Source organism: Vulpes lagopus, chromosome 14, assembly GCF_018345385.1.
Source record: "Vulpes lagopus strain Blue_001 chromosome 14, ASM1834538v1, whole genome shotgun sequence".
NCBI classification, from domain to species: domain Eukaryota; kingdom Metazoa; phylum Chordata; class Mammalia; order Carnivora; family Canidae; genus Vulpes; species Vulpes lagopus.
Window position 1 is genome coordinate 28,467,762 of NC_054837.1, and position 113,239 is coordinate 28,581,000.

At 42.1% G+C, this 113,239-nt stretch overlaps 1 protein-coding gene, 1 long non-coding RNA gene and 1 other non-coding gene across 4 annotated transcripts; 2 read left to right on the plus strand and 1 right to left on the minus strand.

Annotated features, from left to right (window-relative positions):
* Positions 1 to 14,491: 14,491 nt before the first annotated feature.
* On the minus strand, positions 14,492 to 75,711 carry ATP2A2 (ATPase sarcoplasmic/endoplasmic reticulum Ca2+ transporting 2). Of its 2 annotated transcripts, none has more exons than XR_005983779.1 (21): positions 75,072 to 75,711; positions 74,352 to 74,369; positions 74,168 to 74,250; positions 66,508 to 66,612; positions 62,467 to 62,605; positions 39,956 to 40,036; positions 37,667 to 37,752; positions 35,839 to 36,303; positions 30,800 to 30,888; positions 30,233 to 30,335; positions 29,060 to 29,191; positions 25,330 to 25,452; positions 25,011 to 25,229; positions 23,898 to 24,233; positions 22,673 to 22,893; positions 22,043 to 22,245; positions 20,331 to 20,416; positions 19,935 to 20,068; positions 19,221 to 19,338; positions 17,556 to 19,131; positions 14,492 to 15,298 (listed from the first exon to the last, which is right to left on the minus strand). XR_005983779.1 is itself a non-coding variant. In XM_041728915.1 (21 exons), the coding sequence occupies exons 1-21, from the start codon at positions 75,187 to 75,189 to the stop codon at positions 15,285 to 15,287; spliced, it is 2,994 nt and encodes a 997-aa protein (XP_041584849.1). In that variant the 5' UTR covers positions 75,190 to 75,709; the 3' UTR covers positions 14,492 to 15,284. The 2 variants fall into 2 exon arrangements, 1 of the variants encoding a protein (XP_041584849.1); XM_041728915.1 differs by having other exon boundaries at positions 19,011 to 19,131; positions 75,072 to 75,709.
* Positions 75,712 to 82,275: 6,564 nt separating this feature from the next.
* LOC121475315 lies at positions 82,276 to 83,844 on the plus strand. Its single transcript, XR_005983721.1, has 3 exons — positions 82,276 to 82,590; positions 82,959 to 83,032; positions 83,739 to 83,844. It is a non-coding gene; the product is annotated as an uncharacterized LOC121475315 (long non-coding RNA).
* A 19,024-nt stretch (positions 83,845 to 102,868) lies between these two features.
* Positions 102,869 to 102,975, plus strand: LOC121475883. The gene has a single exon (XR_005983834.1). It is a non-coding gene; the product is annotated as a U6 spliceosomal RNA (small nuclear RNA).
* Positions 102,976 to 113,239: the final 10,264 nt, after the last annotated feature.

A 113,239-nucleotide genomic window follows, 5' to 3' on the forward strand; every position in this document is an offset into this window, starting at 1 on the left:
AGGGTGCTGAAGATCTCACCTGGCTTTGCTGCTTATCACTTGGTCTCACAAAAAAACCTCGAGGGTAGGGAGCCCCAGGAAGCAGGGACAGAATCAGGCTGGTCAGTTCTCTGGCTGTCCCATTAAGCCATCTCCTAGGAGAGAAGCATCTTGACAAGGAAGGGGCTCCCAAGTGCCTACAGTCACCACAGGTACTCTCTGGTGTCTGAAGTTTCACACACCAATAAGGAAGGGAATGTTTTCACTTCTTACTATCCTTTACCCTCAGCTGCTTCCAGTTTGTTTATAGCAGCAGTTTGGAATCAGGTTAGATTCTTTAAAACTCCATGCTCCCCCTACTTCAGAGCTACAGATCAGGGGCCAGGTAGTTTGGTTCTGTGGCCTGAGCTCCCATAACTTCTGGGCTGAGGGTGGAATAAGCCCATAAGGAGTTCAGTATGGTGCCCATTGTGTATTCCATTACCATTAACAGTATATGCCAGACTGCCAGTCTTTCCATCAGGAATTGGGGACTGGTGGTAACACTCTGAAGCCGCCTTGCCTTTTCTCCTGGAGATCCTAAAGCTAAGCAGGCAGGCAGGGTCCTAAGAAAGGGTGTTCCCTGCCCTCTCGCTTGGGTCTTCACACTCTGAATCCTTACTGTGTGCCAGGGTCCTGGCAGATAGGGCCCCTACTGTGTTGATGTCAGAAGCTCTCCTTGCCAGCCTTAGTTTGGGAACCATGCTTCTGCCAGTGAGTTCTTCATCAGAATGAGACCAGGTTTTGCCAAAATCTGTAATTCTCAAATTTCAACATGCTTCTCAGTGATACAGATTACCAGGCACAGCATCAAACCTGAATCCAAATCCAGGGCCCAGGCCCAGGAGTCTACATCTTCAATCACTCCCACCTTGATTTTCTATTCTGATGCAGGTATTTCATAGTCTAGATATTGAGAAACCTGTGGGAGGGGATTTGAGGGTCCTAAAGACTATATAGGCTTGACCCCAGAAGGCCTGTGGAGGCCTCACTGTACAGCTGTCTAACCAGGTCTGAGGCCATGCGCAGGACCTGCTTGGCCAGCCCTGAGGCCAAAGGCACTGCCTGCTGCATGGTGACTGCATTCTCTGTTGGCTACAGGCAGTGAGGCCTGACTTGACAAGCACCTCACCATGGCCTCCGGGGACCATGGCCTTGGCCATGCCAGCCAGGAATCCCTGGCACTGGGAGGGCCCATTGAGGTAAGTGCCTCTCTAAGGTTTCCCACTTTTCTTTGGAGCTCTCTGCCATGGGGCAGTGGATGGTGGTGGTGGGGGTGGTGCACCAGCCATCAATTTCCCTCTTGGGGCACAAAAACAGGCTTCTTTTGTCTAGATGCTTCTGAGCTGCTCAAGTGGCATCACTAGACAGGGCCAGGGTTATGGGGTTTTTCCAGATTACCGTGGAAGATGTCAGGTGTTGACAACACAGAATATGTCCTTTATTTCACAAATCACGCAGTATCAGCAACACCAGGAACAAGCCAGAAAGCCTACAAGTCTGTCTCCTTAGCAGCCATTAAAACAGTTTAAAAATAAAAGTACCCTCATGCATTGTTGGTGGGGAAGTAAAATGATACAGCCACTGTGGAAAACAGTCTGGCAGTTCTTCAAAAGTTTAAACAATTACCATATGACCCAGCAATTCCACTCCTGGGTACATAGCCAAAAGAATTGAAGCAGGTTCTTCAACAGATACGTGAACACCCTCGTTCATAGCAACGTTATTCACAACAGTGAAAAGATGAAAACAACCCAAGTGTTTATTGTTGGATGAATGGATGGATAAAGTGCAATATATATATATATATGCAGTGGAATACAGTGTAACCTTTAAAAGGAAGCTCTATTACATGGTACAACATGGATGAAACTTGAGGACATGCTAAGTGTAACAAGCCAGTCACAAAAGGAGAACTAATGTATGCTTCTGCTTACTTGATCCCTGGAGAAACCAAAATTCATAGAGACAAATTAGAATGTTGGTTACCAAGGGCCTGAGAAGGGTGGGGATAGGGAATTAATGTTTAACAGGGAAAAGTTTCCATTTAGAATGTTGAAAAAGTTCTGGAGATGGATGGTGGTGATGATTGTATAACAATATGAATGTACTTAATGCCACCAAACAGAAGAATGGTTAAGATGATAAATTTTGTTTATGTATAGAGTTTTATATATATAGGCATATAAACACATGCAACCATGTATATGTACAAGTATATATACACTTTTTTTAAAAAGATTTTTATTCATGAGAGAGGCAGAGCCACAGGCAGAGGGAGAAGCAGGCTCCATGCAGGGAGCCCGACGTGGGACTCAATCCCAAGTCTCCAGGATCAGGCCCTGGGCTGCAGGTGGTACTAAACTGTTGGGCCACCCAGGTTGCCCCATATATACACTTTTAAATGTATATGTGTACAAATGAAAACCAGTAAAGAAATGGCTTGTCCTGTCATCCAGATAGCTCCATTAATACATGTATTTGTAATTATATGTTGTATAAATGTACACATAATTTTAAAAATTCAAAGGTGTACAATTAAAAATGTACCTACTTCCCAATCTACTGAATCCCAGTGCCTGTCTACAAACTAAATGTTCTGGTACTGCCTTTAGAAAAATAGTTTTGAGCTTTCACTTAATGCTCTGTATATGAAAGTTACACTAAAGCAGTCATGCTGTCACTGAAATTCCTGCCAGAGGGTGTCTGTGCTCTTCCTTGTTTGACAGTTCCACAGAATTCCATTCTGTGGATGGAACAGTTTCTGTAATCCCTCTGCTGTTGCTGGACACTTATTTCCAATTTTGTATATAATTATTACAGTCTGCACTGTCAACATATTTTGGCATAATCTAAGGACACACAGGGCAAGTTCTTTGTAGTGTAATTTCTGGGTCTCAGCATATGCCCATTTAAGGCTTTGATGGATGCTGTCAGATTGCTCTCCAAGAGCTTGTTTCCTGCACTCTGAGCCATACCAGTGTCAAGAGTGTTTTTTTGTTTATTTTTTTTTACCAGTCTTATATGTGATAAATACTCCTATCATTTCTATTTTATTGAGCTACTATTTGAGCGATTATCTGCACCAGGCCACAAGGCAAGACTTGCTATGTTATCACATCGTAACATTATTCACCTGAGGCATAAAAGGAACATGGACTAAAGTCCTCAGCCCTGCTGCATTTAAAGGTTCCCAGCCAGACTGTCAAGGGCAACATCATCACAAAGCAGCTCTGATTTGTCATTTAAGTCTTCCAGTGTCTCTATAAACAGCCCTCGGGTGACCTCCTTTCTACTCACAGCTTTTTCCTTCTTTGGGCAAATTCCCAGGAGGACAATTTCAGAATGATAGTGCATAATCTTTTTTGGAATTGTTAAGGGGTCTAGGTGGGTGGTCCTCTCTCTTCAGTGAATCTGTAAGCCAAGGCTGGCCCTGTGGCCTCCCCTTCTGTTGATGTGGCCTTCCCTGGCCATCCCATTCCACCCAGGGATTCAGTCCATTTATTGGCTTCAGATTAAGGATGAACCAGGAGCTCCCTACTCCCTGAAACTCCCACTTGCTTCTCTCACTGGAGTTGAGCGCTTGTGGTGGGCTCTGGTCATGTCTGCCAAGGCATCTGCCTTTACCTTCTTGGGCCTTTGGGATTTGGGTCCCCTTCCCCATAGGGCAGCCCTTTCTGGATCTAGGTTAGGGAGTGTTTTCTGGATTGAGATCAGATCTGTCTTGCTGGAGGGCTGAGCAAGACTGTGCTTGATGAGGTCTATGGTTTGTGGGGGTGTTTGCTGGCTACTTGTGTTCTGAGTCCCCATCCTTCTTTCAGTGCCCCACTGGAGGAGTCCTATTCTCCAGTAGGAGAGCGAGGGCCTCTCTGTCACTAGGTGGAAGCCTCAGGTCAGGTCCATGTCCTGTCACTGGCTGTGGGGTCATGGGTAGGTCTCTTAGCCTCTCTGTGCTTCCATGTTCCTTTGGAAGAGAACTCAGTTTTGTTCTATCTCCCTGTTGTTTGTGGGAGGCTTTGTGGCAGGCCCTCAAGGCCTGGGTGGGAGAGGAAGAGCCTCCCAGGGCTAAACAGGATCAGTGACCTGCAGGCTGGACCCCTCTTGGTGCTGGGTCAACAGATTTGCCCTGAGACCCTCTCAGTGACAGATTTGGTTTTGTATGGGCCTGGGGCAGACAGATGTCTTCCATCCATGACCTCAGCCTACTTGGCCCACTGGCCCAACTCCGTTATCAGTCCCCTGGGGCAGTGGGGGTTTTTGTCCAGGAATTGAGTGGGAGTGGTGGGGCAAGCAGGAATCTGTCCTGAGAGAGGCCTGTGCCCTCCAGCCTGGGTGGTGCCCAGAGTGAAGCCTCTTCCTTGACTGGCTGAAGCTGACCCCCAATACTTCACAGGCCCAGGCTGCTTCCCACTCCTATGCTGTTGCTTTGCTGAGCCTGGTGGTATGTGGCAGGAAGGGACAGAGATAACCCCTCTGCAAGCCCCCATCTGGAGCTTTTTCTGGCATGTAAGTGTATATTCAAGCCAGACATGCATTGACCAGGAAGGGATATTCCTCAGAGGAATCCAAGGGGAGCTACCTCAGAGGTCAGGGCCATGTGGAGACCCCTAGGGAGGTCCAGGAGAGCAGCCTCCTATGTAAAATAATTTTGCCAATGCATTAGGCCCACAACCTGCCCAGAAGCCAGACAAATATTTTTTATTGTTTAATAAATGCAAATTTGTGGAGTATAGCAGATATATAGAAAGAAGTATATGAAATCATGTAGTGTTTTTTTTAAATATTTTTATTTATTTATTCATGAGAGATACACAGAGAGACAGAGACATAGGCAGAGGGAGAAGCAGGCTCCACGCAGGGAGCCTGATGTGGGACTCATCCCGGGTCTCCAGGATCACGCCCTGGGCTGAAGGCAGCGCTAAACCGCTGGGCTACCGGGGCTGCCCCATCACGTAGTGTTTAAAGAACCACAGATAGAACACACATGTACCCTCCACGCAGGACAAGAAATAGAATGCGTCACAATCCCAGAAGTCCCTTGTGTGCTTAGACGTATCACAGCCCTTTCTCAGACGTATCACAGCCCTTTCTCTCTCTCCTTTCACCCTCCACCGGCTCTCCTTGTCAGAGGCAACCGCTATACTGTTTTATCTTTACACTTCCTTTACTTTCTGACCCTGGAAAGTATGTGAACTTTGGACAAGTGGTGAGTGGGCTAATTTTTCTCACCTGTACAAAAATGCCATTACTCAGTTGTTTTGGTTTTACCATGTCTGATCCTAAAAAACACATTTATTTGCTTGTTCTTGAATTTAATGGAGTCGTGTTTGTTTTTCCATGGTATCTTAATGTTTTTATTTATTTTATGTATTTATGAGAGAGAGAAAGGACATGAGAGAGGGGGGATCAGCAGAGGGAGAAGGAAAAGCAGATTGCCCCCTGAGTAGGGAGCCCGACATGGGGATCAATCCCAGGACCCTAGGATCACAACCTGAATGGAAGGCAGATGCTTAACTGAGCCACCCAGGTGCCCCACTTAATGTTATTTAAAAAATTGATCCATGTTAATGCTGCCAAAACTCATTCCTGTTTTAATTAATAGACATTTTTAAGATTTTATTTATTAGAGCATGAGTGGGAGTGGGGGCAGAGGGAAAGGGAAAGAGAACTGCAAGCAGACTCCTCGCTGGGCCTGGAGCCCCACACAGGGCTCAATCCCCTAACCCTGAGATCTTTTTTTGTTGTTGTTGTTTAAGATTTTATTAATTTATTCATGAGAGACACAGAGAGGGAGGCAGAGATAAGGCAGAGGGAGAAGCAGGCTCTATGCATGGAGCCTGATGTGGGACTCCATCCCAAGACTCCAGGATCATGCCCTGAGCCAAAGGTAGAAGCTCACCCGCTGAGCTACCCAGGCATCCCATAAATAAAATCTTTAAAAAAAAAAAAAGAAAAAGAACACTTTAGATTTACAGAAAAATTGAGTAGATAGTATAGTTTCTGATTACCTTGCACAGTGTCCTTATATTAATATGTACATTGATTGTAAGTAATAAACTAAGATTGATACATTATTATTTTTTAAGATTTTATTTATTAGAGAGCAGGAGTGGGGGGATAAGGTAGAGGGAGAGGGATAAGCAGACTCCCCACTGAGCAGGGAGCTTGACTCCCAACTCAGTCCCAGGAGCCTGGGATCATGACCTGAACCAAAGGCAGATAAACCAACTGAGCCACCCAAGCACCTTGATACATTATTGTTAATGAAAGCCTGTGGTTGATTTAAATTTTCTTAGTTTTTACCTGATGTCCTTTTTCTGTTTCAGGATCCCTTCCAGGATAGTACATCACATGTAGTCATCATGTGTCCTTAAGCTCCTCTTGGCTGTGAAAATTTCTTAGACTTTCCTTGTTTTTGTAACCTTGATGGTTTTGAGAAGGACTGGTCAGGTATTTTGTAGGATACTTCATTTTTCATTGCTATGTGATATGGTTTCATTGCTATAATAATATATACTATTCTAGTGGGTAATGTGTGGTTAGAACACTCCCATCTTACTAATTGTTCCATTGATGGATGTTTCAGTTCCTGATTTTTTTTTAAAGATTTCATTTCTTGGGCAGCCCCGGTGGCCTACCGGTTTAGTGCCGCCTTTGGCCAGGGGTGTGATCCTGGGGACCCGGGGTCGAGTCCCACGTCGGGCTCCCTGCTGCGTGGAGCCTGCTTCTCCCTCTGCCTGTGTCTCTGCCTCTCTGTGTTTCTCATGAATAAATAAAATCTTTAAAAAAAAAATTCTATGAAATTCCTTTTTTCTCCTCACTTTTCTTTTGAGTTATTTTCTTTTTTTTTTTTTTTTGAAATTTCTTTTTTTATTTATTTATGATAGTCACAGAGAGAGAGAGAGAGGGGCAGAGACACAGGCAGAGGGAGAAGCAGGCTCCACGCACCGGGAGCCTGATGTGGGATTCGATCCCGGGTCTCCAGGATCGCGCCCTGGGCCAAAGGCAGGCGCCAAACCGCTGCGTCACCCAGGGATCCCTATTTTCTCTTTTTGACTCACAGGAGTTCTCTGTATATACTAGATATAATTCAGGATGGGAGTGACAAGAATCTTCCAGTTTATGGCTTGATTTTTCATTCTCTTTATAGTATCTTTTGATTAACATAGGGTCTTAATTTTAATGTAGTTAAATCATGAATCTTTTCCTTTATAGTTCTATTTTCTTAAGGAATCTGTGTCTCAGGGTCAAAAATTTCTTCTCCCATTTGTATGGTGTAAGGCAGGGATCTATTTTTTTTAAAGATTTTATTTATTCATTCATAAGAGACAGAGAGAGAGAAGCAGAGACATAGGCAGAGGGAGAAGCAGGCTCCATGCAGGGAGCCTGACATGGGACTCGATCCCGGGTCTCCAGGATCACGCCCTGGGCCAAAGGCAGGCGCTAAACCACTGAGCCACCCAGGAATCCCTAGGGGTCTATTTTTTTTTTTTTTAGGGGTCTATTTTTAATGATTTTTTTCATTTATGTTTAAACATGCATAAGCACCAATTATTGCAAAACTGCTTCTCTCATCAACCTATGCAGCCAGCTGTGTCCCAAGTCAGGTATTCCAGATAAGCACATCTGTCTCTGAGCACACCCTTCTGTACCATCAATACGTTTTCTGTCCTAGCACCTACACCGCACTATCTTAATTACCACAGCTTTATACAAATTGTCAGTATTTGGAAGTAAGACCCCCTCATGTTATCCTTAGCAGTGCTTTGGGTATTTGAGTTGTCTTTCTATAAAATTGTTAGTATCAGAGAATCTAATATATTTTTTAAGTTAGAGTCACGATTTTCAAAAGGGCATATGGTAAAAGGCTCAGTCTGCCTTTCTTCTCCCAGTTCTTTAGAAGTGACTGCAGTTAATAGTTTTCTGTGTATTTTTCTAGAACAAATCTGAAGTTGCCCAAGTCTATGTGTGCACACCATCCACTTTTTGCAACCATATAGTCCATCAGCAGAGTTTATTTAAAAAGCAAACTTTTAATTCTCAGTGAAAACTGTTTAACAGATAATGATTTATAAATGTCAAAGAGATAGAAGTGTTAAACTCTGTATATTCTTTTTTTTTTTTAAAGATTTTTATTTATTTATTCATGAGAGACACAGAGAGAGAGGGGCAGAGACACAGGCAGAGGGAGAAGCAGGCTCCATGCAGGGAGCCCGACACGGGACTAGATCCCCGGTCCCCAGGATCAGGCCCTGGGCTGAAGGTGGCGATACACTACTGAGCCACCTGGGCTGTCCAACTCTGTATATTCTTAATCTTAAATCAAGTAATTTTGAATAGTTCCTGAAATTACAAAATATACGTTATAATTTCTACTAATTCTGTTGGAAAAGTGATGAGTTTTGTTTTCCCAACAGTTTGTAGCAGACTGCTGGGCATGTTTGTGTCTCTTCCTGCTTCAGGGAATCTCGTTAGAAGCCTGGATTGTTTTTCAAAACAGGAATATCTGGGTCATGCTTAAATCTATCAGAGATAGCGCAACAGGAATAACAAATCTAGTTTATTCTTAGAGTGTTATTAGTTATATTTGGGGTTGCTGTCAGCTTCTATTATCCTATTTTTCATTTTTTTCCTTTTGTTGATTTCTTAATGTTTATGTCTGTCTTCTGCTTACTGGAGGAAAGCAGCATGTCTGTAGTCTGTCTACATCCAAAGCTGGCCAGTATCTTTACTGTGCTCCTGGGTGACAGAGGCCCCAGGCCATTTAGAGCAATTACCTCTGAGCTCACTTAGAATTTTCCTTAGTGTGAGTCTGTTGGTGAAGAGCTCTCAGTTCTTGTTTGTCTGAAAATATCTTTATTTTACCTTGATTCTTTAAATACTGTATGTTTTTTTCCAGGTTTAGAAGTCTAGGTTGCCAGTAATTTCTTTCAGCCCATGAAGCCATCACTCATTTTCTGGCCTCCATTGATCCTGTGAAAGCCAGCAAGTATCACTCCTATAAAGGTAAAGGAATGGCTTTATTTTTCCTCTGCTGCTTTTAAGATTTTCTCTTTGTCTTTGGTTTTCTGGAGTTCACTATACCATGTCCACAGCTGGATTTCTTATAATTTGCCCTATTTGGGATTTGTTTGGATTCTTGCATCTGTGGATTGCTATCTTTTATCACTTCTAGGAAATCCTCAGTCATCATTTCTTCAAATAATACCTTCTGTTTGGCTTTGTCCCTTTTCTCAGTCTATCTTCCAGGTATTTTCAGCTTTCTTCTGTATCTTCCAGGTTTGTTTGTTTGTTTGCCTCTGGTTAATTTCTTATCTATCTTCCACTTCGTTATTTTGCTGTGTCCACTCTGAAGCCACGTGAGTTCACCTAGTTTTTAATTTTGGTGATTGTGCTTTTCATTTCTAGGATTCCATTTGATTTTCTTATCTGCTCTATATATTCACTTATAATTTCCCATCTCCTACAGATTTTCAAGTATATTTATTTTCCTCTAAACAAAGTTAGCTGGGGTGTTTTTTGATCTATATCTAAGTTATTAACTAAAGTTCATAGTTCATTCAGATTTCTTTGGTTTTTGCCTCTCTCTCTTCCAGGATCCCATAGTACATTTAGTTGCCATGTATTGTCATGTATCCTTAGGCTCCTCTTGGCTGTGATAGTTTTTTTTTTTTTTTTAATCTATATCTACATTCTCATATGTGAAGTCTAGATGGATCTGTAATGTTTATTTCTGCTTCCTCTCATGCTTGAGTACTTGGTTAGCTTTTACTGTAAGATAATTCCATAGATCTCCTAAGATATAAAATGAAGGTGCCTTCCTCTAGGGAGGATTTAATTTTTTTCTGCCTGGGGCTTAGGAGTACTGCCTATGGCTTTAAATTCATTCCTTGAGGCTTCATAGACTGCCCCTAGGATAGTTTGGGTTTCACATCCTTGAGAGCCATTGTTTATACTCCCTTCAGGGTGGGTGTATTTTCCTGGTGGTTCTGCTCTGCACCTTGGCAGTGCTGCCTACAGCCCTTTGAGCTTTTGGGAAGGAGGGCAGGTTTATTTCTGGTTTGTCTTTTTCCTCAGGTGTTAGCCCTTTGGGGTCACAGCTTCATGTCCCATGGTACTTCTCACTTTTGGTGGGCCCTGGATTTTGACTTTGCCTTTTCACTTTGTGAGCTCCCAAAACCCCTGTGGATTTTCACAGCCTAGCTTATTTGGAGAGAGAGATGCGACATGGGGAAAAGCAACCTGGAGTATTTTTTTTTTTAATATTTATTTATTCATGAGAGACAAATAGAGAGGCAGAGACACAGGCAGAGAGAGAAGCAGGCTCCATACAGGGAGCCCGATGCGGGACTCGATCCTGGACCCCGGGATCACGACCTGAGCCGAAGGCAGGCGCCCAACCGCTGAGCCACCCAGGCGTCCCAACCTCGGGTATTCTGATATCTCCTTGCTGCTTTTTACATTTTTAGCCTGGAAGTTCTGTACTATCTTGTAATTCTTTGATGCTTCTACGCAGATTTAAAAAAATTATCCCAGCACTTTATTTTAAAGATTTTATTTATTCATGAGAGACAGTGAGAGGCAGAGACCTAGGCAGAGGGAGAAGCGGCTCCCTGCAAGGAGCCCAATGCAGGACTTGATCCTGGGACTCTGGGATCATGCCCTGAGCTGAAGGCAGACGCTCAACCACTGAGGCACCTAGGTGTCCCTATCCCAGCACTTTAAAATAAACTTTGTTTTAGAATATTTATAGACATGGTACAGAGGGTTCCTATATAATCCAGACCCAACTCCCAACTTTAACATTTCACAATATGATACATCTACCACATATTTATACATTATTATAAACCAGTATTTATGTTATTATTAACTAAAGTTCATAGATCATTCAGATTTCTTTGGTTTTTGCCTCTCTCTGTTCCAGGATCCCATCCAGGATCCCATAGAGTACATTTAGTTGTCATGTATCCTTAGGCTCTTCTTGGCTGTGGTAGTTTCTGATTTTCCTTGTTTTTGATGACTTCAGTACTTTTAAGGAATAACAGGTATTTTGCAGAGTGTCTTTGGGATTTATCAGATGTTTTCTCTTTGATTAGACTGAGGTTATGTGTTTTGGAGAGGAAGACCACAGGTAAAATGCCACTCTCATCACTTCAGATCAAGGGTACATGCTCTCAAAATGACATCACATGGCTGAGGTAGTGTCTGTAGGTTTCTCCATTGTGGGTTACTTTCTCCCATCCATACTTACATGTACTCTAGGGAGGAGGTCACTCTGCAGTGCTCATACTTAAGGAACGGGAGTTATGCCTTCACCTCCCCGAAGGGAGGGTTATCTACAGAAATTACCTGGATTTCTTCTGATGGGAGATTTCTAGTCTCTCCTGTTTATGTCAGTAGAGACTCAAGGATATTTATTTTATACTTTGGATTATAATCCAATACCCCTTTATTTTGTTGCTGAAATTGTTTTAGTTTTGGCCATTCAGAGCCTTTGCAGTCGGCTTTTCTGTCCCTTTGATATAACCCCATCTTTACCATTGGTTTTTGTTTGGTACTCCTGCACTTCCTGACACTCAGTGTTCCCCAGGCATGTATTGTTCTTTTTCTGCCCTGGCTCTGGAATCTGCCATTTCTCTGAGGAGATGTGAGTCCTTTCACTGGAGAATATTAGAAACCTGAAACTAAGTACGCTTGTTGCTACTGCAGTGTCCTTGCTTCTTGGCCCTTTCAGTCCCTAGTTCAAGGACATAGACACATAACTAGAAATATTTCTCTATAGGATCATCTGTATCAGTATTAAATGAAACATGAATTTATGCTGGTATGTCCAACTGTAATTCATTACCATGTGAATCATTCTAGCCTCCTCACTCCTGCTTATCTGTAACCTCCCACTCCCAACAGTGAGAAAACCAGCTCCCACCATCCACCATCTGTATCATGGTATTACAGTTATTCTCAGTAACCATCATTATTGGAAACCAACTTCCTCCTGTTTTTTAAAAAACGAATGATGAAATGTTATACAAACTGTTCTGCATTTGAATGTTTCACTGGCAGACAACATATATTGGGTATCACTCCTTACTGGTTCACGTAGATCTACCTTTTGTTTTTTGAAGGCTACATGATATTCAGTGGTATTTATGATTAGCTTATTCAACATCTTGCCTATTGATGGGCATCTGGGCTATTTACAATTTTTTTGCTATACAATCCTACAGCAGGATTATGTTGCTTCTGAGAATATGTGGGAGGATTTCACTAAAGTGAAATGCTTATCAAAAGGTATGGATGTTAGGGGCACCTGGGTGCCTCAGTAGTTGAGCGTCTGCTTTTAGCTCAGGTCATGATCCCCGGGGTCCCAGGATTGAGCCCTGCATCAGGCTTCCTGCAGGGAGCCTGACTCTCTCTCTGCGTATCTCTGTCTCTGATGAATAAATAAAATCTGGGCAGCCCGGGTGGCTCAGCGGTTTAGCACCACCTTTAGCCCAGGGTGTTGAGTAGTGGGCCACTGGTGGATGGTGAGTCCCAGGTCAGGCTCCCTGCATGGGGCCTGCTTCTTCCTCTGCCTGTGTCTCTCATGAATAAATAAATAAAATCTTAAAAAAAAAAAAAAAAAAAGGTATGGATGTTTAAAAATCGGAGTGATTTTTCAAGTTGCTCTCTGAAGGCTGAGCCAGTTGACGTGCTCACCATCAGAATGAATATAGTTTTCTAAAGCCAGCTGCAAGGGAGAGATGAGTATCCATCAACCTTTGATTTTTGCCATTCACGTGAAGGGAATTTGCTGTCAGGTACAGCAAATCTATTTTCCTAACACTAGAGGTGTATTTTCTTCCAAATTTTTACCTTTTTAGTCAATTTATCCCTTTTCTCCTGAGATTTTGTGTCCTGCTTGGAAAGGCTTATCATCATCCATGTCCTCTCCTAGTACGTTGACGGTATTCTAAAAAAAAAAAAAAAAAAAAAAAAGCCAGACATGCAAACAGGCATAATGAACACCCACATATGTAGCACTTAAATGTTTTTTGTTGTTATTGCAGATTTTGAGTTTTGTATACATCACCACTGTGCAGGGAGATTCCTGTCGATATTAGCAGTTCCAGTTTGTTTTCATTGCTGCCAAGTGACCTAAACCTGTCTCACAGGCACTTACCTACTTTTCTGCTGCTGCTGTTCACTTAGGTTGTTTCTGATGCTTTTATAAACATGTGTGTGTGACTCTTCCCAGCACGTGAAGGTGGGTGCAGGGGCGCACTACTGGGCTGCACGGTGAGGCATCCATACGTTTGCTGGAGCTACTTACTTATTCTGCAGTGTAACGAGGGCTAGTTTTCCACCTCCTTGGTATCACAGGGCCCATCTGTCAGCTGATGGGCATGAATATTACCTCACTGGGATTTTGCCAGTGGGGCCACACATCTTCTCTTATTTATATCAAGATGACCAGCCACATAGTGAACACTCGGATTTTCACTTACTATGCTGAAATGCCACCTTTCTTACTGTGCATTTTTATGACTGGAGCTTTAGGTTTGAGGGTTTGCTACACTTCCTTGCTATTCTTTTTCTTCGTTCATGTTGACTAAAATGTCTGCTGGTATTTTCATTTATCATTAACATATGAATTATGTATTACCTCAAGATGTCAACTCCCCCTAAATTATTAAACTTTCTTAAGAACAAGAGATTACCATTGATCCAGTAAGACTCTTGGGGTTTTTTGTTCACTTGTAGGTATCGGCCCATCTATTGCCTGATTGCAGAGACCTTCGACAGTGTTGAGTAGTGGGCCACTGGTGGATGGTGAGTGGAATTCTGGTTGTGTCAATACTTCTGGTTCATTTTTCTGCATGTTATAAAATATTTCTTCCATCTCTACTGTTGCTAGGATTTGTGTTTTTTGTTATTAAATTTATAGAATCATCTATCCTTGCCTCGCTGCCTTTTAAATTTATTTATTTTAAATTTATTTATTATTTTTTTGCTGCCTTTTTTTAAATGATAAAAGAATCCTCTTAGGAAATTTGGAAAACAGAAATGCCCCACCCCAAACCATGCCTGGTAGATAAACACTAAATAACCATCAAATGGATGAATTCTGGTATCTGTTGCAGCTGTTCCAGTTTGTTTTTATCTATTCCGAGTAGGAGTGTAGAATTTTGCATTTTCCATCGGAACAGTAGGAGAAGCATCTTTCCACTGGTGTAACCAAGCTGCTGACTACTTTTAAAATCATCTGATTTTCTCTGAAAACCCCAATGACAAGACAGTTTTCCCTATACTTGGGGGCAGACTATTTTTTACAGATCATGTGACACATGAGCAGACCTCTTCCCCAGAATGTCAAGTCTAAGACCTTCCCCCACCAGAAAGCAAAACCTTTTAGGGTACAGGGCTGGAGGCCCTCAGTGCCCATCACCCATTCCTCCCACCGGAGAACAGTCAGCACCACACTGTGAACTTATCGTAGAATAGATTTATTTACCTGAAACCATGTCTGTGCAATGCTTGTTACCAGCACAGAAATAGACAACTGATCTCTATTTACAGTCTAAAGTCAAACATGCTTGTGATAAACTGACGTTTAGCATTTTATTAAGATAAATGCATCACAATATCGTATTGCACCAACATCTGTCTACTGCTTCTGATTTCATTAAATAAGTTACATTTAATACAGTGCAAAATAGCTGTTTGCACACTCAAAAAAAAATAACTGAAGTTATGAACTGGAGGCCTACATTCTAACCTTTCAACACCTGTAGTGTTTTCAATAAATTTATAAATAAGCAAACTGTACAGGGCCAATTAAAAAGTAGCATGTTTAAATGACACCATAGAGAAATCTGGCTACTTACAACCAAAGGCATGCATTACAATTGAATATTGTACATTTATATAAACTATGACATTTTGCACAGAGAAACACGGAGACTTGGCTGATGGCTTCTAAGTTCTTAGATAAGGTTTTGGAACCTCATTCTTCTTGCAGCAAAGAAACCAAAGTTCTCTGGAGAGGCTTTCTGATTCATTAAGCTAAGTTGTACATTTGTAATTATTATTTTGATTTAAAAGCTAAACCCGTTGGTAATACACGTTTCCTCCACATAACACACAATGAGTTGGGGACTTTTTTTCTACTTTTCTTTTTCCCCCAACATCAATCATGCAGAGGGCTGGTAGATGTGTTGCTAAAAACGCACATGCACGCAACCGAACACCCTTATATTTCTGCAAAATGGTTTAGGAAGCAGTTACTCCAGTATTGCTGAAAAGGAAAGAGAGAGGAAATCAGCTTTATGAATTATGGGGAAGAAATGTTAGAATAACTATTTAAGATCAATAGTGACAAGGAATAGTGAGAAGGAATATACAGTTTGATCTTGTAAGATTTCAAGACCAGCATTTCTGATTAACTGTCCCTGAGGCACTGCCTACATAGGATAGCAGCTAGAAGTACTGGCTTGGCAACAGACCCTTCGTGTCATCCAGCTAGAGAGCAAAGGCCACCCTGGCTCACGGAAGAACCCCACCAGGCAGACACATAATTGCTTCAGATGTAATGGCAGGCAGATGAGCAAGAAGAGGGAAAGTTCTTGGTTAGCAGTGCAGATGGTAAGGAAGGTGAAGGAGAGGTGAGCAGTGTGGCAGAGTGTGAAGCCTCTGGCTCCTCCCTCTCCCTTCCCTCCCCCCCTCCCTCCCAGGGGGCTAGCCCTGCCCAGTCCTAGAAGAGGAGCTGCTCTCATCACCACCCTCTTTGAAGAGGAAAGGCTGGGGATTACCGTCATCGTCGCTGTTAGCTGCATGGTGGGGGCTTTGGCAAAACTGGTGGTTACATTAAAAAGGCAACAGATGACCTGGGCACCGCAGACCGCTCCGGCTCTGGGCGGTAGGACACTGAGCTAACGCTTGTGGTCTTCTATTCCTGACGTCTGCCACCTCAAGGACATTCAGGCCCCGAGGTTTGAGGGTGATGTGGTAGCAGCTGTTTGTGGGGGAGGCTGGCACTTGCCCTGCTTGGCTGGGGGCTCAGGCAGCTCGCTCTGCAGGACCAGGTCACCTGCACTGTGCAGATGCCGAATGAGTGGTGGAGCGGGCTCCCAGCGGGGGGACAGGGGAGATCACCGTCTTCTAGGAAAGCCCTATCGAAAAAGCTGTGCAAGGCCTACCTGCCCATCAGCAGGAACACGAACAGGTTTTGGTAGAGTCTGTAAAGGACACTGCCCTGTCTAGTCCTGATGGTGGCAAAAGCAGAGGCTGCCTGTGCCTTCCTACAGGTGCCGGGTGAGGGTCTGGGCACGTGGCCCTCAGTGCAGGAGGCCTGAGGCCAGGCTTGTGTCCACAACAGTACGGTTGCCGTGAGGTGCTCAAGGGGGCATGTTTCTCAGCAGAACTGACAAGGGGGTGCTCCCAGCTGCCCGGGCTGAAGGCATTAGGTACCCAAGCTGCCTCTGTGGGCCTGAAGATGGGAAGCCACAGACAACAACCGATTCAGGCTCTAGGGCCTTGCGTGTCTCCAACAGCAGCAAACCACATTCAGCTTGTTTTGTTGAGGCACCAAGGAACTGAATGAGGAACGGACTGTTGGGTGAGTCTGGTTTCCACTGAACAGCACACCTGGGAGCTCGACATCCTGCCTTGGTTTGCAGTCAACGTGCATGTCTTGCATTTGTCACTCAACCTGCATCTTTTTAATGCCAAAACCAGCAAAACCAACCCTCCTCCCTGCTATGTTCTCTGCCTAACAAACCAGCCCCCCTTCCTCAGTGGCCTCAGGGAGTCAGGCTGGGACTTACAGCCCCCTGCCCAGCTTGATACCCATGAACTTTTCCCCAAACACCAAGCCTTTCTATCACACCTTAGGGGGGGCCCCAGTCCCTTCACAAAGACCCCACAGGGAGGGAGCTGCTGCCTAGGCCTCCTTCACTCTGGCTCATGACTAGGTTGGTTGGCTGCTAGCAGAGCCATGCCCTAATAACTGGGCTATAATGTACCCTGGAGAAAGAGAAGACAAGTCTCAGATGCAAAAGACAGGACCCAAAAGGTGAAAAAAGCCTATTTGAGACAAACTTATGGATGTAGGAAATCGCTGGTTCAATTATTTGCTTTCACTAGGATCTTACTTTTTATCGAATAAGGTAGCAAGGTTTGGGATGAGTCCTTGTAGCCAATAAACACCAAATAACCACAAGTTTTTTGAGAATCCTCATCTTGGCATTAGCAAAGGCAGCATTCCCTCAGCCTGTCAGCTGGACCAAAGCAAAACAAGTTTTCTCTCTTACCAGGCCCTCATCAACATCTGGCTGAGTCCCTGTCCGTGGAGTCTAAAGGCATCACACCTCGGGTCAGCTAACCCACCCCACGTGTGCACAGGTACCACACATCATATGCTTGCTGCTCTCGGAGACAGCCACAGAGCACAGCAGTGCATGACACAAGGGGCTTTTTCGTTAGTGTCACACAGCTAGCTCACTCGGTGGCAGTCACTTTTAGGCTAAAGCATCAGGATTCTAGGGAATACTCACGTTAGTTGATGGATGTTGGAAGGCATTGGAGGAAAACACCATAGTTAGGACAGTTAATGACTTACACACTGTTGGTAAGACTGATCTCGAACATGCACAAACATTTATCATAGTAACCATGGTGTTCATTAGTGCCACATTCAAATAAAAATAGTTCTATACAATATGTTCATTTGGTCATGTGCTATTTACAGATTTTTACAAAAACACACACACATACACACACACACACACACCCTTATGTTCTCTACACCAGGCTAAAACAGGCCAGCAGAAACTTGCAAAAAGAGTATCATGGGTGACAACAGGCACCTACACATTAATTCCTACAGCTACCTATGCAGCAGAACACAATTTACCTTCCCCTCGAGCACAGTAAAACTCAAGTTCTGAGCTAAGAACTTAAGAGAAAATTGAACACATCTGATAGTTCAAGCTAAGCCACTTAGAAGTTAAAAACAAGACAGTTATTTTTCTGTCCATTTAAAATGTTTTATTTTCCTTTTTAAACTAGATTGTGAAGTGCCACTGAAATAGGCAATGTTGGCAAAACAATGTCTGTTACAATAAAATACATTAGACATTTAAATAAATAACCTTAAAAACTACATGGGGGGACATGAACCCAGTCGATTGAATCTGGAACAATGTTTTCTGCACAAGCGAGAACAGGCATACCTCTTGTTAAGACTGATGTAAACAGAACCATCGGAACCCTACAGGAGAAGCAGCCGAGCAGGGTGGGGGGGTGGGGGTGGGAGTGAACAGGGGCTGGGGGGTGAGGGGGTGGCAAACCAAAAAATACTGACTGAGGTAGCAGTACTCTGCCCAGTGCAGAAAAATTGGCTTATGAATAAAAATTAGACTGTGATCTCAGATTAAATCCAGATGATCATGCAAAAGACACAATACATGCTATTTAGTTTTAGAAAAAAAACACACACATTCATTTCCTAAAATCTGCTGCCAATTAATTTGCTGACAATGTCTGCTGGCTCAACTATTTTTTTTATACAAGGATGAGTATTAAACAGAACACTGTACATGCTTTTTCATCTACAAAAAAATATTTGCATAAAATAGTGTTAGTTCTCTGTACATGTCAATGGACACTTTAATTATGTGTATAAAAAAGGAAAATCTTGCCCCACTGGAGTCAGAAAAGCAAAACAAAAAATCTAGAGTATGAAATCTCCTTCACCAGCCAATATGTTCATGTGAAAATTCAGCAGAAATAGACAGTTGCTTTAAACAATAAAAAAATTAATTGATTAAGTTAAACATCTTCTTTATGTAAAACTGTCAGTCAAGACCAGAACATATCGCTAAAGTTAGTGTCTGTGCTATAGACCCAGATCACCAGCGGCATTATGAGCAGCACAAATGGCCAGGAAATCCCATCGGTGCATGCCGAGAACGAGCAGGATTTGGTGGCAGGCTGCACACACTCTTTACCAGGTTCCAGGTAGTTGCGGGCCACAAACTTGAGTGTCTCGTCCATTAGAATCACAGGCAAGGAGATTTTCAGCACCATCAGCCACTGGGTCAAATTCAACGGTGTGATCTGGAAAATAAGCTAAAACACAAAAAAAGCTCTGTCAAGCTCCCAGACTTGTGGGACAGGTAGTTAGGCCCCGGCCTCAGTTGTGGTCCCCGACCGCTTACTGGCAAAGGTTCCACGTAAAGGATGAGGAAGTGAAGCGACATGGACAGGCAGATAGAGCCCACCAGCCAGATGTTCTCCCAGGGGGGCATCCTCAGCAGGGACTGGTTTTCGGACAAGCTGTAGGACAAAGAGAGGTACATGAGATGTGCAGACCCAGAAGGCAAAGGCCTTTGTCACGACTGCCCAAAACTGTTTTGAATGATGTTCAACAAGGCAACAGCTAATCTGGCATTGCCCACTGACCTAATTCTACCGAGTGAAGTTTCTACTGTGACAAAGTTAAAGGAAGAATGTTTAGATGTAGGACAAACTTCCAATTTAAAATCTAGGCTTCAGCACAGCAGACTCCATTTCAATGGACTCAAAGCTGCTCTCAATTGCCCTTGACGCTGACGCTATTTCAAAATTTCCATTTTTATCACTGGCTTAATTGGCTGATACCATTTGTCTTGCTGCTGAAAGGCAAGAGTGCCTTCCCTGTGGGCACTGAAGGCCCTATTTTTGGCCCCCACTGTCTCATAAGGAACATGTGGTTAAGCACTCCCACTACTTCCTGGAGGTGATGACGACTGAAGCTTTTAAAACTGGTGCTGCTTGTTCTTTCTTTCTGGGAGGGAGGAGCTTCTCTGCAATCATCTATAAACCACGACACCCAGTTCCCCAGTGTGCTAGCTGGCGGAGCTCTTGCCCCAGCTTGTTGAGGACTCACTGACCTGTTGAGGGCATTACACATCTCTATGGTTACTAGAACAGACAGCGCCATTGTCATCGGGTACGGGGATTCAAAGATTGCACAATCCACTCCTTCAAAGTCCGGGTTGTCATCTTTACACTGTAGGAAGTGGCTCTGCAACAAATGCCCAATTAAGTTCCTGATGAGCCAAGTACATTTCCAAGGTCCATGGCCTGTTTCACAGGAAGCCCAGAACACAGACCCACACAAGGTCTCACCCCATCTCCCAGAGAAGCCCTGGTCCTTCAGAATAATTTTGGATGCAACTGCTTATTATTTGAGTATTAGGATTATTTGGTAGGCACCTAACCACAAAAAGCACAAAGACAACCTTGTAACACTTTGCCTCTAAGATAGAAAAAAGGCAGACACATACCAGCTGGTAGAAGGACACTCTTGGTCCTCCGTCGGCAGCAATGAACCACCATGCAGCAGCACCCACGGTAGCAGCGCCAACATAACCTGGAAAGAGACACAGGCGGGGTCTACAGCCCACAGCTCTCACTGCATGTGCCACCTTGGGGGCCACTCTCCAGCAGAGAGATCTGGTACGTCCGTGGTACAGGAGAGTCTGCCGCTGCCACTAGCAACTGCTCACTCACATCAGCCAAAGCAGCTAGATGGAGGGTTTGCAAGGAGGGGTGTCTGCAGTACAGAAAAACTACGCAACTTTTCTTCCAGCGTTTGGGAGAAAAAGCCCCTATGGGAACTGGCTGGATCTTTACGCTAGCCAGGCCCCTCCCCGCTACCTGGGGGCTAACACTTTAAGGCTGTAGGGACATGTCCTCCACAGAGCACCTTGCTGTGCTGGAGGACCAGATCACACCACCCATGACTTAGGGAAAATGATGCCCCCAATTATACCCTTATCTGCTCCATCAAAGGCCTGGCAGATCCTTTTTGTGGAAATGCCACCAGAGCAGTTATTGCAGCACGCAAACAACATGCCAGAGACCAAAGCCGACTGTGGAACCACCGCACCCACTGCTCCCTAACCAATTAGTTTTGATTTGATCAAGTTTATTACAGAGCAACAGGGCAGTAGAGAACACAGGGACTTGACACCACAAAGATGGTCCCAATGTGGGTAGCATCTACCAAAATGCACACGTTCACACCCCAACTTGGCAATTACAATAGAACAGGAGGCAGCTGAGGGCAGCTATGTAGACAATGACATGGCAATTCCCTCAAAATAGGAAGAAATACAAAAAGATAGGGTTCAGCACACATGTACGTATAGCACACCAATACTTAGGAAAGTAAGTGTATAGAATAGATCTATTTGCTTGAATATTTCCAGAGGGTACAAGTGAAATTCAGTGTTGGAGGGGAAGTGACTGGCTGCGAACCTTCTCACTTTATGCCACAGAGTGCTTTTGGAATTTTAAATCCTATGAACATATTAAATAAACAACCCACCTTCCTATAGAACCCCAGGGCAGTTATTGTAATTCTCTGGGCCTCATTTCCTATGCTCTAAAGTGAGGATAAGAACCCACAGCTGGGACAGGAGCACAAGGCCTACAGAGATGGCATATATAGAACCTGACCTGTGGCTGGGGCTCCCGTGTGTTTCCCAAGCACTGCGGATGAACACACATCTCCCTGCTCTACTTAAAGGAATGCAGCTTAGTTTCATAGCTTGGTGATGTAAGGCCTGACCCCGACTCACCCCTGTATCCCTTTGCCCTTTAGGTTAAATCTCAAAATCTCATAACAGCCTAAGGAATGACAAGGATAACTAAAACAACTAATTTTCCTGTAAAGTGGTATATGGTTTATTAAACTCCATTTTTTGCTAATACAGGGATACAAAAGTGGTTTTAAGGGATGAATTTACAACATCTTGGCTCATGAACTTTTTTTTTTTTTTAATCAATGATACAGGGGCACCTGGATGGCTCAGTGGTTGAGCATCTGCCTTTGACTCAGGTTGTGATCTCGGGTCCTGGGATCAAATCCCGCATCCGGCTCTCCAGAGTGAGCCCACTTCTCCCTCTGCCTATGTCTCTGCTTCTGTCTCTCTCATGAATAAATAAATAAAAATCTTAACAAAACAAAACACAATATAAAAACTGTACTCACAGCCAATGGCCAGGTAACGGAAAAAGAGCCATCCACTGATCAGAGGTTCCTTCGGGTTCCGGGGTGGTTTGTTCATGATGTCTAGATCAGGAGGGTTAAACCCCAGGGCAGTGGCAGGCAGGCCATCTGTCACCAGATTGACCCAGAGCAGCTGGACAGGAATTAAAGCCTCAGGGAATCCAAGGGCTGCCGTCAGGAAAATACTGTTTCCACCCAAAGAAAGAGACCCCAGATTATTTTGGTAACTTATATAGCATTAGCACATTCTTCATCTCCATAAAAAAAAAAAAAAAAAAAAAAAAAAAAAAAAAAAAAAATCAATGGACAGTAACAGTGACTGCTTGAACTTACTTTCTGGCCACCATAAAACATTTGTCCTAATTTCGAGTTAAAGTAAAATGTTAGAAAACCAAGAATTTTATGTTACTTTATATAGTTAAACTCATTTCTATGAGAGCATCCTTTACACATCAGAGTAGCTGTAGGACAGCCCTCTCAAGGGTGGGAAGAACCTCTACCTTCCCACCAAAGACCAAAGCTGCTGCCATATGAACAATAATCTGAAAAACTGGTCATCCCAAGGCCTGATTTTAGACCAAGGACTACAAGGGATCTTTCACAGGGACCCACCAGACAACTTCCCCCACATTTGATGAGATGAGGTAGCGGATAAACTGCTTCATATTGTTGTAGATTGCCCGCCCCTCCTCGACAGCAGCCACGATGGTGGAGAAGTTGTCATCTGCCAGGACCATTTCAGAGGCAGTTTTAGCCACTGCTGTGCCCGAGCCCATTGCAATGCCGATCTCCGATTTCTTCAGGGCAGGAGCATCATTCACACCATCCCCAGTCTGAAAAGGAACATGAGAAGTGGTTTACACACACCTGCAGCCACCTCACACACACATCCCTGAAAAAGGCTCAGCCATCTTGAAGCAAGGGATAGGAATGGAGCTGGGGGCCTCTGGGCACAGACATAGTGAACTATCATTTTTACAAAGTGGCATCACAAAACACTCTTAACCTGGGAAATGAAACAAAGAAGACTTTAAAATTCATCTCTATGAAAAAAAAAATTCATCTCTATGACTTTTTTTTTTTTTACCAAACAAAACTCAAAACCACCCACATGGCAGTTACGATGCAGCACTCGCATCCACCCAGAGAAATCTCAGAATAGGTGTAGACTGCAAAAAGGTGGAAACCATAACATGCCATTTACAAAAGTCACAAACATGTAAAAATACTAAATACTGTCTACAAAGCTATCATTTCCATGGGTGTTTTTTAAGCTTACTAAACACCCAACATTGAATTCAGAACAGTGGTTCCCTCTGGGAGAAGAAGAAGGAAGTGTATCTGTAATATCTACTTTCAAGTAACATCTTTTTTTCTTAAGATTTTACAAACAGAAAGCAAATATTACAAAACATGAATGTGTCTGGGTGAAAAATCACACTAGAGGAAAAATACTAGAAATGCCCCACCAACAGGCAGTTTTAATGCTTGACCAGTACCATCTAATTTCAGGTAGGGTTATCTGAAGATTGGGTGAGAGAACACAAATGAGTTCTACTCTTAATTTTTAGAAAACTGTATACATTAATCAAGACAAAGACTGGGTGTCACCATGTATTTCTCCACAAATGACTCAGAAGGCACACTTCTACATCTTTAGAGCCTTCCCTGCAGGTAACACACAGCATGCCAACTATGGGTCAGTAGAACCCTAGACAAAGAGCCCTGATTGTGACCGAAATCAGGATATTCCAAATCTGGGAGCTGGTACTAAAAATTTAACAGTCAAAAATCACAATGTGCTGTGTCTGTGTAGTGTGAGCCCAAAGGTACTCACCATGGCTGTAATCTCATCAAAAGACTGAAGGAATTCTACAATTTTTGACTTGTGGGAAGGTTCGACTCGAGCGAAACAGCGGGCATTCAAGCAGGCATCCCTCTGGGCTGAAGGATTGAGCTCATCAAACTCCCGGCCTGTAAAAGCCTTTGACGTCACATCTTCGTCCTGTCCAAAGATGCCAATGCGCCGACAGATGGCCACCGCCGTGCCCTTGTTGTCTCCCGTGATCATAATGACTCGGATGCCTGCTTGCCGGCACAGCTTCACAGAGGAGGCCACTTCAATTCTTGGAGGATCCAGCATGCCCACGCATCCAACGAAAGTCAGGTTGGTCTACAGCAAAAGAATCACCTTGCGCTTAAACAGGATATTCCAGTCTTTTCCTTAGTGTCAACAATGGCCAGTCACACACACTAAGAGGAAAGGTCTCTGCGTCTTCTTATGATAAATTATGTAATGGTGACTCTTCTCTAAGATTAAAATTCATACAGATATAAATCCACTGAGGAACAGTATGAATATGAATTCCAATTAATCGGAAAGGATGAAATACTGCATTCTTGTGACCAAATCATCCTTTACCTCTGGTGACAATCCTCCTTTGAAATCAGGAAAAACACCTACCAAGGACTAAGAGCACTCTGGTGGTGGCCAATCTAGTGGCCCAAGTGCCAAAATTAGCCTTACTCCTTCCAGGCAGTGCTTCAGGAAGGCACATACCTGGGAGGAAGGAATCCTATGAGCAGATAAGGAGGAATCTCTCAACTTGGATATTTTGACCTTTAATAACTAACAAATGTTTAAAAAACATTCCCAACTTAAAAAACATCTTCATTTACATGGGAATTGCAGAATAGGCTTTACAAGTTTCTTTAGCTCAAGTCTAAAGAGTTCCACCCTGAAGGTAAGAGACCTGTGTTAAACTGTTAACTGCACGTGTTGGAAGCAGCAAGCTAAACTGGAATGGTGATGCATCTGACCTGCAGAAAAACAAACCACCACACCTTTTTCTTGGCAAAAGCAAGACTCATTTGACCTTTTACTGAAGGAGCACTGTTTGAACACAATGAATGTGCAGGGCGTGGGGGAAGAAACTTTGCATCAGCTAACCTCATATTTAATAAAGTTGGCAGAGTCCTCAAGGTTCATTTCTTCTCTTCTCAGCGGGTTGTCGTGGGTGGCCAGGGCCAGGCACCGCAGTGTGTCGCTGCCGCTACCCCATTCCCGAATGACAGACATGACCTTCTGTTTGACGCCTGGGGTCATAGGGACTTTAGTACTTCCAACTCGAATGTGGGTGCACCTGTCAATGACACCTTCAGGAGCCCCCTGGAAATGTTACAGACTGAGGTCAACAATCTTATTTACTGGGCTCACCCAGGATGTTAATCCTGGTGAGAATATCACAACTGCAATGTGCCGTACTTGCCTTCACAAACATTTTGCTCATCGAAGTCCGGCTCGGTTTGTTTGGTGTACAATAAACTGACATTGATTTTCTATCACGTGAAAACTCCAAAGTAAATTCCTTTTTCATCAACTGCTTAATGACCTATAAGACAACAACGTGGAATGCTACTAGATGCCCGTTTCTGTGTATTTCTGGTTTGTTCAACAAATATTCACTAAGCAACTACTACCTGACAGGCACTGGGGATTTAGCAATAGACAATGAACAAAACAAGTGGAATTCTCCCCCTCCTGAAGCTTACACATGCCCCCTAGTTTGGGAAAGATGCACTAGAATGTAAACAAAGTGCTATGGGGGGAAAATTTTTTTTTAAAGATTTTTTGCTTATTTATTCATAGAGACAGAGAGAGAGAAAGAGAGAGGGAGAAGCAGGCTCCATGCAGGGAGCCGGACAGACTCAATCCCGGGTCTCCAGGATCACACCCGGGCTGCAGGCAGTGCTAAACCGCTGCACCACTGGGGCTGCCCGAAAAAAAAATTTAAAAAAAAAAAATTTTTTTTAATAAGGCAGGGAAGGTGGATGGAAAATTTGTATGTTCAGGTTGCAATTTTACAGAAATGGTCAGAAGAAACAGGAGTAAAAACAGAAGGGATGTTTGAGTAAAAACAGGAGGGCTATTTGAGCCAAGAGCACAGAGGTACAGGCTGGCATGACCTGGCGTGCTCAAGGAGCTTCCACGCTGAGCAGCTGGAAAAACTTACAAGAAAAAGAGGTGAGAAACTGGTTATAGAATGTTAAGAATCACTTCATGACATTTTATAACAAGTGAAAATGGAAGAAGACAAGGGAGGTTTCAAGGTCTGGCAGTTGCATTAAGAATTAGCTAGCAGGGGATAAGGAACACCACTTAGTACAAATAATCCAAGAAGTGATGGCCACTGGGGGCAGAAATAGGTGGTCCAGAGCACTGCTGAAGTTCCCACCATGGTGGGAATGTTCGATCAGAGCTGCTCATGTGGCTGTCCAGTGTGGCTACTAAGCACCTGGAAGAGCTGCTGTTTTCTTTATTCTGAAGAGCTTCAGGGAGCCAGCGGCCACCACTCTTCACTCTAGCACGGTGACCAAAGACCTCATGGGAGTTAACTGCACACAGGGAAGGTGGAGGATGGGCCCTGGGGTCTCCCTACCCCTGGTGGGAGATGGACAATTCAGCCAAGGGAGTCTGCAGAGGGCCCGGGAGGGAATGTTTCAGGGATGGAGAGAGCAACAGCTTGGGTAAATGAGGACTATAAAGTACCCTTCAGATTGAGACGTTGTCAGATCTGCATCGTGTATACAACCACGTTACCTACGGTGTATACTTCTTGTTTCTGATTTTTATACTTTTGACTTTTCTGGCCTTACTGCATGGACTGGAGCTGCCAGTACAATACTGAATAGAAACAGGGACAGTAGAACTTTTTCTGTTGCTATTAAGTATGACATTACTATAGGCTCTGTGTAAATGCACCATCAGCTTGAAGGTGAAATTTGCAGAATTCTCATCATGAACAGAAGTTTTATCAGATGGCTTTTCTGTATCCACTGAAATGATTTATGGTTTTCTGCCTTTATTTGAATTACCCTGATCTTCTCCTACGTCCCACTCAGACATTAAGCTAATGACAGCTGCAGAAATCCCCAAGAACCCCCACACCCAGTGTGGGCAGTGATGAGTGGACTGATGTCTGTGGCTTCTGTGCCAGGGTGGGTGGACGGACTATAGCCACCCTCTTGCCAGAGCGGCCTCAAGCAAAAAAACAAAACAAAACAAAACAAAACACCATTACTGAATTCTACATCACCTCAACTGCATATATTATGTGTTTAGTTTCCAGCATTTGTTGTACCAAATGCTCTAAGAAGACTGAAGGAACATGTAGAGATTCTAAGGTGTGGACCCAGGCAGGTACCAGATTTATGAGGGACGGGCACGGACACAAAGCCGTTTCTTCCAGTATTAGCATGGTCCAGAGCATGAGTTATTTCCAGATGGTTCACTAGGCCCATTTCACCTTTATTTATTTATTTTTTAAGATTTTTTTTTTTTTAATTTTTTTTTTTAAATTTTTTTATTTATTTATGATAGGCACACAGTGAGAGAGAGAGAAGCAGAGACATAGGCAGAGGGAGAAGCAGGCTCCATGCACCGGGAGCCCGACGTGGGATTCGATCCCAGGTCTCCAGGATCGCGCCCCGGGCCAAAGGCAGGCGCCAAACCGCTGCGCCACCCAGGGATCCCTATTTTTTAAGATTTTATTTATTTATTCATGAGAGACACAGAGAGAGAGAGAGAGAGAGAGAGGCAGAGGGAGAAGCAGGCTCCATGCAGGAAGCCCGACATGGGACTTGATCCCTGGTCTCCAGGCGGCAATAAACCACTGAGCCACTGGGCTGCCCCCATTTCACCTTTAACACACTTCTCCTTTCTGGGGGCTGGGGATTGGCATGGGATCAGGTCTGGGAACTTTCAGTGAAGGAGCCCCATGACCATCGTTTCTGACATACACACCACCCCCTCTGCTGCAGACAAAAAATGAGGCAAAGGCAGCCATGGAGCAAGAAAATGCTTATTAGTCTGCAGATGAGAGAACAGAGAGCCATACCCTTATTTGTGGTCATTCTGACAGTTAACGTACCATTTTCAAGCTCCATGATACTACTTGTTTCCCTTCATCAAGTAGTTATAGATCTAGAATCAAACAATTCTAACCCTCAGTCTCTGTGAAGCTAAAGCTGCCTCTGAGGGACTTAGTCACACCAACTAATAACAGAGCAGTCAGGCAGTGTGGCTTTGCCAGGCCCACCACCCAACCCCAGGCTGACGTCAGGGGGTGAGCTCTCCCAGAGACAAGGGGACTGACTGGACTTCTCCTGTGTTTATGGAAGCCACCTTTGTTGGAGCAAGATGCCATAGGACGCGCCCCAGGCCCTAGTGACTATAATCGCTAGTTGTGAGCTGTGAGTTGACACACTTAGCGGAAATCTATATCCTTAATTCTGGTGTGAGTTTTGCATCCTCAGGATGGTTATTATAAAGGAGACAAATGATGCAAAAAAGGGTACTAGAGCATAAGTCTAATTCTGCCTCACCCTGGGAGACTGCACTAAGTCACAGAAGGCCTCACTTTTCCTGCCTGTAAGTGCCGGACTGGACTGGCTGGTCTTGAAGCCCCTTTCACAGCCTGAGACTTGGTGTATTCACCCAAATGCTTAACTAGATCCAGTGGAATGGGTTCGAGAAAACAGGAAAAGTGAAACAAGAGAATACATTAAGATGGCTGCTTAGAGAAATTTTACTAGAAAAGCAGGGTGCTAAAGGGGGAAATAAAGTCAAAAGAAAGTTTTACAATAAAAACCATACTACTATTCATCCTGTGCTGATAAAGATCTGGGAGTGAGAGTATAGGAGAGAGGGTGGGGCTCTCACTGTGCGAGGAGCAGCCTGGCTCTGCTGGGAGCAAGGACCGTGCGCTCCCACACTGGGAGCTCTGAGAAGGCAGACCTTGGGGGCACGGATAATTGTGTTGGAAAATATCTAGTGATCCCTCCTATTTTTTTAGATAGCCAAATAATTTGACCTGAGAGTGAATGTGAGGAAGGAGATGCCACAAGTTTAAGGAGATCAGGTACATGTATCTTAGCTGTCTACGAGAGGGGGTAGCAAGAAGGGGCAGCATGGACAATATACCAAGCTTAAATACTGACCGAGTTGCAGGCATTTGCTCGCTCTATTTTAGAAAGACCCTTCAATTCGGTATCAAATACATTCATCTTCTCTACTAGGCATGTGAGAGCAGTCTCTGTAGCTTCTCCAACTTTTTCATACACACCCTTCGCCTGTATTGGTTAAAAGCATAGAAAGTGTAAAAGTAGTAAATAAGGTTTTCATTAATAAAGACTTCCCATCAGAGGACAACTTTCTCCTTCATTACATCATTCTTCTAAGGGCCATTTTTATCTGACTCTGGAACACAGGACACATACTTAAAAATATACTCCAAGCACATTATCTTATTCTAATATAACTAAGTCATTCTGTTACAGATTTTATTCATTTATTCATGAGAGACGAGAGAAAGGCAGAGACATAGGCAGAGGGAGAAGCAGACACTCTGTGGGGAGCCTGACGTGGGACTTGATCCCAGGACCCCAGGATCACAACCTGAGCCAAAGGCAGATGCTCAACCACTGAGCCACCCAGGTGCCCCTATAACTAGGCTTTTTATTTCCTTTAACTATGAGAAGCCACTAGTCACAATATTAATTCAAACAGAGCTTACAAAGAGCATGCGGCAAAACAACAACAACAACAAAAAAAAAACAGAGCATGTGGCAGTGTGTGTTACCACTTTACAGAGTTCACGCCAGGGTTCTGCTGGGGACTGCCTTATCTTTTAGATAGAACCCAGCATATTATTATATAAGTAAAAAAGAAGGGAAAGAGGATTTCTGTTGGCTAAATTTTATTGTCATCATCAAAACAACCTTCTAACCCTCAGTTTATCAAGGACTTAACGGTCCTCATCTTAAACAAACAAACAAAAACCCCTGCAAAAACAATAGACAAATACCCTATACTTTCGGGAAAACATGCCCTTTCCTAGGTTTTCTTCCTGTATAGTAGCCATACCAAAGCAGAATGTACTACATACACTCTGGTTCTTAGGAAAATGACTACAGTGAGCAGTCAGAGGACATAGGAAAGGCTCTCAGCTTTCTTTGGCTAGGTCACACTGACTTGGATAAAATGGAAAGAGGAAATAAAACCAGGAACCCTTACTTTCCAAAGGGAGGAAGGAAGGCTGGATTTTCATTCCACCCACCCCACCCTTGAACTAGAACCGCCAGGTCTACTTTCCCATTTATACGGAGACTTACCTCATTGTAATCCAATGCAGAATCATTACAGAGAGCACAGATGGTTGCCAATTCCACAAGACCATCATATTGATGACATTTCACTGGTTTATCATCTTTATGCCTATCAAAAGAAAACACTTTTAGAACACAGTGTAGTCATCTCTATTGATTTTTACTTCATTATACTATATAGTTTTGTGGACAACAGCCTGGCAAATATTCCAAAGAACTTTGAGTGATGGCTCTTAGAAATCTGATGCTACTAGAGACAATAAAAGAATGTGTCTTTGATATCAAGAAGCAATCAGTAAAGTCCAGAAGTTCTTAATTAAATTCTTCCACCATAAGTATCAATACAAAACAAACAGAAACACCCCTTGAAAAACTGGGCTCCACAGATGAGCTAAATAAAAATGAAAAAAGTAGGACTTATACCGTTTTCTTTTTCAAAGTGTGCATAAAAAAAAGTACTACTCTAGTAACTAACATGAGCCACATTCAGAAAAATCTGTAGATACACTGCCAATCTATAAAGTACCAAAGTGCCACAATGGATCCTTTAAATGATTAGGCAGGTGTACTCACACTTCTCCAATAGGTGCATATGTTGATCCAGTAATGGTAAACTCATTAAGGGAGCAGCTATCACCTTCAACTCTGTCCAGAATGAACATCTACAGAACAAAGGCACGAGTGTTCAAAGGGTATAAAAATATGGAAGAAAAAAAAAATCATCTTTGCTCTGACAAAAAGCATTCCTCTTTGAGGAAAATAATCTTAAACCTCATGAACTGAATGAAGCTCAGCATCAGAAGTGCTGTCCCTTATTCCAACCAGACTCAAATAGTTAAGATCGCCTCCCACATCCATCCAAGAGTCTGAGAAACAGCATCACTAATGTGCTGAATAAGCAGCAAGAAAGGGCACCAAAGACACGAAACACAACCCCCATGACACGTGAGTTATGAGGACTCTGGGGCAGTCAATTCCATAGACACAGTAGCACTCTTCAGAGTGCTCAGAATTCCAAATTTCAAAAGGCTGGCTGAGAAAGTAGTATTAGGTAGTCCTGCCTGAGAGCTAATAGTAAAAGCCTGGGAAGAATAAACTCACATTTCAGAGCTGCATAAACACTCCCTGAGTAAAATAAGACAAATTACTTCTCTCCTCCTTCCCACTTATTTTTATTGTGGCAATAGCTCATTTTCTATGAAGGTCCATAACCCCATGTATACAGTCAGGAGGCTGCAGAGCTGAATGAACTCATGTTACCAAGACAAAACACACAGAAGCACACTTAGAAAAGGACTGTTAATTTTATAGAATAAAGTGACATGAGCTAGTTTCTTAAAGACGAGGTTTTTTTTTTTCCCCTTGGTTTGCTTTTCAATCATAATTCAGAAGCCCACTTTAGAAGACTCAGATTTAAATTTGTGTTTTTATGCAAACTGAAACTATAAAACCTCATAAAACACAAAATGCCTTTTAACTATATCTTATCACATCAAAATCCCTCTGAAATATGAACAATTAAGGATATGATCAAACCATTCTACAATAAATTAAAAAATATCAAACTCAAGTTAAAAAGAGCCATGTAATGCTTTAAAAATGTAAAATATATTTTTCAGAGCATCTCAACTCCTATTCAGTAACAAAATCAGTTATCTTATTTCAAAATAACTTTTTTTTGTGCCTCACAAATTCGCTACATATATATATCTTTTATTTTTTATTTTTATTTTAAAAAATATTTATTTATTCATTCATGAGAGACACATACAGAGAGAGAGGCAGAGACACAGGCAGAGGGAGAAGCAGGCTCCATGCAGGGAGCCTGACGTGGGACTCGATCCCGGGACTCCAGGATCACACACCCAGGGCTGAAGGTGGCGCTAAACCGCTGAGCCACTCAGGCTGCCCTCACTAACTTTTAAATTCCAAAACTTCATATATTTTTTTTAGGAGGCAGGGGGTGAGGGACAGAAGTAGAGCCCAGTTGGAAGCTAGGATCTCACAATCCTGAGATCATGACCACAGCCGAAATCAAGAGTTGGATAGTTAACCAACTGAGCCACCCAGGTGTCCCCAAAAAGTTTCATTTTTTTTTTTTAAATAAGTAATCTCTATGGGGCACCTGGGTGGCTCAGTCAGTTAAGTGTCTGCCTCTGGCTCATGTCATGATCCTAGGGTCCTGGGGTCGAGCCCCACGTTGAGTTCCCTGCTCTGGGAAAGCCTGCTTCTCCCTCTCCTCCCTACGTCTGTTTGCTCTCTTTCTCTTAATTAAATAAAATCTTGAAGAAAAAAAAAGGAACCTCTACACCCAACATGGGGCTTGAACTCACAGTCTGAGATCAAGAGTTGCATGCTCTGACTGAGCTAGCCAGTTGCCCAAAAAGCTTCATTTCAAAAGTATACTTAGATACAAATCAACCCTGGAACAGAACTAAGGCCATGAACAAGACATACAAAATGTCTTTTTAAAAAAGTATATAATGGGGTTTAAAACTGTGATGACACCTGATAAAAAAGGTTCTAGTTCAAACATACACAACCGGTGTCAAATGAGGAAAAGATTCATGTCCAAGGTCACATGCAGCAAGATCAGTGACGCCTACATTTTTTCTAACAGATACAACACCTAAAAAAGGAAGCTTGTCAAATGGCTCCTTCCAAAGATGTTTGACATTTTACAGAAGAGGAACAAAGGACCAGAGAGGTTAAAGCATGTGCTCAAGGTTATATAATTATTAAGTGGAAGAGAGAGGACTGGGCTTAACTATTAATCTCTCCCATAAGAAAATCCAATTTTAGCCTTTTATTAGAAGTTGCATGACCCTCAGATATGTCACTTAACTTCTTAGGGCCTTAGTTTTTTCCATGCAGGGAGCCCGACGCGGAACTCGATCCTGGGTCTCTAGGATCAGGCCCTGGGCTAAAGGCGGTGCTAAACCGCTGAGCCACCTGGGCAGCCCCTGTCATGCCATTTAATGATATGGTTTATAAAAAGTGAAACTCTATAAAAAAAAAAGTGAATCTATATTACCCCCCCCCCCGTTTTAAAAAAGATTTTACTTATTTATTCATGAGAGACACGGGGCGGGGGGCGGGGGCAGAGACACAGGGAGAGGGAGAAGCAGGCACCATGCAGGGAGCCTGATGTGGGACTTGATCCTGGGACTCCAGGATCACGCCCTGGGCTGAAGGCAGGGGCTAAACCGCTGAGCCACCCAGGGATCCCCCAAAAGTGAAACTCTAGGTTTATATCAAAGTCCAACATATTCTAAGACATTCAGAATTCTAATCCACATTAAGTAAATCTGAATGCACATAGGCATTTTAGATTGTGAGCAAGTAAACCATTTAGGAACTGCATGATGAAAGTATTCCTAGGTCAAGGGCAGTTATGCAACCTACTGCAAGAAACCTCCTGGAGAATACTGATTAGCATCAGCTTTCTGTCAGAGGGAGAACAGAACAAAGAGGCAGGCTAGGCGGTTTCATAGAAGAAAACATCTTAAATCAAGCCAGTTAAGGAAAAATATAAAAACAAAAATTTTTTACTGCAGACTCTGTTTTATTCTTAGTTTGAAATCTGATTTGCTGCCACAGTTCGAAATTAGTTGCCAACTAGCTATTAGCCAAATTTATGCAACCTTTTTTGGTTCCAAGGAATGAAAAAACTTAGGTAGCCAAGTCAAACCCTACACTTCTGGTGACACCCAGTACAGACTAGCAGCTTACCACTTAAGAGACAAAACACCTGTCCGTTCATTCTAGGTCGGGAGCTGGACTACTACAGTGTTTTTTGGGGGGTGGGGGTAGGGACTGGGGATTATGTATCTAAAAATCATAGTGAGTTTCAATTTAGCAAGATAAAGATTCAGAGGGTTTAACTATTAAAAGAAAATCAAATTCTAATGTGAAAAAATATTCGAAACCTAGAGCTAAGGCTAAGAGGATGTCCACATGTCCCTTCAATGTCATTCAGAAGCATTCCTTTAACAGGCTCACTCAAAGATGTAGTATTCTAGAAAAATATAGCCTGTTCCACTGTGTTAAAGATTTTATTTATTTAATTTATATTTATATTTATTTTATTTTATTAAAGATTTTATTTATTCATTCATGAGAATACACAGAGAGGAGAGAGAGAGAGAGGCAGAGACACAGGCAGAGGGAGAACCAGGCTCCATGCAGGAAGCCCGATGTGGGACTTGATCCCAGGACCCCAGGATCACACCCTGGGCTGAAGGCAGGCGCCAAACTGCTGAGCCACCCAGGGATCCTCAAGATTTAATTAATTTATTCATGAGAGACCCACAGAACAGAGACATAGGCAGAAGGGGAAGCAGGCTATCTGCGGGGAGCCCAATGCAGGATCCAGAACCCTGGATCACACCCTGAGCCAATGGCAGACACTCAACCACTGAGCCACCCAGGTATCCCCCACTGAGCTATTTACTATTAAAAGCTCATGGTACATGAAGTTGTGGATGTGTCCTGTAGGAAAGATAACCTGAGTTTTACTGCCTTATTGGATATTAACCTCTTTGCAATCTAATATACAGCAATTCTACAACACTGATATTGAATACTTCCCTCAACTGCTCTTCCCTCAAACTGGTTAGTTTTACTGATTCCCTCATTATTTGACAACCCAAACAGAATCTTTGATCAATGTTCACTCAATATTTTTATGAGTTGTGTACCTTCTGGAAAATTATACTTTGACTTGTACAAAGTGGTTGAAAAGACCGTAATCCAGACATATCAGTGTTTCTGTAGTTACTACTTTTCTATGGGCAAGTTTATTTTTTTATAAATTTATTTTTATTGGTGTTCAATTTGCCAACATATAGAATAACACCCAGTACTAAGGGAAAGTTTAAATAGTTTCTTATTTTATCCCCCAAATGATGGTCAAAACAACCTAAGGAAGGAAGGATGAACCCATACCACAAGGCAAGTTGTTATTATTATTTTTTTAAAGATTAAAAAACATAAGTGAAAAAAATTTTATTCATTTATTCATGAGAGAGATAGAGAGAGAGAGAGAGAGAGAGAGAGAGGCAGAGATCCCAGGACTCCAGGATCACGCCCTGGGCCGAAGGCAGGTGCCAAACCTCTGAGCCACCCAGGGACCCCCACCACAAGGCAAGTTAAAGACAATTATTTACCTTTCAAGAAAGCATGTCTCATTCAATGTGTTATGGAAATACCAGTTACAAGTTTAGCTAGGCAGGTAGATAGAGAACTAGCTGTTCTATAGAATTCTCTTCCTTTAAGGCTGATCCAGTAACATACATACACTCAGGGACAGAGGAGCAGGAATACAAAAGGAGCATAGTCACCTAACACGTTTGCAGACTGCCTAGTCACCTTCCCCAATATAAGCATAACAACCACGCAGATACCCCTTATTTCACAAATTAACTTTAGAAATTAGCTAATTCCTCTGGGGCACTAGATTACCTTGGGCTCAGGCTAGACACACAACCTATTCTTTTAAAGCACTTAAAAAGGTATCAAATTACAAATCTAAGGTTTTGATGGCATAAGGGCATATTCTTAGGATGAACCAATAACCATCACCAGCAAAGTCTTAAGTCATTCGCACTTACCCTGCACACAGACATCTGGTTCGTTGTCAGTGTACCAGTCTTGTCTGAGCAGATAACAGAAGTACAACCTAGGGTTTCCACAGAAGGGAGGCTTCGAACAATGGCATTTTTCTTAGCCATTCTGCGAGTTCCAAGAGCCAGGCAGGTGGTGATGACAGCAGGCAGACCTTCAGGAATGGCTGCCACAGCCAGGGCCACTGCAATTTTGAAGTAGTAAATAGCACCTCTGATCCAGGAGCCTCCATGAACTGGGTCATTGAAGTGCCCAATGTTTATGATCCAGACTGCGATGCAAATCAGGGAGATGACTTTGGAAAGCTGTTCCCCAAACTCATCTAGTTTCTGCTGGAGGGGGGTTCTCTCCTGCTCTGTTGCTACCATTTCATCCCGGATCTTGCCAATTTCTGTGTTCACTCCAGTTGCCACTACCACTCCCATGGCTTTGCCAGCAGCAATGTTTGTACCCTACGACAGAAGTAGAGAAAACTGGTTATATGATTAACACCACACCCAACTTAAATAAACACTGACTAGCAAACTCAGATTTGTGTGGGTTTTGACCAGAGCACCCAGACTCTTTTGTATTCTATTGGGCTTCCTACAGGCTGCTATTCAGAGAATCAGCCATCCGACTTTGATAATGCAGGTGGCATGGTTTAGTTCTCTTTGACTCTCATTTCATGTGGTCCCCACTCACCCAGAGCAGCTCTACCCTGATCCCCCTGGAATCTCTATTCACAATTCTGAAAGTGGCTTGCAGACTAACTTTGGGCTTGAACAGTACTCTAACCCTTCTGTGTTCCTGATTTTTTGAACTCCATACAGACCCTCAACCCTAAGCATTCTCTACTGCTGGCTCCAACAGTTCAACCCATCTACTCTGATCACCCACAATAAGCAGGGGAACCAGTACTATGAGCTACCTTGAGGATGTTAACTCAAGCATCAGTATTCAAAGAAAAAAAAAAAATCAAGGAAATCAAGTAAATGCACTACTCTTTCCATCCCACTTTAATTCCTAGTGTTGGCATGATATAATCTCATTATTTCCAAAGTAATTCTATAGCACTTTGCTTATTACTATGAGAGGTTAGGCTCCCACACTAACCCACAAAAACCTACCACTTGAGATATCATTTTAAATACCAAACAAGCAGGGTGCCTGAGTGGTTCAGATGGTTAAGCGTTTGCCTTCGGCCTTGGATGTGATCCCGGGATCCTGGTATTGAGCTCATCCTGTCAAGAGCCTGCTTCTCCCTCTCTCTCTCTGCCCCTCCCCCCTTGCTCCTGTGCTCTCTCAAATAAATAAAATCTTAAAAAACAAAAACCAAACAAGCAAAATCTATATAAATTTCTCAACTTTTTTATTTCAAAAAGTTTTAAGAGAGAAACTGAAGTAGTACAATGAACATCCATTTTACTTTTCATCCTGACTCACCGATTATTAATGGTATACCACATTTGGTCTCTCTCTAAACACACACCTTTTTATTATGAACTACATACAGGTATCATCCACATCATTTAGACATCTTTTATAGGCTAATAAGCCTTTCCCACACAAATCTAGTTTTCTAGGTTTATAGATAAAAAATTTAAAGCTGTTTGACCTAATCTTTTTTTTTTGACCTAATCTTTTATTCCTCCTCAAAAACCTGCTAATTAAAACAACTGACATCGGGGCACTTGATTCAAAGGTTGGGGTTGTAGAGTTCAAGCCCCACACTGAGTGTAGAGATTACCTAAAAATAAACAAACTTAAAACCCTGCAGATTTTAAACTCTTGAGAATGTCTCCCAATAAAAATGCATTTGATGTAAGTACTTACAGAAAAGAGCATATTCTTTTTATCTTGATTGACAGCCCGTGGATCTGGGACCGGGTCAGTGTGCTTGATGACAGACACAGACTCACCTAAGCAGGTTGTAAGAAGGGATGGTTAGGTCTGTGCAATTCAGCAATTCACACCTAGAGCCTGGGCATTTATCCAACTCATGCTACTACCACTCTCAGGAAAGGAGATAAGAGATCCAATTAGCTCAAAGGAGAAAACTAGTAAAATTTAGAAATAGAAACTAATTTCAGAGCAAAGAATGTCAGGATTAAAATCAATACAATTTCAAAATAAACTTAATTTTTTTTAAACTTAATTTTGAAATAAAATTCCAGTCAACTGCCTTTATTTCCCAGAGTAACTATTCAAATCTGGTTTATTTTCAGGTATCAACTTTATACTCTAATATTGTGAATATACATTTATACTTACTTGTTGTAAACTTACATATACACACTAACACTTCAAAAAAAGGTCCAAGTATATTTATTCCTTTTTTTTAAAGGTTTTATTTATTTATTCATTTATTTATTTACTTACTTACTTATTCATGAGAAACAGAGAGAGGCAGAGACACAGGCAGAGGGAGAAGCAGGCTCCACGCAGGGAGCCCGATGTGGGACTCAAGGATCACGCCCTGAGCCAAAGGCAGGCGCTCAACCGCTAAGCCACCCAGGTGTCCCGGTGCAGATATTTCTAAAGCAGTATTTTCATTTCTCATGTCTGGCATTAATGAACAAAAACAGGCTTCCCAACAGATGCTACTCATTATATGTATAATGTATCTAGTACATTCATTGTGTTAAGAATAAATCTACTTGAGGGACACATGGGTGGCTCAGTGGTTGAGCGCCTGCCTTCAGCCCAGGGTGTGATCCTGGAATCCCGGGATCGAGTCCCATGCTGGGCTCCCTACATGGAGTCTGCTTCTCTCTTTGCCTATGTCTCTGCCTCTCTCTCTCATGAATAAATAAAATCTTTAAAAAAAAAAAAGAAAGAAAATAAAGAAATATCTGTATTGGTGATGAGTGATCAGACATTGTTTCAGGAAAACAAAATTGAGAAACAACCAGCAGTTGTACTAAAAACACCACATGGAATATAAAGGACTACTTCTCTTGGAACTTTTACAATGTCCTGTTGAGCTTGGTTTCAACTTTACTTAACATCACTTATGAAATATACAATTGGGGTTGGTCTGAGTAATGTGAAATATGGCTCCAGCTGTTCATTTAAATTTTAGGTAGCCACCTCCACTCTCCATGTCTGAAACAAACCTGGTTCCTCAATCTAGCCTGAAACCACGATATGTTAACATAAACCACTGTAGAAATTTCACGAAAAGTTTAAAAGCTAATTATTTCTGTGGGCACACAGAATCTTATGAAAGATTCTGAAAATCTTATATGCACCACACCTAATCAGTTTCCCAACATTTTATGGCTCAATCAGCTTTTAGCTTGTTGCTGCTAGGGAGTTTCAGTAACTAAGCTATTCATAGAGAAAACAATAAAAGAGCCCAGTTTACTCAGAGCACTACCTCCTAGGACTTCAGCTGCTTTTCAAAACTGAAAATCAGATAAATCTTGATTACCTTTGGATTTTCTATTTACTCTATTTAGTTCAGATTAGTATTGTGTTTAAGTTAATCTTCTGACCACCTTACTTCCAGTGACTAAGAACCCTCCACCCTAACACTGCCTTTATCAAACAAAACTGGAAAAATCTTCCAATCTCAAATCTAAGTGTGCAAACTTTGGGCAGTAAAACAGTCACCATTTTGGGGGGTGCTAACTTTTGTTAATTGTACATCTGATCATTGCAAAATATGTTAGATGCAAGATTAGCATCCCTCCAATGAAAAAAATTACAGCTCTGGAAACTTTCTCCTGCCCGGGGATGGAACTAAATAATTAATTCGTTTTCCACAGAACAGGCAACAACCTTAATATTATTACCTCTACTAATGTAGGAATTTGTAACTTTTTTTTTTTAAGAAAGTAAACACAATAGATTTTTGGTGAAAGATAATTTTTTATAAAATTAAAAGTAGAGGTTTTATGGGATGAAAGCCAAGTTTGTTTTTAAAATACCTTTAAATCTGATACACTGAGGAAAGAAAAAAAAAAAAGCCTGATTTCTATAGCATTAAGAAATAAATACCTTGGAGAGGATTAAGATGAAACCCCATAAAGGGACAGTGGGGGCAGGAGCTGACTGACTCAGCAAGGGGTCAGAACAGGGACTTCAACATTTAGGGACTTTCCAACAAATAGTACTTACCTGTGAGAATGGACTGGTCAACTCTTAGAGTTGTAGATTTGATGGATGTTAATCTTATATCAGCAGGAACTTTGTCACCAACTAATTGGGGAGAAAAAAGGTAACTAAAATAAGCAACTTTTTCAATTCATGTTTCATAGAGATGAATCGGTCTCCAAATAAAACAAATTTTAAAGAAAATACATAGCCTATATACAGCACAAATACATAAAAATCTGTTAAATTAAGCAAGATAATCAACTCCTCTCTAAGGTCATAAACACCTTTGCTATATAGATACCAGACATGAATTACACAGGAAGGAAGACAATAATGCTTGGGAAAACCTCCAGGGACACATCACACACACACAAAGCATGGTGAGGAGCACCAATTGTCTATGCCATGGTTTATCATCAGAAGAGCTAAAATATCATGAGTAGGTACAAATGGCTAAAAAGATACTAAATAAATCTCACTCATAAGAGGAATGAGAAAACTACAGACATCACTTTTAAACTAACAAATTGACAATCAACAAGAGTTGAGAAAATGCACCAAGTCTGCAAGGATGTATAGTGTTAGTGCACTGTTAACAAGGACAAATTAAATACATGTAACATCACTAAATATTCTGTGTAAAAGAAATAGCCCATTCAGTGTTTATAATTCAACTCTGCTTACAGACTTTGTGACCACCCTTATTTGCTGTTGAGTATGAAGAAAAAACTTACAAAATCTCTGGAAGGCAATACGGCAATATATATCAAAACTACAAAGCATAATCTTTTTACCCCACATAATCCACTACAACAAATATACTCTTTAGATAGGCTCCACAGAAAAGGTTTAGTCACAGCATAGTCTTTTATTAACAGTAGAAAGGTGAAACAATTCCATTTATACTAAAGTGAAAATTTCCTCTAAGATATACTGTATATTGGGGAGCCTGGGTGGCTCAGTTGGTTAAGCATCTGCCTTGGGCTCAGGTCATGATCCCAGGGCCCTGGGACTGAACACTGTGCACTCGGCTCCCTGCTCAGCAGAGTCTAATTCTCCCTCTCCTTGCTTGTGCTTTCTTGTCTCTCTTTCTCTAATAAGCAAAATAAAACAAAACAGTATAAAATAAAATATATATTGTATATTAAGAGGGAAAACGTAAATGTGAAGAATCACCTATAATGAAGCTATCATTCATATAAGGAAATACCTCTGAGAAGGTGTTATAAATATCTTAATGCTGAGTAACTGGGTATGGAATGGAGGGAGACTTTTCACTTTGTACCCTTCAGTACCTTTTGAAATTTATCAAATAAATGAATAAATCTCTTGCATCATTTCAAGAGCAACTGTAAATCAATGGAGTCTTCTTCCCTGGGCCAAAGAGCTCCTTTAACAGCAGCTCTTAAAGGGCCCACATCTCTAATTTGTATAGAGTAAACAGTGCAGATGAAGGAACAGATTAAGCCAGTGTTTTACATGGGTCTTGAGAACAGCATCTAGTACTCTGTAGGCTTTCAAATATTGCTGAATACATACATATCAGTATCAAAACAACTGGAAGTTAAAATAAATGTACAATAGCTTTCCCTGATTTTCTGAAAGGTAACTAAGGTAACAGGAAGTCTGATACATGGGGAGAGTTAAAAATTAGAACAAGTACAGTCTCCCCTAGAATTGCACATAGCTTTTTGTTATTTATTTATTTATAAAGATTTTATTCATTTATTCATGAGAGACAGAGAGAGAGAGAGAGAGGCAGAGACACAGGCAGAAGGCAGGCCCCATACAAGGAGCCCAACATGGGACTCGATCCTGGGACTCTAGAATCAGGCCCTGGGCCGAAGGCAGGCACCAAACCGTTGAGTCACCCAGGGATTCTCTGCCCCCCTTTTAAGATTTTATTTATTCATTCATGAGAGTCCCAGAGAGAGAGAGAGAGAGAGAGAGAGAGAGAGAAAGAGAAAGAGAGAGATAAATGAATAAATAAGAGATTTATTCATTTATCTAGAGACAGCTAAAAAGAGAGAGAGGCAGAGACACAGGCAGAGGGAGAAGCAGGCTCCATGCAGGGAGCCCGATGCAGGACTAGATCCTGGGACTCCAGGATCATGCCCTGGGCTGAAGGTGGTGCTAAACCACTGAGCGACCCAGAGATCCCCTTGTTTTGTTATTTAAAGAGGGTGTATAGGTGTGTGTGTGGAGGGGGCGGGGGGGGGGGGGCGGCAGAGAGAAAATCATGGAGCCTGATGTGGAGCTCGATCTTACAACCCTGAGATAAGGACCTGAACAGAAATTAAAGTTGGGGGACGCCTGGTGGCTCAGCGGTTAAGTGTCTGCCTTCGGCTCAGGGCATGATCCTGGAGTTCTGAGATTGAATCCCACATCAGGCTCCCCGCATGAAGCCTGCTTCTCCCCCTGTCTGTGTCTCTGCCTCTCTGTGTGTGTCTCATGAATAAATAAAATTTTTTAAAAATTAAAAAATTTAAAAAAAAGTTAGATGCTTAGACAACTGAGCCACCCAGGTGCTCCTGCACATCATACTCTTAAATGTTCACTTTCTATGCTTACTCTACATACTTAATTTTAATTCTCACTGGTTATATATAAACTGGCATTATAGCCATTCTGTCCAAGTAGATTTATTTCATTTGTTATGCCTTCAATTTAGCTTTAATTTTCCTGCATTTCAGAGCTCTGAAGTTTAGGAAGAGTATGATTGCTTATTGAGCTCCAGTTCATTAAACAACCCTGTAGCCTAACTAGGATATGTGCTCACAAAGCGGCCCAGAAACAGACTGTCAGTATATAATCTCAAGAGGTAAAGATCATCCTTGCATTTGACTGCAGGGACACATTAAGTTAAGGTGAAATTCCTGCTGGAAATGCTTATGCAACAAACTGCAATACACCCTGAATGAATAAACGTGTATTTTTCACTTAATTCTGCTCCTACTACAATAAACCATATATGAGACTTAAGTGACCTACAACTGCTAAAACGCCCCATCAAAATGAAAAATTGAAATCATTAAAATTTTTTTTACTATATTTTATTTCTGGATGTCATAATTAATTTGATCATGATCTTGAACATGAAAATATAAGGTTCAATGACAAAAATATGACCCTAAATGGAAATATTACTTGAAAATGTTTCTTGCTGTCAGAGGCAGTTTATGTCACAGTTCTACAGCAGCAAAAAATTTCTAACATGGTACAGAGGTCTCCACAATCTGTTAAGTACTATGACACATGCCCTCCAACAGCTGATCATATCAACAATTTAAAAGCAGAATATTTCTTAAAAAAAAAAAAAGATTTTATCTATTTGAGAAGGATAAAGAGAGAGAGAGAAAGCAAAGAGCTCAAGAGTCCAGGTGGGGTGGTGGTCGTAAAGTAGCAGACTCCCTGCTGAGCAGGGCTTGATCCCAGGATCCTGGGATCATGACCCGAGCGGAAGGGAGGTGCTCAACTGACCAAGCCACCCAAGTGCCCCAACATTTTTTAAAAATTCACTTATTTTAAAGGGAGAACATGAAGAGGGTGGAGGGGCAGACGGAGCAGCAGACTCCCATCTGAGCAGGGAGCTCAGTGTGGGCTTGTAGTCTTATATACCTACCGCATTTAAAGCCAGTCAATCTAATATTCAAACTGAGGATAAACTATAAGAGGACTCAAAAGAAGTACCTTGGCATTTATTTTTCTGTGTTTCACTGCAAGCTCAGAGGATTTGGATTTAAAATGGGTGGAACATATCTTTGAGGCAATAAATACCAAGGTTAAATTTCTTTCCTGGGTAACATGGTCAACATACTAGCTATTAGTTTACGGCAGTATCAATAACCACATATATGCATTAAAAATTATATTGGCATTATTTTAAAAAACCAGCTACTTTCCCCCTAAAGGTTTATTTATTTATTTAATTACTTTATTTATTTTTTCCTGAAGATTTTATTCATGAGAGACACAGAGAGAGGGGCACAGACACAGGCAGAGAGAGAAGCAGGCTCCATGCAGGGAGCCTGATGCAGACCTCGATCCCGGGTCTCCAGGATCACAACCTGGGCTGAAGGCGGCGCTAAACCACTGAGCCACCTGGGCTGCCTGGCCGTTTTTTTTTTTTTTAAGATTTTATTTATTTATTTATTTATTTATTTATTTATTTATTTATGAGAGAGAGAGAGAGAGAGAGAGAGACAGACAGACAGACAGACAGACACAGGCAGAGGGAGAAGCAGGCTCCCTACTGGGAGCCTGCCACGAAGAATCTCCAGGATAATGCCCAGGGAAGAAGGCGGTGCTAAACTGCTGAGCCACCTGGGCAGCCCCCTAAAGGTTTTTTTTTTAAAGACTACTTTTAAGCAATCCCTGTACCCAACGTGAGGCTCAAACTCACAACTCTGACATCAAGAGTTGCATGCTCTACTGACTGAGCCAGCCAGGTGCCCCTGTCCCAAAGGTCTATTTTAAATATATGAAAGTCACGTTCTTGCTGTATAGAAATTGTATGGATACACATTTAATTGCTGGCCAAATATTTAGGAATGACTCAGATATCAAATGCTAGTAGAACAAATGACCTGGGAAGCCCTTAAAAATTGACCTCAAGCTTTTCTCAACATTTCTTCCAACTGACAACAGCCTTTCTACTGGGAGGCAATGAAATATTTAGGAATTAAAAAAAAAATCATCTGGGAGCCATTTACAAACTATACAATCTCAGGACCTGCTCTTCAAGAATCCAGTTCAATATATTTGGGGTGGGGTCAACAAATCCACCTTTTAAAAAGCTCTCTGAACACTAAAAAAATAAAAAACCACCACCACTACCAAGCATAACTAGGTTACAGATCCCATGAAGGACTTATTCAGAACAGCTTGTTTCTTTTGTACTATTTCTCATGTGCCAAATATGCCAGTTTTAGACCTAGAAGACCTTAAGTCCCCCAACACCTGAGAAATTTATTACCTTAAATTTTTACATTGGGAGCACCGGGGTGGCTCAGTAAAGCATCTTGACTCTTGATTTTGGCTCAGGTCATGATCTCAAGGTTGTCAGACTGAGCCCCACAACAGGCTCTACACTAAGCATGGAGTTGGCTTGAGAGTCTCTCCCTCTGTCCTCCCCCTGCTCACTCACAAGAGTGCTCGCTCTCTCTCAAACTTTTTTTTTTTTTTAAGATTTTATTTATTTATTCATGAGAGAAAGAGATAGGCAGAGATACAGGCAGAGGCAGAAGCAGGTTTCTCACAGGAAACCCAATGCGGGACTCGATCCTGGAACTCCGGGATCACGACCTGAGCCAAAGACAGATGCTCAACCGCTGTGCCACCCAGGCGTCCCTCTCTCAAAGTTTCAAACTTAATTTGTTTCCATTTGAAACTGATCTCTGGGGCACCCGGATGGTTCAGTCTATTAAGCATCTGCCTTCAGCTCAAGTCATGATCCCAAGGTCCTGGGATCCAGCCCCACATCAGGTTCCCTGCTCAAAAGGGAGCCTGCTTCTCCCTCTCCCTCTGTCCCTTCCTCTGCTTGTACTCTCTCTTAAATAAATAAAATCTTAAAAAAAGAAAACCAAACCAAACCCTGATCCCTATGGAAAGGTAGTATAAATCCATAAAGCAGCATCAATCCAAACTGGTCCTAAAAACCTATGTTCTAGTATTCTCTTAGCTAGAAAAACGCTCACATCATCCTATTCAACCCATGTCCTCATTTTAGTTATAGGAAACTGAAGCTCAAAGTAAAAGAGGTCTTGCCTAAGGAACTTCAATTAATGAAAGACTTCTTTTAACCTGCTGTGTGACTCTGTGCTTTTTGCTTATAAGAGTCAATTTAGGATTGAATCTATTAGGAAGCACACGCTAAGGAAGCAAATCGATAGGTACTTTTCAAACTAAGGCATAATCTTCCTTTGTCTTCAGGCTTCTGCACATTTCAGACAGAGGGTTTTGTGAGTGAAGAGCAGGCAGTGCGGTTCCTGATGACTGCACCCAGTAATATTTCCCTGATGCGGCATGTCAATGCCCTTAGGGCAAGTGGTAGTGGAAAATTCTTACTCTTGCCAAGGGGATGCTCTGCAATTTTTTCCTCTGAAATTTTTTCCCTGTCTCTTGGGTTCTGGTGGTGTAATAAGAGAATAAACTCTATTATAAATACCTCCCATTTGTTTAACATCTGACACTTTTCAAATTTAGCTCTTGGCTTCATAAATCCATAGCTCTTTAATCTGCTACCACGATAGGGATTTCCACTCTGAACAAAATCCTCAATGTATACTTTGTGCTAGATCACCAAGAATACAAGTCAAAGAAATTACTCTGCTACATCTCAGAAATCTTTATTTTAGAGAAAACCTTATCTTAAAATCTAGGAAAGAATGTTCGTAAGCTGTTGTACTTAAACGATGTTACATATTTTATCACAAATGAGGGATCCCTGGGTGGCGCAGCGGTTTAGCGCCTGCCTTTGGCCCAGGGCGTGATCCTGGAGACCCGGGATCGAATCCCACGTCAGGCTCCCTGCATGGAGCCTGCTTCTCCCTCTGCCTATGTCTCTGCCTCTCTCTCTGTGTGTGACTCTCATGAATAGATAAATAAAACTTAAAAAAAAAAAAAATGAATACTGATGGGGGTGTCTGGATGGCTCAGTCAGTAGAATGTGTGGTTCTTGATCTCTGGGCTGTGATGCTCCTGCTGGGTATAGAGATTACTAAAATCAGCATTACTCAGAAAAGGCCTTAAAAAATATTTATTTATTTTATAGGGAGTTCTATAAAATAGAGTGTAGGGGAGTGGTAGGGGAAGAAGGGGGCAGAGGAAGAGAGAATCTTAAGGGGACTCCACATTAAGCACAGAACCTGACCTGGGGCTCCATCTCACAACCCAGAGATCAAGACCTGAGCCAAAACCAAGAGTCAGATGCTTAACCAACTGTGCTACCCCAAAGTGCCCCTCAGAAAAGGCTTTTTTATGAATTGGTTATATGTGGGGGGGGGGGGGATTTTAACTTATTGTAACAATTTCTACCAGCTATTCAAAATTTTTCTAAGGAAAAACTGTAAATAAGATCAGAAATTATCTCCTAAGTATCACTATTATTTTTTAGTTTAACTGGCTCCTAGGAAAAGCAAGCTATAATAGAATTAATCTAAATTACTTAAACATTTAACTATGACTCAAACATTTTTATTATGTTTCCAAATTGAGTCATAGATTTTATAGTCAGGCAGAGTGAAGGAAATTCCTCACTTGTGAAGCCCACTTGCCTGCTTTCTCCAGGACTCAGAGTGAGCAGGGAAGGAACATCACAAGTCGCCATAGTACACCAAGTTTGATCCCTGTCCATTTTTCTGGGAGTATTACCCATGAGAAGACTCATCTTTCAAAACAGCAAATGGACAAAAAAAAAAAAGACAAAATCTAACACTTTTTTTTTTTTTTTAATGATAGTCACACAGAGAGAGAGAGAGAGAGAGAGAGAGAGAGGCAGAGACACAGGCAGAGGGAGAAGCAGGCTCTATGCAGGGAGCCTGATGTGGGACTTGATCCCAGGACTCCAGGATTACACCCTGGGCCAAAGGCAGGCACTAAACGGCTGCGCCACCCAGGGATCCCAAAATCTAACACTCTTAAATAAAATGTTTCAATAGCTTCTTCCTCCCAGGATTGAGATCAAATTTAACCATAGCACCTCCCAGGACCTGGCTGTTGCTTGCCTCTTACCACTATCCCCCCACCCCTTCCTCTAACTTCCAACACAATGGTTTCCAATTCTTCAAAGTTCCTTCTGAGTCTTCACACACCCTCTTCCCTCCACCCTATTCCACCCCACCCACAAGGCTTTCTGCAAACTCTCACTGTAGGCTGCCATCCCCATTCCATGTGCCCAGATAGCATGTCCTTTCCTTTCCCAAGACGCTCACACCACATGCTCAGTAGTCATGCTCGCAAAGTCTTCCTACTACACCAAAAGCTCCATGAAGCACACACTCAAAAAAATAAAAAATAAAAATAAATAAATTAAAAAAAATTTTTTTAATTTCAAAAAAATTTTAAAAGTTTAAAAAAAATTTAAGAAAAAAAAAAAAGGGCACACACTCAGTCACCATTCCCTTAGCCCTGTGCTGGTGCACGGTGGGCACCAGAGAAATATCTGTCAATGAATGAAGTACTTGCACCATTACTTGCTTTAATAAACAAGCATCATAGACTTAGGATGATTGTCAAGTTGAAAAATGTCACAAAGCAAAGAACAATGAAGAGTCAGGACCAAAGAGATCTCAGACTTGGCTGAGCTGAATGAGGCAACAGCATTGTTACTTAAATTCTACATTTAGACTATAAACCCACCCCTCCACCGTGGCTCAAACCCATATATGCTAGCAGAGATTAGTGGTGAAGGCGAAAGAGCACATGTGAGACCAGGGCTTTAGCTGGTAAGGCAATGAAGGCTGCCAAAGAATTGTCCTTAGATGGTAAAAGCAAGAAGTGTCTAGAATATCAACTAGACTCCATTTACATAATGGCATTTAAGTCTGAGCACCAAAGAAAATCATCAAGATGGCAAAGGGTTTGAAAATAATTACATGAACAGCTGAAAGAGCTAAAACTAACTTGGAAATAAAAACTTTAGCACACATCACACTGTGAGCACTCAAGACTCCCCCTTCCACCATAAACAACTGCCATGTGTGACTGGACACGCTCAGCAGCTCCAAGTTCAAGTCGTTTCCTTCCACTTCCAAAAGGGCCATGAATTTACTCTCACCTCCCTAACAGTATCATGGGAGGAGGAATAAAACTTTTGTGTGACTACAAAGTGAAAAACTAACGTACAGAATAGACAAGTATATTTTAGCTTGTAATAAGGAATATTTTTTAATAAAATGGATTAAAAAATGGCATAGCTGGTCCTAAAGAGCCAAGGTTCCAGTTTTTGGAGGTTTAAGCTAAGGGCTCAAGAGATGCTACAGAAGAAGCCCATCACTAAGCAAGCTTACAGCACACAGATCCGGCGTACCCACCAACAGTTTTCTCATTATTACAAAAGTAAAGACTATTTTTAAGAGGTGAAAACCTGTTCCTCAGTCTCCTTATCCAAATAGACATCATCATCCAAATAACATCTTTCTCTCCTATACATTTCTCTACTGGTAACACTTATTAAAACTTTATTAAAAGAGAAATCACAAACTTTTACATTAATACGTACATATCTGTCTCATGCTTTTTAAATGTCTGCATAGTGATAACACCCACTAAAATGTGGGGAATGCTTGTTTATTCTATACCAATCTTTATGGTTTGGTCTTTATGGTTTACTGACAACCTTCACGTGATTATCTTCATTCCCAGTTTAGAGATGAGGCACAAGCGAACTTGCTCAAGGTTACAGGGTTTAGATCTGCACTACATACTAAATCAGTCACCATTTCCATGGCCATCTAGGCATTTTTTATTTTTCCTATTATACTGTTATATGCTGAACATCTTTGTGCACTGAGATTACTTCTGGAGGATAGATTCATAGAAGCAGAATTTTCTCACAAACATATAATCCCACTACATTCAATTCTTGGAATTTCTTCATTTCACAATCTTTTATTGTTATGAGCATTGGTAATACCAAGTGCTTTATTTTTCAAAATTCTTTTATCTTCAAGATCAAAGTTGTTTTCTATTTTTACATAGTCAAATCTGGTGATCTTGGAAGCTCTGTATCACTTAGGAAATGTGTTCCCTAAACCAGGTGGTTTCTTCTAATTTTTCCAAAATCTTAATCACAGTGACATGAATGGAGTTGGTAGGTACTTACTGGTACTATGACTACCACTGAGTCATGGGGGAACAGGGAGGAGGTAATTACAGGAAATCAGGAAATGCCAGCCCCGGAGATTTCAGATGAGGCTTCAAGATCAACCAGTCCATAGTGATCTGATGGTCAGGGAACCTTCCTGAGTTCCTTGTTTCTCAGGTTCTTCAAGTCTCAGCTGCCCTGATTGATGAATGAATGGCCCTAGGTCTCAAAACTCTACTTCTAATACATCTGGACCAATTTCTGTTAGACTATTTGCTCTCCTGCTTATGTACAAATTCTTAAGAACTTAACATCTCTGACTGTGAAACAGAACTATGACTTACAGAACAACTAAGATAATGATTTCTACACTATCTGGATGAAGAGGCTCAGATCCACACCTCTAGCTAGCCCCATTCTCCTATCCTTCTCACTGCAAAAACAACTCCATATGGGGGAAAAGGCAAGAGAGCAAACCTGTTCCCACCTTATTTGGTCATACATTTTTGCTTCTACTTCTCTGATCCATGTTAATCATTTCAGAGCATTTTTTTTTTTTTTTAAAGTAATCTCTACTCCCAACGTGGGGCTTAAACTCATGACCTTGAGATCAAGAATCTCATGCTCTATCGACTCAGGCGCCCCATGTTTATCATTTTAGAAACAGGTGAAAACTAACAATATTCCAGCAATACTATGTAAATTGGCAATAAAATAATATTTTACTTAATTACATCATTTAAGTGCTTCTCCCCCTCCTCCGGCTTTGTTAAGATCAGCATATAACACTGTATAAGCTAAAAGTATACAATGTAATGACTTCATAAATTGCAAAGTGATTACAATTACTTAACATTCATCAGCTCACAGTTAAAAATATTTCTCCTTGTGATAGGAGCTACTTTTAGCAACTTTCAAATATACAAAATAGTATTGTTAGCTAGAGTCACCATGCTTGACATTATATCTCTTGAACACTGGTCTGATAACTGGAATGTTGTACCTTCTGGCCACCTTCACCCAATTCTTTCACCTGGATGTCCCTGGCAAACACCAGTCTGATCTGTTTCTAGGAGTTTTGGTTTTTTTTGATTCTACACGTAAGTGAGATCACACATGTGCCTTTCTCTGACTTACTTAGCCTAACATCCTCAAGGGCCAATTTTGTTGTTGCAAACGGCATGATTTACTTCTCTTTTATAGGTAATATTCTACTGCATATATATAACACATTTTCTTTATCCATTCATCATCCATCAACAGATATTTGGGTTGTTTCCATGTATTGCCTATCGTAAACAATGCTACAAGCAATATGTAGGTACAGATATTTCTTTGGGATCGTGATCTCCTTTCCTTCAGATATATACTCAGAAATGGAATTGCTGGATCATATGGAGTGTGTACTTTTAAAAACCAAATAGCTAGATCCTGAGGTAGATTTCTGGGAAGAAGGACAAATGAACTGCCTTGAAAATGCATGCATGATTTTGAATGTATCTTTGGGGAGGGAGAATTCAATTCTCAAAATGACTGCTATCTAGAAATGATTAAGAACTACTGTGCTAGAGCTCTGCTTCTCAAGTGTGAGCCACCTGGGAGCTTGGTCTAATGCTGAACAATCAGACTCCATTCCAGACCTACAGAATCAAAATCCACACTTTGACAAAAAGCACATGCACATAAAGTTAGAGAAACATTGCTCTAAGCGACTGGCCAAATCTACAGGCCTGTTTTTGTCTGTTTTTTAAAAAAAGCCCTCAATGGGGCACCTGGGTGGCTCAGCTGGTTTAAGGGCCCAACTCTTGATTTCAGCTCAGGTCATGATCTCGGGGTTGTGAGCTTCATCCAGCCCCAAGTTAGGCTCTGCACTCAGCTTGCAGTCTGCTTGAGATTCTCTCCCTCTCCTGCTACACCTCCCCCTGTTCAAGTGGGTATACATTTGTGCCCTCTCTCAAAATCTTTGAGAGAGCCCACAAGACAAGCATGTTTTTTACATTTTAAAGGCTTAATTAAAAAATTTTTTTTTCTATGGAGACTATATGGGGCCTACAGAACCCCAAATATTTACTAAAAGGCTCTATATACTCTCTCTCTCTCTGTCTCTGTCTCTCTCTCTCACACACACACACAGAGTTTACAAACTTTCCCGTTCATAGCACAGAACTGATGATGCCTTGGGTATTGTGTTAGGCATTAGGGAGCTTGGCAGTTATGGACTAAAGTGTCTGCTGACTCTTCAGTCAGACTGCTCCAATCCTTTTCTTCCTAAAAGCAAGAGTGCACTTGGATTCATGGCCCCAGTAGCAAATGATAAGGCCATGTTATCAGAACTAGACATCTTTTAGAGCCAGAAAGCTCCTTAAAAAAGTCTACTCCAATTACCCAATTCTGCAGAGGTTCATTTATCCAGTGTCATGCAGAATTAGAATTATCTGGGTTCTTCTGCCAATCAGTCATCTTTCTATTTCACCACTTTGTCTTTCCTTCCCTCAACTGCTTGGAAACAATGCTGACGTTACTAATTTCTGTTACTGCAAGATGACTACTAAAAGTGAAATTTTTCTTCCCTTAGTTACCAAGTTTAAGAATTAGTTTTTTTATTGACTAAATCCCAAAATTGCTGGCCTTACTGAATATTTACTTTTCATTTTAGGAAATATAAAATCAATCTCTTGAGAAGCTAAAGGAAATCCTATTTGATGTTAAGACTGTGTCATTTCTATCACTTCCATAATCGTAAGATATAATTTGCTCTAACATATACTTATTATAGGACAGAAATCATCTAAGGATACCTATATCTTTGTACTACTCACCAACTCCCAGATCACCAACATACATAAAGTCTGTTTTAAACGATCCCAAAAACAATGGCCTTGAGAGTCAATAACCCCCCCAGGCATACACTGGAACACTTAAAATTCTAAAGTGAGGACTTTTAGGATGACCACAGCTTGATGCACCTTGGTAAGATTAGCAGATAGCCCAGAAAGCTTAAAAATATGGATGTTCACTTTTCATAAAATTATAACCAATTTTACTAATTTTGATTTCCATCCACCCAAATATTTTCCTGGTACTAAGATAATAATACAAAAGTAGTGTGGCTTCAAAATATGAAAATGTAGATAACTATCTCCATACTTTTCCTTGCCAAAGCAATTTTATTTGGCTCCTATATTCTAGATATTTCTAAGGTTTACAAAGCATTTGCTATGCATGCTTTCACAATGTCTCCTTGGAAAAGTCTACTCCAATTACCCAATTGGAAATGTCTACTCCAATTACCCTTATCCTTGGAAAGGTTATTAGCTGGTATAGCAACATCTGAAATTTAACTTCCTCAATCCCTACATCTTCCCTCTTCAAAAAAACTCCTGGTCCAGCCTAGCCTTCAGAAAGTTCAGCAAAACCACTCTAGAGTTGTTCAAAAGCTAGCAAAAAGAACTTTCTCACCTGAATTTAGGAGATGAACCCTATATCCAAAAAATGACTACAAAAGATCTCTTTTCTTTCTGCAAGTATCCAAATAGTAACTCCACTTGCTATCATCTTCAAAATAATTCACAATATTCTCCAGTTTTTCAAATGATCACAGAACCCCTCAAGCTCGCCACTTAGATGGTGCATTGGTTGTGTCTGCTTTTGGCTCAGGTCATGATCCTGGGGTCCCTAGACTGAGTCCCATGTCAGGCTCCCTGCTTAGCAGGAGTCTGCTTCTCCTGCTCCCCCTCCCCCTCCCCCTGCTTGCTCTCCATTAAAAAACAAAAAACAAAAAAACCCTCAAACTTAATTTCAGAATTTAAATGAAAGTATAAAAGCTATCATGTCTAAAAGCACAGTTTGTGCCATTTATCCCTTCAGGCTATGTAGAGAGTAAGACTGCCAAGAAATAATTTAGATCTACAGTTAAAATTCAAGTTCATTTCTATGGTTTCACAGAACCAAATTATTGGGTTAAATGCCAAATGGCAGAGTCAATCAGATTATTAATCCTAATAAAAGTGGAAGTTAAAAAGCCTCAACATGTATAGTTTTAATATTATTTTTAAAAAAGATTTTATTTATTTGACAGAGAGAGAATGCACATACAGAGGGAGAGGGAGAAGCAGGCTCCCCACTGAGCAGGGAGCCCAGACACAGGGCTGGATCCCAGGACACCAGATCATGACCTGAGCTGAAGACAGATGCCTAACCAACTGAGCCACCTAGGCGCCCCCAGTGTTAATGTTTTAATAAATAAACACATTATTTTGTGTGGCTCAGGTTAAGTAGTCACAGTAGGTTTTTCCAAAATGTTTCATGTATCATTGTAAATGTCTTAGGATTACATCTTATCCAGATCAATGACCCACTGGTTCTAGTAATTCAACAAAACTATCTAGTTTGGATATAAATACGCAACCACCAAACAGAGCAAACAAGAATATACTGACAACCTAAAAACTAAATTGTGATGGGGCTTCAACATGATAAGGAACATCTACAAAAGCCCCAACATCAGACTTCATGATAGAAGACTATGCTTCTCCCCTATGATCAGGAACAAGACAAGGATGTCTGCTCTTGCCACTTCTATTCAATATTCTACTGAGGAGTCTCTATGGCAATTAAACATGAAATAAAAGGCACCCAGATGGGAAAGACACAGAAATATTTGTTTGCAGATGACATGATATTATAAATAAAAAAATCTCAAAGGACTCCTGAAAAACTATTAAGATGTCATGCCAGCAAGACTACAAGACATAAGAACAGACAAAAATCAAATGCATTTCTATACACTAGCAAAGAAAACAATCCCAATTACACATAGCTTTCAAAAAAAAAAAAAAAACCTACCCATAAAATAAATAAAATAAATAAAATAAGTATAAGACATGCATTGTAAACAACAGAATGCTAAAATAAAAGATCTAAATAAATGGAAAGATACTACATCATCACTCAAGTGGCATTTTCCTGCACAGGAAGATTTAATGTTGTTGATGGCCATATTCCCCAATATGATCTATACAATCAACAAAACTCTTATCAAGATGCCAGGTTGTTTTGTTTTGAGGAAATTAGCAAGCTAATCTTAAAATTTATATGGAAATATACTATAGAAAAAAACAACAACATAGAGAGAACAAATTCAATGATGTCAAAACTACACAAAGCTACAGTAACCAAGACAGTGTGGTGCTGGCATAGTGGAAAATGTAGTCAATTGATTTTTGACAAGGGTGCCAGGATAATTCAATGAATATGTCTTTCAACAAATGGTGCTTAGATAAATAGATATCCAAATGCAAAAGAAAGAAGCTGGACCCCTATACCTCACACCATATATAAAACCTTTATGGGGATGCCTAGGTGGCTCAGCGGTTGAGCGCCTGCGTTCTGGCCAGGGCATGATCTGGGGTCCCGGGATCAAATCCCACATTGGGCTTGCTGAGAGGAGTCTGCTTCTCCCTCTGCCTGTCTCTGCCCCTCTCTCTGTCTCTCATGAATAAATACATAAAATCTTTAAAAACAAAACCAAACAAAAAAACCTTTATGATTTCAGACCTAAGGCAGGACACTGAAAGCACAAGCAATAAAAAAAAAAAAAAACTGACAAATGGGACTTTTATAAAAATTGAAAACGTTCATGCTACAAAGGACACCAAGAAAACCAAGAATGGGAAAAATTCCTGCAAATCAAATCTGATAAAACAGAAAAAATATATACACGTATGTGTATATATATACATATATAAATAAAACACAGATCATTAAAAGGACATATAACCCAATTAAAATGGATAAGGATTTAAAAAGACATTTCTCCAAAGACAACATACTAACAGAAAATAAATACAGGACAAGATGTTCAACACCATTAGGAAATTAGGGAAGATACCACTTCATGGCTAAAATTAAAAAATAAATAAAAGACAGTAACAAGTGTTGGTGAGAATATGGAGAAACTTCCACGTTGCTGGTGGGAATGGAAAATGATGTAACCACTTAGGATAACAGTTTGGAAGTTGCTCAAAATGTTAAATAGAGTAGTCATATGCCCCTAGCAATTCCATGGCTAGGGGTGTACCTAAGAGAGTACACAAAAACTTTTTGTGTTTTACACAAAAACTTGTACATGAGTATTCACAGGAGTATTATTTACAGTGGCCAAAAAGGGGAAACAACCCAAATATCTGTGAACTGATGAATGGATAAATGAAATGTAGTATACCCAAATAAAGGCGTATTCAGCCATAAAAAGCAATGAGATACATTACCCACATGAATGAAGTATGTGACCCATGCTACATGGATGAACAATATGCCAGGTGAAGAAGGCAGTCTCAAAGTCTCAAAAGGCCATATATGATATGGTCCCATTTATACACAATATCCAGAATAAATTGTGGCTGCTGGGGCCTAGGGAAAGGGGCCAGCGGGAGTGACTGCTAATAGGTTTGGGCTTTCTTTTTTAGGGGATGAAAATATTCTGAAATTAAGATAGTGATGATGACCCCCAACTCAATATACTAAAAAAACCCATAGAATTGTATGCTTCAGAAGAATGACTGTTAAGGCATGTGAATTATATCTCAATAAAGTTGCTTAAAGAGAATTGTGACCTGGGCCTCTAACAAAGCAAAATATGATCTGCTTGTATACACTGAGTATACATTATATTCTCTAGCAAATGAGATACAGTTTATTATAGAAGCCATAAACCACAAAGACTCAGTTTCCTCAACTGTAAAGCGTGAACAGCAGCACACATATACAGGATGTACTCTGGTGAAGAACCAAACACTTGCAGCCAAGCACAGTATCTGGCACATACTCTAAGTTTAGCTATAATTGAATGTGCGCATATAGACTTCCAATTATCCGCTCTGTACAGAAGTTGCATAATAACCATGTTTTTTTAGCTGAACCTACCACATACTTCTGATTTCAAGTTTCATTCATTATTCACCGAGAGACTGTCATATGCTCAGCAAGATTATAATGGTCAGTGTGATAGTTCTGCCCTTAAGGTGCTCACTGCCTCATGGTAGGACAACAGTATTTAATAAAATGTTTGCATTTATCTAAAACTAGATTATCACCTCTGTTCTGCATCCCTCAGAATGGTCAGAATTCAAAAAAGTAATATACAAGAGCCCAATGTTTAAACACTGCATATGCTTTTAGCAATTCATGTACAGTGAGGAAAGAACAGGAAAGAAAAAGTGCTAAACTATCAGAACTGTTAGCACTACTCACAAAGGATTCAGAAATAGGTGAGAGTAGAATGGGTTTAAGTATATTTATTGCTTAGAACAGTTACAAATAAGTCTACTCACTTAAGATGAGGGATTTAAACTCATCTTTTAATATTAAACAGATTGTTTTTTGAATAATAAAAGAAATGGGAGTAGTTGCCAGAAGCTGGAGAAGGAGGTAAAAGAAAATAACTGTTCAATGGGAAGAGAGGGTCAGTTTGGGAAGATGAAAAGTTGTGGAGATGAGTGGATTATAATTGGGAGATAGCTGCACAGCAACGTGTATGTGCTTAATGCCACAGAACTATATACTTATAAAGGGTTAAAATGGTCACCTTGATATTATGTGCATTTTACCACAACATACGCAAATAAGGGTATTCCAGTAGACTGGAAATCTTAGGTTACATGCACTGAATCAATCTTTATTTGTTCTTCCTTTTTCTTAAAAAAAGATTTTATTAAAAAAAAAAAAAAAAAGATTTTATTTGGGGGATTCCCTGGGTGGCTCAGCGGTTTGGCGCCTGCCTTTGGTCCAGGGCGTGGTCCTGGAGTCCTGGGATCGAGTCCCGCGTTGGACTCCCGGCAGGGAGCCTGCTTCTCCCTCTGCCTGTGTCTCTGCCTCTCTCTCTCTCTGTCTCTCATGAATAAATAAAAAAAATCTTAAAAAAAAAAAAAGATTTTGTTTATTCATGAGAGACACAGAGAAGAGAAGCAGACATAGGCAGAGGGAGAAGCAGGTTGCCTGTGGGGAGCCCAATGCAGGACTTGATTGCAGGAACTTGGGATCACGCCCTGAGCCGAGAGCAGACACTCAACCACTGAGCCACCCAGAAGTCCCTTATTTGTCCTTCCTAAACTATCGAACACAACATACAGAACACTACATTGTAGGAAAGAGAATTTCAATGGCAAGAAAAGTCAGGTGGATTAGGGCTATAACTAATTCACCACTGTGAGGATCTGTGCACTGGGGCAAATTAATAAGTTATATAAAGTTTGCCTAGCTTCCCAGAAAAGGCTAGGAAAGTTCAGTGGAACTGAAAACTGAAAATAGAGAACTGTATGGCTAAGAGTATAGGAAGAGGCAGGAGATGAAATCACAGAAGCAAGCAGGAGTCAAATGACGCAAGGTCTTTTAGGTGAAAAAGCATTTTATATTTCAAGTGCAATCAGGAAGCCACTGAAGAATTTTATTTTATTTTTTTTCACTGAAGAATTTTAGCAGGTAAGTAAACAACAGGACCTTCAGGAAATTGCTCTAGTTGCCACCTGGAGAAAAGACTGGATGAAGGTGACATAGGAAGCCAGAGCCCAGTTAGGACACAAGGACAGTCCCAGTGAGAGCTGGTGACTGAGGAAACAAATTCACAAATTTGGGTTTATTTTGGAGACAGATTCACATGGTCTTAGAGACAGAGAATGAGAAGGAAGGACCAAGATGCCTCCTAAGCTTCTCTCAGCTAATGAGGTGGTCAGGGTGACGTACTGAGACAGGCAAGCCTGGAGAGCAATAAGATTGAGAAGAAAAGACAAAAGAGTAACTGACCTTTATTTCAAAAGAGAAGATGCCTTGAGGGTCAAGGTTACAGCTCCCTCTGACGCTATTTACCACTGCCTTCTACTGATGAAAACTCAGGATAAATGCTTTGGTGGTAATTTCTCTGACTTTTCTTTTTTTTCTTTCTTTCTTTCTTTTTTTTTAAATTTATGATAGTCACACAGAGAGAGAGAGAGGCAGAGACACAGGCAGAGGGAGAAGCAGGCTCCATGCACTGGAAGCCCGACGTGGGACTCAATCCCGGGTCTCCAGGATCGCGCCCTGGGCCAAAGGCAGGCGCTAAACCGCTGCGCCACCCAGGGATCCCTCTTTTCATATAGACTCAATATACTGAAATAGCCTAACTAGCACAAAAATTCTTTTTTTTTAAAAAAGATTATTTATTTATTTATTCATAGAGACACAGAAAGACAGAGGCAGAGACACAGGCAGAGGGAGAAGCAGGCCCCATGCAACAAGCCCGACGTGGGACTTGATCCCGGGTCTCCAGGATCACACCCCGGGCTGCAGGCGGCGCTAAACCGCTGTGCCACCGGGGCTGCCCTAGCACAAAAATTCTTAAAACAGTTTTAGTTTGAGAGGCTCAAGAGTGTATTACCAGATTAAGCTGCAGAATAGGAAAACACTGTCAAATGGAATCTCATACACAAACGTAGGTGACATTATCGGCAACAGCACCTTCCACAAACATCCTTCCAGAAAGACAAACCATTTTCCACTGAGGTTTCCTTGCTCTGTTACCATCCCATCACCATCCAGTCACCTCAACTAGAAATCCTGCCAGTGGCTTGGACACTACAACTCAAGCCCAGTTAGCTCCTTACACCCATCTGGGTTATTAAAACCTGTCCCTTTGCATTGAAATCTGAGACTCACTTGTCAAACTATAATGACCATAATTCCATGCCCAGGGGAGATTCAGTTATTTGGGGGCAGGACCCAGTAGACACTTTAAAGAGTACCGCCAGATGACTGATGTGCACCTCTGCTTAACAGCCACTATTCATCAACTCACAATCTTTCCCTTATTATTCTTTTTTTTAAAAATATTTATTTATTTTTATTCATTCAGTCATTCATTCAGAGAGAGAGGCAGAGACACAGGCAGAGAGAGAAGCAGGCTCCATGCAGGGAGGCCGACGTGGGACTCGATCCTGGGTCTCCAGGATCACACCCTGGGCTGCAGGCGGCGCTAAACCGCTGCGCCACCGGGGCTGCCCTCCCTCATTATTCTTAATGCTACCGCTCTCATTATCTCTTGCTTCATCACCTCCGGCCTAGACTATCAAATGGCCTAGAATAGCCAATCTCTAGCCTTCCCCATTCTGACCTATATTCTGTATCACAGCCAGAATTCCCCCTCTAATTCTTATTTTTGCTGTGACAAATTGTAAAATATGAATGAGGTTTGTTGATCAATTTCCTGATTTTGATAACTATACTGGACTTATACTAAAAGAATGCCCTTGATTTTATAAACACTCAAGTATTTAGGATTAAAGAAGCATCATACCTGCAATGTACTGTCAAATAGTTCAGACAAAAATGTGTGAATGTGCAGATATCAACTGACAGAGGATAATGCACATGTGATAAAATGCTAACACTTTGAGAATCTGGGTAAAGGTTATGTGGGAACTATTACATTCTTACAATATTCTTTTTTTAAAAAAATTTTTATTTATTTATGATAGTCACACACACACACACACACACACACACAGAGTGTGAGAGAGGGAGAGAGAGGCAGAGGGAGAAGCAAGCTCCATGCACCAGGAGCCCGACGTGGGATTCAATCCCGGGTCTCCAGGATCATGCCCTGGGCCAAAGGCAGGCGCTAAACCGCTGCGCCACCCAGGGATCCCTTCTTACAATATTCTTATGCCAAAGTAAGTTTTAAAAATCCAGTGAGGGCCACCTATCCAGCTCAGTCGGTAGAGCACGCAACTCTTCATCTTGGAGTCACGAGTTTGAGCCTTGTGTTGGGCACAGAGATTACTTAAAAATGAAATTAGAAACACAAAACAAATATAAAAAATAGTGAAAGGGAAAAAAAATAGTGAAACGGAAAAAAGGGGAAAGGAGAGAAAACGAGTGGGAAATATCAGTGAGGGTGACAGAACATGAGAGACCCCTAACTCTCAGAAACGAACGAGGGGTAGTGGAAAGGGATGTGGACAGAGGGATGGGGTGACTAGGTGATGGGCACTGAGGTGGGCACTTGACAGGATGAGCACTGGGTGTTATATGTTGGCAAATGGAACTCCAAAAAAAAAATATATATATATATATATATTTTTTATATTTTATATATATATATATATATATATATATATATATATATATATATATATACCAAAAAAAAAAAAAAAAAACCCAACCCAAAAACCCAAAACACACTGAACCCAATGGCCCAAACATTTCATTCTAAGTTGTACTTTTGTTAACACTATGAAACCAACGTGTTTGGTTCAATATAGGTAACATTTCTCTTTTTCTGGAAGAAGAAAAATTATGGATGAGAGACTATACCTATGACAAGGCAATTTCCTTTCAGAGGCCAAAGCATGTTGCTTTTTGCAACCTCTTCATTAAAAGGCGATAGACAATGAAAACAAAGAACTTCACCACAAGATAGTGTAAAAGTGTTACTGAGACAATTCACAAAAAGAAACTAAGTACAGCTGACCCTTGAACGACATGTTTGAACTGCACAGGTCCACTTACACATGGTTTTGTTTGTTTGCTTTTTACAATACAATCCTATAAATGTATTTTCTCTTCCTTATGATTTTAATAACATTTTCTTTTCTCTGACTTTATTATAAGAATATATAAAACATACAGAATATGTGTTAACTATGTTCTGCATAAGGTCAACAGTAGGCTACTAGTAATTAATTACCAGTAAGTTTTTGAGAAGTCAAAAGTTAGACATGGATTCCTGAGTGCCCCAACTCAAGGGCCAACTGGTAAAAAGTATTCAGAGCTCAGCAAGGTGTTTGAAAAACCATGACAATGTGAATAATCCAAGAACCCTCGAGTAAAAAGACTAGACTCTTCTTATTGATTTTGGGCATTCAGGGCTGCCTAAAAACATGGCACTGATCCTGAGCAATGAGGATACGCATCCCTTTAAGTTTTGTGGAGAGCTCTGGCCTTGCACTGGATTCACAAATTCTTCAAAGCCCACCCAAAGAACCCAGGCTGAGACCCCTGGCTCTGTGTCATGTGGAAGTATTTTAAAGCAGAGCTTTTTATTGTTAGTTTTTATTTATTTATTTTTTAAGATTTTATTTATTTATTCATGAGAGACACAAGAGAGAGAGGCAGAGACACAGGCAGAGGGAGAAGCAGGCTCCATTCAGGGAGCCTGACGTGGGACTCGATCCTGAGGCTCAGGATCATGTCCTGGGCTGAAGGCGGCGCTAAACTAAACCACTGAGCCACCCAGGCTGCCCTAAAGCAGAGCTTTTTAGAGCCATGAAATGACCCTTAGCCATCTACTTAATTTGATAGTTACAAGTATGACTAAACATTTGTGTCAAGAATCAAAACAAGGAAAAGTATGCAACCCCTAACTAGTATTCCAAATTGCTCACTGCAACTAATTGTCAAATCAAGTGAGGGTGACAGTAGTAGTTTCACTGATGGTAGTGCTCTACCATGCACCAAAAGCAATAAGTTCTGTAAGTTCAAAACACTTTGTTTAAAACAAACTTTATCAACATGAAGGGAGGTGACAAACAGCTTGAAATAAATATACAGAAAACTGGATTTGTTTGGAAGGCACCAAACCCTGTTAATATAATTGATACATACGAGCATGATTTTTACAACAATTATGAACCTTGAGAAATGAACTGCATTCAGATACACAATCTCGAATAAAACAAAAATGACAAACTCAACTCACCAGCAATTTCTACAATATCACCAGGAACTATGTCTTTAGCTTTAATCCGCTGGACACTCTTTCTGTCCTGTCGATATACTTTGCCCATTTCAGGCTCATATTCCTTAAGTGCTTCGATCGCATTCTCAGCATTTCTCTCCTATAAAAAAAAAAAGATAAAAGTAGTAAACACATACTTGCCATTGCAAATTAGAATTTTGGCCGAAGGAATCAAATTTTATTTTATTTTTTTTTTAAAGATTTTACTTATTTATTCATAGAGACACACAGAGAGAGAGAGAGAGAGAGAGAGGGGCAGAGACACAGGCAGAGGGATCCATGCAGAGAGCCCCATGCGGGACTCGATCCAGGGTCTCCAGGATCACGCCCTGGGCTGCAGGCGGCGCTAAACCGCTGCGCCACCAGGGCTGCCCCCCCCCCGCCCCTTTTATAAAGATTCCAAGGAATCAAATTTTAGACTTCTAAACTTTAGAAAAAAAGACACAAGAGATGCACATTAATGACACTTGCAAATAATTCACATAAAATAAACACCAGGCTCTTACAATTTTATGTTTAAAAAAAATGAAGAATTAATAAGCACCCTAACAGGCCTAAACAGGGAATAAAATCTAACAAGGAAAAGCAGTTACAGACTATTGTCCCCGAGCCCACTGTGTATAATATGGCCCTCGTCTCCAGACTCAGTCACACCACTGAAATGGATTCTGTATCACATGAAAGGTAATGGTCTAGGGCTGGACTGCCTAGGTTCACCCAAGGCTTTTCCACTTAACAGCTATGTGATTGTGCACAAATTACACAACTCATAGGCTTGGAGTCTACAAAACCTAGACACCAATGCTACTACCTCAAGGGCTGTGAGGATTTATAAACTATTTAGGCTGTGCTTCAGTACACAGTACACGCTGGGAGTTATGAATTACGAAAACCAAGTTACATCTCACAAATTCTAGGAAATCTCTGCAGTAATAAAGACCAGTAAATGGCTGGACTCTCATCACAGGAACTGTCAGTCCCTGGGGCCTGAGTGGCTCAGTCGTTTAAGTGTCCAACACCCCCACACCCTTTCTTTTTAAGGATTTATTTTTTAGAGAGAGAAACAGAGAGTGTACACATGCATTGGTGGCAGGGGCAGATGGAGAGGAAGAGAGAATCTTAAGCAGACTTCCCACTGAGTGTGGAGCAGCCCAAGACGGGTCCAAACTCACAACCCCGAGATTACAACCTGAACAGAAACCAAGAGTCAGAAGCTTAACTGACCGAGCCACCCATGTGCTCCAAGTAGCTGACACTTAACTTTTGGCTCAGGTCATCATCTAAGGGTTGGGAAACTGAGCCCCATTGGGCTCCGCACTGGGAGTGGAGCCTGATTAGCTTTCCTTCTGCCATCTCCCCCACCTCCACCCCCAGCCTGGCCCAAAAACCAAAAAACTGCCAGTCCTGTGGCATATATACCACATTCACGAACATACCAAAACTTAGTTACACACAGCATTTCTTTCCAAATTACAAGAAGATGTAGAGATCAAAATGAGTAATGTTAAAAAGAAAAAAAGCCTATGTGCCAAATTTGTTTTCTCTCCTTCTGGAGAGTAAGCAATTAGAAGTCAAGGAGCAAACCTACACAACATACACCCAGGTGAGGTTACTTAATGCACAAAGGAAAAGATTCATCTTTCTCACTTTTTGCCTTCTGATGATATAAAGTTCTATTTAACCTTTACTTGGATAGAACTTGTGCATAATACTATGTGATCTCATTTTTTACCTTACTAGAATTATGGTCTGTTGCGAAACCCCCAAAACCTACTTAAAGCGAATTAAGAGACTCAAAACTGAAAGCTAATGGCATGTGCCTCACTTTAAATGTTTATAATCCTGAAAAAGTATAGAATATGTTAAATTTAGGAACCTTGTGATAAAAATAAATTCAACCTCATATCAGATCTGCTTAAAGAATTTATCTGCATCACCTTATAATTAACGGGGGTACTAGAATACTTAATTCTAATTAAATGTTACTGCTGTAAAGTCCGTAAAGTTCAAATGCTACTAATACTGTAGAAAGAATAAATTCTAAGCACTGCTACTATTCAATTAGTCAAATTTAAAACTACTTTTTCACAGGACTGCCTCTCCCATTTATTAATTGTGGCAGTTTTAATTCTTTTTTCCTTCTTCAAGGTCATGTCAGGTAGAGTTTAACAAGACTGCTCAAGGTTAGGAAATATCCCAGGAGCACTGTATTTCAGTTCTACTCAAAATTAGCAAAGGTGCATTTAAGTTAGAAGCATTATAGACAGGGACGCCTGAGTGGCTATCAATAGCCGAGAAGCCCAACATGGGACTCGATCCCGGGACTCCAGGATCATGCCCTGAGCCAAAGGCAGACACCCAACCGCTGAGCCACCCAGGCATCCCAAGAATGTTATTTCTTAAACTAAGATAAATATAAAAGTTCCGTAAAAATTGCTGTAAAATTTTACTTCAGAATTCAGATCAGCCTGGGCCTGGATTCAAGCTCCAGATACTCTATTTACTAGCTGTATGGCCTTTAAGAAGTCACTCTGAACCTCAATGTCGTATTTGTCAAATGGGGTACCCTTTGCCTTAAAAGATCACATAACAACGACATAGGAATGTATGTAAGGTATCTATCTCCTAACTGGCATAAATTATGTAGTGGGAAAATATATATTATTGGCTTGAGAAGGACAATCTAATGCTGTATACTGTTTCTTTTTCCTACATTATCCACAAGGGGATCATTTCTACTTAAATATAAACAAACTTTTAAAAATCTATATTTATAAAAATTTATAAAAAATTAAAATAAGGAATATAGCACAATAAAATTTTCTAAGTAGACCATCTTTCGATATGAGCCCACTACATAAAGGCCTTCATGTTTATTAACAAGATCAGAAGTTTACAAATTTTTTTTTTTGTAAGGTTTACTTATTTACTTTAGAGAGAATGCAAGCATGGAGAGCAGGGGGGCAGAGGAAGAGGGAGAACCTCAAGTACATTATCCACTGAGCAGAGCATGACCTGAGCAGAAATCAAGAGTCAGCTGCTTAACTGACTGAGCAACCCAGGTACCCCAGAAGTTTATAACTCTAACAAGACTAAGGATTTTTTAAAAATGTTTCCACATTAAAAATGTAGATACACTCTATTTTAGTCCTCAAAGGGGTGATTATAGCCATACTTATATTTTAATACTCAAAATGAATTTGAAGCATTAGTCTCTGTTAAAATATATTTTTTAAAAAATCAAACAAATCAACAGTCTTAGGGAAGTTAAAGTCCAGGATGCCTGGGTGGCTCAGAAATTTTCACTCAGCGGTTGAGTGTCTGCCTTCGGCTCAGGGCATGATCCTGGAGTCCTGGGATCAAGTCCCACATCAGGCTCCTTGTGGGGAGCCTGCTTCTCCCTCTGCCTGTGTCTCTCATGAATAAATAAATAAAATCTTTTTAAAAAAAGGAAAGTTAAAGTTCTCTAACTAGTTATATACAGAACAGAATTACATGAAGAGGGTAGGGTAAGAATCCCATTATGTTTTTGTAAATTGGCTTCTATTCTGTGAGTCAGAAAGGCCTGGGCAACTGAGGGGAAACAGCCAGGAGTATGCTCTGAAAGGAAAACAATTTTTATAGGTAAAGCCACAAAACAAAACAAAACAAAAAAATTCCAAGGAGAATAAAAATGACCGTTTATGAAATTTCTCACAGGAAGCAGGTAGGAAATATAAAGACAGATACTAGTTCTCAAATTTCCTGGTTTTTCTCAAACAGCTTCTCTCACCCATTTTTCTTAACTCCATGCTATCATGAAGGATGAGTAATTTTAACAGTATATAGTGCAGGAGACATCTAAAATGTTGCCATTAAATAAACAGACAAAAAAAAAAAAAAACACACGTAGACTTTCCAAAGATATTTTTAGTCAATGCATCAGGGAAAAAAACAGATTAACACAGCTTAAAATCACTTATATAGATTGCTAAAATCTAGCAGTGCAGAATTTTTGCTTACCTGCCATACACCCACAATTGCATTGGCTACTAATATAAGTAAAATTACAAAGGGTTCTACAAAGGCTGTAATTGTTTCTTCACCTTCTTCAAACCAAGCCAAAACCTAAAAGAGAAATGGCATGTGTTAGAACCGTAATGTGTTTTTCGGCTTAGTGCCATTTGACAACAAAAGTGGCTAGTGCTAAAGGAATTACAATATACAGTATCTCTCTTCTTATCATCTCTAGAAACAAATGGTGGCAAAATGTAATGACAGCACCAACCAGCATATGTCCCCTGTTCAGAGTAATTCTTGAGAAATCAAAACTATACAACTTCTTAATGCCCTTCAAAAGCTAATTTAATTTTTCACATAATAATTGTTTTGAAATCCAAATAAAATACTTTCTGGGAAATAAATTCCATTCATTTTACAAGTACACATTCAGAAGAAATTAAAAAATTCTCAATTTTGTTAAAGTAAAAGGCAATCATCTACAACTTTGTGTTTTGCTTTTGCTTAATATTCCTATAAAACAATATCCACAGGTATAAATTCACTGTAAAGATCACTTGATTACGGACTCAAAATTGTAGAGTACTGATAATGTTCTGGTATTATCAGGGGTATCACTGTAGGTCATCTCAGAATTACTCAAGGTTGTTCTGTGATCAGCAATCTATTTTGAAGGTTATCCTCCATATGACATCTAGTATAGCAACACAGCACTTCAGAGATGGCAGAAGTCCACAAATGTTACTTATAACTGGATACAGAACACTGCCCAAGAAAAATGACCAGAAAATTAATTTCTAGCTCACACGACCATAACCTTGTCAGGGTGTAAGAGCTACAAGTTAAGAGAGCCAAGAGCCACGACAAACTTCATAATTTAGCAACTCAAGGTGGTAAGAGAACCCAAGAAACGAATCTTTAACAATGACAAAGAGGGATCCCTGGGTGGCGCAGCGGTTTGGCGCCTGCCTTTGGCCCCGGGCGCGATCTTGGAGACCCGGGATCGAATCCCACATCGGGCTCCCGGTGCATGGAGCCTGCTTCTCCCTCTGCCTATGTCTCTGCCTCTCTCTCTCTCTGTGACTATCATAAAAAAAAAAATTAAAAAAAAAAAACAATGACAAAGAACATGGTAAAACAGCCTTCTAAATAGTTAAAAACTAGTTTTTGTGAAAAACTGCCAATTGAGAAAGGATATCAAACATATCTAATGATTCAATGTGGGATAAGATTTGCCTTTGTTTGTTTTTTTTTTAAGATTTATTTTTATTTATTTATGATAGACCGAGAGAGAGAGAGAGAGAGAGAGGCAGAGACACAGGCAGAGGGAGAAGCAGGCTCCATGTCAGGAGCCTGACGCGGGACTCGATCCCGGGACTCCAGGATCACGCCCTGGGCCAAAGGCAGGCGCAAAACCTCTGAGCCACCCAGGGATCCCCTTGCCTTTGTTTTTTAATATTGCTTTAACATGTCTGCATATTTCACAAAAGTCTTTTCTTTAAAAGAACTATTTAGTAAACAAGGAAAGCACTGGTTTTGATACTTTTTAATACAGTCAGATAGGACTCATGGTAATAATGAAACCATCTATGTTTATGCTGAGTGAAATAGTATAAAGTGAACTTTTACACAAATAGTAAACAATCAGAGAGGTGAGTAAGGCAAGGCCTAACGTGAATTTTTCAAGGAAGATAAGGGAATGTTGAATGAACAAGAAATACCAACCTGAGAAGCAAAAAAAACCAACAAAAAACCAGGAGACACCAGGCCTGGGTCCGGATAGGTAGCAATGAGCACTGACAGCTACTGAACTACAACAGGCAGAAAAGCAGAACGAATATAAATGTTGCCACAAGCTTTCAACAGGGCATTCCTGGTGTTAAGGCCAGGCCTAGTGCCAAAATGAAAACTTCTCTAGGAAGTTATAAATTTTGATAGATGCAAGATCACAGCTGGTTTGATACTAGCCTTTCAAACATTTTGCCAAGGAGAGCATATCAGAAATAAAAAACTTAATTAGCTCTTAGGGGAGAAAAATCGCTCAACTTGCTGAGTAACTAGGACCTTTCCAAAAGGTCAGTGAGGCATTAGCAATTGTAAGATAAGCTTCACACCTTGTTAAAGAGGGTATGAACTTCCCTCTTGGCAACTAGGCCTAAGGAACAACTTAAAAGTTATATCCCCTAACAGCTGGAGCAAAGGGAAGACTACAGCAATAGTGATAGGACTCTCAGAGCCAATCTCTACTTTTTAAAAAACGTGTGGTTCCTTTACACAAGTAGAATGTACCAATCATGTACAAATCCTTATCTGTACAATGCAGTAACCTTTTCTCCCACTATAAAACTTCAAATGTTTATGTGTTAGAAACCCAGGCATTCATAATTATTTGAAGGTTCAAAAAAAATTATTTGAAGGTTCCACAAGTGTATTAGTTACTGCTTGATGAAAAACCAGTGGGCAATGGGTGAAAGGCTGGTGCTGAACCTATTTAAAAATCAACAACCATCAATTTCCTGAATATTTTTTTTAAATGTCTATTTTGAAACCACAAATAACCCAAATAATTAAATGCTACAACCCAGGGCAGCCCGGGTGGCTCAGCGGTTTAGCGCTGCCTTCAGCCCAGGGCCTGATCCTGGAGACCCGGAATCAAGTCCCATGTCAGGCTCCCTGCATGGAGCCTGCTTCTCCCTTTGCCTGTGTGTCTCTGCCTCTCTGTCTCTCTCATGAATAAATAAATAAAATCTTAAAAAAAAAAAAAATGCTACAAAGTGAACATCAACCTGTATTTCGTTAACTGGTAAGAACCAATCCAGTTGAACACGTTCAGATCATATTATGCAGTCCTTCATGGTTTGTTCTATTGAAAGGAAACCTCCAATGTCCATGGGATGATGCTTACACATGAAAGATCCCAGAAGATGAGAAAGGGAGTGAAGAAGAGTGTGTAGACATATTACTACCAAAATGAAAGATGCCTTCTTAGCATTATTATAGACAGTTCATAATTACAGTTTATCAAGTTATACAAAATATATTTATATGGGGGTAAATGTTTCTAGAAATCTTCACTGAGAATATGTTGAACATAAATGATTACCTATTTGTATTGCCTTTTGTCCACTACCGTTATCCCCAGAGGCCTAGAAGAGTCTGGTACACAGACCATGCTCACTGTTTACTATACAGAGGCGTCAATGAAAATCTCACAGAACCTCTATGGTACCAGACTCTGAGGGTGGTAAATAAACTTTAACACCTAGAGCAAAAAGTAACCAACTTCATCAACACTATCAAAGGGAAGTGGAAGAAAAAAACTACAGCGGGTTAATTTTAGGCACAGTGTTTCTTCTTTGCTTTGCACTATTAATATAGTAACAATATTTGTCTTCTGCAGTTTATAGAATCCAGAAAATTCAAAGCTTCAAACTTGCCAATCCTATTCAAGGTAACCACTAACTAACAATACTCAACTAACAATACTCAACAATGCTTCAATAGGGTAGCAGAGACCATCTTCTAATTGTAAGACTTATTATCTCTGCATATCACAGTAACTTCTGACAGGACAACCAGGAGATGCAAAAGCAAACTTTCATCCAAGGTAAAAAGGTGTGTTCCAGTGGGAGACAGTCATGGTTCCGTGACTCTATTACCTTAGCTACATGTTGGGATAAGGTACTGAGCTCTTAATGAAATCCAAAAAAAAGAACACGAGAGAGATCATAAGCACATTTTTAAGACTGAGGGCACCTGTCTGCATTCCTCTTTGTGTCCCTAGAAACTTGCAAGGACACTGGGTACTCAAATACTTGTTCAATGGATGGAGAAATTTACATCAAAAAGTTTTAAAGAGGAAACTGAAATTAAACATTTCACAAGAAAGAAAAAACTATCAATAAATGTTATGACAATTGTCTGGGGTAGGAAACAAAAATTCTTTCAGCCACTAAAAACAAAAGTATGGATTAGACTACATTCTCTTCTGACCCACAGACAAACCTTATTTAAAAATATTGATTTTAGATTTGAGAATACAATCTTCTTAAAAACATGCACACAAAACATACACATTCACTTTTTTTTTTTAAGATTTTATTTATTTGAGAGAGAGAAAGATCATGAGGAGGGGGGAAGAGCAGAGGGAGAAGCAGACTCCCTGCTGAGCTGGGAGCCCTGATGCGGGACTTGATCTAGGACCCTAGGATCATGACCTGAGCCAAAGGCAGACGACACCTAACACCCAGTATTCACATTCACCTTTCAAAACATTTTAAAGAAAGGCTCTAAATAAGTTAGTTACACCAGTGAACTACTCATTTATCCTTAAAAAAAAAAAAAAAAAAAAAAAAAAAAGAAGTTAAAAGAAAACACAGGGAAAAAAGTAAAATCATTACAAAATATAAAATACTACTTGACTATATTGTTCTAAGAAAACCAAAGAAAGCAGACCTTGTGAATTTTCAAAGTGCTACTAACACAAGTTCACCTCAAATATCTATTGTATCAAAATCACTAACCCAGGTTCTAAAAGAAATGAAGAATCCCTTTTAAAGGGTCCAGTAGGAAAGAAAGACCAACTATTTAAATAAAAGTAACAAGTTGAGAAGTGCCTTGGTCTAAGCAAGTTTGAGCAGCATTTTAGGGTCAATGCAAGTAGCTGTGGTGGGGAAACGGGATGGAAGGCAGAGCAACTTTTGCAAACTGTTACCATAGAGGATCTGATGGATTCCAACGAGGCAAATATGGCCCTCTTACTCATCTCCTTCAGGTCTTTTCTCTAGAAGTCACCTTCTTGGAAGACTTTCCTGACCAACCTATGTGAAAATTATATTCACCTCCTCATACTCCTATCCTTCTGCTTTTTCTCCATAGCACTATCACTGTCCAACAGACTACACATTCTACTTCTTTATTATCTGTCTCCACTAGAATGTCAGCTCCAGATTAAGAGACTATTTTGTTCAAATGCTGTATCCCCATTGTCTGTGCCACGCATGTCCAGGTGTTCAATAAATACCCAATGAAGCAGTGAAAGAGAGTAAAGAACAAGTATTCCAGTAAGCAACCATGATAAATTAAATGAGGGGTAAAGTTTTAACCAAAGAGGAGGTAAAGACAAAGTGAAAGGATAGTAGGTCATGAATGTCAAATTAAAGAATTTAGTTACTTCATATGTAGTGGAAGAGATTATAGCTTACTTCTTCCAATCCAAATAAACTTAAAAACCATTTCTATTTGGTGAATACTGCAATTAAACTTTATCCCTACAGGTCATGAGTATAAAGCATTAACGCAGCTTCCTAAAGTTAACATTTCACTTAGTTTGATATCTGGAATAAATCACTAAAGCCTAGTATTTCTTTTTAACTTGAGCAGAAACGGATGATATAGTATGTACATGTTGTAGGAACTATCTCTTCAATTCTCCAAAAGAACATGAATATTCTACCATGATTTTCCTGTAAAATAGGAATAAACTGACTATCACAAAAAAGACTCCATGACCTTCTGAAAGATAAATGAGGAATGAAAAGGTCAAGAACAATGTAGTAATAGTGCCAATTCCACATGAAGAAAATCAACAAAACAGGTTTGATATCCAAAATGTCTTGATCAAACAAGTCAGAGCAAACTAAGTGACAGTATTTCCTAAACATTTATTATTTCTGTTTAGCAACCCATAAAATTAAAATGTCACACAGTTCATTTCCTGAGCATTAACTCCAAGTAGTTACCAAAAAAGTAATTCATATTTCAATTCCAAAATATAGCTCTAAAAAGCTATAAAACCCCAACATCCTACCCTATAAAATTAGAGCAATTATTTTTAAAACCCATTTGAAAATGCTTAGAAACTATAAATTCCTTACTTCAAAATAAAAGCATACACATCACTAATTCAAATTTTAATACAAAGTCTTTCAAACTGGCAACTTAAAAGAGATCCTATACAACCCAAATAGTCAATAGCTTGTTCACAGGAAATAATGCTACTGTTATTACAACACTGCCTTAAGGTACACACACAGAAAACTCAATAAAAATTTATCTCTACCTTGAATATACCAGGTGATTTACCTCTAAGATGTCTCTGATAACCTTACTGATCCCCCAGTATTTTAACTATCAAAGCCGAGGATATTTCAGAATTATGCAGGTAGCTTAAACATAAACGTTATACTACTCCAAATGTATTATTTGTTTTGCCCCACGACAATGCACTGAAACTGATAAACAGCTCTACTCCTTTATCATAATTGATAAAGCAGCAGACATTTAGGAGGGATGCGGGAGGGAGGAGTGGGTGGCGTTGAATTAATCAAGGACACACAGACATGTAAGAAGCATGGAGTTATTCAGGAGGCTGAATGCTTTGCTACAACACTCTCAATTTTCATTGAAAACCACAGAAAAGATTCGTGAGGACTGAATTATTATTAACACTTACATATCACTTAGCCAACATGGCATGATAGATTAATATTAAAGTCTCAGGTCAGAATCTGTATATAGTACTACTCCAAAAAGCTCACCTCTTGCCAATTTCTCCCCCTCACCCAAAGGAGTGCCCACTGCTTCCTTTCTACTTAGTTCTCAAAATAGCCTTCCATGATATGGAAGACTAAGGTAGATTCCTGGGGCTTGAATATGTACAAATCTACAAAAATGAAACCTTGAAGCTGTGTCAATTTTGTGAAGCCTGAAAAAGTAGTGCACTGGGTGAATTTCACTTCCCATCGTGGTTAATACAAGAATAAAATACTGTAATTTGAGAACAAAAGTCATCTCATGCTGTTAGGATTAGGAACATCTGTGTCCTAGTCATGACCATTTTTAGGAAAACTACCAAGAAGTCCACTGCCCAAGAAAAAATGCAGTAAAAAATATTGAACAAAAAAAAAAAAATGTTAATAACCTAGAAATATCCTCAGCAGCCCATCACCCTTTTTCTGCTGTAGTTCTTTGCATTTCACCAGTTTCTTAGCAACCATACAGGACTCGTCGGTAACCACTCAAAGAATAAGAAAAAACAGGGTTTTTTTTTCTTTTAAGATCTAGAACCAACTATACAGAACCTTGTTCTCCCTACCTAGGAATCATTTAAGACAGGGGTCCAATTTAGATAAATATACCATCCTAAAGGTCAGTGACCAAATTTGGTCAACACTGGTGCCATCACTGCCGTCATCATTCTTGTCACTGTCAGAAACAACTGTCACCTTGCCATTACCAGGAAGGGAGAGCAACTGGAATATTCCCTTTCTAAGTTCTATTTACAGACTACAAAGGGCCCCAAATCATCTTAGTATGATCTTACACAATGGGAGAATCTCAAACAGAAAAGACCCTCTGATAAATAACTTTTTTGATATTAAAAATCTGATAAAACACAAAAAATTTTAAGACCCTGGCCCATTTGGGAACAAATTCTAACTGCACTGTAAATGCCAGGCATTAATTTTCTGCACACAAATGGCTCCAAGAGTTTTGTTTAGAATTTTCAACTATCTAATTTTTTTTTTTTTTTTAAATGGGAGATACCATTTAAATCTCTAGATATAATGTTCTCACCCAATAGACACCATTTATTCCTTGGTTTTTCATCTCTGGGACAGTCTCTACTTTTTGGAGAGAAAATAAGTTTCTTTATACTTACAAAAGATATACACGCTGCCAGCAATAATATTCGAACTAGTAAGTCTTCAAACTGCTCGATCACAAGTTCCAGCAAGGTTTTTCCTGTCAGGAACAAACATTTGTTGTAAATGTCATCCTAACATCAGCACACAAAAGGGATTAAAAAAAAAAAAAAAAAAAAGGAACATGTTAAGATTACTCACCTTCTTCAGCCGGTAACTCTGCAGGACGTAGAAATTCGCCAGGCAACGTGTCAAGAAGGGGAGGAAAAAATTAGCATTGCCTTTACAAAGAGAATTGCTAAAATTACCACTGTCTTCGAAAGACGTAGATACGTCTTCAGACAGATGAACCCCTCAACCATTTTTAAGGAAACCATACCGAATGGTACCCCCAAGAAAATGTGCAATTTTCGTTGTAACCAGCATCTTAGGTCTCTCCCGAAGCGTAAAATCTCATCGCTATCTACGGAACAAGGGGTCAGCTCAGCTGGGTCATGACTCCTGCCAGATGTGTAACTCTGGGTACTACAAGACCGGCTGGAGGCTTTCTCAACGGCAACGACGCCTCGTAAACCGGCTGGGGACAAGAAAATGTCTCGCAGGGTTCGGCCGAGCTGCAGGAGGCTCGTCCCTCCCTCCGGCGGGGCCGGCTGCTGCCGGTGACAAGCCGCCGAGCTGGCTGCGTGCGGGGAAAGCCGAGGGCTCAAGGCACGGGGTCCAGGAGGCAAAGACACGACCCCGGCGCCCCGGCCTGCAGTCCGTCTCCCGCGGGGCCGGCGCGCGGGCCCGACCCGCCGCCTGCAGCCCTCGGCGGGCGCGGAGCCCAGACCCACGAGGTGGAGCCCGGTCAGCCATCTTCCCTGCTCTGGGGCCCGCGGCGGGCTGCGCGGGGCCCCTGCAGCCCCGGGCCCGGCCACCTACCGTTGGAGCCCCATCTCTCCTTGAGCTTCTTGACCTGCTCCAGACTCAGCCCCGTGCTCTCGTTGACGCCGAAGTGGCCCAGCACCTCCTCCACCGTCTTTGTGTGCGCGTTCTCCATGGCTGCGGGGGCCCGGCCGGCCTCGCCTCCAGTCCCCGCGGCCTCCTAGTCTCCGCCTCGCACTCGGGCCGTGGGCTCGTGCCACCCCGGGCGCCCAGGCGCGGACAGGCCTCTCCCCCTCCTCCTCCTCCTGCGGCCGCTTCCGCCTCGCCCGGCGCTGAATCACCCCGCGCCCCCTCCCCCAGACAACCGCCCCTCTGGCTGCCCGGCCCTCGCCGGCGCACGCCCGCGCTCAGCTGGGCGGTGGGGGGCTCCTGACCCTCCCTCCCGTCGTCAGAAGGGAGGGCCTCCTTCGCCCTCAACCGCCCTCTGGGAGCGCAGGCCGCGGCCCCCGAGCCCCCTCCCCGCTCTCCCGAGGTGATTCGCGGCCCCGCCCGGGCCGGAGGAGGGGGCACCCGGCCGACCCCTGAGGGCGGAACGAGCGAGGGCGGCGAGCCGTGCACGGTGCGCTCGCCCTGTTCCTTCAGCTCCGCACCCCCGACAGCGGCGGAGGAAACTGCGGCGAAAGAGAAGGAGGTGGCGTCGGGGACGGTTCCGCGGCGGCTGCTCTAATAGCATTTATCCGCCGCTGCCTCCCCTCTAGCCGCCGCCGCGGCATGTGGACGCCGCTCATTGGCCGAGAGGGCCCAGCGCGGCGCGGGCGGCGCGGCCCCGCCCCCTCCCCGCGCTCCCTCCTCCCGCGCGACTCGCGCCCACGCCGCCGCGCATGCCCCGCCCCCTCCCGCGCACCGCCCCCAGGAACCCGGATAGAGGCCTGCGCGCGCGGAGCCGCGCCCGCGCAGTGGCGCCCGGGCCCGCGGGCCGGCGGAGGACTCGGGGTCTCGCGGTCTTCCCTCCCCGCCCGCCTGCGGACGTAGAGCCCGGAGAGGCCGAGGGCTCACGGTGGGCTCCCCGCGCTCGCTGCCCCGAGAACTCTCTGCCCGTCGGGGTCGGCCTGGGGGCGGCGGGGGCGGCGGGGAAGGCGAGGCGGAGGAGCCCGGGAGCTCGGCCCGCACTGGGCTTCCCGAAGCGCCGCTCGGCTGGGTGTCCTTGGCTCGCCCGTCCGCTAGCCCTTGCCTGGCGGGCCGCACTCTGCATCCTAATGTGTCTCCTTCAGAGCCCCCTTCCGGAAGTGCGGGGAGGGATCCCGCAATTCACTTCCCACGCCGCCCGCGTCCCGCACGTGGTCTCGGGAGCTCCGCATCCCGCACCCCCGGGCGAGCGCTCCACCGCACACCAACGTCACCCCTTCCCCAGCGGGGTCTGTGCTCCGACCCAAGGAATCCCACTGGGGGCGGCGGGGGCAGGGAGGAGATTTTAACGTGAATAGCCCGTGTGGGCTAGAAGTCACAGGCTGTACCACCGTAACTGCCAAATAACGAGAACTGTGCTAGGAGGTGCTTCACTTGGGCATTCAAATCAAGGTTCCACTTTACCCACTAGGAGAAAGGAGGACTTTGATCCAAAGCCTATTCTTAAACCACAGATGACTGGCTCCAGAGGTCCGTGCAAAACCTAGGAAACAGCAAAATAAAGGGCAATTTGCTTACGTAAAGTTAGATTACTTGACAGGGGAAGGGGCCTTTGCGTTGTATTCAGTTGTATTCGTGAACAAAAGACGAACATATTCGCATCACAAAGAACGACTTTCTTAAGGAAGTGTGTGGCAGAATGAAGCATTTCGTCTACTTTTGTGTTTGGCAATAGTGTGCCATAGGCATGAGCCAAAGCAGAGAAAAAACACCTCAGTTGTCCCAAATGGCTCAGTCTCAGGACTTAAGATGAATTCCTTCAACAGATGCAAATCGCAGTACACTACCCAGCTGAAAAAAATCAGGCACGTCATTTAAATTATTTCCAAGGAGTGGAGGCTGGCATGCAGTTTTGATTGATACTTGGAAAAGGACCAACAAAACCCTACACGAAATAAACAAAATTCTAGTGTATGGCAATGCGCTAAGAGAAGCAAGGTGGAAACTGGTTAGGTCACAGGCTTGGAGCCTCCTCCAGGAGGGACACGTGATCGCATGTTGGGGGTGTGGTAATGGAGGGCTGCTGGTTCTTTTCCCTCCAAGACCAGGTCAGAACCATTGCTTCTGCCTCACCTCATCTCTTTCAGCAACAATAGAAGCACTACAAGCGGGAGGATCGCTGTCTATCCTAGCCTGGAAATTATCTTGGCCATTTGACTTTGGGTCTCTGTTCCATGGCTGTATGGATGCTTGGAGTTGAAAGCACCTCTGGTTGTGGTCATGAGCTTCTCCCGGGGTTCTGGACATTGGCTTTTGTACTCCGTGGTCTTCTCGGGATTGTCAGGTGCCTAGTTCCATCTTATCATTCAGATATCTTGGCTGACTACTTAAAGTGGCCACCTCCCCTGGTCACCCTTATTATCCATCACATTGTTTTATTTTTTTTTTTCACGGCATTTATCTGTGATGCTGTGTTTTTGTTTAGCTGTTCACTGTGTGTTTCTCCTTACTGAGGTACAAGCTCCATGAAACTACGGGTTTGTCTATCTTGTCCATCCTCAGGATGTGGGATGGTCCCTGGTGTACTTTCATCATTTATTGAATACCTCCTGTTGGAACGAATGAGTCCCACCAACCCTGATCCATCAGTGACCCGCAAAGGGCCTTGCCATGGGAGGAGCCTCAACAAATTTTTGCTGAACCTAAGTTCATTGATTTTCAATTTGCGAGATAAACAGGAGGGCCTCTGAACTACTTGCTTCATGGGAATGGCCATGAAAGTTAATCAGGTTTAACAAATAAAAGCAAGGCAGCATTAAAGGTTTCTCAGAGAAGAGTGATGTGGAAGTTCACACTGGTGCTGTTACCACATTGTCATCACCTCCCAGACTGTTCTTTGCAAGTCTGTTATCTACTGGAGGTTAGAATACTCCTTTAAACTGAAACTGTGATTTTTTTTAGCTTGGAGTTGGCCCCTACTATGTCACATACCATTTATGCACTTGGTTCCTCAACCTGTGGGTGTCTCTGAAACTTGTCATTTATAAGTTGCCAAAATTTAGCATAAACCCAGCCTCCCAAGGGCAGAAAGGGCAAGTTTATCTTATGTAGAAATAAACTTATGTTCAATTTATTTTGTGCATTGAGCTACACATGCTACTCATGAACAAGGTTAAAAAAGAAAATAAGAATGGGTTTTGCAAGTAGTCTATTGTATACTAAGGTTGCAGCTATTTTCAATTAATTGAGGACAGGGAGAGGAAAAAGAAGAGAAACCATGATTCAGAATGATGGATGATTTGATCAAGGAACCCCAAAGGAATTAATAAAGGAGGACATTAGCTAGTAATAGGCAGGCTAGTTTAAAAAGCTAGGCAGACAGAAAAGTCCCAGTAAAAAAAAGAGTGACCTGGAAAGGAGGCCCCAGCCAACTTCCCAACCCTCTACAGCCCATCTGTAAAGCGATGGAGATTGCAAAGGCAGCCTGTTCCATATTTGGACAGCTTTAATCATTAAAGCAGGCTCCTCCTAGGCTAAATTCACCCGCCCCTAACTAACTGCTCCTATATATCGGATCTTGTTTAGCCCTCTGGAACAACTCAGAATAAATTTAATCCCTCCTCTGTGTGAGATCCCTTTGAGTATTTCAAAATATCTGTTGTGCTTTATAAAGTCTCTTTCCTCAGCTAAAGAAGAACAGAGACTGAGTTGTTCCTTCTATAGAAGGAGTCTGCAACCTCTCAGCATCCTCCTTGTCCAGTCTTAGAGACACTCAACACTAGAAAATGAAAGTCTAGGCATAGTTTTGGAGCAAGGCCCTTGTGGAGTTACCACTGTCCTCCCTTGTCCTGATGCTTACTTACCCCTGCACATTGTTGATTTGTCTGGACAATCAACTCAAAACTAAATCCTGTGTATATAAACTGCTGTATTGTTAAATCTTCCCATCACGTACTTGGATGTTGATTCTTTCTAACCCAGGCACTGAACTCTGACTATAATGAAATGTTCTCATGTTCATTTTGGTCCTTGCAGTCTTGCTGTGGGCTTTTTGAGTTTTTATCTTCATGACATGTTTTAGCTCTATGTCCCAGCTTGGGTTAGGCATAAATTTGGAAAGCATGATTTATGACTTCTATGTCTTTATACAATAGAATGTCTAGACATTCATTCCACATTAGAAAATAACCAGTCAACTGGATTTAGTTGTTCAACAGCTATAGTCAACCTGGCTTCAGCTCAGGAAAGTCAGGGAAGTGAAAATCTTATGTACTCTCCTGCCTCTCTCTTATATGGCATTTGAAAAGACCATTTTTTTGGTTGAGCACATGATGTAGTCAGCCTGACTTCAAGGATAATGTTATATGAAAAATACATATTTGCATGCTAGACTCAGAAGAGTAAGATTCACTGAGAAGTAGGTGGAAACTAAAGCTGCCCAACTCAGTCACATCTGGCATCTCTTACTGACTCTGGAACACATGCATGTTGAATGAAATAATGGGAAGAATTGCTGCAATATTAAAATGCTTTGTTATGTAAATTAAAGTCTCTTCAGGTAACTATGGGATGGTAATCCACTGCATTATTATCTAGCCCACATTTCTTGACTTGCTTGTAAGAGCTTAATGAAAGGACTATTCGAATGTGTTGCTAAGCTCTAGGTACATTGTCTAAAACAGACTCAAGTTCACATTGTAGTGAACAGTCTCCAAGTCACATTCTAGTGAATTTGCACAGAAATGTGTTCAGTTTGGCATGGTGTGTGTGTTTTTCATGGCTTGTGGTTTTGAACACACGCCAGTGCCTAGTGTCCACCATTTCTTCTACATGTTCACAGAATATAACTTTAACGTCTGAGAATTTGCCAAACTTAACAGAATGTCTTTTCCAGAATTTGCCCCCCTGCCTCCATTGATAAGTATCCTTTTGATGGCTTAGTGTCCAAAAGCCAACTGACTAGCTTATGTTTATAATAAAGGGACTTATTGGGAGTAGACTCCGAATTCAGAACACCCTGATCCAGGCGCTCAAATAAAGTCGCTGAGAATCTCTTTCAATCCCTTGGCTCTGCTGCTTTCCTTTGCTTTTGGCTTTGATGTAGGCTCTCTTCAGGTGACAGCAGACATGGCCCTCAGCATCTCCAGTTTATAATCCACCGAGATTAGAAATTTCATGGAGGGAAAGGCCTGATATTTTCTGACAGTCCTGTCCTCCACCTGAAACAGGGACTGTGGTCAGCCTCGTCTGAATTACATGCATTGAATTAGGGAAGAAGTGGTTCCCTGAAGCAGTGGTTTTCAAACTTTGTCATGCAGCAACATCACCTGGAAGGCTTGTGAAAAGACTTCCGGGCCCTACCTTCAGAATTCTCACTCAGTGGGTTTGGGATGGAGTCCAAGGATGTGCATCTCTAACAAGTTCCCAGGTGATGTTGATGCTGCTAGTTCAGGACTCACACCCTGGAAAACAATGCCCCCAAGGAAAATCAAGTCAAGAAAGAGAATGAATGTTGGGTTGACTAAACAAAAGGTGTCCACTTCATTGAGGAAAGTCAATGAGCTTAACTCCTTTTGGAGGAAGCAGAAGTAACTGGCATGGAATACTGGGAAGCCTGGTTGGGAGTGGCCCTAGATTCTTATGCTGCAGTTTTCAGTTTCATCTGCCATCCGTCCATCCACCACAGCCTCCCCTCCAGTTCTAAGCTCCTGCCACAATGGACTATTGTCTATTCCTCTGCACCTTTGTTCAGGCTGTTCCTGCTTCTCGGATCTGACCTGCAAACCCCTAATCATCCTTCCAAGGTGAAGGCAAAATCCCACCCCATCTTGGAGGCCTTCTCTAGACAGCGGTCATCACTTCTTCACTTACATTCTCACCACCCCAGAAATTAGTTGCTCCTTGTTCTGTGTCCCACATGGCACTTTTTATCTCACTCAACAATAGTATAGGTACTCAGGTTTGCCTCCTACTTCTCGGGCCTATCCTTTTCAGCCTTTTTTCATGTGCTTCCCATCTTCTACTCAACTTGAAATGTGGAATGTCCCAGGACGTAGGACATGGAACATTCTTCCTTATCCACAATCTTTCCTTAGGCCCACTGCTTTAAATGCCGCCTAAATATTGATGATATACACATTTGCATATCCAGACTCCTGTACGCAGCTGTCTATGTGATCTCACCACTTGACTGGGACACGGACTTTCCATGTGAGAAGGACAGATGGGGGGTGGGGTGATAGGATGGTCACCTCCCTCTGAGAAGTGAGCCATGAATAATATATAGCCATTTGCACAGTCAGAGCTGAGAAGAACAGCATTTGGAACAGAAGGAATGGCAAACTGGCAAATGTACATATGAACAGTACTCTTTCTTTCACCCTGCTTAGTGATGAAGACTCTTATTATTTGTGTTCTTCCACCGAATTAGAAAGTCCAAGAGAACAGGGACCCTATGTACTTAGAAAGTGCACAATAATGAATGAATGCATGATAATTATTTGTGTTGAGTCTTTGATGCTCCCTTATTTACTTTATGCCACCCCCACCCTACCACAGTGTGGGACATGTAGCAGGTGCTTAGTACATATCTACCAAGGTAATTCATGAAGCCCTTCACTTTCTTTGCAATTATTGCTCCAGGGGTAAAAAAAAAAAAAAAGTTACCATTAGAAAAAAAAATCTTAAAGAAAAGAAACCCATGCAGCAGTGCCAAACAAAGTACTGTGGAACGGTTTTCAGAACCATAGCTCCCTGATGGGATAATGTAGTTTAAATATAGCAGCTATTTCTCCCTCCAGTTGGTTTGTTCTTTGATTTTTGTGGAAAGATTTCAAAAGTTCTCTTCCACTGCCCTCCTTTCTCACCCTCCAAAGGTGCTCAGACCTTAAACAGAGAAATGTTTAAAATGAAGAGATGACAGGGCCTCCTGAGCCTGGTAGACGTGAACAGTGATTAAATGTGATTTTAATTTTAAATGATGAGCTACTCAGAGTCTCCCTTCCCTGCCCGGTGCTGGGGTGTTGCTCTGGCAGTGAGGGGAGCACAGTAAGCAGGTAGAGTTTCCATCGGGCAGAAATCCAAGGCTTGTGAATGTGCGGGGTAGGGTTGCAGCGGACAAATTCCTAGAATAGGATCTTTGTTCCCAAGCTCATGAGCTTGCTCCCTTGACGTCCCACAATAGAAAAAAGAAGGGGTGGTGGTGGTAGAGGCATGTTCAGGTCTCCTATTGTGATCCTGCTGTCGTTACCTGATAGTTCACAAAAGATCCCAGGAGGCTGGCTGCCCTCCCAAGTCACCTTGTGATTCTCTCCTGATTTCAGAGAGGGGGAGGGAGGGGGACACTGTGTATCCTGAGGGAAGCATGTCTGACAAGCCTGATCCGTTCCATCTGGGAGGATGCATCATGAACCCCATCTGGCTCCAGCAGTCTGCCGAAGCTGAGGCGATGGTCCTCTCCCGCACACCCCCACCTGCTCCCGTCCCTCTGCAGCCCACTCAGACATCCTCCCCTGAAGGCTGCAGCTCCAGGCTTCTCCCACTCCCAAGGCTTCCCCTCTCTTCCTAGCCCTTGCCTTCTTTTCTACAATCCCCCTTTGCTCCTTTCTCCCATCCGTGGCTTCTCTCAATCTCCCAGCCCTCTACGGATGTGGGGTTGACTGGAAGTGTGCTCATGCGCGCCCCTTGGGACAGCCCTGTTCATTCACTCAGTCCTCCCGCACCACCCAGATCATGTCCTGATTTGGAGACAGATACGCCCAATGTAAGGTCCCGTCCTGTGTCCAGGTACAATGACACTGCCTCTCCTTCTCTTAGCAGCTCTCCATCTCAAATGGTGGTGGAACCCGCAGCCTCTGCTTTAGCTTTCAAGCTTATCATTTGAATCTTCTCAGGTGGGTTCAATCTGCATAGATGTGGGGGATGGGTGGAGTACAAGAGAGCAAAGACTTAGCTGGGGATGTTTGCAAACATTGGACATTTCTCTTCCATGACTCATTGGAGGAGAACAGAGTCCTCCCTCCTCCTGGAATTCAGCAAACCCATGGCCAACTCCTACCCCCACCCTACCCCCAAAATAAAACCACCCACACATAGAAACTTGTCCTTAAAAATCAGATTTCCCCCAAAGATCTGACATGGCAATTTGGGGAGGGGAGCATTATAAGGCCCAGAAGAATAGCCTTGAAGAAGATTCTCTGACCTGGGGACAAAGGGGCTGCAGAAAGAGCCCATCATCTGCAAGTAAAGAGAGTGCATGTGTTAGGTGTGTCCCTTGAAGAACAGTGCCTTCATTGCCCCCTGGCTCCTCCACTTCCCCCAAACTTTCTACTTAGTAGCTTCCTAATACAAAGCCTGTGATAGACAACCTTTGGGTCACTCTAGAGAGGCTTGATTTTAGTGGTACATAAAAAGGCTCTAGAAAAAAAAAATAGATGGATGCAGATAAAAAGGAAGGAAAGGAGACAAAAAGGAAGATGTCATTTATTACATACGTATTCGCCACGCATGCAACATGCTGGGAACTTTTGACGTGTTGTCTTACCCCATCCTTGAGACAAGCCTGACCAGGAAATATCATTATCATTCCTATTTTCCCAGATACTGAAAGCTGAAACTGACAGGCTGAAGTCATTTGCTGGTCACACAGAAATCGCTATTCAGTAAACATTGTTAAGAATACAAGATTAAAAAAAAAAAAAAAAAAGAATACAAGATTATGGGACGCCTGGGTGTTTCAGCGTCTGCCTTCAGCTCAAGTCGTGATCCTGGGGTTCCAGGATCGAGTCCCACATCAGGCTCCCTGTGTGGAGCCTGCTTCTCCCTCTGCCTGTGTCTCTGCCTCTCTCTCTGGGTCTCTCATGAATAAATAAATAAAATATTAAAAAAAAACCCAAGATTATTTTACGGGGGAATAACTAGTTAGAACCATTCCTCACACCATGAAATGCAATACATTTCATAGGGGAAAGAGTTAAACCCTAAAAAAAAAAAAAAAATCCGTAAAAGCAATTAAAAGCAGCAACAAAAGCATATATGGGTGGAAGGGAGATAAATTTCTAAGTACCTCAGATAAAGAAACATTTTTAACTTGCCTAACAAAACGTTACAAAACAAATGGAGGGAATATATGCATGAAGAGTTGGAAAGAAACTACATGATTCCTGAAAAATCTTTTAACACCAGGAGTCTGATTCTATGACTGCATAAAGGCATCAGAAAAAGACACATGCATACAGATCTGGACTGTAGCAAACGAATATCTCAGTGGCTGGTCCTTGGAGCAGGTTGGTTCAGGGTCATTCTGAGTTCTGCAGAACTATAGCCCCTCGGGTGGGGGAGCGATAGCTGTTTAACTGGCTGTACAAGGAGCTGAGAAAGACGCAAAGAAGAAAGTGACAGCCACTGAACACTGCATGAGGCGCCTTCCGCCAGCAGAATGCAGTGACCTGAACTGGCATACTGCCAGGACAGTGGGATTAACTTCCCAAGCTCGGGCCAAAACGGGCCCCGGGATTTTTATTTTTATTCGTTTTCCATTACAACTGCACAGCAACGCAAACAAGCCCCAAAACAATGAGAGCCACCAAGAGTCATTTTCCCTTGCGGGTGTGGGGTGCCATCTCAGTCCCACACATCTTGCTGACCTTATCTTACCGAAGTTTAACAATTGAGAGTTTGATTACTCACTTCCCCACCAACGTTAATGGGAGAGTGGGACCGTGATTGCCCAATTAAAGCAGTATGCACACACACACAAAAGGGGAAATAGAGCAAGATGCACGCATGGAGCCAGGAAGAAGAACTTGAGGAGTCAGTGGGCCTGAGAAAAGAGGTCTGGTTCTCCCAGTCCCCCAAGATCAGGAGCCTGTAGGCACTGGGATTGAAAGAGATCTGACCTACGGCAACGAAATGTCAATTAAAGAGATGGCTGGGTTAGGAGGGGAAGGGAAGGGCTTAGTGCATTAGACCCACACTTCAGGCTAATGATGCTCTCAGTGAGTATTTTCTTTTTTTTTTTTTTAATTTTTATTTATTTATGATAGTCACAGAGAGAGAGAGAGAGAGGCAGAGACACAGGCAGAGGAAGAAGCAGGCTCCATGCACCGGGAGCCTGATGTGGGATTCGATCCCGGGTCTCCAGGATCGCGCCCTGGGCCAAAGGCAGGCGCCAAACCACTGCGCCACCCAGAGATCCCTCTCAGTGAGTATTTTCTAAAGGGCAGGCATTAGGTATGATTTAACTTGTGATTTGCTCTGTTCTTCCCACTACACGATTCAATGTTTTCACAGGTCTTCAAAACATCGCCTTTTAGAAGTTGTAGGGAAACAAATTCAGGAATTGAAGCCACCTGGTAAGGAATGTATGCTCTTGGGCAAACTACTTAACTCGTGACCCTAGTTCCTCTTTGGTGAAATGTGGAAAATAGAACCGACCTCATGTAGCTTTCATGAAGTGGGGGAGTATAGCACAACACTTGTGAGAGCTGGTAGAGAGACACACCTTTACCTTAGACTCATCTTAACATACAGGCTTCTTAAAACAATTATTTGGGTCAATCTCATAATAAACACATACACTAACATTATTGAGAATGTAGAGGCTTCATATCTTTCATTTCCCCCGCTTTTTAAAGTAAGAAATACGCCAGACATATAAAAAAGTACAATAATTATATACTAAGCACTCATGTGCACCCCCCCCCATGCAGTTTAAGAAATTCAACATGCTTGGTACAACGGAAACCCTTGTGAGCTCTGTGAATTCCTCCTCCTTTCTTTCCCAGTGGTGACTTCTATCCTGAACTTGGGAGTTTGTCATCCTCATGCACATTTTTTTCAAGATTATTTGTATATATGTATATATATATATATATATATATATATCGATCCATAAGCAATTTTGCAAACTGTACAGTATGCATTTTCCTCATCGTACACATAGACTTCACCAATTCTGTACCTATTCTGTATCTTGCTTTTTTTACTCACAGGTTTTTTGTTTTTTTTTTAGGTTTAGCAATACCTACATCTATAGTTACTTCATTTTTATTGTTCTCTAATTACATACATTTTTTTAAATGAACAAGTAAAACAACACAGAGAAAGCTGAAATCCTTCCGGTTCCCCTACCTCTGTAGTCCATATTATTAGTCTACAAATGTTGGGTTTCCCAGATAAAATCAAAGATGAGAATTTCACTTTCTCTCTCTTCCCTAAAACACTTAGCTCTGTTTTTTCCCTCTGCTTCCAAAACTGATGAGACTTCATTTAGGGCTGCCAAATTCTGCACTGCCGGTGCCTGTAAATAGACTGGTTTGCAGTGTAGAGAACTGATCTTCATGTGATAGGCCCCACCTCCTCTTTCAGACTGTGAAGGCTGCTCCTACCTTGAAGAAAGCCAAAGCCAGCATCGCCATGAGGTCTGGCTCTGCGGGATTATTGGCTGATGACAATTTCTCAATTGTGAGACTTTTGATAGAGGCTTAATATCAAAAGAGAATCAAGCAAGGCATGCAGTTCAGCATGAATTTTTCACTCACCATCCCCCCTTTCCCATCGTTATGAATGCCCAGACATCTGCATATAAATTTCCCTTTTGTTCTTTCCTCTGAGATACCTCAATAATTCAAACACTTTAGTTTGCCTGAGAACTGTATGGGAGGGTTGTTTACACTAAATCATATATATATTGTACTTTGTTGGCAATTTAAGGGGCTCTCGGGGATTGGCTTGACTATAGTTAATTTTCACCTTACTCATCATATGTAATGTAATTCCTTTGTTGGAAGTTTTCCATAAATGCTAGTTATTGCTATTATTATTGGAGAGGAGATGTATTTCCCTGATTTGTAAAAATATTGGAAGAACAAAATCAGCTTGGGGTATCATGGAAAATGTCCAATGCATATGAAGATGATGCTTCAGATCTTCCAGATAATGTATTCTGGGTGGAACAGGTGGCTTGCAGAGGTTTGTCAGAGCAGACAGGCTTCCACCTCAAGATTCATGATGGAGCTTACCTCAGCACATGCATAATTGAAATTTGTGGTGTTCCATCTCCTTTTTTTTTTTTTTAAAAAGGATAGACTTTTTTTTTTTTAAGATTTTATTTATTTATTCATGAGAGACACACACACACACAGAGAGGCAGAGAGACACAGGCAGAGGGAGAAGCAGGCCCCATGCAGGTAGCCCAATGCAGGACTTGATCCCGGGTCTCCAGGATCACGTCCTGGGCTGAAGGTGGTGCCAAACTGATGAGCCACCCGGGCTGCCCCTCCATCTCCTTTTTTTAAATTGTAGTTGAAAATATAAAATTTGCCTCTTGACTTTTTTTTTTTTTTTAAAAGTGGGCTCCATGCTGAGCATGGAGCCCAACACAGAGCTCAAACTTCATGATCCTGGGATTAAGACCTGGGTTGAGATCAAGAGTCAGACTCCCAACCAACTGAGCTAACCAGGCACGCTGCCATCTTAACTATTTTCGAGTGTACAGTACAGTAGTAGTAACTACGTACGCATTGTTGTGCAACAGATCTCTAGAACTTTTTCATCTTGCAAAACCGAAACTCTATGCCAATTGAACAGCAACTCCCCTTCTCTCCCCAGCCCCCCACTCCCTGGCAACTACCACTCTATTTTCTGTTTCTAAGAATTTGACTATTTTAGATGCCTCATATAAGTGGAACCATGCAGTCCTTATCTTTTTATGATTAGCTCATTTCACTTAGCATAATGTCCTCAAGGTTCATCCACATTGTAGCATATGACAGGATTTCCTTATTTTTTTTAAGGCCGAATGATATTCCATTGCATGTATACACCACATCTTTTTTATCCATTCATCTGTTGGTGAACATGTAGGTGGCTTCCATCTCTTGGCTATTGTGAATATGCAGCAATGAACACGGTGCACAAATATCTCTTCAAGCTCTGTTTTCAGTTCTCTTGGATATATACCCAAAGTGGAATTGCTGGATCATATGGTGGTTCTATTTTTAATTTTTTGAGGAGTCTCCATGTTGTTTTTCACAGCAGCTGCTCCATCTTACATTCCCACCAGCCGTGGTGCCCCTCATTTTGATCCTTGCTATGTTGTCCTGCTTTGCCCCATCAGTTTGGTGAGCTTACCTTTCACCCATGCTTTCAGTCCTGCTCATTCAACTGTAGCTGCACTCGGCACTCTGGGCTTTGGCAGCTCCATCCCATTCTGCTCCGTGGGTTAGGCCTCTTACAGCAATTCCAGATGGAGCAGGACTCAGGTGCAGGACCTAGGAGCCCAGGGACCAAACCAGCTCAGATTCCTTATTTGCTATTTTTTTTTACTTTCTAAATCTGGGAAGCATTGCCACTTGTTCCTTATTTTCCTCCTCTTTTTCCAGGAAGGGAGACATAACTGTCAGAAGGGGTTTGCCGGCCTCATTCTGTCATTTTTCTGCTCTTGAGGCCACTGCAGTGGATGGAACCAGCTCTCAGAAGCCCAGGTACACAAATCTAAACTTTTAGTAGAAGCTTCCTCACAGTTGTTCTCAGGGTCACCTGTGGCTCTAAGGGTTGGCTGGCACTGATCTCTTAAAGGGCAAGGTCCAAAGTCATGCATGATTCAATTCAAGTCAAAGAATGTTGGAGTCCTCCCTCAGATCCTCCATATAAGCTCCATATCAGACCAGAAAGCTATAGTTTAGTGCTTTTTCTAGACGACTATAGGAAAGCCAGCTCATTGCTATTCCTGAGTAGTGAATCCTGACTCATCTAACCAGGGTCAGCTTCCCACCTGTGCCTAATTCATTTGGCCTCAGCTGTAGATTTGACCTGTTGGTGTTCACAGGTCCACTTTAGACTTTTGGGGAAGGGTGGGGGTATAAAAGGAGACACAAATACCTGCAAACATTATTCTTACCCTCTGGAATCTCAGTTGCAATGTTGGATAGAGTGGAAGAGAGAGGAAAGAGAAAACTTCAAAATAGTCTTCTTAATTCACAAATTCTCAGGCCAAGTGCATATTGGTGTAATGTCTGCTGGGAATAAAGTCAGGCTGGAACCTGTACATATTACCTATCTGATTTAGCCTTGGAAAAATGATGCTTTAGCTCTAAAAGGGGATCATGATGAACCTAATTTCCCTCTCTAGATCCTAAGATTCCACTTAAGAGTTGCCCAGGTTGAGAATTTGGAATAGGGAAAGATAATGGAAATCTGATTTCATGGGGAGAAAATTATAAATTTACTCACTTTGAAAAACCAGGTTGACCTCATTCTCTTTTTCCATTCTCTTTTCTGATCGCTACCTATGATGGTCAGTTTTTACGTGTTAACTTGACTAAAGTCCCCAGTTATGTGATCAAATCTAGTTGTTGCTGTGAAGGTATTTTGCAGATGTGATTGACATTCATAATCAGCTTACTTTATATAGGTATCATACTTCCTGATTTCAAACTAGATTATAAAGCTAATGTAATCAGCACAGTATTGTATTGGCATAAAAACAGATACATAGATCAATGGAATAGAATAGAGAGCCCAGAAATAAATCCATGTGTATATGATCAGTTAATTTACAAAAAAGGGTCAGGAATATACAATAGGGAAAGGATAGTCTCTTCAATAAATAATGTTGAGAAAATTGGACATTCACATGCAAAATAATGTAACTGTTCCCCTATGTGATACCACACACACACAAAAAACCTGAAAATGGATTAAAGACTTAAATTTGAAACCCGAATCGATAAAACTCCTAGAAGAAAACATAAGGGACTAGCTCCTTGACATCACTCTTGATTGTCTTGATTGGCAACAAAAGTGAAAATGAACTAGTGGAACTACAGCAAACTAAAAAGCTTCTGCATAGGGGAACTTGGGTGGCTCAGGCAAGTGCCTGCCTTTGGCTCAGGTCATGATCTCAGGGTCCTGGGATGGAGTCCTGTCCTGGGCTCCCTGCTCAGTGGGGAGTCTGCTTTTCCCTCTCCCTCTGCAGCTTCACTTGGTTGTGCTCTCTCTGCTGAATGGGTAAATAAAATCTTAAAAAGAAAAGAAAAGAAAAGAAACCTATGGAATGGGAGAAACTATTTGCAAATGATTTATCTGAAATAGGGTTAATAACCACATATATAAAGAACTCATACAATTCAATAGCAAAAACCCAAACAATCCAATTTAAAAATGGGCAGAGGAATTGAGTAGGCAGTTTTTAAAAAAAAATATTTTATTTATTCATTCATGAGAGACACAGAGAGGTAGAGACATAGGCAGATGGAGAAGCAGGCTCCCTGCAGAGAGCCCGATGTGGAACTTGATCCCAAGACCCTGGGATCACAAGCTGAGCTGAAGGCAGACGTTCAACCATAGAGCCACCCAGGCATCCCTGAGTAGGAAGTTTTTTTTAAAGAAGACATATGATGGCCAAGAGGTACATGAAAATGTGCTAAAAATCACTAATCATCAGGGAAATGCAAATCAAAACCGTAATGAAATATCACCTCACATCGGTTAGAATGGCTGTCATAAGAAAAGATAAGAGTCTTGGTGAGGATGTGGAGGAAAGGGAACCCTTGTGCACTGCTGGTAGGAATGTAAATTGGTGCAGCCACTGTGGAAAACAGTGTGGAGGTTTCTCAAAAATTAAAAATAGATCTAACTACCATATGCTCTAGCAATCCTGTTTTTGAGTATATAACCAAAGGAAATGAAAATAGGATATTGAGCTATCTGCACTCCCATGTTCATTGCAGCATTATTCATGATAGCCAAGGCATGGAAGCAACCTAAGTATTCATCAATAGGTGAATGTGAGACATTTGGAATGATAATGGAAGGGTAATGGAATATTATTGGATAATATTATTATCCAATACCATTTACAACAATATGGATAGGACTTGAGGGCATTATGTTAAGTGAAATAAGCCAAACAGAGAAAGACAAACACTGCATGATCTCACTTATATGTGGAATCTAAAAAAAAAAACAAGCTCAAAGAAACCTCAGAGAATCAGAGGCTGGGGGCAGGACAAATAGGGAGAGGTCAGTAAAAGGGTACAAACTTTCAACTATAAGTTGAATAATGCCAATCTGAGAATATAATGTATACCATGGTGATTATAGTTGATAACACTAATACTGTATCATTGACATGTACGGAGAGTATAGGTTAAATGTATAATATGAGGTATGAGGTGATGGATGTTTTAATTTAATTAGATGGAAGAAACCCTTTCACAATGTACACACAAATCAAATCACCCTGATGTACAATTAAAATATTTAAAAATTTTGTCAATTATGTCTCAATAAAACTGAAAAAAGATTCATTGACTTTAAATAAATTTGTTCTGGATAATCTGATCCAAGCAGTCAAAGGACCTTTATAGAGAGAACAAAGACTTCCTTGGGGAAGCAGAAATCCTGCTTGTGGACAGCAGCTTCTGTTCCTGCTGGAGAGTTTCCTTCATCCTGCCCTTCCTGGTGGCCTGCCCTATGGGTTTCACATTTTCCTGGCCAGCCCCTGCAATCACATAAGCCAATTCTCACTATCTCCTACTGGTTCTGCTTCTCTGGGAGCCCTGACTGATGCAGAACCCCTCATGTGTGTCCTGAAGCCACTAGAATGATCTCACAATTTCCAAATATGCCAGCTGCATTTCCAGGTGACTCTTAGTTTGTTGCCTACACCTCTGCTGGAATGTCCTCTTCCTGGGGGCCACTTGTCAAATCTTCTAGCTTGTCTTCAAGGTCTAGCTTGAAGAGATGTCTCTCTGAAGACTTCCTGGCTGCCTGGGACAGGTCAATGCTCCCTCCTGTGAATTCATACAGCACCGGAGGTGATCACTCATCTGGCCTGCAGACCAACTTTATCAGGTATGACCCTGTAAAGGTTAGAAGCATGACTTCCATAACTTTGTTTCCCCAATCCTTACTGCTGTTCCACCCAAGGGATATACTCAGACATTTGTTGATGACGTTACTGAAGCTCTACCAGCATAAGCAGAATGCCATCTTTAGCTTTCTGATTCATTTCATAATTCCTGTCGCTTCACAAGTGTCAACATTTCCATAGTGTGGAGCACCCCCACCCATATTCTGGGGCTCTGATATACTAGAATAACAGAAGAGGGGCTTTTGAAACATGACTCGAAATAGGGAATAGAGCCAAAGACAAGATTTTGATGTAAAAACATATAGGAGTTATGTATGTCAGGAGTCTAAGGGAAGGTCTTACTTTTAGTCCTCAGGCCGGATTCCCTTTCTTTTTTCTTTTTTTCTTTTCTTTTTTTTCTTTTTTTTTTTTTTTTTTACTTCTACCCGCAGGGATTAGAAATCTCTGGCTCCATGCAATGCAGGGAGCACCTGAAGGAACTGAACTTCCAACCACCTGAGCCAAAGATCCTTTAAGTGCAGGTGAGGAGAGATATGAGAACTAACAACTGGCGTCTGGAGGGGGAGGGAGTCCCTAGAAGGCAGATTCCTGAGTTCTTCAATGACTGTGAGAGGACAACCCAATGTGAACTCTGGAGGAAGTGTTAGGGGATCCTGGAGCAGCCCGAAGGACACAGTGATTGCAATGCAGGAGATACAACAAAAGTGAACACACTCTGTCAAAGGCATTTCAGGCTGGATGGAATCTGAGGTGAGGAACTGAGGATGCATGAGTAACCAGCCAGCACCTGCCTGCCCTCCACGCCTGGCTACACCTTTTCTCCTGCTGATCTTCCCAGCGGAGGAAGGAGATTACACAACCTCTCAGTGGGGATAGTGCATTCTTGTCCAACTTGGAGGATTACAGGCTCTTCAAAGACTGGGGTCACTGTCAGAAAGCTCCACAGCCTCTGCTAGAAGACTCACACAGCCTCTGCTAGAAGGCTCACAGGAAGGCACGAGTTTCTTCCATTCTCCTCCCTTTCTCACCTCCCCTGAGAACAAAAAGAATTGAAACTTCTTGGGAAGAGAAGGCAGGGTGCACAGGCCCTCTGGCTGTAGCTTAGTTACTTCCTGAAGAAAAAAAACAACTCAACAATACTGTTTCCAGAATGGTCTGAGCTTGCAGATTGAGTTTCGGTTAAGGGAAATCTTAACTTTGACCTTTCTTCTGAGGTGGGGCAGTTCTAAGGGAGCCACACAGTGTGGCAGGGGCTGAGGTGAGGTGTCGATGTGCAGACACAGGTCCTCATTAAGAACAAAGTTCTACTGGGTATGTTGAATAGGAAACAATTTTCCTCGCCGAGGTGCCCCTAAATGATCTGGGTCTAGACTGAAACACAAAAGCAGCAGAGACCATGAATGAGAGCAAGAAAGAAGTGCCAGCAGGAGTGACCCCGAGTGACAATAACTCACGAGTATACTGCTGATGAATCAACGTGTGAAAGATAAGCCCAACCTCACCAGTGATCACGGAGATGGAAATCCAATTACAGAGATATACTTTCCAGGGGCCACACCATGCTGTTCTTGAAGGGGACCTTCTCTTGAATGCACTGGGAGTGCTCTCTGGCTTTCCAGAAAGGCCAGTGGTAATAGGTAACAAGACTTGAGAAGGGTTGACTCAGTAATGTCACTTCTAGGAAATGGTTCTAAAGAAATAACAGGAGAGGTGAACAAAGATGATTTTATGCAAAGGTGATCATTGCTTCATTATGAGAAGAAAAATCCCCCAAAACAAAAAAACCCTCAAGCCCAAACTCTGAAATGTCCAACAAATGAAAATGGTCAATCACCACAAATACATACAAGAACATTATGTGGTCCTTAAATAAAGCCACTCGTGGAGGCAGTTTGATGAAACAGTGCATGTGAAATCCCTTTGCTGGCTCGGAGGAGCTCCTTCACCCAAGGCCTCCCTCCCTTCTCTGTAAAACGAGGTTATCAGCATCTACCAGGGAGAGTTGCTGTGAGAATTGAATGTGATCATGAGTGTAAAGTGCTGGGTAGGGTCTCCAGCCTTATAAGACTCAATCAATGGGAACCATGATCATTTCCAAATGGACGTGTCTTCTTTTTCAATAAGAAAAAAAAAATCCTAACTCATGCTATTTTAAAGTAATATGTCAGAAGAATTTCTGATGAAGTAGAACATAAAAACACATTAAGTATAAAAGCCAAATACAAACAACAGGTGTGCACACAGTTCCTCTTGCACAAATGCACACACATGTGCACAAGTCCATGGGTGCAATTCAGAAACACTTAAAAGAGCTACCACAAGGTGTTACCAAGAATTAGGTTGTGGACCGTGAGTGACTTTTGTTGTCTCCTTTATATGTTAGTATCTATATCTATATCTATATCTATATCTAAAGATTTTATTTATTTATTTATGAGAGACACAGAGAGAGAAGCAGAGACTTATGCAGAGGGAGAGGCAGGCTCCCTCCAAGGAACCCAATGTGGGACTCCATCCTGGACCCCAGGATCATGCCCTGAGCAAATGCAGATGCTCAACCGTTGAGCCACCCAGGCATCCCTATGTTAGTATATTTTCAAAGGTTTCTACAACTGGCACTTAACAGTTTTTAAGAGGTAAAAGTGTTCAGAAGATTCTGAATCTGGGGTGGGGGAAACACAGAAGGGAAAACTGTGACCCCCAGCCGTGAGCAGCCCCTCCATTGGTGTCATGCTCTGCAGAAGGCGGAGTCACCCCTTGTGGGGCCAGGGTGTCCTGTGAGATATATAGAGCAGGGTCAGACTAGCTCGTGAGGCACGATGGCCTGGGCAGACCTTTCCGGGGAGTGGGCACTCTGCCACCAGGCCTGTATCGTGATGAGATAATGTTTGTGAAAGCACTTTGCCAGAGAGAAGACTCCATCCAGATAGGTGATTCCGAGGCTTATTCTAGAGAAAGGAGGCTCTCAGGGCACATTCCATTAAGGAATTTCACACTCTGCCTCCTCCTCCATACTCTTCCCTTTTTCTCCCTCCCCTGAACAGAAATATATTTAGCAACCCTATCTAAACGCTTTTCTTTCCCTTAATTTGATTAAGGGGCTAGGGGAACAGGGGATGAAGTGGGGGCTGAGGAGAGGTAGAGATGGAGCTGTAGGGAGAGATTAGAGCAGCTCAATGGCTATCTGGGGCCGAGTGGTGCCTGAGTGTGGACAGGACGAGGGCCTCCAGGTACTTAGTACAGAAGCACAAAGGACAGAGGGAGGGAACACTTGATCACGGAGCACGACTCTCTGGGGGAATGAGAACTGAATCCGGGAGGGTCAAGCCTTGAGGATTAACTGGGAGAATGTGTGTGTATGTGTGTGTGTGTGTGTGTGTGTGTGTGCGCGCGCGGGGGGGGGTGGGGGGGAGGGCATTTCCTAAGGGAGGCTCTGGCATCTCTTGGAGTCCCTTCTGCCTCCTGGAGCTTCAGGGTGTTCAGATTCTTGAGAAGTTCCAAAAGGCTAACATGTGCTGAACGCCTGCTATGTATTAGGTACTTTCACACACATCAGCCAATTTACTTGGATTAGGTAAATAAAAAAATAAAAAAATAAAATAAAAATTGAACATATAAAAAAAAGAAACAAAACCCCAATGAGATACTGTCTCACACCATTCATAATGACTAGTATCAGAAATATACGAAATAACTTGTGTTGACAAGGATATGAAGAAAAGGGAACCCTCATGCACTGTTGGTACGAATGCAAACTGTTGCTGCCACTGTGGAAAATTATATGGAGTTTCCTAAAAAAATAATATGATTATCATATTACCCAGTAATTCTACTACTAGGTATTTAACAAAGAAATGAAAACACTCCTAACTCTGGGAAACGAACTAGGGGTGGTGAAAGGGGAGGAGGGTGGGGGTTGGGGTGACTGGGTGGTGGGCACTGAGGTGGGCATTGACGGGATGAGCACTGGGTGTTATTCTGTATGTTGGCAAACTGAACACCAATAAAAAATAAATTTATTAAAAAAATTATTAATCACCCATGAAGGTGATGCTCAGTAGAGTCATTTTTGCCTGTAAGCTGGGGATCAAACCCTGCTTGGCCTGCTTCTACCGCTCTCCTGGCACATGTTACCTTCAGGAGGAAGGTATGTACTTAGCCCCATCCGCCTCGGAAAGAAGTGGTTCTATTTAATCCTCACAATGTCTCTATGAGATAGATACTGTTCATGACCCCGTTTTGCAGATGAGCAAGCTGAAGCTTAGGGTAAGCAATTAAGCTGAAGCCACAGGGCTGACAAATGGCAGAGAGCAGGGTCCTCTGGAGCCTGGCAAGATAGAGGAGTGCTGGGTCTGAGGCATTCTGCATGCGAGAGGCCCATAGCATGTGTCTCTTCTGATAGTCTGGTCACTCTTCAAGGACAGGGACCTTACCTTGTTTATCCTGTATTCCCAGCCCTGAACACAATGCCTGGAACAAAGGGAATGTTTGCTGCAAGAACTAGTGGTACTTGATAAGTTTGGCCAAACGAGTCTCTGCTGGGGGCCAGCTTGGTGAGGATTAAGTGAGACATATTTGTCTAGGGATTTCCAAGTTTAAAATATCACAGTGCTGTGCTTCAGAGAGAGGCTCCGTTGGCATTGGGGATCCCTGCAGGAGGCTTCAAAGGTGACCAGGACCTTGACAATGGGCAGTCCTAGGGAGGGGGCTCCAGCTCCCCTGGTGGGTTGGATTCAGACCAGAGAGACAATAAGGGGGGTGTCAGCTCCCCACCAGTTCCTTCCTCAGGGACTTCTCCCCCCCCCTCCCCCGCCACCAGGACTTCTCAAGGACATCTCCAAACTCCAAGGGGATAAAACATAGCATAGGAAATGCAGGGGCGGGGGTGGGGGGTTGGTAGGAAGAGTGCTGTGTGGGCAGCTCAGAAAGACAGGAGAGAGGGACGGGGATGACTAGTGCTTTAATTGATAGGGATCTATGAGCCTTCTAGAAATTGGTTTGAAAGAATAAAGGGCAGAAATCTCTTCTGGAGAGGACTAGTATCCTCCAGGAAGGGGCCTCAGACTTCAGCAAGAATCCTTCATTGATTAACGAATGCCTCTTTGCCTCGTGGTCCACTACAACTTTAGATGAGGCGTTCAGGCTTCTCTTCCTTCTGTAACCCGTAAGGAAGCCTACCAAAGGGCAGAGAACAGGAACAACCACCCAGTTCCTGGGCCAAGTCCAGGGCTTCCTGGCCTGTATGCAGAGAACCTCAGCCTCTCTCCTTATTGCAACAGTCCTTATTGTCTTTATGTGAGCTGCTTATTAACCAGGGGATATCAGGACACTGGGAGGGGACTGCTGGTGCTGGTTGCTGGAGAGGGTAATTCAGAATCGCAGAGTGGAGCAAAGCTGATGTACGTAGTCTTGTTGACAGAGGTAGCCTGGCAGGATGGAACCCAAGTCTTGCTGGAGCATCAGATTGGAGGGTCCTGTGACCTGCAGGTGACTAGGAAACCTGGGGATGGGGTTCCCTACCAACACTGCCCATCCAAAGAAAAGTCCCATCAGTCAGGACAAAGGATGATGGATGGCTCTGAAGGCAGGAGCAGGAATCCTAGTTGTGGGGGGCAGGGCACGGCATGGGATCATTGCTCCCCTCTGAGCAGCAAATGGAGGGGGCTCTTTCAATGCTATAGGAACTCCTCTACTACCTTCCTTTTCCAAGGAGGCTACCTTTCAAGAAGAGGCCCCAAATTCAACATGCAAATCCTGGGCATCCTCCCGCTCTTCTCTCCCAGTAAACCACTGCTGACAGTCAGTCCGAGTCTAGAGGATGGCTACTGACGGGCTTGACCAGCCAGCTGACCCCCTGAGGTCAAACCATGGAAGCAGAGCCCACTTGTGCCTGGGTGGAGACGGTTCTTGATACAAGAGCACGGAATGGCTTCCTGCTGGGTCTCAGGACGCACGGCTTAGCCAGGCTTCAGTTAGGGCCACAGTGTGACAGGTCTTGGGTTTCAAGTTGGGATCAGCTGCACTGAGGGAAATGGCTTGGGAAACTCTTCCTCTTGGCTTCTTTCCTCATGGAGGATGGCTAAAGGAAGAGAAAGCTTAGAGCTGCTGAGCTGGTGTTGGTGCCTTAAAAATAATGATATAAACATAGCCCAGAAGTCGGCCTGTGGACTCCCTGATGGGGACCAGACAAGAAACACTGTCCTGACTTACCCTTCCACCCACGCTCTGCCCTCATCTATCACCTCAGAAGCTAAACAACTTCCTCAGATGGCCCCGTGAACGTAAGTCACAAGGGCCCTAGCTTCTAAGAAAGCTGTCCACAACTACAGCCCTCAGAAAATGCTGGTTCTCCTGTTGCTTCTTCCTCTGCACTCAGAGCAGGGGGCCAAGCAGTCAGATTTGCAGACGAATGTAGCAGGTCCCTGCAAGCACGCTGCCCAGCTCCTCTGAGCTGTGGTCCTCACCTACAGGTTGCAGATCAGTCATGTCTCCCTCACAGGTGTGAGGTGGAAGTTAAATGAGATAATTCAGATTAGCTGCGTGTCGTCATTCCATTGGCTGAAGAGCATTCCCAGGCAAGGAGAAGGAAAACAAACACCACATAGGATTCTAATCCTAAACAAGGAGGGCTGTGGGCCGTAAGAGCCTTGATGATTTCATAAAGCACCAGGCTTCTCTCTCTGCTCACTCTACACCAAATCTGAGCCAGACTGGTTTTGTTTGGCAACCTCGGTGACCTCCAAATTGTTTAGATTCTCACAGAGAAGCCCAGTGGACAGCTAGACCTGCTGCTGTAGGGACAAATTCAAACGCTCTGGGGTGGCTGTGACATATAGTCACAGAAATCATCACAGAGGAAGTTTCTTCAAATTCTGAGAGTCTGAGGAGCCGTGGTTCACACACAGAGCTTCCCCCTTGGCCAAGACGGCCAGAAGAGGTGGCTTACAAATTCTTCCTTTCATGCACGATGGCGTCATAACGGGTAACACGTTTGGCTCTCAACCCAACGGGTAAAGACACGACAGCATTTCTGCTTCAAAGCTATTAAATTTTTGCTTCTGCTCAGGTGTCCTGACCGTCCCTGCCTGGGAATCGGATCTGGGGTAATGGGTGACCCAGCAGGCACAGAGATGATGGATTCCTGAAACATGTAGCAACGCAGGGGACAACCTGGGGCATCTGGCCTGGCAGGGAGACAAGCAGGCTGGGAGAGGCAGCCTTAAGTACACCGACCTTTGTCCCTGTTTGCTCTTGGAGAGGGCAGGCCCTGCCAAGCCTGCCCTCCTCTTCTCGGTGTGCGGTGTGTGCCTGGGACTCCTGGCTAATCAAAACGTTCCCGGGAACCTGAGAAGGCCTGACCCTGGTACAAGGCAAGCAGAGACCCCTTCAGGCAGCCAAAGGGCACTCCAAAACGTGTTCAAGACATGGCAGATATGGGGCTCAGAGGTGTGTGCGTGCTCCTGCCCCCACAAGAAATCTCTTCCCTTCTGGCTTTTTCCCAGCTAGAAGGTTTATAATTAATGAGCCATCTACCCCTCTAGAAAACTCTGTCTACTCTGGGACACTGCTTTCTTCAAACCACGAAGAGGCCCAAGGGAGCATAGTATAGGACAGTAGCCCCGAATCTGAGCTGAGCAGGGCTGCCCTCCTCTTACAGAGGGGACACTCCTGTGTCTGCCCTGCTCACCACCAGTGAACTGGGCCACCCAAGGGACCTGTATGTCCTTTCTTCCGGCAAGATTGTCCAGGCCTCTGGTTCCCCAGGGTCGGACATTAGGACGGTACTGCACGCACATCTGCTAGGAGAGCTAGGGACACTCTCTGGCCCTTTCGTGTAAATCTTCCTGCTTCATTATATTATTTTTTCTTTCTTAATTTCCCTAAGTGATGCTGCTGGGGCTCAAGGCAGGAGGAGCCAGAAAGGCGACTTTCCTTGAGAAAAGTCTGAGGATTTTCTCTTTTAAGTGGGAAGTTAGGCCCTGCTTCCCAATCCCCTTCACCTTATGGAGGGCACTGTGCCTGCCATTCCCTTCCAGCTGGCAGGGGAGCCCATGGTCAGAGAGAAGCATCCTTCTCTTTCACAAATAAACAAATCCAATCCATGTGCTAGAGGACTTAGGGTATATTAATAGCCAGATATTTTGTTTTCCTATTCTGGTGCTTATCCCCTTCCACTAGTAGGAAAGATAAGAGAACACAAAATGTTCTTCACAAGCCACCCTCTCCCCCTCCCCCAGGGACAGGCAAGCCAGGGGCCGCAAACTCTTCTGTTTAAAGCCATTGCTGATGTACGAACTCTGAGAAAATAGACTTAAAAGTTTATATTCGGTCTCTCTTGGCTACTGTTGCTGCTCAGCAAAGAAACTCTATATTGTTTAAACCCTCCAGGCAAACGGGTTGCAAGGCAACCTTTAAACAATAGAAAATACCCCAAACTAAAAATAAAGGTCTTGAGGGATGGAAAGCGTGGTGGTGCTCTGGTAAAGTGATGCCAACATCGAGGTGAAGGAAAATGTTGTCCACGAGCTGTGCAGACAGGGTGTCAACCCCTTTGCCCACCTTCACCCTTTCTGATCAAGCTTCTTATGATCAGACATATTGGGTCCCTCTTTTTATTCCCAGACTCTTCGTTCTCTTCATGGTCATGGACACTTTTGATGGGGAGGGGAGGGCTCACCAGGCCAGTGATGTCGGGCTGCCTCCTGTCCTAAAGATAGTTCCACAGACTCTAATCAATGTGCCTCCCCACTGGCTCCTGGCCCCAAGATCCTGAGAAACCCAGGAAAGGAGAGGGTGGGGGCCCGACTTCATCACCAGGGTCCCTGGCAGGTGGAAGGCAGGAGGGTGAGCTAGAGAGCAGTGTGACAGAAGCTGGGCCAGCCTGCCCAGAAGACAGAGAAGGCACCGTGAGTCAAGGAGCCTCCAGAGGCTGGGATAGGCACCACATTGGATTCTCTACCCTGGAGCCTCCAGAAGGAGCACAGCCTTGCTGACTTCTGACCTCCTGAAATTAAGAAAATACATTGGTGTTGTTTTGAGTTTGTGGTAATTTGTCACAGCAATAATAAGAAGCTGAGACAGCAGCTGAGAGCCTGAGGCTCTTTCACAAGAACGAGAAGCCTACGGTTGCTTTGGGGCACCATACTCCATCTACTCATCTAGAACCACAGGCCATGACTGGCAGACCATGGTGTTTCCCTCTGCACATACTTTATCATGGACTAGCAGGCCATCAGAGGGCGCTGAATTAGCTGGGCTGATTACTCGAACAATCAAAAGAACACAAATCAGTAAAAAGGCTGTTCCTTTTATTCACCACTGACAAGGCAGGCTGATCCATGTATTACCCCATAGAAAAGCTTTGAGCAACTGGGACACTATTTTCTACCGTCACCTGTGGCCCTGCCTCAACCAGCGTCACTCAAAGAGACATCAGATCAGAAAGGAAAACTGGAAGAAAGGGGAAAAAAGCACCTCTATCCTCAACTTGAGGTTGTTGGCTAGAAACAACCAAAGAGGCTCCTGGACTTCTGTCTGGAAGGAGATACTTGAGATACCTCAAGGCTCTTTCATGAGCAGGTTTGCTTTTTTCTTTTTCAGTCTTACTCTCTGATTAAATGTCTTCTAAGGGCTTGCATAAGAGAGCCCAGGACACCCTACCTCAACAACAGCAACGAGAGAGAGAGAGAGAGAGAGAGAGAGAAAGAGGGGGAGAGAGAGAGAGAGAGAGAGAGAGAGAGAGAGAGAGAGGATTTCCCTGATTTCTTGACTCCTAGAAGCATAAGCACTTGTGACTTATTTTGTGACATTTCTATGAAGCAAGAACCTTCAGTCCTGTTTTATAATTTGGGACTCTGAATTACAGAGAGGGCAAGCAACATGGACACAGTCACACAGCAAGTCAGAGCGACTGACCCAGAGCATAGGTCTCCTGACCCTCGATCCACACTCCTGACCCTCCATCTGCACTGCGTTCCCGTGTGGTCTCAGGCCCTGGCTAACCAGGTCAGTAGGGTGTGGCCTCTGGGTAGGTGGTCTCAGTGGAATGCGAGATATAAGACCATTAAACCTGTCATCACAAGGCAACCAACTGACACCCCAGTGGGAAGATTTTCCAGACCAGAGCTTTGAATTGCTCTGTGTGTCTGGGTTGTATGTGTGTGTGAGTTTTTGGAAGGTAGTCACGGGTGCAGAACAACTGCCAGGTCAAGGTATTTGCAATCTACCCTGCATAAGTAAACCCACCAAGAGCTTTTTTTTTTTTTTTCTAGCAGCAGTACAAATCTTTTCCTAGCTTCTCTCTCATTCATCCTTCCTCTTCTCTCTCCCTCTACTGTTCTTCTGAGACAGCATGGAATCTAACTTCAGGGGCAAAGCTAATAGATTCCCCCAAGCTCGCTGCAAGGGGACTAAGCTGGCTTATACCAACAGGTGTTGAGGCTTCAGAGCCAGAACTCTGGAAGCCCACAGCTCTGCAGGAACGCCCACAAGCGCAGCACACTCTACCACGTCTACGGCCCTTTCACACGCGGGGGCTCTGCACAACCACCCTCATTTCATGACACCCACTTTTTGTGATTCTCAAAGACTTTGAAAGGGTGCCACACTCCTTTTTTTAAGACATTAAAAAAAAAAAGGATAATGGAGTGATTTGGTTTCAGCATTTTAAAAGTGTAATGGACTCCTGATGAGGTTGTCCTGTAAAAGTGGATGTAGGTATTAAGCTGATCTTGCTGGGTGCCCTCCCCAGGGGCCCAGAGAGGGCAGAGCCACAACATGGACCCTTAGGGGCAGAAAACAGCAGCTGACAAAGGCAAATAAAATCAAACGACCCTCAAAATCTGAATGGAGGGTGCTTGCTTTGGCAGCACACGTACTAAAATTGAAATGATTGAGAGAAAGTCAGTGTGGCCCCTTTGCAAGGATGACATGCAAATTCACAAAGCATTTCATATTTGGAAAAAAAAAAATCAGGTTGGAAGCAGGGGACAAAACAACACCATGGGCATCCAAAGATTTCAGGATGAGTGAAAGGAAGGACTGGTGGAACATGGCACTTGGGAAGATGTGGTTAGTGCTCTTCGTGGGCTCAGGCTGGGGTTTCGTTGGCCATGCCTCAACCTGATACTATTCCTAAACTAGAAGGAACCAATACCCCCAAGTCCCTTTGCCTTGTGCTGGAGATGTGCACACATAGGCATGGCAGGATGGAGAAATGGGTCTTACTGGTGAGGAGAAGTGGGAAGAGAAGACAGAGGCCCAGGGCAAAGGATCAGGTCAGAGAGGCCCCCAGGTTAACTTCGGAGAAGAAAGCTACTGAGAATCCAACAGTAATAAGGCCCACCACTTAAAGGGAGACACGTCATAAGAGATATGTAGCTGGGGTAACTGTGAATTTCCAGGTAGGGGCTGACCTCTACCCACCCTTCTGGACTCCTAGCACCAAGAGCTGGGACCTCCCCACCATGGACAACTCAAAGAAGCTGCACTCACTGAGAGACCCTCTACTCAGACTCCATCACGTGTATCAACAAACAGAGGGACGGCCTGCAGGGGACTGACAAAATGAGACCCCTCCACAACATAAATTTGATGATATTTATACAGCATTATGCAGGCAAGGGCAGGGACATGGTCTTCTGGTCAGCTTCCCAGCCACTGCAGAGCTGTACGTACATACTTGGAAGCAAAAACATCTCAGGCCTCTGCAGCTACTTTCTTGGCTCTCTGTAAGAGCTGATGATTACCATGGGTGTCTTCAATCTTTTGATAACAAGACAAGAGGTGGGGATCCCTGGGTAGCTCAGCAGTTTAGCGCCTGCCTTCGGCCCAGGTCTTGATCCAGGCACCCTGCATGGAGCCTGCTTCTCCCTCTGCCTGTGTTTCTGTCTCTCTCTCTGTCTCTCATGAATAAATAAAATCTTAAAAGAAAAGAAAAGAAAAGAAGTATCTTAGGGGATAGATAGAAACATTCCAGGTTCTGGGACCTGGTTTCTAGATCTCCAAGACATTTTATTTATTTATTTATTTAATTTTATTTTTTAAAAAGATTTATTTACTTATTCATGAGAGACACATGGAAAGAGGCAGAGACACAGCCAGAGGGAGAAGCAGGCTCCCTGTGGGAACCCCGATGTGGGACTCAATCCCAGGATCCCAGAATCACAACCTAAGCCTAAGGCAGACACTCAACCACTGAGCCACCCAGGTGTCCCTGCAAGACATTTTAATAGTAGTAATATATGCACAACATAAAATCTACCATTTTAACTATTTTTAAGTGTAAGTTCATTTGCACTGTTGGGCAACTATCACTACCATCAAAGCTCTGCAAAAAATTTTTTTAAAGATTTATTTATTTATTTATTAGAGACAGAGAGAGGGACAGGCAGAGGGAGAAGCAGGCTCCATGCAGGGAGCCTGATGTGGGACTCAATCCCTGGACTCCAGGATCATGCCCTGGGCCAAAGGTAGGCTCTAAACTGCTGAGCCACCCAGGGATCCCCAACCCAAATCCTTTTGAGCTGGAAGAGCTGGAAGAGCTGGAAGAGCTGGAAGAGCTGCTACAGTGGAGTAGCAGTAGTAAAGTCTCCTGTGTGCCATAGTGACTTTTTTTTTTAAAGATTTTATTTATTTATTCATCAGAGACACACACACAGAGAGGCAGAGACACAGGCAGAGGGAGAAGCAGGCTCCATGTAGAGAGCCGGATGCGGAACTCGATCCCAGGACCCCGGGATCACGCCCTGAGCCAAAGGCAGATGTTCAACCGCTGAGCCACCCAGGCATCCCTCCATAGTGACTTTCCATTCTCCATTCCATTTTGGTTTCAGGCTCCACTGTCCCTACCACCTAGCAATAATTTCTGGGCCCATCCAAATCTGAACCAGCTTCATGAATGTCTGTTTCCAAAGTTCCCCTCCTCCAAACCTACTCATCCCTTCTGGTTTCCCTGGATGATTGCATATTTAATATTTACATGAAAAGGAAGAATTGAAAGGTTGAGGGGGAAGGTTTTCAACCTTGATGTAGGCAGTTCCATAAATGGTAAGCCTTCCAGAGGATGACAAGATGGGGAAATCTCTCTGGTCTGGAGCACCTAGGAAGCTGTAAGAAAATAACTTGAGATGAACTGTTAGGGGGAACCCAAGAGAGCATAGAGGGATGAAAGAACAGATGGGAAGGGTGATGAGCCCTACATGCTCTTGATGCTCACATATTTATTTCTTTTTATCTCCAGCTCTGACCAATCCTTGGAACACATGTAGTTCCTACACGTAGCTCCCACTGTACATACAGCTCCTCTTGTGTGTCCAACAGGCACCACAAACTTCATCTAGACAAAGCAGAATTTTTCATTTGACCCACCTAAACCTAAATCTCCTTCTCTCTTATCTTTCCTAACCCAGTACATGACAAAAATCTGAAAGTCATCCTTTCAGAATGGCTGAAACAATCCTGAAAAAGACAAACAAAGTTAGAAGACTCAAAGTTCTTGATTTCAAAACTCACCCTATAAGTCAAAGTAATCAAAACCATGTGGTACTGGCATAAGGATATATCTAGACAGATCCATGGAATAGAATTGAAAATACAGAAATAAACTGCCACAATTATGGTTAATTGATTTTCATCAAGGGTGCTAAGACAATTCAATGAGGGGCAGGGTAGGGAATGAAGGGTCTTTCATCAAATTGTGCTGGGACAAATGGGTGCACACATGCAGAATACTGAGGTTGGATCTCTTCCTTACATCATATATAAAAGTTAACAAAAAAAAAATCATAGGCCTAAATATAAAAGCTGAAACTACTAAAGGCTCTTAGAAGAAAACAGGTGTAAATCTCTGTGCCTTTTTAAAAAAGTTTATTTATGTTTTTTAAGTAATCTCTACACCCAATGTGGGGCTTGGATTTACAACACCAAGATCAAGAGTCACATGCTAAAAAAAAAAAAAAAAAAAAAAAAAAAAAGTCACATGCTCTGCCAACTGGGCCAGTCACACACTCCAATCTTTGTGCCTTTTGGTGAGGCAAAACCTTCTTAGATTTAACACCAAAAATACAAATGTCAAAAGAAGAAATAGATAATTGGATTTCATTGAAATTAAGACAAGTCCTTCAAAGGACACCATCAAGAAAGTGAAAAAAGGCAACCTACAAAATAGGAGAAAATATTTGTAAGTCATATATCTGACAAGGGACTTGTAATCAGAATACATAAATGACTCTTGCAACTCAACAATAACAAGACAACCCAATTTTAAAAATGGACAAAGGATCTGAATAAACATTTATCCAAAGAAGATATGGCCAATAAACACAGGAAAATTAGTCACCAGAGAAATGCCAACAAAACCGCAATAAGATAATACTTCACACTTACTGGGTTGACTATAATAAAAAGATGAGCAATAACAACATCCTTTTCTCCAGCATCCTTGATGAGGATGTGGAGAAATTGGAAACTCCATACTTTTCTGGTATAAAATGATGCAGTTTTGAAAAAGTTGCTCAGTTCCACAAAAAGTTAAACATAGAGTTGTCATGTGACTCAGCAGTTCTACTCCAAAGTACATGCCCAAGAGAGCTGAAAACATGTTTATACAAAAGCTGGTATATGAATGTTTACAATAGTATTGTTCATAAGAACCAAAAAGTAGAAATAACCCAAATGCCCATCAACTAATGAATGGATAAGCAAAAAGTAGTGTATCTGTACAATGGAATATTATTCAGTAATAAAAAGGAATGAAGCATGAAGTAAGTTCTGACACATGCTACAAAATGAATGACAAGGTTCTTGAGGGTATCATGCCAAATGAAACAAACCAGTCACAGAAGTACAAATATTGTATAATTCCCTGTACATGAGGTACCTGGAGTAGTCAAATTCACAGAGACAAAGTAGAATCATGGTTGCCAGAAGAAGCTGAGAAAAAGGGAGAATGGGAAACTCTTGTTTAATGGGAACGGAGTTTAGTTTTACAAGATGAAGAGAGTTCTGGAGATTAGTTGTACAATGAGACTGTACTTAAAATACCAAAATGTACACGTAAAATGATAAAGATGGTAAATTTTATATGTATTTTTCCACAATTAAAAAAAGGGGGATAAAGTAATGATACATTCTATAACATGGATGACCTTGAAAACATCATGCTAAAAAGCCAGACCACATGTTGTACGGTTCCATTTATATGAAATTTCAGAATAGGCAAATCTATAGAGTATATTAGTGGTTGCTGGGGATTGCTGGGGAAGTGGGGAGTGACTGCTAATGGGTACAGGCTTTCCTTTGGGGGTCATAAAATGTTCTCAAAGTGAATGTGAATATACTAAAAATCATTGGATTTTTAAATCATGAATTGTATGGTATGTAAATTATAGCTCAACAAAGCTGTTAAAATACTAAGGTAGGAAGACTGAAAATGAATGAACTCTGCTTCTTTTTAATAAAATCTTTCTCCCATTGGGTTCTGTGACCTAAGAGTATCTACTGTTGGTGATTGCATTCTCTTAACAAACTGTGGAACATGAGAATGTCGCTATGACAGAATAGGAGAGAAGGGTTATTCACAAACAGGAACACAGAAAACTCAATGTGAAGAAGCTGGAGAGAATGTCTGCAGGCTTGAAGGAAAAAAGTAATCCAGCAGCAGAGATAGATTGAGAGGTGCTTTAAAAAAAAAAAAAAGTTGTAATAGGTCTAGTGCATTTCTAGAAAAAACAAAACAACTAAAAACTTTCAATACAAAGGGCTTGCAAAAAGGTCTTTAGAGTCTTGACTGCTAATTTAGCATCAAATAGTTTTTCTCATTCTGAGGAAATCCTACAGTGTATAATCACTATATAACTTCCCCCGAATTCTTGACAGGAAAATTCGGAAGGTCAGATGTGTATATTGCCTTGTTTCTCATCATTCTGCATTTGGTCATGCTCTGGAACATTAAAACAGATAATGCAATGATGTTTTTTCTTTTTTTAAAAAAATATTTTATTTATTTATTCATGAAAGACAGAGAGAGAGAGAGAGAGAGAGAGAGAGAGAGGCATAGACACAGGCAGAGGGAGAAGCATGCTCCATGCAGGGAGCCTGATGTGGGACTCAATCCCGGGTCTCCAGGATCACACCCTGGGCTGAAGGCGGCGCTAAACCGCTGAGCCACCTGGGCTGCCCTGCAATGATGTTTAAAGGTAGAATAGACTGTACCATAAAAATGATATTTAAAAGGACAGTGTTCAGTCTTGAAGGAAATCCTGTCACATGCTACAGTGTGGATGAGGACATCGTGATCAGTGAAATAAACCAGTCACAAAAAGATAAATACTCTATGATTCCACTTATATGAGGAACCTAGAATAGTCCAACTCAAAAACAGACAGTGGAATGGTGGTTGCCAGGGGAAAGGGGATGGAGAGTTGTTTAATGGATATAGAGTTTCAGTTTTGCAACATGAAAACATTATGGAGGTCTACTGCACATTAGTGTGAATATACTTAACACTATGGAACACTTAAAGATAGTTAATATGGTAGATTTTAGGTTATGTGTTTTTATCACAATTAAAAACATTTTAAAAAAAGATTTTATTTATTTATTCATGAGAGACACAGAGAGAGGTGGGCAGACACCTAGGCAGAGGGAGAAGCAGGCTCTCCATAGGGAGCCTAATGTGGGACTCGATCCCGGAGCCCAAGGCAGACGCTCAACCACTGAGCCACTCAAGTGTCCCTAAAAACTTTTTTAAAGAGAGTGTTGAGTTAAAAACCTTAATAAAAAGTTCGTTTTTATTCTGCTATTAAAGAATGACTGACAAAGAAAGAATTTTCGAATTTGATAAAGGAACTTGCTGGCCGTGTTTATCTTTACTTTCTACTTCTGCTAGAGTAATGAAAACAGATCACTTCGTTTAATTTTACTATAATTGTGATTATTTTTACTTCCTGGTTCCTCCTTGATTATGCAATGCTTTTGGTTACAAATATATAAAAAAGGAAAGTTTATGTTCTAGTCTTTTATTTTTATGGCATTTCATTAAAGAGGACTGGACTGAGAAATATTTCTATTTATATCAAGTTTTTATTAAAACCTATTTCTAAATAAATTGGAATTTTAGGGCCAGGGTCATTAGTTATCTTCACTAAGGGCTATGAGCTGATGCTATTTTATATTTCCAAGTTTATTCTTATTTTAACTGGTTTTACAACACACTAACTTCTTTGAATAAACTTAAAAGGCCACAGAATCTATCTTGAGTAAATCACAAAATCTTCCACAGAATTTTTTTCTTTATATTAACTCCTAAATGTAATCATTGCTTGGAACTGCCTCTGACAGTTTGATACAAGATAAGCCATAAAGGACAGGCGTTCATTTACAATCATGTACAATAGGTCAACTCTGAGAATAGCTACTAACTATTCTAAACCTATACCATGTGCCTTCCTGAGTTATCATCTCTGCTTTTAAACAGTCATCACACATACTTCCTCTGACAGCTTCAAAGAATTATACATACATTATTTTATCCTTTAAAAGGAAGAAGAAAGAAGACTCAAAGTTCTTGATTTGAAAACTCACCCCCATAAGTCAAAGTAATCAAGACAGTGTGGTACTGGCATAAGGATATATCTAGACAGATCCATGGAATAGAATTGAAAATACAGAAATAAACTGTCACAATTATGGTTAATTGATTTTCATCAAGGGTGCTAAGACAATTCAATGAGGGGCGGGGTAGGGAATGAAGGGTCTTTTAACAAATTGTGCTGGGACAAATAGGCGCACACATGCAGAATACTGAGGTTGGATCTCTTCCTTACATCATATACAAAAGTTAACCAAAAATGAATTATAGGCCTAAATATAAGAGCTACTAAAGGCTCTTAGAAGAAAACAGGAGGTTTCTCTGTGCCTTTTTTTTTTTTTTTTAAAGATTTTATTTATTTACTCATGAGAGACAGAGAGAGAGGCAGAGACAGAGGCAGAGGGAGAAGCAGGCTCCATGCAGGAAGCCAGATGTGGGACTTGATCCCGGGACTGTGGGATCACGCCCTGAGCTGAAGGCAAATGCTCAACCGCTGAGCCACCCAGGTGTTCCAAAGTTTGTGTTTTTTAAGTAATCTCTACACCCAATGTGGGGTTCAAACTCATGATCCTGAGATCAGGAGTCATATGCTCCGAGACAGAAACTGAAGTCCAAAGCAATTAAGTGATTTAGTCAGGGTCACATTCCTTCACTTCCATTCATTCATTCTTCACTGATCAAAGTTGCCTTGGTCTGTGAACAGAATTTACCCTGCACTCCATGCTCTTCCAGTCCAAAGAAGAACCAGGTAAGGAAACATAGGATTACCATACAGGACTTGTGTCTTTGAATGGCTGACCCTGTACGCTAATCATTTTACTGTTCCCTAGATTTCCAGCATTCTTTCTGCATGCTCCTATCTTGGCTCACTAATCTCATATCGTTTTGTGTGAAAATGAGAGAGAATAGTGACTATAAATGTGGGCACATACATAAACATGTATTATAAAATGTGTGTTTGTTTTTTAAGGTACAGGATTCCTCTATATTCCATGCCATTAAAGGATTGTAGAGGTCCAACTCCTTTACTGAGAGACCTGTTGGCTCCCAGGAAATCTCATCCAGTTTGAGCCCTAGTAGTGACAGTACAGTGTCAAGGAAAGAATGCTAATGATTTTTCCACTAGCTGATCCCAAAAGCTTGGTACAGGGGAGCTCAGTCCACTGAATATTTATATAGCACCTTGATTAAAAGAGCTCAAAGCAATATTCTGAGTAGCAGAATTATAACCTCCTTTTGTAAGCTTCGTATTTTAAATATAAAAATAAGCTCCTCTACCACCAACACTCATTATTTGCTAACAAAACCAAACACAAGATAGGGGCAGCCCAGGTGGCTCAGCGGTTTAGCACTGCCTTAAGCCCAGGGCGTGATCCTGGAGTCCCAGGATCGAGTCACATGTCGGGCTCCCCACATGGAGCCTGCTTCTCCCTCTGCCTGTGTCTCTGCCTCTCTCTCCCTCTCTGTGTCTCTCATGAATAAATAAATAAAATCTTAAAAAAAAAAAACAACACAAAATAAATTTCATAGAAAGATCAAAAGTAAAATTGTAAATGGTGCTAATCTCTGGGTGGTGAGATTATGTGATTTTAATTATTCAAAATTCCTACAATTAACATTATGGACTTTTCAATTAGAAAAAATATCACATAATCAATTAAAAATAAGCCATAAAAACTCAATCTCATTCATAATTTCAAAAATACAAAATAAAATAATTCATTAGACCTATCATACTGACAAAGATGTTATGAAGCTAGTACACCTAGCTTAGGCAAAGGAATGGCAAACTAGGCTCTGTCATACACAACTGATGGGATTGCAAATTATTACCAGCTTTCTGGAGAGTAATTTGGCAATATCTATCTATGAAAATTTTAAATGCATATACCTCTGAATATAATAATGCCACTTCTATGGTTTCTTTTTCCTCTGACAGATATACTTGCCTAAGAGTGCAAAGACTTCAGTGCAGAAAGCAAGTTGCAGAACAGTGAATATAACCTCCTTTGTGTACCATTTTAAAAGGCTGTAAATACACACATGCACTTATGTATATAATGAAAACATCTGGAGGAATATTCCAGAAGCTAACTTTGGAAATGCCTCAGAGAAGTAGGAAGACTAAGGTTGTTGAGGGCTTTTTGTTTTTTTTAAACTAATATTGTTTGATATTATTTGCCTTCTGTTACTATATTTTTATATTTCTATTTATTTAAAAAGATTTTATTTATTTATTCATGAGAGACACAGAGAGGGGGAGAGAGAGAGAGAGAGAGAGAGGCAGAGACACAGGCAGAGGGAGAAATAGGCTCCGTGCAGGGAGCCCCATATGGGATTCGATCCTGGGTCCCCAGGATCATGTCCTGGGCCATCTGAGCTGCCCTATATTTTTATTTTTAGCAGTTTTATTGGGGCATAATTCACATACCACACAATTCACCAATTTTTTTAAGATTTCATTTATTCATGAGACACACACACACACACACACACACACACAGAGGCAGAGACACAGGCAGAGGGAGAAGCAGGCTCCATGCAGGAAGCCAATGCAGGACTCGATCCCAGGACTCCAGAATCACGCCCTGGGCCAAAGGCAGGTGCTAAACCTCTGAGCCAACCAGGGATCCCACAATTTACCAATTTAAAGTGGTTTTTAGTGCATTCACACATTCAGTGTTTCCTAATATATTCACAGAGCTGTAGCATCATCACAGAGTTGTACCATCATCAGTGTACACAGATGATTAATTATAAGTTGTACACCTGAAACTCATATAATGTTATATATCAAATTTGCCTCAATAAAAAAAAATTTGGAAGATGCTCCAAAAGTGAACTTATTAGTGGCAAGAAAATATGTGAGATATAATGAGAGAAAGTTTAAATAGTAATGGAATGATACACATAAACAAGGAGAAAAAAATATGAGAACAAAAAAAGTTGGAGAGGATCACGGACAGAAAAAGCAAATGATGCTAAAATGAGTTTGAACCAGGGACATATTCGATCTGCCTTCATTAAACAAACACATTTGGATTTTGTAACAAAAATATCAAGGTAAGATATTTGGGCATGATAAGAACAAAAGAAACTCTTGATTTGATGGTACTGAAAATATTTGGATAAACCAGAATCTATATAAATCTGTAGGCAGCTGGATATGAATTCCATCTATGGAAGACACAGATAAAAAGGGTTTAGAGAAATGCATTCACTTTGTAGTTGCTAGAAATCTCTCCTGTCCTAGGAAAGTTGACAGCGAGATACTAATTCCCAAGCAAAGAATACTTAACTAACTGAACATCAATAATGCCCTGATTTGGTTAAGAGTATCTGAGAATATAAGGAGAGCTGGATAGAGGGAAAAGGGTTCCTGACAATCCTGACAAACGTAATCAGCACAAACCACGCAGGAATATTCTTTTTGGCTCAAAGTTTTGTATATGTTTTTATAAAAAAGGAATGAGAAAACATACATTTGGAAGATAATGTTTTATGAAAACATTCAGCAAAACTCACATTTAATCTCTGTATTACTTAAAAAAAAACCTACTTTTTCTCTGAGACTTTTCTCTCATTAAAATCTTCCTTGAGCACTATAGATCTTGGAAACATTTTGTAGGTATC

Coding starts and splice junctions, on each gene's coding strand:
- ATP2A2 (XM_041728915.1), bottom strand. CDS start 75,189: ATGGAGAACGCGCACACAAAGACGGTGGAGGAGGTGCTGGGCCACTTC. Junction 37,753..39,955: donor TGACCAGTCCATTCTCACAG/GTAAGTACTATT, acceptor CAACCTGCTTAG/GTGAGTCTGTGTCTGTCATC. Junction 29,192..30,232: donor CTGCATTGGATTACAATGAG/GTAAGTCTCCGT, acceptor TAACCAATACAG/GCGAAGGGTGTGTATGAAAA.